Here is a 144,179-nt window from a genome sequence, read left to right on the forward strand (position 1 = left end):
GGCTACGTCTATACTACCCGCCCGGGTCGGCGGGTAGCGTTCGACTTCTCGGAGTTCGATATATCACGTCTCATCTAGACGCTCCCATCAACTCCGGAACTCCACCACCGCAAACGGCAGTGGCGGAGTCGACAGGGGAGCCGCGGACTTCGATCCCGCGGCATCTGGACTGGTGAGTAGTTCGAACTAAGGTAGTTCGAGTTCAGCTATGCTATTCGCGTAGCTGAACTTGCGTACCTTAGTTTGACCACCCCCCCCAGTGTAGACCAGGCCTAAGAGACGTATTGGAGCATGAGCTTTCGGGGATGAATACCCACTTTGTCGGATGAATGTTTCTATGGTGACTTCCTCACCTCTTGAACAAATATACTGAGGGCCAAAATGAACCAACAGAATTCTGAGCAAAGATCTCCCAGCTGTCAAAGGATCTTTGCACAGGACCAGGATCACAGAAATCAAGACAAATACTGTTGTCTCTGCAATGTGAATCTTGCTGCAGGAGTGATTTCCAGAACCACACAAAACCATAGCTAGCATTTATTCAATAGTTGGGGATAAACTTAAGAATGTTTTGCTGTTCTGGCTACCTAATAAAGAAAGTGATCTTGAGTTATTCTGTATCCTGAAATACTGCATATAGAATATCCACTTTAATGGGTTTTACATTATCTGAAACATTTACACCTGTGGTGGATGATGAAGACCAGAGTAATAAATCCAAAATACACTTCCACCACCCTCCTGGGAAAGCTTGTCTATAGTCTAAAGCAGGGGTGGCCATACTTACTGATCCTCTGAGCTGCATACAACAATCTTCAGATGTTCAAGAGCCAGGACACACCTGCTGGGGCTTGAGGCTTCAGCCTCACAGGAGGCACCTGCCAGGGCTCAGGGCTTCAGTCCTGAAGGGAGGTGGGGTTTTGGGGCTTCAGCCCTGTGGGGAGGAGGGTCTCAAGGCTTCAGCCTCACAGGAAGCACCTGCCAAGGCTCATGGCTTCAGCCCTGCAGGGAGGGAGGTCTCATGGCTTCAACACTGTGGGGAGGGCTTCAGCTAAAGCCCCAAGTCCCCACTTCCCACAGGGCTGAAGCCCTGAGCCCCAGCAGGTGCCTCCTGTGAGACTGAAGCCCTGAGACCCCCCCCTCCCCACGGGGTTGAAGCCCCAAGACCCCCTCCCTGCAGAAGCCAGAGGAGATGCATGAGAGTGGATCGGGGGGTCACATACCCTCCCAGATTTTCACCAGGGTTTGCTGGCCTTGCTCGGACACATGGTGCCACTGGGCCCCCTCACTGCATGGCAGCTACTGGAGCCAGCAACCTGAGAGCTACAGCTGGCCATGGGGAGAGGCAGCAGCAAACAGCTGGGAGCTGCTGTTTTGGCTGCTGCCTCTCCCCATGGAGCTAAAGCACTGGCTCCTCCCTGCAGCTCCCAGCTGTTTGCTGCTGCCTCTCCACATGGAGCTAACACCTGGGAGCTGCAGGCAGGGGCTGTTGAGCATAAGAAGGAGGCTGTGCCTGGGACTCAAGGAGTTGAGGGAGCCAAAGATTTAAATTGTGCCCATCCACTCTCAGCAGGTACCAGTCGTCTCTGGCAGAAGCCCCTAGCCTCACCACCCTACCCCAGGGCAGAAGCCCTGAGCTCTGCCCTCACGGGCAGCAGGGATCATAGGCATGGGGAGGCATTAGTTTCTCAAACAGCCTGATGTCCCCCTGCCTATGCTCCACCCCCATGCCCTATCCTGCGTGCAGTTCCCTGGGGCAGGCAGTCTGGGGGCTCTGGTGCACCCCCGGGGCCACGCCACACCACCAGTCCTCCCGGCGCTGGGGTCGGGGCCACTCCATCTGCGCCACCTGCACAGCACTGTGGCCAGGGCCACTCTGGCCGTGCCACCTGCCCAGAGCTGAGGTTGGGGACACTCTGGCTACACGACCTGCCTGGAGCTGGAGCTGGCAGCTTGGCCGGGGGGCACCTTCAGGAGCAGGGGGACTGGCTAGCCAGGGGTCGGACTCGGTGGCGCAGCCCGGTGGGAGCTGGGCTTTGGTGGGCACCGAAGGGGCAGGGCCATGGGTGAAAGGGGCGGGGCTGGGGGGCTAGCCTTCCCAAGCCATAGGTTCACCCACCACCCACGTCTCCCCCCTGGCCTGGTAGGCAGAGAATTTCATGGGTGTGGTGGCTCTGGAAGCTGCACTTTAACTGTAAAAGAGCCACATGCGGCTCACAACCACAGTTTGGCACCCCTGGCTAAGTCATTGTACATAGGGAAATTTACCAAACCTTACAGAGTTAAGCCAACATGGTAAAAATGCCAAAACTTGCATGAGCTTTGTCTATACTAGGGCTCCTACCAAAGCTAACAGTGCAATTGAAATTTTGAGCTGAAATTTTCTAGTATGAATATATCTAAATAGAATTAATTGTTAACATTTTCCCTAAGATTCATTCTAAATTTTTGCTTGTTCTCTCTCTTCCCATTTACATAGCCTGTGAACCACCCTAAACAATGATGCATTATATTGGTTTTTTTTTTATCATACATTCTTTCCAATGCATATTAAGCTGATTGCTCCTGTTGCTTTTAAAAACAGCCAATCTGGTTTACTCAAGGAGAATTGAAATACATGTTTTTCACATGCATTATCATCACCTTCTCCTTTAAATACTAGCCAGTGGCTGGATTGTGGATAAAGGTTGTGACTAAAAAAGGTCATTGGAATTCATACTTTTCCAGTTTCATTCAGTTTGGACCAGACACAACACAAATCTTAGATGTCTGAAACATACAATAATTGCTATAGACTCTCAAAAAGGGAAAGCAAAGTGAACTACAGGTGTCTTGAATTGTGGTAACACATTTTTTGTTGATTTTCAAGACCCACCCACACTCTTGTAACCCTTTATAAAACTGAAACAAACACAAAATTAAGGACCCACCCACCCCCTAATGCATTAGGTAATTTATGGACAGCCCCTTCATCAGCTATCTGGGATTCCTTCAACACAGGGCAATACTTGCGTGGGGTAGGGCAACTGCTACACAACATTTCTCCAACGTGTGGGTGGGGAAAAGAGAATGTAGCAGAAACTTCTATATCTACCTGTAGCAGGGTGGCTACCCGCTCCTGCCCTTCGGGGCTTAAAACAGCCCAGGAGAGGGCTGTAGCTGGGGCAAGAAGCCTGGGCTGATTGAGAGAAAGCAGGCTCAGCTGTGGCCAGGTCCCAATCAGGCCCAGCTGGCCCCTATAAGAGGCAGTGAGCCAGGAGCCCAGACAGTCTCTTGCTGTTTGTAGAGGGAGAAGGGCCTGGCTGCAGGGAGTTAGACAAGGTACCTCAAGTGGAGCAGGGCTGGGGAAAGGTAGAGGAGCTGGGGAGCACCTGCCTGGAAAGCCCCAGGCTGCTGCCTAGCCTTAGGCCAAGAGGTAGTGGGGGCTGCAGGGGGCAGCCCAGGGGTAGGCAAAGGCAGCAGGTCCAAACCCCTTTGCCTATGATGAGTGGCTGATACTGCAGTCTGCCCCAGTGAACAGGGGCTAGATGGAGACTGGGCAGTAGCCAATACTGAGGAAAAGTGGGGTTAGTGGAGTGGGTGTTCACCTGGGAGGGGGAGACCCAGTTAACAGAGGCACTGGGGTCCAGGGAGGGACTTGGGGCCGGAGGACAGGTGGATCACTGGCCTGCAGAGGGTGCTCTGGGCTGGAAATTGAGCTAATTCCTGAGGACGACCAGCAGGAGGCACTGCAGGGGTGAGTCCAGCCCGTCTACACTACCCAATGCCAAGCTGCAATAATAGCAATTTAGGGCCACTGGCAGCTAGCATGTGATAGTGAAGCCTTAGAACACCCTTACCTTGCACTGGCAACCAAAGATGGAGCCAGCTGTTTTGAGGAGCATGTTGATGCAAATATGGTTTAATTATGTTTTGTCCTTCTCTTCCTCTGAAATTGCTGCAAGCAAAGTACCAAGTACACTTCCCTAGATCACACTGAATTATCTATTTTTGCATTAAAAGATGCTATAATCTGATTTTATAAATTGGAGAACAGAGCCACATTACTCTTCCACAAATGGGAATTCACACTCTTCCCTGACAAAAAAAACCACATACTTCAGAATTTCCCATCATCCAGGGATCATTAGTTTTCAAGAAGGCCAGCTCAGACACCCTGGGTAGATTGTCTTAGCACATAGAGGTCACATCTGTTTTCTCTCTGAAACCTCCCATTTCTCATTCCTTCTGTTGCACTGTTACTCACCACCCCAGCAGCCATGAAATGCCCTCCTTATGTCCATGGGTCCATGTGTGGGGGGAAAAAATAGGAGAGAGAGAGCTACGGGCTTGTTACCACAAGTCCCATGCTTTAAGCAAACAGACTCTGTCTGTCAATGCATAGGGATACTAAGTAAAGCTTTGCTGAGACCTGTTTTTTTCCCATTATGTTAGTGTGCTTTTCTTTTGTCTGTCAATGTGAAATAGTTGGGCAACAATGAATTGACTCAGTATTTTAAGGTTTAAAATGAAGAGCTTAAGAGTGAAGTCAGAGAAATTTTGTCTTCTAGTGCTCAGCGAGTATTTTTGTCTAAGTTTATCAAAGGATAGGGAGTATTTTTTGTTGGGGTTGAGTTTGAGGACAATTTTCACTTCTCTGACTCCCTGTTTAGGAGGTTGATGATCTCTGCTAGGCCTCAGCCCGGCAGCGTGCTAAGCACTGACTTCAATGTATGTTGCGTCTGCTGAACACTTTTCAGGAATCAAGTCCTCGAGCTCAGTGACAACAGAGAAACTGAGTGGGCTTAAGCCATGTAGTTTGGAAACCGATATGAGGAAGTAAATTGCCTTTGCCAATGTTCTGGGATGGTATCGGAGTCACGCCATGGGACATGACAGGACTGAACACCAAGGAGGATCATTTCGGAAATGGGTCTTCCTCAACCTCTTATTTCTCTATTGAAGTTTATATAAATATATTTATTAAAATCTGTTTTTCTTTAAATATAAATTTGCTTTCAGTCATAAGTATTCACTTTGTCGCACTGAAGCCAGAAATAAGATGGAAAGTGGAGAGGAAAAATTTGGATGTCAAGAATATACCCAAGCACATACAAACAGTCGTCTTGTCCTTCACTGTCTCTTTCAGAGTGTGTTTAACATCTCTGTATGGAATTTTTTAGAGGAAAGCCTTTGTAGTACTTGTTCCCCAGAGAGGAAAGGGAACTGTGGAAACATTCAAATGCTTTTGAAATTAAATTGACTTATTTAGGCTTTAGCCTCCATCTCTTTAAAGACACAGTTCAAATTTCCATTCTAAACATAAAGGTTTTCTGGGTGGACAGGATAACCTAGTACACAGTTCAGAATATTATGGAACATCTAAAGGCTATTCTATTATTGCTAGGAAAATGACAATATTAGTGTTTACTGAAATGCAGGAAATAAAATTAATCAAATGGAAATGAAAACAAAGTGCTCCCAGTGTATGACTGCTGACTGTAAACTAGCCATTAAAACATAATTTTTACTTGATTTACCTGTGATGTGACGTGACATCAATAATATGTGACTCAGGATGTAATATCCTTAACTTCATTTCAGAGCAATTAAAACAGAGGATATAGAAATATGGTCACTTCACTGTGTATTATTTCAGAAATAAATAAAAGGTGCTGCTAGTGAAAGGGCTTGTAGCATCAGACTTTCTTAAACTAGCTACAATTATTATATAAAAGAAGAGAACCATTGCATATGAATCTAACCTCAGAGAGAGACCTTTATAAGCTGTAAAGCCACAGGATGTAGGTAAATTATCTGAAAATGTGGCTCTCCTGACTGGAAATTTCCAACATGGTTATGGTTCTTCCATTTATACTATATAGTAATACAACAAAAACACCTCAGAATGTCTTACAACTATACTGCATGCTGGGATCCTCTCAGATTTCACAAGCTAAACAGGATTGGGTCAAGACAGTATTTGGAAGACATAATACTTTAGTATGTTGAGTTGATGATTGAGTAGTTCCCTCGAGGGTCAGATTGTTCTCAGTCTTTGTATAGATGAAGAGGGAGAATGTACAAACAGCCTTTCCTCCTCTAAGCATGACAATCATGTGCCTGTGCAAAGGTCATTGAAGGGCCTGATCCCTCCAGGGATCCTCAGGGACAGTATGGAGAGAAGGCCATGCATGACATCTCTTGTCTCATGGTTCCACATGATAACCACAAGACTTTCCTTTCTCTCTTCCTCTCCCCACCACATTCCTAGCTTTAAAACTACTGAACCAATTTCCTTCAAATTTGGCTTATTTTGTACGTCTTATCAGAGCTGAACTCAAAAATGTGAAAGGGATTTTACTCAAATGTCCAGAAAAATTAATCACAGAGGAAAAATCAAAGCAGAAAAAAATCAGCCCAAAAGATTGGTGTTTTGATGATTATGAAATGAAAAACAATGTATTTATAGTGAAATTGTTCTGACACCATAACTATTTCAGTCTTTCCTACCAGAAAGTATGAGACAGCCTTTATTCCTTGTTAGCAGTAATAATAAACTAAACAGTATTTTCTTTAATCTAATTTCTTTTGGTCTGTTTTTTTCATGGCATTTCACGGTTTCAAATTCAAGTTACTTGGACAATTTTTCCTTTTTACATTTAACATTTTCAAGGTGACTCTCAGTGTGATCCAAAGATGTGTAGTCCTGATTGCTCTAATTCCTTATGCCAGCTTTTTTTGCCTTGCATGGCACCAATCACAGATCATTAACCTGAAGAAAATGTAATGAAAATAATGATTGCTGTTAAGTTAACCATCTGTGTGGTAGTGGATCCACAATTTTGGACCCTACATTAAAATGTTTGAATTATGGCAATCAAAAAGAAATGGATTGTTCCCTTGTAGTTTATTATGATGACTACAGACAGATAACATCCCACCGCCTATTCTTCCAAACACTATGTGCAATTTGAAAATATATAAACTACTGTTTTAAAGCAAACTCAGATTTGGAAGGTGAGAAATTTCTGAACTAGATTTTATTAAGAAAAAACGTCATCACTGAATTGTTAATATAAAATTGTACTTCCCTTTCCTTTGTACGTTAGTTGCCCTATGTACACAATAATAAAAACAAGACGTTATTAGGCAATACTGCTGTAATGAAGGTAATTTAAAAAAAATGTGTCTAGCCTGCAAAATTCAAAGCTGTTTGGACTCTGGGTTAAATGGAGCTGCTGATTTTACACATAAAACCCAGCTGTGGAATATAAATCTGGGTTCAGATTCCAAACCTTCCTGGCAAAACCTAGGTCTTACTGTAAGCAAGAGCACCTCAACAGATGTCAGCAGTCTGAATGGAATACATGGGGAGAGGTGGTCTCTTAAGGTCTGTCTACACTTACAGCAGTATGTAGAGTACAGATCCTGCATGCCCAGCTAGCATGGGTATAAGTAGCAGTGTAGATGGTGAAGCACTGTTTAGGTAAGTAGAGTAGAATAAAGTGCCTTGCATGCCTGAACTTAGGGTATATACCCTAGATATCTCTCTTCTTGCCCAATCCATGCTTCCCATGTCTACACAACTATTTTTAGCAGTGTAGTGTCCTGCTTCCTCTGCACTATTGGAGCCTTTCACTATGACAAAGGAAGGATCCAGTAGCAGGGAAAGACAGAGGGGAGGCAGCAGAGAGATAGCTATGCATAGCTAAGGTTACCAGATAGCAACTGTGAAAAAAACGGGACAAAAGGTGGGGCATAATAGGTGCCTCTATAAGAAAAAGTCCCCCAAAATGGGACTGTCCTTTTAAAATGGAACATCTGGTCACCCTATGCGTAGCCTACCCTATATGCTGCTGTCAGTGAACTCAAGGTCAAGAACGGCCAGAACCCAAGCCATATAGTAAAAGTCAATTACTTGGATTTCCCCCTTCCTGGAAACCACTTGAAGACAGTCCAAGTATAATATGATCCATGTGACTAACATCACAGAGAGCCAGATTCCACCTGGCTCTTCTGCAAGTGTGCAGTGGTGGGGAGGCTGCAATTTGTTGCATGTCCTGCATAAGGGTCTAGCAGAATCACAGCCGTATGCTCTGGGAAATTCAGAGACTGCTCCACCTCTACTCCCGAGTGTCACATAGGGAAAGGGAGGATGAGAAGGAAGAAGGGCCATGGTACCTCCACACCATTCTACCCCAGTCTCAATTCACTATTCCAAACTGCACTTCTGCCACACTGCTTCTTGTCACAATTGCTGTATTAAATCTAGTGTATCTATTATACCACACTTGAAATATTAAACAATAATTGCGAAGTAAATATTGGGTAAATAGTATATCACATTACTCAGAGTTATATGACCATCTAACAGAAGGCTTGATCCAGCAGAAAATAGCCACAGATTTTCAAGTTTTGCAAGTCCACAAGTCTGAGAATCTTGGCTACAGGATCAATGAAAAAGGGGGATAAAAAGTATCTGGATTTAGGCACAAATGCCACTAATAGTTTGCAAACAAAAAAAATGGAAAACAAAAGGAAGTTAACTGATGTATATTTTAATACTGATAGGTACACTTGAAAGAGTTTGCCAGCCCTCATTTTAAAAGATGGTGTTTCTGAATATAGCACCAAAATAGAATTTATTACTTTTGAGACGGCAGACTGGATAATATCAGGCTGAACTGCTCCATCAAATTAGTCTTAATTCTGATTAACAATTTAGGTTGCAGAGAAAATTTCTAATTGCCTGTTTGATTAAAGAGCTGCTGTCAAGTAGCTTAGACTCCAAGGTTAGGTTTTGTGTTTACAAAAAAATGAGGAAGAAGAGGAGAAGGAGGAGGGAAGGATGGTATACAGTGTCTGTTCTGAATAAGAGAATGAGAGATGTATTTCATTTTGTAAGGAATTTAACAAATGTATCTTCCTTTTTTTTTTCATTCTTGTCCCCCATCCCTATCCCCATTAGATTGTTGCCAAAATTAGTGAACTTAATTTAATCACAGAACAAATTTAGGGTGGAAGTAGAGTAGTGGCCATCCTAGGTTTTGTTTTTTTTTTCACAGAGAAGGAACAGATTAGAAGAGAAGGAAGGAATTAGGGAGGAGAAAAGAGAGAAGAAGATTGAGGAGGAGCAGCAAATGGGAAGAATTTCGAAAAACCCTGTGCCTCAGAATTGAGGATCTGAACAAAACTCAACTCCTCTTTCTGAGAATCAGAGTGAAAATAGTTTCCACTAAGCTTAGTGATCAAATGGGTTAGGCACAGCCAATCAATTAACTAAAACATATGCTGTATGTCTCCTGTCATGTGATCACTCCCAAACAATTCAGCATGATATACAAAAAATAAATTCTGAAAAGCAGTGCAAAATCTTTGTTCTGTATATCAATTAATGGGGGGGAAATCATATAATTCTTCTACAAAATTATCCTTTAAAACTACAAATTCTTCTCATTCACCCTAACTTTGCAATTGATTGCTTATCAGAATAACAAATTGACAAATTCCAAGCCAAGTTTAAAATAAAATGGCTCAGCTATACTAGGAATAGAAAGGTTTTCATGACATTTTACTTTTCTTTATAAAACTTGGAAACACAGCATTGTGCTAAGTATAAGACCTAGAAAGTTAAAATGACTACACATTAAAATAGAACTGATCCATCCAAACTGAGTCAAATGCACTAAGTAAATCAGACATTTAGAATTCTAGCGGGTTTATTGTTAAAAACCCAAATGAGAAATTACTTTGTAAAAATTGCCATCTTTCCTGTGTCCCCTTAAGAGCCCAAATGGGGGTGTAGGGAAGAAATCCATTAGAATGCCACCTTCTTTGCAGCCTATTCAAAATGCAGCTATTATGGCTCCCGAGAGCCTGTCATCAGAAGAACTGGCCTAATGGACCACCCTGTCCAATTGGCTGAGGAAGCCAGCAGGCCAGTTAAACCTAGCAGCCTCATTAGCTTGCTGGCTGCTCAGTGCATACACCTTTGGACTTTCTGTCTCCCTGTGATTGTCTCTCCCTGTCTTGCTCCGTTCCTTCATAGTTCCAGCTCAGACCTTGCCCTTGACACAGCCCCACCTGTTCCAGCCTTGTTCCTGCCTCCTACTACCCCTGCTCCTATCTTCCCTAACTCCTGGTAATCTAGTTCTGGCTATGCCGCAAGCCTTGGCTCTGGCTTTTGGTCTCTGACCACTAGGGCTGACTCCAGTTCTCACCACTTATGACCTGGGCTGCTGACACTTTACTTGTGATTAAGGATATGGGACAATATTTCCCAGTTGAGGATGGGTAAAGGCATCATGCTTGTTTAAGGTATAATGCTATATGGTTAACACTTCCAGGCATATTGGGAAAAAATCCTGAGCAGTAATACTTACTCTACTATGTCCTGATCCAAAGCCCATTGAAGTCAATGGAAAGATGCCCATTAACTTCAGTGGGTTTTCGATTGGGCCCCCAGTACTTCCTAGTGTGCAGTTAAAGCAGGTCCCCCCGCTCAATCTATACTTGCTCTCTTGGGATAAATACTCTTAAAAACATTAGCCAATCTCCCCAAGTTGTTGAAGAACACTTGCTGCCACACTATGCCTGTTGGTTGTGCAGGAATGCCATGGGGACAAAGGGCTTCCCTTCTATCCCTGCTAATGCATTTGGAGCTGGAAAATCTATAATTTAGCCCTAAATTGGGTGGTAATTTTTCAAGGCTCAGATGGAGGAGTGTTGGTGCTTAAAGAGATGTCAGCAATTTTTTTTAGGAAATGGAACATGAGTTACAGATAGTGATGACTCAGGAATTTAAAATAGCTGTGTTGTATTACAAAATGATCCATAATGAAGAAAAAAATTGCATTAAATCAAAGACATTTCAAAACCCAAGCCTAACAAACCCAAGCAAAACATGGATATTGAGGTTTGTCCTTTAAGGTTAGAATCTCTTGTTTAAGGCTCATCAGAACTGGGAAGTGACTAACCTACACAAATTTCTTTAAGTGAGACATAAGTTTATAAAGCAGGATTTAATATCCCCTCCATACATGAACAACTCCAGGCACACCTCAGCAAGCTGCTTATGTTTTCCTTTTAAGTAACTGGTATGATATTTTACTAGGGTGACTATACATCCTGTTTTAGAGGGACAGTCCCCTTATTAAGTCCTGTCCTGGACGTCCTGACTCTTTTGGCAAAAAAGGGCATTTGTCCCATTTGCTCTTGCCAGCCGATCATCAGTGTAGCCCAGAGATCAGCAACCTTTGGCCCGCGGCCCATCAAGGAAATCTGCTGGTGGGCCGGGACAGTTTGTTTACCTGCAGCGTTTGCAGGTTCGGCCATCACAGCTCCCATTGACTGCAGTTCGCCGTTCCAGGCCAATGGGGGCTGCAGGAAGCAGCAGCCAGCACATCCCTCGGCTCACGCCCCCATTGGCCTGGAACGGCGAACCGCAGCCATTGGGAGCTGTGATCGGCCAAACCTGCAGGCGCTGCAGGTAAACAAATCGTCCCACCCTGCCAGCGGATTTTCCTGATGGGCCACCTGCCAAAGGTTGCCGATCTCTGGTGTAGCCAGTTCTATTGCCACCCTGGACCCTCGGCAGTTTGGGACACTGAGTCTTGAGCTTCTGTGCCATTGCTGCTGTACCCCAGGGCAAGTCCTCTAGAGGCTCAGTGAGGTATTTCAGGAGCACCAGCTCTTAAGTGCTTACACAAAAAACTAGATTGAAATTCATCCCATGCGGAGCTGTTTTTCTCTGATGCCTGAGCCTACCAGAACAGAACTTCTGGAGCCAAATTTCCTTGACAGTCAGATAGTATGAGAAATGAAGAGAGAGCCAGAGGCAGTTTCTCCCATTGCAGCAGCCATATTTTTTGTAAAAGAGAGTGTGCATGTAAGATCCACCCCCATTACTGTGTCCACTCTTTGCAGTGAGAACATCTGCTGTGCCAGCAGGAAAAAAAATCTGAAGAGCAAGAAACTAAGGAGCCTGGTTCTTGGCATTTTATTACCACTCCCCAGTTCCTTCTACCATGCCTTGTTTCCTTTTATCGACCCCAATTCAAATTGCCAACCCTCAGATACTGCATGTACTTAGGTGCTCATAATTAGAGGTAGTTAGTGGATAGCCAATGGGCTCATTGGAACCAGAATTTTGATTCAGGCATATTAAAGAGATATGGGACAGCTGCAGAATTGGTATTGACATCTGGATCTCAGAGTCTCATAAGTCTGAGATGTTCAGATCTGAGGTTTTAGATGGACCATCTAATCCATATGTATCACATCTTATTATTTACTTTGTCTTTCACTGTGAAGTTCACTCCTGAATTCATATTGTGGCTTTCCAAAGTGATATATTTTTTCTGTTATGAGAAATCCCAGAAATGAACTGTGAATTCCTATATAGCTGTGATTCATCAAAGGGAATGAACTTTATACTCTTCAGAACACTAAAATCTATGAACAAGTAAATTGTTTAGTTACAATCTACTTACATCTGGTACATTATTTTACTTTTGATTTAAAATTAAAACAAAAATGCTTTGTTGGATTTCTAAGATGGAGAATACGTTTTTCTAACCTTTAACTCATTTCTCCTCTTGTGCAAATACATCTTGTGCATAAAAATTTGGCAACAAGATCTTAGTCTTCCCTTACTAGCAACTGAATTTTAAATGAGTTTTTGAAGCACTTCAACAAGTACATAGTTAGAAAATTGTTTTCTTACAAAACTTTTGAGGCAAAATTAATTCCTTAAAGCGAAGCAAATTCAATGAATCTCTTGCCAAAATAGCCATCTACTCACTTCTAGTTATTGGAAGAGTAAGGAGCTTTGAAGGCCCCCTGCTGCATGAGTGAGAGCAAATAAATGATATTTATCTTTAGTGATAATGGATTATTTCATTTCAGGCTACATATGAACTCTGTTTTCATTTCATATTGGATAAAGTGTTTGGATTGCAATGAGCACAAGAGCTGACTATACGAGGTATCTGTATAATTTAATAGTTAAAAATTATCATTGGTTAGCATCACATTATTTCATTGTAACTGAGATTCCAGTAAGTGTAATAAAGCAAATTTTGGAGAGTTCCATATTTGTATAGTGATCTTCAAGATACTACTAACTTAAGCAAACCTGTGATACTGCTGCTACTACGACATTGCTGTTCCCAAATATGTATCGCTGATAGAAATCAGAAACTGCTACTTGGCAATAATGACGCTGATGTTCAACATGCCAGTTGAGTTCTTCAGTACCTGATTTTGGCTTACCATAATGGCTGGGGTTTTCAAAGAAGTTTAATGGTGTGCACCACCTTGCTCCCTTAGGCATCTTTGAAACTTTGTACTTCATTTTTATATGTGGATCAATTTACGGTTGCCATTGCCAACTGCATTTTGAGCTGTCTTAGCTATTCAGTGAAGACTTCCATCCTATGGCTGTTCATTGAACCCAGTTCTGCACTCAATTCCATGGCTGCAGCTTCCATTGTAATCATTGAGGTGCTCCACTCTTGTAACTGAAGGCAAGATTGAACCACTGGTTTATTGAAACCTGCCCATGGCAAAACCTACTACATGTACTACAACTCTGTGAGAGAGATGCACACAGCTAAAATACCAAATATCAAACAGCATCAAACATTGAATTATTTGTGTCCAAACATGGTGGATATATGGAAAATACATACAGGTACAGATATATGGGAAAATTTTATTGATTAAAGCATTCTCCTCTTTCTGTATCATTCGTTGCCACATATATAATTGTGTAATGTGTTGAAGAGCAAGTTTTAATATGTGAGAGGGAATGTTATTAAAGCAGCATGACTGTTACTCTTATTAGCAACAAATCAAAGGAGACATTCTTTTCTGCTGACTGAAACTGATATGCACCAGTGTGTCTCATCTCCAAAGAAATGTCCATGGCATCCACGAAAGCGTCTCCATTACATTGGCCTACTATTGTGTTTTCTATGGACCTGCAGCTGCAGCATGTGGCTTCACTCTGAAGAGAAACTGTGTAAAAATGGCACAGTCTTACTTGATAGATCTGCTCCCTGGGAATGTTACGAGTCAGATCTTCTCACTTTAATTAAAAATTATTCCCATTAACGCCTCAGAGTCAAAGCAGATACAAGATCATTAAATAGTTTCTATTCCTTCTTTTGTCATTTAAAAAGAGATACTAACAAAGGTGTATGTGCAGAACAAAATTCAGTCCATAGGAACCCCTGTGCAACACCATGCAGGGCAATGGACTTGCACAGGTGCAACGTGGGTAAATAAGGCTACACAGATGCAATTTAGGGTGGATTTTAAGGCAGTTCAATTTTACAGATCTATCTGAGGCCTATTCGTTTTATTCCTGACTCAGCAACTGCCTTATGTGATCTTCAATAAGCCAAGTGCTAAGCACATTGTGTCTCAGTTATCGGTACAGAGGTGTTGTGAGAATTAACATTGGTAGAGGGTTTTAAGATCTGTTGATGGGATGTGTTATATAGGTACAAAGTATTATTTTTAAAAAAATTTATAGGAATACAGAAAGGTTTCATAAGTGTCTTATTTCTGAGGAGGGAAATAGCACAATGAGGAAGTGAAGGTCACTCAAACAAGTATCTTAAAAAAGGGGAGTTTACTGAGGAACGTGCATTATACTTTGCAGAGCAACATTTTGGCATCCTTGCGTAGGAATTATGGGTTTCCCATAGGGTGAGTCGCTCAGTGTTTAAGTATCATGTTTATAGAATACTACCTTCAGACATATTTGTCTAACCTTTTCAGTCTTTTTAAGGTGAATGTGTGTAAACCTAACTACCATACTAGTGCATTCCCCCAGTCCCGTGTTTCGCAAACTTGGGATGCCGCTTGTGTACAGAAAGCCCCTGGCGGGCTGGGATGGTTTGTTTACCTGACGCGTTCTCAGGTTCAGCTGATCGCGGCTCCCACTGGCCACAGTTTGCTGCTCCAGGCCAATGGGAGCTGCTGGAAGTGGTGGCCAGTACGTCCCTCGGCCCAAGCCACTTCCAGCAGCTCCCATTGGCCTGGAACAGCGAACCACGGCCAGTGGGAGCCACGATCGGCCAGACCTGTGGACGCGGCAGGTAAACAAACCATCCCAGCCCGCCAGGCTACACAAGCAGCATCCCAAGTTTGGGAAACACTGCCCTAGTCATATGTTTCACATTACAAATGGGATCTGAGAGATTATGTGGATGGATTATCACCAGTAACCATGTAACATTGCATTTGAAATAAAACTGTACCTACTATCAAAGTAAGTAATGTTTTGATGTACCATGCAATATACAAAATTCAAAATGGAGTTAATGATGTCATAGTCCAAAAAAAGCTTCCTTGTTTCATGAAGTCTCTCATGATTATCTGTATTCTAAAGATGACCATCTTGTAAGCATTTATGTCTGGTATGGTAGTGGCCTAACCCTTCTGACATAGGGGGTAATTAATCTTTTCATTGAATAAGAATGTTTGTTAAAAAAGTGAAATTCTCATGAATACTTTTGTAAATAAGAATACATATGAAGGTTCACATTGAATATGCTCCTGGGACCACCTTGAAGTGTCTGACATGGAACAGAAACAATACTATTTGACTTAGGTGAACCAAAAATATTACCTCAAGCAGAATTTTCTATAACCAGGAGAAGAAACAGATATAAGGACTCCACAGTATCCATGTGGGACCTGGCTAGAGTGACCAGATGTCCCGATTTTATAGGGACAGTCCCGATTTTTGGGTCTTTTTCTTATATAGGATCTTATTGTACCCACCCCCTGTCCCAATTTTTCACACTTGCTGTCTGGTCACCCTAGACCTGGCTATGCCAGTCCATTACTCTGGGAGGCCCTTAGATACTCCTGTGATGTGTGTTTACATAAAGCGTTAATATTCATGAATAAAAGATAAGTGGTAGCCAATGTGACCAATCATACTAATCAAATATCAAATTTTCACAACATCATAGCTGTAAAATTCTAACTTTTCCCACATCCCAGGAAAAAAATGTAACCTAGATAGCAATATGGCTTTTCAACTTTGAGGAATTTGGTATCTTTTTATAGAATTGTATAGCAGGATATTGTAATAGAGAGCTAACTTCAGCCTTAAATATGGAGTGATTGTTGTTGCTCCATAATCTAAATTTAATTTCACCTGCTATCCATCAATTAATCCCAGAGTTTGAGTCATATCAGAACACTCAGGTAACACCATTCTTTTATTTTAGGAGCCAGAAGGGCATTCTGATTCTTCCATTAGTATCATTTATGAATGATAGTCCTAGAATTGCATTCCGGCACTTCTTTTTTAAGTTAAGGTTAGTTAGCACTAATTTACTTAGTTCAGTTTAGAGATGTTCACAATTTAGTGAAAAAAAGTACCTAATTTCAGTTTATTATATTGGTACATGTTTCAGTCTTTCACAAAAGTCACTATATACAGTAGATCAAGTCATCTCCTTTGCCTTTTTGGATCTAAAAACTGGCAGATCCAATGTAGTGTGGGATCCACACAAGTGGGTAGGTGGTGGATTAAGATCAAAGCAGGTGGAGCAAGAGGGATGGAAACTTTCTGGGTAGTTCTCGCCCATGCTGCTGAGATTCCCCACCTAAATTAATTCTGACTTGTTTGGTTTTAGAATAATGGATTCTTCCTGGGGGGGGCGGTCAGACTACCACGCCCCCCGCAACCAAAGAAGATTGTGGAACTAGCAGTTAGCATGCAAGCTCATAGGAGCAGGAGTCCATAAAAGCTCTTCTGACACTGATATGAGGAATGCCAGTAGGCAGTGTGAAGACTCAAGTCTCCCATCCTGATGGAATTGGGCTAGAGGATTCCTCTGAGGTCTTCAGATTCCATGGTCTGAGGTCTGCAGATCTGCAGATTCCATGGAACAAATTCCTCTGCCATTGCCGCAGAGGGTATTGAGAAAATATACTGAAATCTGTCTTACGGTATATTTTCCAGCGATAGTTGGATGATGCCGGATCCTAGATGTTGTTTTAACATGAGGGTGTGTGTGTGTGTGTGTGTGTGTGAGAGAGAGAGAGAGAGAGAGAGAGAGAGAGAGAATTGATAACACAGTACTGATCAGAGCTTTGTTCAGCTTGTGATTGCTTTAACTTAATGAAATCCATCTGGGACAGGAACCTGAACACTTGCGTACATCTGGGCACAAATAACATGTTGCTACAAAACTGATTAATAATTGTATTTAGAAGGCCATAATTAGCTTTATTTACATTCTGGTGCCAGTGGGAAAGAAGAAAATGAATATTTATCATTCCTTCATTGCATTAATTTGAAAAAGATGCTAACCAAAGTCATATGTTCTGTGTACAGTATTTTTTGAATATTTTAGTATAACAGCTCTTCTTTTTTTGTGAAGAATGGAGGGATCATCAGCCATATCTGATGATTTCAAAAAACACGTTAAAGTCTGCTTATATTTTCACATTGACAATATAAAGGATACAAAACCACTTTGTACCGGGAGATGGGTCAAGTGTTTCTTGTTAGCAAGTATACTGCCTTGAGACTAGTGCATTTTCAGAACTAAATGTGCGTGTTGTGGTCAATGTAATTCTAGTGGAGTCTAAACAAAGTGTGGGCTCCCTACATGAAACAGTGTATGTATGCTGGGATCCCTTAGGGGAATCTGTTTTATTGTACAGATTTGGCAAAATATAGAAGCAATAAGATAATTCCTTTATGTGTAGAATAGTATGTAACAAATACTCCTTTTAAAAAGGCAGCATTTTAGACTTGCAAAACTTGCAAAAGTAGAAAGGACAACATTACCTGCCTGTAATTTCTCTTATGTGCATAGTTAAACTGAAGAGAATGAACTTCGGCCATTATCTTATGTGTTGTGTAATTATTTTTACCAGTGCAAACTGAATATATCAAATACTACCAATCTGATTTGCTTAGACATTCTGACTATATAAGGCCTGGTCTACACTAGGACTTTAATTCAAATTTAGCAGCGTTAATTCGAATTAACTGTGCACCCGTCCACACCAGGAAGCCATTTAATTTGACATAGAGGGCTCTTTAGTTCGAATTCTGTACTCCTCCCCGACGAGGGGAGTAGCGCTAAATTCGACATGGCTATGTCGAATTAGGCTAGGTGTGGATTCAAATCAAACTTAGTAGCTCCAGGAGCTATCCCACAGTGCACCACTCTGTTGACGCTCTGGACAGCAGTCCGAGCTTGGATGCTCTGACCAGCCACACAGGAAAAGTCCCGGGAAAATTTGAATTCCTTTTCCTGTCTGGACAGTTAGAATCTCATTTCGTGGTTGGACATCGGGGCGAGCTCAGCAGCACCGGCAGCAATGCAGAACTCTCCAGCAGAGGAGTTCATGTAATCTCTGAATAGAAAGAGGGACCCAGCATAGACTGACCGGGAACTCTTGGATCTGATCGGTGTGTGGGGCGAGGAGTCTGTGCATTCGGAGCTGCGCTCCAAAAAACGGAATGCAAAGACCTACGGGAAGGTCTCCAAAGCCATGAGAGACAGAGGATACAGGCGGGATGCAACGCAGCGCCGCGTGAAAATCAAGGACCCCAGACAAGGCTACCAAAAAATCAATGCGGCAAACGGATGCTACGGAGCCTGCCACCACTGCCCCACCAGTGACCATGGACTCTGACGATGGGACAGTGTCGACGGCCAGTTCCTCGGCGATGTTCGCAGACGGGGAAGATGAGGAAGGGTTTGTGGAGGACAAGGCAGGCGACAGCGCTTACAACGCTGGTTTCCCCGACAGCCAGGATCTCTTCATCACCCTCACGGAGATCCCCTACCAACCCTCCCCGGCTGTGAACCCGGACCCTGAATCAGGGGAAGGAAAAGTCGGTAAGTGTTTTAAACATGTAAACTTTTATTCTTAATATAACAGGAATCTGAAGTATGTGTAAAGGAGGTCTCTATATATATGGGGATAGAACAGAAATCATCCAGGGAGATCTCCACGAAGCTCTCCAGGAGGAAATCGAAAAGCCTCCACAGGAGGTTCCTGGGGAGAGCTGCCTTACTGGGTGCTCCGTGGTAGCACAATTTTCCGTGCCAGGCTTTATTGAGGTTTTATGGGAGCATTGCCTCCATAATACTGGCAGCATAGCCCCTGCTTTGTGCTGGCTTTCACGCAGCATGCGCTCTCTATCTCCTTCAGTGACCCTCCTCAGGGCGATCTCGCTCGGCGACTCCTGCATCTAATTAGGAAAATTACCATAATGTTACGCCTGGTCCAAAGTATTTTTAAAAAATCTCCGGACAGACGGCGTAGCAGAGAGTCAGCACGCTGCTGCGTGACAAGCGTAACGGAAAGCCAAAGAATCATGGAGGGAGGGGGGACTGAGGACGCAAGGTATCCCATGGTTCCTGCAGTCTCCGAAAAGCATTTGCATTCTTGGCTGATCTCCCAATACCTGTACGGTCAAACACATTGTCCGCGGTGGTTCAGGGCATAGCTCATCAATTTACCCCCCTCCCCCACCCCCAGAAGGAAAAGGAAAAGAAATTGTCTCTTGACTCTTTTAAATGTCACCCTATGTGTACTGAATGCTGCTGGTAGACGCGATGCTGCAGCACTGTACTGTAGCATCCTTCCCCCCCCACATGGGTGGCTGACAGTGCAATATGACTAATATCCGTCATCATCATCATCAGCCTTGCTGTAGATGGTGTAGTGCAATACGACTGGTACCCGTCCTCGTCATCAGCCCATAAGTAGACGGCCTGCTAACCGTCTTCATCATAGCAACAGGGGGCTGAGCTCCATCAGCCCCCACCCTTCATGTGTAAAGAAAAGATTCTGTACTGCCTGGACTGTCATAGCAGCAGGATGCTGTTTTCCTCTCCCACCACACTGCTTAATGTCCTGTCTGGACAATCATAGCAGCTGGAGGCTGCCTTCCCCTCATTTCATTTCAGTAACAAGTCACTGTTTCTTATTCCTGCATTCTTTATTACTTCAGCACACAAATCAGGGGACACTGCAACGGTAGCCCGGGAAGGCTGGGGGAGGAGGGAAGCAACAGGTGGGGTTGTTGCAGGAGCACCCCCTGTGAATGCCATGCAGCTCATCATTCCTGCATAATCTGACACGGAGCGGCTGTGCTCTCTGGTTCTCTGAAACACTGGATCTCTACTACACTAGCCCCATCTTCTATGCAGGAATAATTCAATGTTTAGATACCATAAAGGAGGGATTGACTCAGGGAGTCATTCCCAGTTTTGTCTTTTGCGCCCCCGGCTGATCTCGGCCAGGGGCACCTATGACAGCAGCAGAAGGTATAATGCAATACGGCTGGTAACCATCATCACCTTGCCAATTTACAATGGCATGGTAGATGGTACAATATGGCTGATAACCATCTGTGCTGTCATGCAAAAGCAAATGAATGCTGCTGTGTAGCGCTGCAGAATCGCCTCTGTCTGCGGCATCTAGTACACATACGGTGACAGTGACAAAAGGCAAAACAGGCTCCATGGTTGCCACGCTATGGTGTCTGCCAGGGTAATCCAGGGAAAACGGGCTCGAAATGATTGTCTGCCGTTGCTTTCCCAGAGGAAGGAATGAGTGACTACATGTACCCAGAACCACACGCGACAATGAAATTTGCACCATCAGGCACTGGGATCTCAACCCGGAATTCCAAGGGTCGGGGGACACTGCGATGGGGTGGAACAGGGGCAGAGTTTATGCTTTCCGGATTGCCTGCAACAAGAGTGCGCACGAGATAGGTGCTGTGCATGCTCTTGTTCACAGACACAGACTAGACTGTGTTCATTGTTCGCAAAAATGTATCTTTGCAAGGAATTCACTCCCTTTTTCCCATCACACAGCTTCAACTGTCTCCAGACCTGCCACAGCATCCCCCTCACAGAGGCTGGCAAAGATTAGGCGGCGAAAGAAAAAGACACAGGACGAGATGTTCGCTGAACTTATGGGCTGCTCCTGAGCTGAGGCGGACCAGCAGAGCCAGTGGAGGGAGACCCTCTCTCTGTACCAGTGCTCACACAGCGAACGGGAAGAGAAGTGGCGTGAGGAAGACAAGCAGGTGACTCAAACGCTGCTTGGACTAATGAGGGAGCAAACGGACACGCTCCGGCGCCTTGTGCATGTTCTGCAGGACCGCAGGCAGAAGGACAGAGCCCCCCGCAGTGTATATGCAACCGTCCTCCCCCTCCACAAAGTCCCATACCCCCCTCACCCAAAATAACCAGAAGGAAGGGCACCAGGGGCTGTGAAAACTGTCACTGCACCCCAGCAGAGTGCTCAAGTACCCAAAAGCTCTCATACCCTAAATTTTGAGAAGTCCTTTCCTTCCCGCCTCACCCAAGCCCCCGTCCCAGTTTCATCCCCTAACTGTCTAGTTGATAATAAAAAAATACTTTTCTGTTAATTACTGTTTCCATCATGTTCTTTTAGAGGAGACTGTGTTTGAAGGGGGGGAAGGGGGTTGGTAATTGGACAGGACAATCACCTTTACCAGGGTACAGACATGGGGGTAGGATCAGCAGCAGGTCACACACACAGTGCAGTCAGTAGGCACCCTGGTCGGTATGGGAGGTGGTTTGCAGGTTCTGTGTGGGTGGGGGGGTACGTGACTTTGTAGCAGGAGAGGGGGGTTACAGAGCTCATGCAACGGTCCCTGTCCTGGACCACAGAGCCACGCAGCAGAGGAATCTGTATCCGACTTCCCCCGCCACAAGGCCACATAGTCCCCGCACACAGAGTCCCAAAAAGGAGGGATGGCAGGCTCTGTTGAAACAACCAGTCCAGCACTGCAGACCACTCTGGGAGCAGGAGCCTGTCATTCCTCGAGTTTAGAGGCGGTCTTACACCACTGCACACCCTACGCAGCACAGTCCGCGTCCCAGTTTCAACCCTTTAACGCAAAGTCATCAATAAAGAAACCTTTGTAAAGTTACAGTGGAACATGTATTTTATTTTTAAACGTGTGTTGGAAGTGGGGGTAACGGGGTGAACGGGGTATGTAACCGAAGAGGAGAGTCAACAGTAACTTGGTAAAGAAACAGGGTCAGGTTCAGCTTCTCTGTAAAGAAACTGAACAGTCACAGGTCACTCTGCTCGCTGCTCGCTGGTACTTGAAGTGTTCCTTGTCGCTGTGCAAGGCGCCTGCATAGGGCTTCACGAGCCAGGGCATTAGTGGGTAGGCTGGGTCCCCGACGATCACTATAGGCATCTGCACATCCCCAAGAGTTATTTTGTGGTCCGGGAAGAAACTACCTTCCTGCAGGCGTCTAAACAGAGCAGAGTTCCTGAAAACACGCGCGTCATGAACTTTGCCTGGCCACCCGACATTGATGTTGGTAAAACATCCCCATGGTCCACCAGTGCTCGCAGCGCCATTGAAAAGTAGCCCTATTTCTCAACAGCTGACTGTGGAAGAGGTGGACGATAAGGTGCGAGGAGTTGACAACGGCCATAACTGCAGCGAGCTTCGTGCTCGCAGTGCTGTGGCGCCCACGCTGTCACTGAGCAGAAAAGTGCACAAACAGATTGCCCGCAGGCGCTTTCAGGGAGGGAGGGAGGGCGTGATTGACGGTTCAATGATGACAGTTACCCAAAACCACCCTCGACACATTTTTTCCCCCAGCATGCATTGGGGGGAAATCCCAGAATTCCAATGGGCAGCGGGGAGTGCGGGAACTGTGGGATAGCTTCCCACACTGCACCGCTTCCAAAGTCGATGCTGGCCCCGTTACTGTGGACTCACACAGTTGAATTAGTGTATTTAGTGTGGATACACAAATTTGACTTCATAATGTCGATTCCACAAATTCGACTTAAGTTGATTCGAAATAGTCTTGTAGTGTAGACATACCCTAAGATGCAGGTCGGTGGGGAATCAGCTCATCTGACTGTGTTGGTTATAAATTTAGTGATGAGTAATCTTTTAAATTTTACTTCTGCAAAAGTCCCATTGAATTCAGACCAATGCTTAAATGTTCTCATAGACTTTAAGGCCAGAAGGGACCATTGTTATCATCTAGTCTGACCTCCTGCACTTTGCAGGCCACAGAATCTCACCCACCTACTCCTGTAATAGACCTCTAACCTGTGGATGAGTTGCTAAAATCCTCAAATCATGATTTAAAGACTTAAAATTACAGGGAATCCACCATTTAACCCTAGTTTAAACCTTCAAGTGACCCATTCAAGTGAGGCTTAGAAACTTTCACTTAATTTCAACCCTAAACTTGTTGATGACCAATTTATATCTATTTGTTCTTGTGTCAGCATTGGTGCTTAACTTAAATAGCCTCCTCTTCCAATCTGTTATTTGGAATACTGCACACAGTATTCCAGATGAGGTCTTGCCAGTGCCTTGTATAATGGTACTAATACGTCCTTACCTCTACTAGAAATATTTCATCTGATACATCCACAGATTGCCTTAGCTTTTTTCACAGACACATCACATTGGTGACTCATAGTCCTCCTGTGATCAACCAATACACATAGGTCTTTCTCTTCCTCTGTCACTTCCAACTGATAAGTCCCCAGCTTATAGCAAAAATCCTTGTTGTTAGTCCTTAAGTGCATGACCTTGAACTTTGCAACTTTTGAACTTTGAAATTTTATCCCATTTCTATTACTCATTTTCAAGGTTGTCTAGATCTTCTTGCATGATATTACAGTCCCACTGCACATTGGCAATACCTCCCAACTTTCTGTCATACACAAATTTTATTAGCACATTCCCACCTTGTGTGCCAAAATCATTAATAAAAATCCTAAATGTTAGATAATATTGATCCCAAGACCAATCCCTGAGGAACTCCACACGTAACCTCCCTCCAGCTTGACAGTTCACCTTTAAGTATAACCCACTGTAGTCTCCTGTTTAACCAGTTCCTTATCCACCTTTCAATTTTTATATTAATCCCCATCTTCTTCAATTTTTACTAATAATTTCCCATGTGGAACTGTGTCAAATGTGTTAGATTAGATCCACTGCATTTCCTTTGTCTAAAAAAAAACAGTTATTTCTCAAAGGAAGAGATCAGGTGGGTTTGACATGATCTACCTTTTGTAAAATCATGTTGTATTTTATCCCAATTACTGTTTACCTCTATGTCCTTAAATACTTTGCCTTTCAAAATTTGTTCCAAGACCTTGCATACAATTGGGGTCAAACTAACAGGCCTAGAGTTTCCTGCATCACATTTTTTCCCTTTATTAAAAATAGGAACTATGTTCGCAATTCTCCAGTCATAGGGTAGGACCCCCCAAGTTTATACATTCATTAAAAATCCATGCTATTAGGCTTGTAATTTCATGTGCCAGTTACTTTAATATTCTTGGATGGAGATTATCTGGGCCCCCTGATTTAGTCCCATTAAGATGTTTTAGTTGACTTCCACCTCAGATGTGGTAATATCCACTTCCATAGCCTGATTTTCATTATCCACTATGCCATTACCCCTAAGCTCTTCACTACCCTTATTAAAAACTGAAGCAAAGTATTTGTTTGGGTGTTGGGCCATGCCTAGATTATCTTTAATCTCCACCCCATCCTCAGTATTTAGCAGTCCCACATCTTTCCTTGTTTTCTTTTTATTTATATGGCTATAGAACCTTTTACTATTGGTTTAATTTCCTTTGCAAGGTCCATCTCTGATTGGCTTTTAGTGGATCTGACTTTTCCCTATACTTTCTGACCTTGAAGAGGTAGCTTTTCCAGCTGATCCATCCCGTGTTCCATTCCTTGTAGGCTTCCTGCTTTCACTTAATAACCTGTTTCATATGCTTGGCCTTCCCTACAATTTTTTTCCTATTTCATGGGATGCGGGCTTCATGTAGTTTGTGCCACTTTGACTTGAAGTAATTTCAAGCCTCCCCCACATTCAGATTCTTGAGTTCTTCAGTACAGTCCACTTCCCTTACTAATTCACTTAAGTTTTTTAAGTTTGCCCGTTTTGAAATCAAGGACCGTAGTTGCAGATCTTTTTTTGTTTATCCTTCCATTTAGTTTAAAGTAGGGCTGTCGATTAATCACAGTTAACTCACACAGTTAACTCAAAAATTAATTGTGATTAATCGCACTGTTAAACAATAGAATATCAACTGAAATGTATTAAATATTTTTGGATGTTTTTCTACATTTTCAAATATATTGATTTCAATTACAACACAGAATACAAAGTGTACAGTGCTCATTTTATATTATTTTTATTACAAATATTTGCACTGTAAACATCATCAACAAACAAAATGGTATTTTTCAATTCACCTTATACAAGCAGTGTAGTGCAATCTCTTTATCATGAAAGTGCACCTTACAAATGTAGGGTTTTTTGTTACATAACTGCACACAAAAACCAAACCATGTAAAACTTTAGAGCCTACAAGTACACTCAATCCTACTTCTTGTTCAGCCAATCACTAAGAGAAACAAGTTTGTTTACATTTACAGGAGTGTAGTGAAGTGGAGTGGCCTCCCATGGACCCGAAGAGGGTGGAGCCCCTCACTGAGCCTGGGTGGACAGAGCCATAGCATGCTCACCCTTCCCACCAGAGGTCAGTGGGCAGGACAGGAAGTATAAAAAGTGGATCTGTCTGAAGCAGTCTCTCTCTTTGGATTTTTCTCATGGTCAATATTAGAATCAGGCATGGAGATCACATGAACATCTTCCAAGAGTGTCCCCTGAGTTCCGAGTTTAAGCTCTTTTAATCAGTTGTGCCAACCTCCATCCCAGAAGTCTATTTCTCTCTCTTCTCAGGTGGAGTCCATCCCATGAGAACTGCCCTCTGTCCATGAATGCCTCCCAGTAGTTGAACATCCCAAAGCCTTCCTTATAGCACCACTGCCTGAGCCATCTGTTGATCATTATAATCTTGTCTTGCCTTCATTCTCCTCCTCTAGGGACAGATAAAATCCCACTCAAGATCACCCGAGCCTCCATCCTGGCATCATCTCCCTTGATGCATTCCAGAGAGAATCCAGCAGTATCATTTGTTCCCATGTGAAGGAAAATCAGTGAATTCTTTCTTGCTCCCATTTGGATCCTCTTCAGCCTCAGGTCCACATCCAATAACTTAGCTCTTACTTTTCTGTTTTCTGGTTCAGCTCTGATGTCCTTTTTAGTAGGAAGTCACAAATCACATTGACCTGCCTCTTCCTGGTGTTGGTGTGGTTCTGCAGACTTCCTACTATTCATAATTGTCTTTGTTATGGGTAAGAAAACTGAAAGATACCAGATCTTCAGCTGATATAAATCTCAATAGTTGTATTGAAGTCACGCAGCCCTATATATATATATTACATACTCAAATCACAAAATCAGAGTTGTAAGCTCAATGTCCCTTTTCAAGTAGCATAATATTTAAAGGGAGAGTTAAGAAATTATTATCCAGCATTATTATCCTATACATTTTGGAAATACTTTTTATAGTAACTGCCAAAGCCTAACATCAGGGGTAAGTGTTTTCTATTATCATATATATGATTGTGTGCGTGCATGTATATACAGTTTTAATTGTGAGATGTTAAAATAAAAAAATGCAGAATATTAGGTATGCTGCAGAGAACTAATTATGAATAACATACAATTATGCAAATCTATCTATCAAGACATTTATGAAATTTAATAGAGCAGGATAAATAATATGAAAAATGCCTGTCAATATTCGTTCAAATTGGTAATTTATTTCAGATGTGGCTGCACCCCTTTTATGTTCACTTTCCATGAACAGTGAAGTGATCAAATTTACTAGCTCAAACATTTGCAGCCAACAAATTCTGGACTGGTGGATGTATTTCTGATGGCAGTTGTGCATACACAAGTATTTGTGTCAGAATCGCTTGTGGGCTCATTCAGTCAGGAAACAGAAGCAGGATCATGTGGCATGTATTATGTGACAGTGGCATAAAGGCACAAAGACAGCCATTTTCTTCTAATTTTAAACAAAGAAGGAGAACTTTGTTATCCTTAAACTATCCTCTCTCTCTCTCTGGATTTCATTATGAGCTTCTGTCTTGATCCTTCACCAGTCTTTCCTCTCTGTCTTCCAGCTCTAGATTTTGGCATTATTTCAAGAAGATGCTTAAGCCTGGGTGTAACTTTAAGCATTTAAGGAGGGTTGTTGAAGTAAATGACAGCAATTGCATTAAGCCTAACTGAATACAAAATGACTACACTCTATTTAGTTTAGATAAGAAATTAATATTAATAGGACGAATTCTGTGGTTCTTAATTATGCAAAACTCCAATTGACTTAGGGAATCGAAGTATTCAGCACAGTGTGTTATATATTGAACATGTCCCTCTGTTTGGTTACTATATATAGGATGTTTCTATTGTTGCTATATATTCTTACTGAATTAAACACAAACAGCTAGCTTGCAAGAGGAGAGATCTTGGTAAAATAAGACGGTATGCAGTTATACAGCCATAATAATCATCTTATTCAGAGTATCTAGCACTTTGACAGACTGAGCCAATGCCCAGTGAAGACAATAGAAAAAATAACATTGTCTTCAACGGGTATTGGATTGAGCCCTAAGTCTCCAATGCTCTTTACATGCATTAACTAATTAATTCATGCAACCCTTCTGTGAGGTGGATTAATGCATTTTACAGATGGAGTACAGGTCTGAGACACAGATAGACCTTAGACCAAGCCATTTACAGAGCCAAACTAGACCTTAGGGCTGGAAGCAAGGAAACCACATGCTCAGATCACTAGACTAAGCCATGTCTAAACCAAATAATTTTAATCAAGTCAATCAGAAATAACATACACATACTGGGGAGGTATATTTAAATAATGCTGTTACACAAAGTTCCCTAAGGAAATAACATCACAAATAAAGCTATCACTATGTCTTCTGTCCCCAGTGATGCCAATTAATTTTATAGACTTGATGAACTTGCTGTCTATCTACTCCCTGTAACAAACCCCTGATAAAGATTGGATGACTGAAACATTGGCCCTTCTGAAGGAATACAGTTTAGTTAATTCACGAGGACTATCAGGGTGAAGATATATTATTGTGTATTATCTGTTGCATTGTGCACCAGCTCCAGTATACTAATTTATGGAATAGTTAGGTGCCAGTTTTGCTAACATAATCACTGGCTTTGACAGCACTGATTCCAAAAATGGCTGAGAGGTATCCAAAATGCTGGATGTGCGGATGGTACTTTAGTGGTTTTGTTCTAGTTAAAGAATCAGATTTGGCAGTTGAGTAGTTCATGTTATGGGGGAGCAATTAAACTTTGAAAAGTTTGGTGCATTTGCAGCAGCTAATTTTCATCAGAAGCGATCAAAATAATGTGATCACGGAGCCAAATTCTGCTCAGAAGTCCCACTGAAGTCAATGGAATTTCTGTGTGAACATCTGATAGCAGAAGTATTACAAGGTACTGCAAGACAAGGAGAATAAGGAGATTTTGGGTTGTAAACAGGAGCCTCCCAACCATACTAGATGACTTGTTCAGTATGTCATCAGTTCTCGCCAGTTTCCCCTGTGATTTATCACTCGAGCACTGGAGGAGAGGAGGTCAACATCTGGCACTGTCCTGTCCCTTCCCAGTCCCATGGCTCTCCGTTAGGAGCAACTCCTCTTCTCAACTGAGTAACAGAGATTGTTTCAACAGTAATTCAGGTATTACAGAATGCTTCAGGACAAGCAGTGCCAGAGTGGGGAAATGAGCTATTTTTAGAACTCAGGAGGAAACAAATGAGATCAGAGCCAGACACAGCCACTGCAGGTAGGTGTGAGCTGCATCAGCATCAAGGGATGGGTGAAGACCAGGAGAATTCAGGGGACAGAGGATTGGGGACAGCTTGGAGTTGCACCTAATGGGGAGCCATGGGGCTGGGAAGGGATAGGACAGTGCAAGGGTACTGGTGATGTTGACCCCCTCTCCTCCTATGCTCCAGTGGTAAATCACAGGGGACACTGGCATGACCCGGAGATATACTGACTAGCATGCCAGGGAGACTCCTGTTTACAACGCAGAATCTCCCTATTCCTAATTTAAGAATTCTCACCGGAGGGGAAGCCAGGTCAAACCTGAGTGGAACTGCCAGGTCACAATGCCACTCACACAACTTTGGTTCAGTTGCCCCTCCATCATGTTGGAGGTGATCTGCAGAGCATTCACTACACAGGAGATAAACCAGCATGCTGGGTCCAGAGGAACTGAGAGTTATACACTTCTGCATGTAGAACAGATGAGGGGCAAGCTGCTCAGGAGTGATGTGGCTGCAGATGCCTCCCGTGGTGACTAAAGACTGCCACACTAACACCCGCAGTGACCTTCTTGCCAGCTCAGACATAGTAGCATCCCACTCTCTTCTGCAGGGATCACCAGGGCCCCCTGAAAATATTCATGGAGTACGTAGTCTGTTTCCCTCTGCACTGTCTATGTGTGTGGAGGGGCAGGAGGGATTGGACTATTTGACTGGACCTAACTGTCTCTAAACAACTTTCCCCTGCAGCCTTCTGGGGTTGCCACAGGAATTGCCAATTTATAAATGATCACTCTTCCTACAGGTTTTCCAAAGCTCTCCATGCCAGCCTATCTCCAGTCCTCTCTCTAGGAAGCATCCTTCTTCAGTCCTAGTGATTACACTATCTATGGACTATGGGAGCAAGCATGGGAGATCTCCCAGTACCTGATGCTGTTTCTGGAAAACCACCTCTCATTCCCTGAGAACCAGGCTTTAATTGGGGATCATCAGATCAAACCAGAGAGTGTCTTTGGGAATCAAGTGTTACATGCAAATAGTTACCAGTTCAATTTGAGTAAGGAGATGCTAAAGAAAGCAGAGTGCTACGTTCACTGAACTTCACCAAGATCATTAATAAGATAAGTACATATTTCTATATTCTTATGTAACAAAGTAATATAAGGAAACTTGTATTGTGGATCTGTTCAGATAGGCTTATTAGCAGATTAAGTACCACCACAAAATCTACTTGAGATTAATTTGAAAATGTTGGTCAGTATGCTCAGGGGGAAATCTGCTGTTGCAGGGCCTGGGTCTGGAGCACCCAGGGTACACAGGCTTCTTACAGAGCTCAACAGTTTTACACAGCTGTTGCAGGCTAATTTATAGCTATTACAGAAGCTGGGAGCTTTTCTTGCTGGGGAGGCTGGCAGGTATAGTAACTATCAACCAGCATGGGCTCAGGTTTGGAATTCTGGGGATAACCAGACAGTGCAGTCCTCAAGCAGTGGGTAAGAGTAATTAATATGGAGAGTTGGGTAGGTGACCAAAATACCCCCCACCTCCTGCCAGGGAATGTAAATACATGGGATAGGATCACTGTCCAGGGGATATTGAGGGAGCCTCAAATCATCGTGGGTTCCATGGCAGTAAGTTAGGAGTATGGGTATGTGTGAGTGTCAGCTCCCATGGGAGTTCATTTTCCGTTTACTTCTAAATCTTATATATTCAGCTCTCGATATCTTAACATATTCTCATTGTTGCACAGGAAAGCTCTGGCAGAAAGTAAGCTGGGACAGGACAAGCAAGACAATGAGAAATCCAAATGATTTTGGGAGCTAGAACCTGGGAAATTTGGGAAGTTACTTTTTTATTTCAGTAAAACAGTGCCAATGGGATGTGCAATATTATGCCCAGCATGTGAAAAATTCAGCACAGTGCTGCCCTGGGCAGTGGCACGGGACTCTGGTTCACAGTGGGTGGTCCACAACTTGGATGAGCTCTGTGAAAACTATTTAGGAATGTGTAAGGGATTGACTTGATTATCAGGGCTAAGAAGGATTGAGGGCAGATCAAGGATTTGTTCCTGAGGGTGATTATTTGGTCTGAAATGTTGCAGACAAGGGCATGGCACGGCGTCATGAAGTCTCCGCAGATTGATAAGGCCAGGAGGTATGTGAATAGGGAGACTGGTTACATCTGGACATATCATATTGAATTATTCAGGGAGGTCTGGGTGCACCTATCTGACTGGGAAAGGATATATTTTTGTCAAATATTAAGGAAAGAATTGATAAATATCTGGGAACGTAGTGGGGAAGGGGGGTAGGCAGCCAAGCAAATCACTGGCACCTCCTTGTGGCAGGTGTCCAGTGCAAGTACTCAGTATAGAAGAGATCCAATTTTCAGATAAAATTGATTGGAAGGGAACTTAGAGGAAAACATCCCTTAAGGAAGCTGGAGAAGTTGGGTTCAGGACTCCTAACATCTGGTAAAGAAGGGAGCCAACCCCAGTTCCTTTTCAGACCCCTTCACCCCTATATGAGGGGAGAGTAGTGGGGGGCCAGCAATGGAATGACTGGGGTCAGTCAGAAAAATCGAGGGCTGACAGCAGCCCCCCAAATAGTTAGAAATAATGAGGACCCGCAGTTTATAATTTATTGTCAGGTATTCCCAGATATTTTAAGGTATGTAGAATCGCAGGCTAATTAAACTACATCCATTGCCTCCTGTCATTCTTCTGGCATAGCTGGGCAATGGCTGCTCTGGAGCGCTCTTCATTCACAGATTTGGTACAGCATGAGCAACTGGTCTAAGCATCCCTGCACTGCCCCAGCAATGCACCTCAGCACTGCATTGAACAGTCGGTCACCTGCACAGAGAGGGTCCCCCTGGCTATTCATTCTGTGACCCCTCTGGTAGTATCAGTAAGGGTGGGAGATTAGTGTCAGCTGAGATGGGCTATGTGATGTGAACCTTGTCCATTAGAAATAGGGCTGAGCTTCCCCACACAACTGAAAGTTATTTACTTTTAATCACTTTCAACAGGGGCAATATTCAAAGCAATGACCTAGAGGGAAAGGCTGTTCATATCTGGTCCCCATTCTGACAACTATATTTCCAAACCTGTGAAGAAATATCTCATTGTGTTAAGTGCACTAGCTGCCAATTACAAATAATGAAGCTCATTCACTGACTTTCTGAAAGAAGAAAGAACATAAAGAAAATAACGGCATGTGAGGGGCACAAGAAATCCCCCACCACACCATACTAATCCCCTGACTCTCTCCCAGGGGAGGTGTATAATCACCCTTTATAGGATGATGATCAGGACTTTTATGCAACAAAGTCAAAAAATGAACTGCCTCGAAGAAACAAGTGGTTATTTAATCTGAATCCTTTCCACACTGACATTGCTTCAGGCATGAAAATGACTCTGCAGTCCCTCTCTATCCTGGGCTGCTCTTTGCATGGCCTCTATGTTGTTCAGTCCCATAAATTTTCCCCCTCTGACTAGTGTACAAGATGAAGAGATTCTTGCAGTTGGTTCATTTTGCATGTTCGTCTAGTTGTCCAATGGCAATGCCTTCATGGCAGACACCACAGCAAACACTGTGGCTTCATTCTTCGCACTTGTCCCAGATATTTCCATCTTTTCTAGATAACTTGGAAGATAAAGGATTGCTGAACCCTGGCAAATCTCAGCATTTGTTATAAATTCATTTTGTTTTGGAATTTGTTTGGAACTTTTGGAATTTGTTTAATACCTAATATTTTTCTAAGGGATTTAATGCATGTAGAAAATCCCATAGTACATGTTTATTCTACTCCCTAGTGAAAATCAAAGATTTTTAGTATGAAAAACTATTTTCCTTGGCTGTAAACCGCTGTCTCTAACCTGGACACCGGGACAACAATCTTTCTGAGATCCCTTGTAGACAGATTTCATTTTACATTTAATTTTCTCTCTCTTTCCTGTATGCAGTATATTTTCCCTGTGCGCGGTGCGCACATTTCTTCTTGCTTTATATCTATTACTTAGGGACGCAATGGCAGCCTTGTTGTTTTGAGCTTACATTTTTGTGGGATTACACTCAGTGAAATAAAACAGATCCAAACTAAGTGGAAATATAGGACTGTGTGCAAACAGATCCTTGAGATATTATATCAACAATCCAGAAAGCAGAGCATCCTTCTAAAGATCTATTACTGTAGTTTGGGGCTCACATTGTGGGAATGACTGAATGCTCTAAAAGCATTTAGTCTAGTTCAGATGTTTATTTTAAAATGTAAAATGTTCTGAAAGAGTTTATTTTTTCAAATCAAATGTTTAATTTAAGTAAGCATAGGCAAGTATTATAATAGTAACTTCAAGGAAAGTCAAATCACTGAACTTTAGTTTCAAGTGAAATAGAGGTCAATAGAGTATATCTGGTAACACTTTAAGTTCCCTTAATACAGTAACAACATTATTACACATGGAAATAATCAGGGACGATGATTTACAGTGAATGAAAAGGGTCAAAATCTATTTTCAGGTTTTGAAATTTTGTGATTGAACTTCTACCTGGTAGAGTTAGCCTATTTTCTGAGTGTTTTCTATTTGCTTATTATTACATATCCCTGTTTACTAAGAGGAAGACGGACACAGAGTGGGAGCTGTTTATGTCTTCAAAAATACCTACCTGGATATAGAAGATGTATTCAGATTGTTAAAAATACCAGTCCCTCTCCCCCTTTTCCTGGCCCCTTCTTGCTGTGGCATATGGAAACCATAAGATTATTACCACGTTTGCAGTTCTAACATAATGTCTGCAGCATTGAGGACATATGGACACGTTGTTCTCTGTCCTACCATTGCACTGTACCGAGTCTATCCTATGCCATATGCAATCAGTTGGTGACAGGAAAGTAAACTTGTGTGGCAGAGACTACACAATAGTGCCACCACTGGACTGGAGGACTCATGCCATAAATGGCAGCACAGCAAGAACCAAAAAAACCAAAAAATAAAACATTTGTTATTGAAATTATCATTCCTGATAGCTCAGGTACCTCATGACAAACCAGTTGAAACCAAATTATCAAAGTGCAAAAAAGAAGTGTAATCAGTCAACAAACCACATTGCCTGGATTGTCTATTGGAAATATAAATCCCATTATCTGTCTGCAGCAAGTGAATACAAGCCCTACACTGTCCCTGTGCTTGGGAAATTTCCCTTTGGGCTGCTCCTCCACTTCTACGGTCCAGAATCCAGGGCTAGGAGTGTGGGAGAGTGCAGAATCAAATATGGGTGGGAGACAGTGGGTCATTTTGGGAAGAGTGAGAGCTTTTGTGCCACCTCATTAGTGAGGATTATTGTAGTCAGTATAAAAAGATATATGTACATGAAAATGCATCTTTCCTAATGCTACTGTTGTGAAACCTGTCGTAGACACACATACTGTCCTTTTTGTATTAGCTTTGGCAACACCCTTATGTCTTGTCATGCCAACTCAATAAATATTCAAATTGAAAGTGAATTGGCTAGGCCATATATACCCCCTATCCCCTTCTTTCCAGATCTTTCTATAGAAAAGACAGTCCATTATTCTCCAAGGCAGGTAACAGTGTCATCTTGCTGTACGATAACTCCTGTCCCACTGGGAATAAAAAGGAGGTCCCAATTTCCAGGAGAAGATGAGAGGACAGGCTATAAGCCGAACTTGGTACGTGGAACCTCCCACCCGCACCCCCCAATTTGGGCTAGCATGAAGACAGAAGAACAGATTCTGATCTCAGATACAGTGTTGCACATCCATGATAGAACCACTGAAGTCAGTGGAGTCACTTGAGATTGAAACATTTTAACTGAGATCAGAATATTTCTGGCAGTCCATGGTTGTGCAAAATGCAGGTAATAGCCCAGGAGAATAAGTGTGAATCCTCCAACAGCCATGTCTGAATTTGTGTGTGGTGCTCTGGTCTGGCTTTCTATAGCAAGTGAAAGAAAAGAATTAATGCATGATAGCAACTGTTTTTCAGGGTAACTTCCATATCCTTTATAGTGTGTTTGAAGGAACATTACAGCACAACAATATAGATGAGGATCAACAATTGGCATGTGTCACATTTAAAAATTTCTGAAAAAGCTGCACTTCAAGAATAAGTACTTTTCAATCTACATAGGAAAAGGTGAAATAGTTTTGTGAAATGTAAGCTTGTTGGAGCTGTCATAACTGTATGTCTCCTTTGATACATGTTAACTGGAACTCAATTTGTTTCCATCTTTCCACATGCACAGAATAATCCTATATTATTTTACTTATGTGTTTCATCATTCTTCATTCATTAGATCAAGGTGTTTCATAATCTTGATAAAACATGTTGGTAAATATCCTAATTAATAGTGACTAAACATTAAATGCAACTGGGGAACAGTAATTCCATTTCACAGTAACTTTTGGAATTTGTTTTCATTCTGCATTAGAATGAAACCAAAATCTTTCATGTGGTTTTGTGAAAATGGAACTCTGTGTGTGTGCACACATCACACACTATAGGTTGTTGGGGCATTGGCAGTGCAGGGTCAAGTCACTCCTCTACCTAATTCAGAGCAGACTTTTTCATACCACATCACTCCAAATCAGGAAGAGCACGGAGTTCAAATTGGGTTGCCCACAGTCCACCCAGTATCCTAACCACCAAGCTATAGAGTCTATTTTACCTTTTACATTCCTCTCAAAATCTCCCCCACCCCACAAAAAGACTTATTTGATGAAGTCTGCACCAAAATATTTTGGCATTGACAGCACAGCATAGTTTGCTGAAATTTCAGATGTTCCAACCACCTATATATGCAACTTTATTTTGCAGCTACTCAATAGGTAAGATACAGTTATTTTTAAAATTAATTTCAAAACCCCAAAACAACGTAGGTCTTGTCTGAACTTCAGTTACAACCCTTTTAAGTAATCTAGTTACAACATAGTTGTGTCCTAATCATGCTTTATCACAGTTTGGTTTTGCCTTTGTACATAAGGCCAAATGGTTTTAATATGATTGTTATGAGTACTAACTATTCAGGTAGAGTGCCTTAACATAGTTATAACACTATTGCATTGTAGCTGAATCCCCTAATGCATATGGTTGCAACTGCAGTGTAGACAAGACCTCATTGTGGAAAAACATAAAGGTTAAGGTTTTCATAAATAAATAGGAAAATAAATCCACATAGCGTTTCCAGGTTAATGTTCTGACAATAACTTGCCATCACTGCATTATGACAAAAGGAGCTAAGATTCAGTTGCATTGTTCACCCCTTAATAACCATTTCACTGACCTGGTGTAGTTGCACTAAAGCTGAACCAGTCTCTGGTTCACATCCCAGGCAGGTTAATAGGTCTTCAGACATTATTTAGCACTAAGTTTTTGGACTATCATAAATTAAAAAAAAATAGCTCTCTGCTGACAGGTTAATGGTCAGATAAGCAAGGAGTTAACTCACTTTTAACATCTAAACCTTTTGACCTTTATTTGAGGGCAATAACAATGAAATTTCACCACAAATTTGTTTGATGTGTCTTTTGAATTTATACATGTGGCAATGTCTAAAACAGCTGTGCATATTTACATTAGAGATTTTTCAAAATATTTTCCTTATCTCTATCTTTTAAATGGCTCTTAGGAGAGTGGTAAGGTGAGCAAAGAAATTCTACCTCTTCTGTTTTTCTGTAAGTCAGACTTCAAATTCACTTTATACATCATCTGAAGGGAGGGGAACTCCAGAAAGTTAAGGCTTTAGCTTTGCCTTTGGCTGTTGTCAGGAGGTTGCTGTTGTTGTTGTTATTATTATTTTATTTTAAATGTGTGTCAGATTTAAAAGCTATTCATCAGATACCAGCAGCAGAGTCAAAGAATTAAATCATTCCATTCATGAGACAGAAATGTCAGCCTCCGATCATATGGATACTATTCCCTTAGCCTTGTAAACATTTTAATCGGCTCTTTTCCAATAAAAATGCATTACCCTCTTGCCTTTGTTGTACCATATGAAGGTCAAGGAGAAAACTGCAATGTCAATATAACACTGTCAATATCAACGGGGAATAAATCAGCTTTTCCATTATAAGTGAAGGCTCTATTTTCATTTATGCTTTCTCTTTGCTTCTTTATCCTATAATATTTTGCTTAACAAATCTTCCTGCATTATTTGTAGTGGTTCCCCAAAACATTTGCTGACTTACTTTCATGTCATAGTGTAAGTTGCAGAAAGGTGAAAATTTTGAGTAATACTTATATGATCTCAGAGCTTTAGTGGAAAAAATATTTTGGCCACTAAAAGAAATGAAAATCTACAGGAAACACTGCAGAAATATGTGACCTGATTCTTCATTTTGTTACTCCAATTAAAATCAATGGAATTATCCAGTGTAAAGCTGCAGTAGTGGTGAAGCAGGTCTAAAATGTTCAACATATGATAATCTATCAGTATTTTTTAGTAAATGGAAACTCACTCTTCCCCTCTATTCCTAAAATATGCTTAAATGGTGATACTAAAATGAAAATATATCAAACCTAAAAACCCTTCCAGAAACATGCAGAATTATTCAGCTGTCTATTCTTCTCCCACCTATTTTGCAATAGAAGATATTATTGTAACAGGGGTGGGCAAACCAAACAAGAACCAACCTAAAAGTTCGTGGCAAACTCTAACAGGATCCAAACTGAAGTTCTGGTGAAATTTTTAGAAAGTTTTTATGATTTATAAAGAATATTTTTCAGTGGTTTGTGCATCTGTTCTGTGTACTTTAGTACAGGGGTTCTCAGACGTCATTGCACCGCGACCCCCTTCTGACAACAAAACTTACTACATGACCCCAGGAGAAGGGACTGAAGCCTGAGCCTGCCCGAGCACCACTGCCCCTGGTGGTGGTGAGGGGGGAACCAAAGACCGAGCCCCACTGACCAGGGCGGGGAAGCTTGAGCCCCAGGCAGGGGGCCTGTAACAGGCTTCGACTTTGGCCCCAGGTGGTGGGGCTCAAGCTTTGGCTTCAGTCCCGAGCAGTGGGGCTCAAACTTTGGCCCCAGGCAGTGGCGCTTGGGCTTCGGCTCTGGCCTGGGCCCCAGCAAGTCTAAGCCAGCCATGGTGACCCACTTTAAGGTCTCGACTCCCCGTTTGAGAACTGCTGCTTTAGTATATTGCTTTGTCAGAGTTGGAAGTATTTGTACCTCTGTCAGAAGCAAGAAATACTGGAAATCTCACGAGAGTCTTATTTTGTGAGCTTTCCATTCCAATTCTGCAGACTCAGAGTAAAGACTCAGATAAGTATCCAAAAGGTTGTATGCTTTAATCATACTGCAGTTAGGGCCAAATATCATATTCTCAGTAGAAATAGTGCCTGGAAAGAGACTGGGGTCCTTGAGGAGAAGCTTGCAGGTACTCAGATTATGAAAAAAAGGCCTGCAAATCCTCACAGGGGGTTACAGAACACTTAGGCACAGAACACTCCTCCCTAAGCCTCTCTGTTTTTGATTTATAGCAGACAGCATCCAACTAAGGATGACCTTATCTGAAAATACACATCAGATGCCACATCATTACTGACAAGATAGTGAAATAAGAAAAATCTCACAGGAGCCAGGTTAGCAAAATCACACAAATCGTGGGCCCTCCATATGTGTCTGTGGACTGACCCTCTCCTATGACACCATGTTCCCCTGGATGCCTCCACTATGCTTGGACTGTCACTGTCTTCCACAGAGAAAGGACAGATCAGAAGTTCATATTGCTCCTGTCAGCATTAACATCTGCCTGGGGTGAGAAGAAAAAAACAAAACAAACCATCATTCCCACACAGAGGAAATTCCAGCACAGAGTGACTGGAGACCATTCCATATGTACAGCCATGAATAGTCCCATTGAAATCAATGAGATGACTGGTGGTTTAAAGTACTACTCAGTAAGCATAAGGGAACCAGAACCTGGCCCTATGTTGTTATTTGCTCTCTATCATGCCTCAGAGTTCAGTAGCTAAGACCCAGCTATTTCAAAGTTTCCTATGCCCACCATTTACTTCTAGAGCTTTTAAATAATGAATAATAATATTTCTGAGCACATAATCTTTTTAGAATTCATTTCTATTTGTCTCTAATACTTATGCACATCCTCCATTCTAATAGCATTCTCAGCGATTTTTCCATCACATATCTCACAACGCTTATAACTCTTACTATTTAGCACATATAATAAAACTACGAGGAGTCCTTGTGACACCATAGAGACTAGCAAATTTATTTGGACATAAGCTTTTGTAGGCTAGAACCCACAAAACTAGCTTGTCATCTTACATTTGGCCTGAGTATGTCAACTGATATGGTGGGGACTAGGATTGACATTGCAATCACCTCGCTAATTTAAAATATACTAATTAGATATTTAAAATAAAAGAGTTGAAAGACAAATTAAACTCAAACTCTCCCGAAGGAAGCACTGCTCCTGTCACTGCCTGGTGGTTGTTTTTTGTTTGTTTGTTTTGTTTTCATCTTCTTCTCACACCCCAATATTCACCTTCTCTTGTTGGGTAAAATTTTTCACTCCAAGGGGGCTGCAGGGAGACAGCTCACTCAGGGCTGCTCAGCCCTGGCACAAGTTAGAGTTGCACAGCAACAGCCCAAACTTGTACCAGTGGAGGTTCAGGCATAGCAGAGCTTTGTTGTGCCACACCCCCTTCCCTTCTACTCCCTGGAACGCCCAAGACAAGCCCTCTCCTTCCTCTTATGCTGAGGATTGGAAGGGCAGCTGGCACAGGAAAGTGAGAGACACTTCTATCAGCTTTATACTAGAAGAGAGTTCCCTGCAAAGGGGGATTAGCCAGAGCTGTCAGTCCACTTTGCACCACTTACAGCCTATCTTTGTCTTTATTTTATTTTCAGCTACTCACTGATCCTGCAAACAGAAATACATACATGGACTGTTATTCCCATGTTCCAATAGGTGATAAAACTGTCTGCTAATATGAGTGCCAAGTCATTTCCTAGAGTATTCGCCTTAACAACGTTGTTGTAGGCTGGTTACCAGAAAATTATAAACACCTGGAAGGTCAGCACAACAGACTGACTTATGAAGATTGAATTATTACTAGCCACCTGGCCAGGATGAATAATGTACCCTTCCTGTATTCTTAGCTGCAGTTTTAAAGGTGACTATTCAGCAAGTACCAAGTCTCACACAATTTTAGCAGTTATTGAATAGTTATTGTAGGAAATGACTTTTTTTCTTCTACCAAAATAAAAAGAAAATCCATGTGAAAATAAGCCGTTTTTATTTCTTAGTAGTATCTCGTTGCTCAATACCCCAAAACCACACATGCAATCATCATACAACAAAATAACCACAGGTGAGCGATCTCATTCAGTTCAACAAATGGTAAGGCATCCTGGAAAAGATAGGATGGGGCCTCACTTCAGTCAGAATTACCAGGAGGAATTTTGGCTAACTCAGCCATTACTCCTGCCAGGCAGTATACACTGATACAGCAGCTACACAGCCCCGCAAGGGGAGGAACTGGATGACAGAAGCCATTGCCTATGATCTGTGGCACCAGCACCATTTGAACGTTATGCATGGTACGTACTATTGGCAAGAGCAGAGCTGGCCCCACAGCAGCAGCAAAGAGGATCAGTGCTGTCTGCCCCACTGGGCACTCAGGTATGGCCTTTGGCCCTCTGTCATGAGGAGGAGGAAGCAGGTCTAAAATTGAGTGAGTGGTGTTGCAACCTGGTGCAAGGGGGCCTCAGTGCTGTTCACTCAAGTTTGGCTTCACCCCTTCATCCCCTGCCATGATGGAGGGGCTGCAGTACAAAGACTGAGTGGGCAGTGGGACACCCAGCATTGTTCTCCTTGCCATTGCCCAGGGACTGGCTTCTGCACCAAGGATCCCCCCTGGGGGCCTGCCAGGCCTCACCCCACTTCCAACAGCCCATGTACAATGCTCTGCCCTCAGGATTGGGTCAGCAATAGCCTCAAGACCTGATACAAGGAAGGGGAGCTGCAGTGAATGCCCAGACAGAGAAGCCAGCTGGGAGCCCTAGATGGAGGCAGTTACAAGGGGGTTTTGTCTTAGACCAAGTGATGGTTCTTGGTGGCTGGCTCTATTTTGCTGTCTTGCTCATAGCCAGGAATTTTTCACACAGCACACACAATGCACAGTGTCTCCAGGCATTCTGACACAGAATTTCTTCTCCATTTTGTTGGAGAAGAAACTCTGGTCCAGAATCTCTGGAGGTGCCATGCATTGTGCATGCCATGTGAAAAAATTCTGGGGGCTCCCCTGCTTATGAGGGCCTAATCCAAAACCCATCAAAATCAATGGTACTTTTTCCATTGACTTCTGGGGACTTTGGATCAGGCTTTTCCCCATCTGTGAAATAAGGAAAATTCAATAATACTTATCTAACTCTCTAGTGAAATGAGAGGATTATTGAATATTTGGAAAGTGTTTTGAGATCTCTGGCTGTCAGGTTTTACAGAACTGCAAAATATTATTGTTTCTGCAAGTTACCTTCCTCTTTGGGTCCCTTTGATTTCAAAGGGAATACTTGTCTGCTTAAAATTAGAGACATGTTAACTACTCTTGTTAATGGAGGCCCGTTCTCTGCTCTTTTTTCCTACTTTCTCCTCATATCCACCTTTATTACTAAACTGGAGCCCATAAATGCACATTTTTGGCAGTACAATACTGATGTTGCATAGATTAAATGAGTTGTGTAATGCGTCTCTTTCAATTAAATTACAAGGAAACCTCAGAGCCTGAGGGTTAGCACATTTTTGCTTTCGAACAAGAGTCATTTCATGTTCAACAGTTTCTGAAGGTGAAGTGGGTTTCAAAACAATGACCTTTACCATGATGTTTGTCTTTTACTGAATCCCATGTAAACCTGTTGCTAAGACATACTTGTTGAAGGATAATGATGGATGTCACTGGAATACCAAATACATCAAGTAAAAATGTCAAATAGGTATCGGAAATGCTTTTCTGTATTCTGGCCAATGGACTGGCTGTCAGCATATTTAAGAAATGGGCAACATATTGGTGAATCAAGGCTTGTTATTAATGATGGAGCAAAGAGGAAAAAGAGAGATTTGCAAGAAGACAATGACTGAAATGCAAAGTAACAACTCTGTATGCCCGTTCTGTCTTTTTGCTTTTTATATAAAGATCATTTTAAGTAAATATAGCTACACACTAGGCATTGCAGAAACAGTAACAGTGCAAGGGTGCCTGCAATGTCCTATCAAAGTATTTCAGTCAGGATTCCTCGTATCAGAATCTCCTTTCCCTTCAAACATTCAGCAAGCTGTTTCCCATTTTCAGAAGGAAAAACACTGAGGATTGCTCTACCAGTCTAATCCTCACATCATCTCCATCAGTTGTTTCCCTGATTACCTTGGCTAATAGCTCGATGGACCTATCCTCCATGAACATGACTAATTCTTTTTCGAACCCAGTTATACTTTTGGCCTTGACAACATCTCCTGACAAAAAGTTCCACGGGTTGACTATGCATTGTGTGAAATACTTCTTTTTGTTTGTTTTAAACCTGCTGCCTATTAATTTAATTGGCTCCTGTGTTATGTGAAGAGGTAAACAACGCTTTTTCACTTTCTCCACACCATTCATGATTTGGTAGATCTCTGTCATATCTCCCCTTAGATGTCTCTTTTCTAAGATGAACAGGCCCAGTCTTTTTAATCTCTCCTCATATAGAAGTTTTTAATCAGTTTTGTTGCCCTTCTCTGTACTTTTCTGAATTCTAATTTATCTTTTTTGAGATGAGGCAACCAGAACTGCCTGCAGTATTCAAGGTGGGGGCATACCATGGATTTACATAGTAGCATTATTATGTTTTCTGTTTTATTATGTATCCTTTTCTCAATGGTTCCTAACATTTTGTTTCCTTTTTTGACTGCCCCTGCACATTGAGTAGATGTTTTCAGAAAACTATCCATGATGATTCCAAGATCTCTTTCTTGAGTGGTAGCAGGTAATTTAGACCTCATTATTGTAATGTATAGTTGGGATTATGTTTCAGAATGTGCATTACTTTGCATTTATCGGTATTGAATTTCATCTGTCATTTAGTTGTACAGTCACCCAGTTTTGTGAGAACCCTTTTTAACTCTTTGCAATCAACTTTGGACTTAACTATCTTGAGTAATTTTGCATTACTGTAAACTTTGCCGCCTCACTGTAACCCCTTTTTTCAAGATAATTTGGGAATATGTTGAACAGCACTGGTCCTAGTAGAGATCCTTGGAGGACCTCACTATTTACCCATCTCAATTGTGAAAACTGACCATTTATTTCTATCCTTTGTTTCCTATCTTTTAACCAGTTACTCATCCATGGGAGGACGTTCCCTCTTATCCCATGATTCCCTTATTGTTTAGGAGCCTTTTGTGAGGGACCCTGTCAAAGACGTTCTGAAAGTCCAAGTACGCTATATCAACTGGAACACCCTCAAAGAATTCTAATAGATTGGTGAAGCACAATTTTCCTTTACAAAAGTTGTGTTGTTTCTTCCCCAATATATTGTGTTCATCTATGTGTCTGACAATTGTGTTCTTTACCATAGTTTCCAACCAATATGCCTGTCACTGCAGTTAGGCTTAATTAGTGTGTAATTGCCAGGTTTGCCTCTGGAGCCTTTTATAAATATCAGCATTATATTAGCTACCCTCCATTCATCTGGTACATCAGATGATTTATACAATAGATTACATACCACAGTTAGTTGCTCGATCATTTCATATTGGAGTTCCTTCAGCACTCTTGGGTGAATACCATCTAGTCCTGGTGACTCAATACTGTATAATTTATCAATTTGTTCCAAAAGCTCTTCTATTGACACCTCAATCTGGGACAGTTCCTCAGATTTGTCACACAGAAACAATGGGTCAGTTGTGAGAATCTTTTTCTCATCATCTGCAGTGAAGACCCATGCAAAGAATTAATGTATTGCAGTTTTTTATAATAGACATAAACCAGCATGACCAAAGTAGAAACAAATGGATTCTTCTCAGTCTTCATCCGATACCCTGTCCCCAATTTCTTATACACACCTCTCCATTGTCTTCTCCTCACACAAACACACTCTTCCTCCAGACCAACCTGCAACATAATCAGCTTATTTTTTTCCTAATTGAAAGAGGAGGAAATAAATTTGGCTTTAGCCACAATGCAAGTGCAGCCACTTTACAAAGAAAGACTCTTAGAGTTATGTATGCCATCTATGTAAATGCCAAAAATAAGTTCAACATGATGAATATTTGCCCAGTGACTATAAAAGGAATTAATAATGATTTACACTTATAAAAAGAAAAAAATATTGCCAGTAGACAGCAAATGAACACTAATTATTAATTCCCTTGGCATTTGGTGTAATTACATTAATCATGGCAAGTTCATTTGGTTTTAGTCCGAATGTAATATAGCATGTAATTCAATAAACACTCCCACCTAATTAGTATTAATGAATGTCCAAAGTATTGTCCATAGGCTGCACAATAACTATTAGGGGTGGGAGACTTTGCTTACAAAAGAGCTCTTCCAAGGCGGTGCCTTGTATACATGAGTCAGTAAAGTAATGTTAAAGATAGTGGGAATTCATACAGAGCTGTTGGGGTTTTAAATGGAATTTATACCCATCTTTGGGCAGGCAATATGATGGATGGAGTGATAATTTGTTTAGTAATGTCCAGTGTATGACATTATCACTCTGCACATAAAGAAGACAGAAGAAATATGTGAATCTCTAATAAGAATGATGGAGTGGGGAAGAAAATGTTTTGAAACAGGGAGAAAAAAGAACCTGGATACACTCAGACTACAGAAGGGGATAAAGAAGAAATATTATTTTTAAAAGGGTAAGTAAGAGGATATATATATAAAACTGAAACCAGATTCTTAGGAAAATAAAACATCAGTTTACTACAGGAAACTCACAAGGGACATCAGATGCAGCAATGCCTACAGCAACTCCTTCAAAAACAAATACTCCTGGAGACAGAGGAGTATAAAGACAAGATGTACCATCTCCCTGTATTAGAAAATATGTATTCGCTACAGAAAAGTCATTTCATTTTCTTTTGTTATGCCACTTCACAGATAGCAAAGCAATCATGTTTTGAGGCCCAGCTAAAATCATCTCTTTCTTTTCTACCCTCTTGCTTGGAAGCTACATTTCTCTATGTTTCCAGTGCACTTGTTTCTTCTTCACACGGTGCTGTATTAGCATGGCTATCCATGTTAGAAAATGAGATGCTTTGCGGACATATTGTTAACATTATATATACATCTAATCAATGGGAACCAGGGACAAAAGGAGTGAGCAAGATGGAGACCCTCCTTACAGACTTCTAGTGTGTCATTTGTGTTAGGCAATGCAGATTAATGGTAACAAAACCCAAAAGGTTCTGATTTTCCTCTCGATGTTCCAGATTCAATCCCTATAATTGAATTAACTAAAACAGTGGCTTGGTGGACCTTTAGAATAACTGCATGCCCTTGAAATGATAATGGGTGGCTCCTAGATGTCATCTTTCTTTGTTTTGTCCTCACCAGTCATTGTGCCGTTCAGATGTTCTGAAGCAGATGCAGTGGAGAAAAGATACCTAGAGTGCCAGTGGCAAGAACTCTCAGGTTGAAATGGACTGAATAGAGGAGAGGTGTCCAACCTTATTACACAGAAGGGCCACATAAACCTAAGCACAACCTTTTGTGGGTCAAACAGATGTTCCATATTTAATAAGATTTAAAGTCACCTGTACTGATTATATTTTAAGTTCAGCTTGTTTCATATGTATTTAGATAGCTTGTTTCTAAGTACAGTTTTGTCTATTTAAACACTTGTGTAAATGAAAATGATGTAAACATGATGACAAAATGCTAATGAATCAACTGTTAGTATATTGTGTTGAAGCAGGCTGCAGGTCTTATGACATGCTCTGGTGGCCTATGTATGGCCCAGAGGCCATAGATTGGGCACAACTGAAATATAGTACAGAGACTTTTGGAGATCTTATGCCTTGGATTTACAGGAGGCAAGGAAAAGTTTCTTTATCCCTACAAGAAGCCCTGATCAATGGAATTTCTCCAGAGAGATTGGTGATCCAATGACAGAGCGAAGTGTTTCTTGGCATGAGCTGTTCTCAAGTTACTTTGTAAGTAATGTTAATCATATCTGGAATGAGTTTTCTGCTTCTATGGTGATGGAATCTGTTCTTGGGCTGAAAGTATCCCCAGTAGGCATATGATCCCTTTGGACCACAGCCACTAGGGCATTCAAGCTTATTCCAGTACTAGTACTGGGACAGAAAGCCAGGGAACTGGCTCCTCTCACTCTGTTGCACCTTGGGCACAGCAGAGAACATGGTCCTTAAATTTATAGTTATGAATAGCTAAAAAAAGTATGAGTTTGATTCTTTTTTTACATAAATAATTGTGAATGAGGAGTAACTCAATGGAGTTACAATACTGATGTATCCAAGAAGAGAATCTGATCTCACATGTCGCTTAACAGAGTCCATATCACCAAACAATGAGATCTTAATTAATCCTTTGTTATTATAGGAAACAAGGAATTAATTCTGATTTCAAAGTGGTTAGCTCTACCACTCATTTAAGTATCATAATGTACAGATTATAACCCAATTATAATGCTTTCTCCACTACAAGCAACTCCTAACATTAATTTTAATGCATGTCCATCCCTTTAAAGTTTTTGGCTCAAGAACAGTGTCTCAATGGGGGCAGAATCTTATGATGCTTAGCCTCTACAGTTTATCATTATAGAAAGCATTAGACTTTTTATTTAATGTTTGTAGGAAGAAAATTAAGTTGCATACATCGTTGGCTGTGTAGTTATTATCGTGTGATCTGTCATCAGCCTATACCATTTTCAGTTGAAATTTATTTTAGGCAGCCTATCAGACTTAATTGTCATAGTCTGTACAATAGGATTTGATAAATAAATATCTATAAATTGTAATGCAATAGGAAGTTTCTCAGAATATTAAACCCGCCAACCATGTAAAAACAGCGTACCTTAAACCCTATTCCCGTAATTGACATGATCTTGAACTGTAATACGAAGAAAATAAATAAGACAAAGCCATGTGTTTTTCATGCTCCATGTGTAAAGAGGCTTGGGAGAACATGGTAAGATAGTAAGACAAAATAGGACATGACCAGGATGAAACAATATTTTAAGCGTATAAAAAACAAGGGAGGGTAAAAAGACAAATTATATTCAAAGCAATGGTTAAGTTTAAAACACAACGTTTTCTCAGGGATAGATTGTGTGGTTATGCATAGCCTCCATTGGGAACAGTGTCAAGCAGTCTGTGTACCAGGTTGTGGGTAGGCTGCAGCCTAGATAGATTCCTAGTGAACCAAGCTGCTTGTGGATGGACTGTGCCACCCTGACTTCCCCTGATATGAAATGACCGTGCAGCATCTCCATTATAGATCATTGACTTGAAGGAACCTTCTGGCATGTGATGTGTCACAGACTATACAACTACACAAGGTATAAGAACTATCCTTGCACACTTACTGCCCAAACTTTGGGTCCAAGTTTGTGGGAGTAAGTAGGACTACTTACACAGCTACTCTTAAGAGCAGATGGGCATAGAATGAGTGAAGGAGTTTTCGCTCAACCTCACATTTGCTGAACCATGATTGGGGATGATAAGTAACTGCTGGTATAGGCAAGCAGTGAACTGTTGTCTGCTTGGAGCAAATGGGGTGAGGATGGCGGATGAACTGTGACTCAGAGGAGCATTTCAGTCTTTATGCCTCCCAATCCTACTTCTGGATTAGTACAGTTAGTTTATGCTCCAACCCTTGCTCAGGGCTCAACCTAAAATACCAATCTAACCCTCATATTTCATCTTTACCAAGCTCCATTTTCATACTTGCATTCATAAGATGAACATACTTTTAATATGAATCATCTGAAACTAAGACACTTATTTCAGCTTTGCTTATAATGAAGCATAATTTACTTTATCAATACTGTTCACAGTCATGTTATATCATGTGGACTGGGGTGAGATATTCTTTGTCATCTTATAGAAAAGGTTCCAGATGTACAATGATCCACTATTTTTCCCTCCCCTTTTCCAAATGACTGTCATGCTCTTGACTGTTGTCCAGAACCCAGTAGTAATGAGCATTATTTTCATGCTTATGCACAAATTTGTAGCGATAGTGCAGAGGAGGTTTCTTGCCTACTATTTACGTCTTGTGTTATTCTGTCAACACCTAATCTTTAAGCCTTTCTTTCACAAGGGCATAACAATCCTCTGAGTACTGTGAAAACATAGCAATTTGATTTCTATTTAGAGTAGCTAGGATATAGGTAGCATTGAAGATTATTTTGGCATAGCATGATAATCATTTTCTAAAGCAATTTCAGATGGTGTCAATGTTTTATTTTGTCAACCACTTTACTTACTGATGTTTAAGAAAACCTGATAAGGTTGAATATGAAAGACCTCTCAAAATGTAAACTTGTTGAATAGGAGAAAACTATGGAAGATCACTGCTACTATCACTGCTTTCTTTCTGATTTTCACTGATATTGACTAAACATAGATCGTTAAGAGTATTTACAACGATGACTTTATGATTCATGAAAGACAGAATGAATCTCAGAAATTCATACGCTTAAGTAGATGATCATTGTATATTCTTAATCAGTTCTGTTCATAGTGGATTCTCTCTGAACACGTTTCACAGGAATGACATTTTTTATTATTTTCCTATTGAGAGCTTAATAATAATTGACAAGAGAAACCCCATATATTGTGATTTGATGTAGATTTTATTTGCAAAAAGGTTATTGCAGGTGAATAATAATTGCTATTAGCGATAAAGAATGCTGAGTCAGTTAGGTTTGCTCAAACCTCAATCCAAATTGAAGAGATGTCAAACCTAATTTTGAGCTACATAACTGGAGAAGATTTGTTGTTGTTGTGTCTTTCACCCACCTTTGTAGTTCCTAGCTTTGCTGAGTAGTTAATTTAGCCTTAGTGCTGCTTTGTAGAGAAGGTAGGAAATTTTGTTTGATTTTTTTTTCTCTCAGACTGCATGTTTTATCCACCCACATTTTGAAGGCAGTTTAAGGTTGCTAATTAATGTCCTCCATAATCTACACAGGTTCCCAGGGGAAACTGTGAAATATGAAGCATACAAGAGAAATTATTCTGTTCCACAATTTCCTTATTCTTTAAATCCTTCCTACTTTGCGTATTAATGTCTCATTAATCACTTTGCCCCTCTGGGTTCAAGAGCTTAAGTGTAATGCAATGAAATAAAGTAGCATGTTCCATTCACTCAATGTACAACCTTTTATATGAGGTTAATAGGCAATTTTAAAAATGTCATTGACTGTGTTGATCTAGCTAGGTTAGCTTTCACTCGCACATTACCTATTTAGGATTCTATCCAGCCCAAATCTACTTCTATGGCTTCTGAATCATGTGCTTCTTGGGCTGTGCAGCAGCACAGACCTATTTGGAGTGGTATTCCCCTCCCCCTCAAAACTAGCTATTCAATTCTGATTGTGATTTATAGCGCCACCTAAGCCAGCTCCCCTCTAGGCATTAAGTTAAAGTCTCTACTCAGTTTAATTGCTATGGCAATTGTGCTTTTGGTAATGACATTAGTTGATGCATCGATCAATTAAAGCAATCTCATCTCCCAAGCCCTCCTCCTTCATTTGTTTGTCCCATTTGCCAGTTCCAGTTACTCTCATAACCTGAATTTGGAGCTCTTTGGAGCACAGTGACTAAGTTTCTACTGGGTTTATGTAATGCGCAGCACAGCAGGGCCCCAATTGGTGACTGATGCACCTGTTATAGTAAGGTAAATAATATAATTATAAAAAAGACAGATGGCCAGCTAGTCAAAAGACTTGACCATTGCCAAATGGCAGTTAGGGAGGAAAGTACCCTCTTCAAATGGAGAAGATACCACATACATCCCTCAGCATTGGGGAATGTGGCCCTTCACCACCAATGCCTCTGGTCTTGTGATCAGGGGCAGGAGTCTAGTCCCAACAATCTTTTTGTACTGATTGATGATGGGAGAGCACCTAATACACTAATCAAAGTTTGTTTTTTGAATTGCTTTTTAAATAAACATGGGTAGATGCCCAGATTTCCCATTCCTCTCTCTGTACTCTGGGTTCCAGTCCTGTGGCAAGAAGATTAGATCTGATTCCAAAACTTCTTGTTGCTTCCCTGTACTACTTCCTCCCTTAGCCTACTTCTAGCTCCCTTTCCCAGTCCCATTCAGGGTTCTACAGAGTTCTTTCTAGCCTCCTGGATTGAAGGACACATCCCAGAACTTCCTTCCTGTGGAACTAAACTAATCAAGCCCCATCCTGATAGTATAAGCATCTTTGGATGCCGCCTCCTATCCCATATGGCCATACTGGGATCCCTGGGTGGCATATCACCAACAATTTTCTAGAACCTCTAGTCTAACTTGTGCTATGATAGAGGTAAATAGTTCCCCCCCACACACACACACACACACTCCCAAAGGCCTGAACCATGAGAGGAGACATTCAAGGCACAGGAAGTAAGAATGGATAACAAAATCACCCCGCTAACTAACATCTCATCTTTATCTCCAGATGAATCAGTCATGCCTTCTCTGCCATCACTAGCAGATTATTTCAAGCAGTTTCAGGACCTCACAAGAAGGATAGCAGGCTCCATTTGAAGAGATTAAGCACTCACAAGGTAAATTGCTAGACATTTTACACACAACATCATCTGCTTGAATTGTGCTACTGATTAATGGGGCTCTTCTGGATCCCACAAGTCATCCATGCAATCCATGTTTTATATCAAACATCAAGGGGGAGTGAAGTTATCTTACTTCTGTGCTGAAGCAGTGAGACTATGGAACTGGTGTATATACAACCACATCCATGTCTGGGCAGTATACCATTTGGGTATTCAAAACGTCACTGCAGATGCCCTCAGCAGATGTTTCTCTAAGGATTATGAATGGGAGATAAACCCCCTTATTCTCCACCCCATATTTCAGACCTCTTCACCACTCCCAAGAACAAGTGCTCCCAGTTCTGTTTGAGAGGGGGACTGGGTCGCCACTCCCTGGGAGATGCCCTTCTCTTTCATTGGCAGTGGGTCTGTTATATGCGTTTCCACCAAAACCTCTAATATCAAAGGTGTTGATCAATATAAGAAAAGCCAAGGCCAGAGATGAACATGATTTACTTATCACACCCAGTTGCCAGCTTGTTGACCAATCACACTCATCTTCTCTGTCAGGATGCCAGCTGAATCCTTCACTCCAACCTCAGAATTCTTCACCTGAAAGCATGGCTTATTGATAGTGCACAGGGTTAGAAACAACCTGTTCCAAGGAAGTGAAAATGGTATTGTTATGCAGTAGGAAGCAGTCTACCCATAATATTTACTTACAAAATGGATGAGATTCAATCACTGTTACTAAAACACCTTTCACCTGCTTCTTCCCAGCTGTCAGATATTTTATATTACATCCTAGAATTGAAGAAAAAAGGTTGTCTTTGAACTCTAGTAGGGTATATTTGGCAACTATTATTATCTTTCAATCCCTGGTGGAGGGTTTTTCAGTTTACACATTCCTGATGATGATGAGATGTCTCAAGGGCTTGGAGAACACTTCCCTTAAGTCAAACATCATACTGTGATTTGAACCTTAACTTATACCTTATGAGATATCCCTTTGATCAATTGGCAACCTGTTCTCTACTGAACTTATTAATGAAAACAACTTCCCTGGTAGCTTTTAAATATGCTTCAAGAGTTGGAGAGACAGGGTTTTGATGGCATACATCCCTTTCATAGTATTTTTCAAGGAAAAGGTTTTGCTATGACTGCACCCCAAATTCTTACCAAAGGTGTCATCCAAGCTCTATGCTATCCAAACCATTCATCTTCCAGTTTTCTTCCCTAAAGCACACTTGATTAAGGAAGATGCAGTATGGCATACACTTGATGTCAAGAGGGCATTAGCCTTTTACTTGGACAGTACTAAACAATTTAGGAAATCTTACACACTGTTTGTGTCTATTGCTGACAGATCTAAGGATCCTCAATTTCCAAGCAAAGACTCTCTATGTAGATATCTGGATGCATCATCTCTTTTTAATCAATCTAATGATATTCACCTTCTAGGGTACAGTACAGTACTTAAGAATGCCCCATTTATGAGATATGTAGAGTTTCAACTTGGACCGCCGTACACACTTTTTCAAAACATTACGCATGGATCCATTCATCAACTTTGGATGCTATGTTTCTCTCTACAATACTATCTTCAGTCTTGTACTTGATTCTGAAGCTCCCCACTCCCCTAGAGGATACTGCTCAGTAGTTACCAAAGTGGATCACCCATAGGGAAACTATTTGAAGAAGAAGAGATTACCCATCCTGTGCTCCACTACCTGCCCTCCTTCCCCCGTGTTTCCACTATGTAGCTTTGAGGTACAGAAAGAACTCAGGGCAGGTCTATATAGCCTCAGTGCGGGGCTTGAGGATGTGTAAGGCACGTGCATGGGCTGAAATCTCTGATCAAAGGTACATAGGCAATATTCATATCTGAAGTGAAAGTGTAGCACCCAGAGAGGGGGATACATCTTGAAGATCTACAATTACAGCAGAGGGTGAATAACTTCTCCTTTTCCTGCTCTTCACTTTTTTTTATAAAACAAAACAAATACGTACACATTATAAATTCAGAAAGATGCCCTGAAAGAGGGTTTTTGTTTAGTTGGTTGCTTTTGTTTTTATTTCTATTTGTTCATTTGTTGGTAAAAGAAAGCAGTAAAATGGTTAGAGATATTTATATTAATGACATCACCAGCAAAACCTAACTGTTTTTATGTATACCTTGGAACATTAGAGTGATCCTAAATTCTGGCCATATGCTAGTTCAGTATAAAAATATATATGAAGGGAAATGTAGATGCTGAATTGAGCACATCAAATACATTCCCTCTCCCACATAAAAGTTCTGCTGAAAACATTGGCATCCTAATGCAGCTCTATCTTTCTTGTCAAAGGAATATGAGCCCTGTGTCACCCAACCAGTCCATTCTTATTGACCCAAATTTCATTACAGAAAATTGACTCCAGCTCTATGATACACCTGAAAGAATAATGTTTAGTGTATTGGCAGAAAATAAATGAAGACTTTTGCAGTTCATATGATAATACTTTCATGATATCACTGAAGTTACCTCATAAACTTTAATGATAAACAGAAGGCTTTACCATTTTTCTACTGGGAATGCTTTACAGAAAAGAAGTATAATTTCCCTTGTGGTTTGCTGCACCATATGTGGTGTATTTTTTAATGAATATTTTTAGCAAACTATAAGATTAGACTGGCTGTCCTCTATTTGCAAGCTGCCAAAAAAACATGATACCACCACCTTGGTTTTCAGAATTCTATATAGTGATAATATAATCCAAATATGGGGTAAATTTTTAATGGTAGAGCTAGTTATCTGTTCTCTCCATTATGGCCAGATTGTGGCCTGTCTAATCCTCCCATGCAAAGAAGAAAGGGGATCCAAGTGTAATTCATATGTTTACACTGTAGTATTTGATTAACTCCAGAGAAAGGGAGCAAAACCGTAGGAAGGAGACATGGATTTTCATTGAATCCTCTGTGACTCTTCACACTTGCAGGGAGCAGGGCAGGATAATTTAGTTAGAAAGGCCCAGAGATATCTAAGGGTGAGGGACTGAGGAGTGTAGTGGCTAGCAGGCATGCTCAGTAGCTGTACAGAAAGTTTCTATTCAGGGCAAGATGGCTTGCAGGTTCCACACATTCACAATCTGAGAGCTGAGCCAATCATGGCTCGGAGGCAGGGCTATATTTATGGATATTGGACATAGCCCTGTAGACTCAGGCCTGAAGTCAAGAAACATGTTTGCTTTCCAATACCTGTACCATAAGCTACAGATTCCGTGTCTTTCTAGAAACAGAGCAGACAGCCAATTGTTAGCTCTGGGTCTGGCATTTGCTCCTGGCTTGTGAAGATCTTTGGACTATTATTTTGCTGAAGAGATTCTGAAGTGTTTGGAAATGAACTGAGAGGCTGCCCTCCTCCTCAGGCGCTGGTGAATCCAGGTGATACACACAACATCCTGAGTCCGCACTATAGAGACTTGAGAAATTATTTGTGTGTTCCAAAGTATATCTGTCTATTGAAACCTTGCTCTGAAGTATATGTGAGAGCAACAGGATGGGGAAGTCTGTATGAGGAACACCAAGGGATTTACTGACTTTTTTTTAGTTTAATAAGTTATTTAAAAGTATTCCACATACCGTTTTCAAATGTTGATGGATAAATTACATGTTTGTTCATGAAGAACTTGTATGTTACTCTCCCTGAGTTTAGCTGACTAACACCATACTCTGCATGCTATAGCTCTGAAATTTAACTCTTTTTTCTGAAGAGTCTTGAAGAAAGAAGTCTAGTATGAGTTTGAACAGAGAAGTAAGCTGAACTGCAGAAAAGGGTGAGTATAATAGAGCTAATATTAAAGCTGGTCAGGTATTTTCCATCTGAATGATTTTTGGACATTGCTGTTTACGTAAAAAAATCAAAATTTTCCACATAAAAGTTTCAGTTTTTCTTCCCCTCCCCAAATTTCTGTTGGGAAAACTGAATTGAAATATCTGTTTGCGCTTGAACTGAATCAAAATATTTTGGTTTGTTGAACTAACCCAAAGCATTTTGTTTTGAGACAGTTCAACATTAAACTGTAGTTCCCTACTGTGGTGTTTTGACTTACAGGAGTTGCAGTTTGGAGGCCTGATCAGGGCTGGCTCCAGGCTTGGGGCGGCTCATGCTAAGGGGAGGCTTTTTTTTTGCTTGGGGAGGCAAAAAATGGTAGAACTGGCCCTGGGCCTGATGATCCCATTCTCTCCTAAGGGCCAAAATCCATGACCAGAGTACATTGCCTATTGCCCATGCTGCAATGAAGTCCCACCCCAGACTGAGCAACAGGGTGCATTATGAAAGTCACATGACCAAAGATGTAGTCCGCCTAGGAACCTGGCCCACTGGGGAAGATGGGGGCATCAGACCTGAACTACACCTCCCATGAAGGAATGTGCCACAATAGAGACACACACTTTAATTTTCAATTGACTTGAAGTTATATGTTTGTTTCATGTTTCCAATTCAAATTATTTTGCAGTGTATTGTTCCATGAGAAATTTCAATATTTCAATTTTTCCTCCTGACTAGAGACAAAAATGAATGTTGAAAGATCTGAATTTCCCACCAGACAAAAGTTCCACTTTTCAATAGCTCTACATAATTTAACTCAACACCCCTCTGACCTGTAACATAAATCTATGTGCATGGCAGGTAGCAGCCTGAGATGGGTAAACAAGCTCCAAAGGCCCATTACTCCTCTCTTCTGTGCAAGTGTGGAGGAAATGGCTTGAGCCTTGACGCTAATCCTCCCCATCACTCTGGGAAGCAAAGCTGCACTAGTGTACCTGGCCTCATAGCTGCACTAGGTATAAAGCTGTTGTAGGGTATGTCCCACCTGAAATAGGTGAGGCAGGGAGATAGGTTGCAACTGAATCACAATTTGCTTTTGGGCCGTTGCAACAACCACCTGACCCATACACAGAGTTTGTGGCAAAGCCACAACTTAATCCTTCCAAGCTTTAAAAGAAATAGTCAAATAGATTAGGTCTAAAATCTAGAGGTGTTCTTCCCCTATTTCCCCCCCCACACACACACACACCACCCCTCATTTTTCATTGGTCTGGAGATGAGTATGCAAAATCTAATAATAATAGAATTATTTTGTAGATTTTTTTAAAAATTAGAATTAAATTAAAATTAAAGCAGATTTCTTTTGAAAAATTAAGTTATTCTGCACTGAATTCTGTTATCTACAATCATTGCAAAGACTGCTGTGTCCCAGCAGTGCACCAACTTAGCAGTAGTTTGACTGTGATGAGGATATGATTTCTGACAATAAATGATGGTTGCACCCCAAAAATGATGATTGATTATTCTTTTTTAAATGCAGATAACTATTAATTCATCTGATTATATTGCACAATAATGTTAACCAGGGTTTTATACTATATGTATGGCAAATTTTGACAGGAGTTGGTTTAAAATAGAACACTTCTAAATTCAGGATTAGAAATAAAATTATGATATAGTTCTCAGACGTGCACTGTGTAATGAATTCTCCTTATGTCCCGCTTCACTATTCAGTGAGAGTCAGGGTGCCTTATTCCATGTAATATTCCATTGGAATTAATGGATGTGTTTCAGGAGTGATGGATCTATTTTTTTTTTAAATGCAACATGTTGTTAGCTAGAATCATACATGATATCTGATCAAATGTATGACTAATTTAAGGCCAAATGTTCTGCCCAAGTCCACTGAAATGAATGCTATAACACTAGCAAAGGATTTGGCCAATCATCTGTCCAATGATTCTTAACACTGGAATTGCCTTGTTCCCCAATAATATGCAGAAAGAACTAATCTTGCCCTCAGTTACAATCAGACTAACCTACAGAGAGTTGCATGTTGCACATGCAATGACCATGATCAGACAAAGCCACACTCATGCTCTTTTAGCATTCAGTGTTCCCCTTCTCCTACTGGCACTGCAGACTGAGGGGGGGGGGAGGGCAGGTACCTTATTGAGGTCTAAGAGCTCTGCAAATCCAACAAACCTAAAAATCTACCTGTTCTGCCTATCCAGAGTTGTGAGGATCAGTTAAATTAATGCTTAACCTCCAATTAGATTTCTCTAGATAAAAGGCATAGTCTAAGGCCCTTTTTACACTACAGGTGCTACAACATTGTAGTGTAGACACTACCTACACTAAAAGGAGTTTTTCTGTCACTGTAGAAACTCCACCTCCTCAAGCGATGGTAGCTAGGTGAAGGGAAACATTCTTCCGTTAATACAGCTGAATCTATACTGGGAATAGGTCAGCATAGCTATAGCACTCAGAGTCAGTGAAATTTTTCACCCCCCCTGAGCACTCTGGTTATGTTGACCTACCTTAAGTGTAAACCATGCCTAAGACTTTAGTTTAGGAAAGTACTTACTAGGGATGTAAATACCGTTTTAAAAGTTAACTGTTTAAACAATTACAAATATTTTGTTTAAATGGTTAACCAATTAAGCGGCTGTGGCTGGGGCTGCTTGGGTGGCGTGGCTTGGTCCGCTCTGGCCGGGCGACGCAACTCCAGCAGGCCCGCTGAGGCCAGGTGGCATGGCTTGGCCCACTCCAGCCAGGCAGCACAACTCCAGCTGGGTGGCAGGCTCCAGCTGCTCTGGCCAGATGGCACTGCTCCGGCCAGGCGTCATGGCTGGGACTGCTCTAGCCGCCTGAAGCCGCTGGAGTCGGTGGGCTGGCCAGCTGGCACAGGGCCGCTGGGGCCAGCACGGGGCTGCTGACGCGTCCAACCAGCAGCCCAGGGGCTACTGGTTGAGGGAGTTAACCGCTAAGACTAAGGCTTACTGGTTAACGGGTTAACATTTTACATCCTTAGCACTTACCTCAGGATAAGCTTTACTAAATTGGGGCTAAGTAAGCTACTACTGGAAAATTATATTGTATTTTGTTCAGTTACAGATTCAAGATTTTTATTATTATTTTTAGGTGAGGACAGTCATTCAGTGAGGAAATTGTATAAAATATAGTATTTATTTTTCGTTTAAATTGATTCCAATGCGGTGGCACAGATGTAACCAAAGGCAGAATATGGCCATTGCTATTTTACTGGTTTGGCTACTGAGTTTTAATCTCTTCATGTATAATTGCATTTGAACAGAGTTAATAACTCTGTTATCAGCTAATCAGACAGCTCCCAGAATCCATCTTATTTTTAAACTCAATAGGCTACAGTTGGAGTCTTTGCTAGTCAGAACACCAAGTTACAACATGGCTGTTCGCTCTGTAAGTAACTCTGAGTAACTGTACACAAAGCCTCAATTGACCAACAACACGTTTATGAAAACGGTCTAATTATCCAACTGAAAATAAGAGCAAACAGCTGACAATAATATATATATAAGAAAGCTAAGGAACAAACAAAACTGGATGAAACTCTAAAAAGAGACAGCTAAAAAGGAGCAAATCAATGGAATTCCATAGGTAAAACAATTAAAAATAAAACAATTTCTTATTAAACAATGTGAAGTCAGTAGAACTACTCACTGTGTTAAGTTAAGCAGGTGCATAAATATCTCTATGCAGGATTGAGGCTTAAAAGAGACACAAAGAGAAGAGGTGCCATAAAATTTATCATCAGGTACTGCCCAAATAATGCAGCTCAAAGTGAAAAAATAAAAGCATCTTCATCATCCTGAGCTTTGAAAATGCTTGTTTTTGCAGAGATTTGGAAAATTGGGCAGATGGCATTGTCTGCTCCTGATAAAGAAAGAACAAAGAGCTGGGTGACATTAATGTATTGGTGGCATTGCAGCCAATATCATCTTATCATTTCCACTCATGCTTTGAAATAAATGTTATTTAGGAGGGAAGATAAGTTTTAGCCTTTTTTGATTCCACATTTAAAATTGTCAGGAGAAGTGTCTGTCTGCTATGATGCTTTGAGATGTATTAGATAGGAGTTATTGCTGACACCTTAAAGCATTTACCCCAGCCAGGTGTGGGTGGATTCTCACAGGCCCCTGTAGTGTTTTCACCCACACTGGGCTATCTTTCTTCTTCCAGTCCCTGTGACCCTGTATTCACACCCTACACACTATTGTAATAATCTTTGTACAAAATATGCCTTGTAAGGTATCATTTGAAAATTAGTTACTTGCCGGTTAATAACATGGTAAAATGTATAGAGCAACATTATATGTAAAGTTATTGATTCTCTCTGCAGAATGTCACTAGCACATATTCAAGACCAGGATGGCCTTGCCTAGATAAAAACAGCAGGGGGAGAAGATTGCAGGAAACAGAGCAATTTGCATTTTAACAAACACCAGTAGGAGTGGGGGAACAGCATGGTGCGTCCTTCCCCACCAGACTCCATGTCACCTTCCTCACAGCTTACCTAAACTATACTTTAAAGAGTAACCTTCCGAAAAATTCATTTCAAAGGTTCACTGGACTATAAAAGGAAAGGGCAGAAAATCGCAAGCTCTCTCTTTCACCTAAGACAAAGGAACTAGCACTTTTGGGCTGCTGGAGGAGATTCTGGCAAGGGGGTTCAGTCACCGTCTTGCAGGAAGATTGTGGGTGAGAAAAGCCATCTTGAACAAAGCCTGCACCTTGCTAGATTACATTTTAGAATTTTAGATGCATGTTTTTACTTTTATTTGCTTGTAGCCATTTCTAATTTTATCTCTTACACTTGAACTCACTTAAAATCCTATATTCTGTTGTTAATAAACTTGTTTTACTATTAAGCTAAACCACCAGGGCTGTGTTTGAATTAAAATGAATGTTAATTCCAGTTCGGGTAGCAAGCTGGTGGGTTTGTCTCTTTAAAGGAGCAAACAGATCTTATTCCTCTGAATGTTGCAGGAGGAGGGATGAACATTGCAGAGCACATAGGTTTGGGAAAGTACGTAACTAGGTATGTGTTGGGGTCACCTGCTAACATTAACCAACTATGTTAAGATCAGAGTGTGTCCATGATAACTGCTGGCAGGCTGTTGGATTCAAAGTGGCTGGATCAGAGCAGTACAGCATACAAAACATGGAGCGCTTGCTGGCTGTATGTATGTCCAAGGTAGGGAGTCACACGCAACAGAGGTATTTGGGGGCACTCAGGGTTATAATACAAGTGGTGACAAAACTCTCGCTGATCTGAATTGCACCCGAGAATGTGGCAGGTTCAGAGAAGACTGTTGAAGGGGATCTCCTCCCACCCTCTCTAAAACTTCCAGCTTGGACTCTAAATAAGAGTATCAGCTCCCTTCAATACCCACCATACTATCCTGTCCAGGTTTCTTCCTTCTAGAAATACCCTTCTTCAGGGCCTTCTAACTCTCCCCCCCCTCACACTTTTTTATTTTTATTTTTATTTTTTTTTACTTTACAAGATAGCTTCAGCCAGGCCTTTTCCTCTGGTTGGTATGGAGAGCCCCTTCCGCAGTTTCCCCTGACCCTGGTACCCTACTAGATCCCTTGGACGTCTTCCTCGTCTTCTGTTTCTTACTGAGCATGCTCTCTCATTGGAAAAAGCGTTTTCATTCCTTGATGCTTCGTCGCCTGACCCAACCACCATTCCCAAATCCATCACCTTTGAGGCAGATAACTAAGCACAGGTGACGCTAAACCCAACTTCTTCCACTTAAAGGGCCAGCCCACCCTGTGACAGGCACCTTTGCATGAAATCATTGTTAATCAGTTATTACAGCAACCCATTTGTGTTTATATTATTAGATATTTAATTAGCTTTCTCACAAAATGAAGTAGTACTGAGCTATTTTCTGTATTGCACTTTTCCTTTGAGCACTAATAGGATGATTAAAACTGTCTACTTCTCCTGAATATTTACATATGTTAATGATCTATCAAAAGGGAATAAAAAAGGATCAGATGGATATCTGCTGCCCAAATTCTTATGGTGTCTGCCAAGTAGTATATAACTGTCAACAGGGAAGGAGAAAGTAAATCAGAAACCATATTCATCCAACTGAAAAAAGAGAAAGAAATCAATCCACAACAGCTGTTAATTAGACATGGGCCAGAATCAAAATACCCATGTGCAGGAACAATAGAAGTTTGTGAGCGTGAAAAATCCATTAATTCCAATGAATTAGTTTCTTCCTGTGAATTTCTGGAGAGTGCTCCAGAATATAAGCTGTCTGATTTAAAAATGAAGTTTCCCTCCATTGGGGTGCAGTGATAACCTTGACAATGTAAAATGAAGCACTTATGTCTTTTTAAGTCTATAGCCAAACACACTGGAACAGTAGCACTGAGAGAAGTGTGAAATTCTCCCATTCATCCCTATACAGTGTTAAATGTGAAGCCTAATTAAACATGCCAGCCTCGTTAACCATTTCACTACTGATTTATTGTATTCAAAATATGCAGCTAATATGCTTATCCAATTTGGCTGAATGTAACTGTCATGGTCTCTGGGGAGGGAACAGTGAGCATGTTGAGGTCACAAAAAGGGATGGATGTTTTGGTCCAGAGATTTTTAAAGAACATTGAATTTGTGGTATTCATTATTCAGGTCTACAAACCTGTTCTTTGTTATGTATACTTGATTCTTAAATACAACTGTTTTTTAATCAAACAGTGTCAACTTGAAATCTAGATAGTTTAAAAAAATGAGCTCACAATAATTTCAGATCCCATACCTGCTTTCAAGTCCCCTAGCTAAAATGTGTGGTTTTGCAATCATATTTTCCATTTTTCTCAGTTGTTCTTTTGTGAATGATCCAGACAAATGGGAAAACTAATCCTGCAAACCCTTAAACGTGTAATTTCATATGCATGAGGAGTCCCATAGACTTCTGTGCGTTTTCTTAAGTCTGTGTGGGATCAGGCTCTATGGAGGCGAAACAGAGTGAAACTGACTATACACAAAGTATTCTCAAATGCACAAAACAAAAAATAAATTAAACTGGTAAATGTTTCTTAATTTCTTTCACTGATAATCATCTTAGGTGCCACTTGTAAAAATACTTCCAGAGAGCAGAGTGAGTGTTAAGTTGACAGTGCCCCTCTAATGTTTATATTTTTCATTCTATTTAACACATTTAAAAGGGATTGATAAAAAAGAAGTTTTTGGAGATGTTACTGATTTATACAGTATGTATTATTAAAAGCATGTAAAGATTGGGAGAAAACCCTGAAGTTGTTCCCAATAAACACTTTGGGGCAGGGGCCATCATTTTGTTCTGTGTTTCTACGGCATCTAGTACCATGAGATGCAGGATAAGGGCTCCCAGGCATTACTGTAATTCAAATAATAAATAAAATAGTAATCATGATGATGAGACAATAAGGCAAGGCTAGTGCCAAACGCTGAGTCATCAATATGTTCATCACGTGAGCAGGAGACAATGTGATTACGAGGGACGTGTTGGCATTTCTGTATCTATAATACAGTTATTCCAAGCTTCTCTTGCACATCTGTTACACACTGTATATTTTGAAATAGAAGCTTCAGAGCTAGTGGTATTAATACCTCTAAGTCCATGAAGGAGATGAATTAATAAAGGAATTGAAGGCAGTATAACAAGCACTGAGGCTGCCACTTGTTCACTATGAGCCAGATTTTGCCACTTCCCTACACAGGATCTCTTCTATGCATGGCCTTCCTAGGCCGGGCAGAACTGCATTCTCTGTGCCTGAGTATGGCACCTCAGAGAGGGCAAGGAAGAGTGGAGAGCAGGTGGAATCATAGTTCTCTTCTCCCTTTGTGCAGGCCAGTGGGGTTGTCTGGCAATGTAGGAGGAGCGTCTGCTACAGCCCATGCACTGGGGAGCTCTGGAAGTCATTCTGCCTCTCTGATACAGAATACCATGCAGCTCCACTCTGCCCTCACACGTCTGTGCCAACAAGGGAAAATCTAGCTCAGGGGTTTTCAACCCCGCCTGGGGCCCAGCTCAGCTGTGTGATAAAGGCCAGCCTGCATGGCGGGGTCAGGGTTCCTGGCTGCCTGGCCCAGTAGGATCTGGGATGCCCCACTGCTCAGTGTGGCAGTGTTGGGGCTGCCAGTCCAGACCAAGCCAGCCTGGCCCATACGGTGGAGGGTCCAGGGTCAAGGCTGCCAGCCAGCCCCACGGGGTTGGAGGCCGGGGGTCCAGGGATGCTGGCCTGCCCCATGATGGGGAGGTCTGGGACTCCCAGCTGGTCCTGTGGGTTGGGAGTCCAGAGCTCCCACCCAGCCCCGCAAACTCCAGGCTCCAGAGCACTGCCTGGCCCCTCCAGCCCAGGTAACACATTGTGGCCCACATATGCGGCCAACAATGATAAATAAGTTGAGAACCACTGATCTAGCTCTAAACTGCTTTACCTCCTTTTCCCCAGCTATAAAACAGGGATAGTAAAGTTGACCTAGCTGAGAGGACTGTTGTGGGTGTTACTTAATTGTGAAGATGGCAAGCACTATGTAAGTGCTACATATGTCTATTAATGAGTTGACTTTTCAATGAGCAGCAGGTGCATTGGTTAGCCAAATAGACCCATCAACCATCAGTCTGGGAATACTCTCTCAGGTTTGAAAATATTCAGAGGTTGTTAGCAGAGTCCAATCCCCATCTGTGTTTCTATAAATTTCATTCAGCATACAGTATTATTCAACAGCCGCAAGATAATGAGGTCATATGACATGTGGATAAGAGAGACTACAACAAAAAAGAAGAGTCTGAAGAGTTTCATTGATCTGAAACTGATGAAAGTTCTAGCCTTCAGAACCTACCTCATGGAAAATAATTATATACAGGAGATGGCTTATTGTTACATAGATGTAATAAGCGTAACCACTGGCAATGTACACCACTGACTGTAAGAGACGATTACTTTAATGAACCAATTCACATTGCAATTACTATATGTATCTTTCCAACTGTAATGAGAAGGTTTTGAGAGAATGTTAAATGAAGGACATCTTGAAGATTCCTTTTTAGATAAGGAAGTCCCTGAATATTTTCTGCATCAATTACGGTAAGGTCCTCCTCTTAAGAAGTGTTGCTTGCAGCAGAAAATACAAAATAAGAGACCTAATCAAGTACAGAACAGGACATTTTAATAAAGCCAGTCACAATAATATTTTTCTTCCTTTCCTTTTTAATTTTCACAATAACTTAATAACTGGAAAATCATTCAATCACACAGAGAAGCAGGGTAACTGCATCTTCAGAGTATCATTCCATTCCATCATTCCATAGAGAGTTAAATATTCCATCAATGGTGGCCCTTACTGATTTGGGTGGGACACAACTCTTGCTGCATCTGCTCTCGTTGTTACTGTTCCCTGAGACCATTATCATTCTCTTCACTGGAGAGTGGGTGTAGTGCTAGGAATTTGTTCAGATTCATAAATCTTTTTCCCCAAGGTGCTCTGTTGTTAAGTCTCCTTTGTGAAGAGGAAGTGGAAGAAAAAAGTCTGATGATCATCATCACTCTCTTTCTGAAATACAGACCATTCTATTGTTTCACTGTGAAAGGAGCAGCATTCACAATTAGCTAGAACCAAGTGCTATAGCATATACTTTAGAAAAGCTGCGTGACTTGCTTTGGCCACATTGTTATTACCAAATCAGTAAATCAGCCAGGAATAGTCTGTGGTTCAAGTTGACTAGATCACAATCCTGCTATTATAATAATATAACTAAAAACCTTCAGGCATCTTTCAAAGTTGTACATTGCTGTTATTCCCTGAGTCCAGGAAAGTTTTGTTTACAAACAAAAAGTCAGAATCTCATCAGGAAAAGCATTATTGATTAGAAACAACACATTTAATATACTGTAAGAGCCAGATGTCACTGGGTTGTTAATAGAGTTTCTTTAGCTCTGGTAAAACCAAGGGGGTAAGGTAGGAATCACATACTATAGGGATTCAATTAAAGATATCCATTTGTTCAATCTAGCGAGTGGAGCAAACCACAGTTTTTTAAATGTCTGTGGAGTACACAGTATCTCAGTAGAAAACACCCAGGCAACCAAACAAAAACAGAAGCTCATGCTGTTTACAATTGAGATTCTAGTCAGGGCAAGTGTCATACAGACTGTTTTTATCAGGTAATTTACATTAACTCTGCCCCAGCTTTCAGATCCTTACATGCTATCCATTTTAGACTCCTTCCCAGGTGTTTTCAGATGCCCTGTTAATGTTCTGGGATCTGCTTCTTGCAACTTCCAACCCAATCTAAGCACAGCAACTCAGAGTCTTCAAAAATCATGAGACTGTCTAAAAAAAATCACAAGATTTTTAGACTCAGTACATCTTGGGTTCTTTTTAGTCTTCTGGTTTTTGAGCCTTTACTGGTTACGTTTTCAAGCTTTTCTAGTACTTTGAACAACAGGGTTCAAGTCACTGCTCCACCACAGACTTCCTGTGTGACCCTGGTCAAGTTCCTTAGCTTCTCTGTGCCTCAGTTCCCCATTTGTAAGATGGGGTTAATAGCACTTCCCCTACCTCAAAGAGTTCCCTACCTCAAAGAGATAAATATATTAAAGATTGTGATGCACTCAGATACCACAGTAATGGGGACCACATACATACCTAAAATATATAGAACTATGTAGGCTAGAAATTTACTCTCTCTTTTTTTCAAATGAAACCTGAGCTTCTCATATATTCACATGACTCCAGGAGCTGGGACCCTAAGAAAAATACCAAATATTGCAAGATAAAAAATAAAATCAGGATAACTGGCAGCACTGTAGCACTCTTGCTGCAGAAATGTGGTATGGTTTTATAGCAGTGACTCCAGAATAAGCAGATCAGGAAATACTCAGCACATTCCATTCTCTCTCTCTCCCCTGTAAAAAATAAAATAATATTTTATTATATTAAATTTCCAGCAATTTATCATAGAAAATACCAGTCTAGGAAGTTTTCTTTTGTACTTATAATATTACAGTGTCACCATGGTTATGGTTTAAATGGTTAGTTTTTAATATATGAATAATGCACAGAAAAAAAGTGGGAACCCCAAGCCAATGCAGCAATGGAATGCAAAAATGGAAAGAGAGTGATGCTAAGGAAATATGCATATAACATGCAAGATTCAATTAAGAACAGCTGGCTTGCATCCGGGCTGGTTTCATGAAGGAGGTGTGATTGATATATCTAGCAGTTTTTACGACACTTACTGAAACCATAACTTCAGATGAGGATGTATTTGACACACAGATCTGAAAAAGAAAGCCTGGTTTTGTATATATATTTATATATCACACACACACAACTGCTGCATTATGAAACGTAGGTCTCATCTCCACTGTTTTGTCCTCAGCTGTATCTGTAAGTACGTGAAATTACGATGATTGTCTCCACGTGACACAGTTTCAGATCATAATCTGTACGTCAGCTCTAACCCTACTCTGGATTTAGGGTATGGTAGCACAACTGTTGTACCACCAATTCTTTCACATATGGTTTCTTCACATTAGAGGCTGGAACTTGCAACTGTCATCATAACTGAGCTATCTGAACCTCCCAACAATCAGTGTCTTCTGTTTTAGAGGACTCCATAAGAGGGAGTCCTCTGTATCTAGCTCTTTCCAATGTTCACTAATGCCACTGCTTCAGCCACCCATAGTGCATCGCTGCCTATATGAGGTTAGATTAGGTTAGATTCAGCAATTCTTGCTCTTGTTCAATAGCTCTCCAGACAGTTGGAGGAAAGGTCAAGAGTGCAACTGAGGGCAGAAAATCAGAGTATAGCAGCACAGCAAGATCCCTAATCAGCATGAGCAGCTCCTGATGAAAATCACTTTGCAGGTTGCAGAGGACAGGATCTGCACATCCACCCATTTCATCCTTTCCAGATATGGTAATACTTTTCCCTCCTTCTGTTTATGGCCATGCTGAGTGCACAAGCCTCTGGGCTGAGGTCAGAGAACTCTTGTCCTGGTTCATCAAAAGAGATTGAACACAAGATGGGGTTTAGATAGTGTTTTGGTGGACTCCTGAAGGAAGCTGGTTGAAATCAACTAGTTGTTCAGGTAACAGATTGCATCAATACCTTCCTTGCTGAGGCAAGCTGAGATATTGCAACTATTATGGAAACATTATAGTTTATAGGTTTTACAGAAGGAGAAAATTCACTAAATCAATATAACATCACACCTTTAGTTAAACTAGTGCAACATCTGTGAGTTGACAAGCCCTTAAAGGAGGAAAAGTTGGAGGTATGACTGACAGGGTCAAGAACAGGTGACAAAGATATCAAGGGCGCTCATGTTTCCTTATCTCTGCATTTTGTTTAGGAATTTCATCATCTTTTTTCCACTGGCAGCAACCCTCCTGTGCTGTTCATATTTCAAGCATTCATTCCATGAATGTATGATTGTGGTTGACAAGGCACCACAGGTCTCACTGTTGGAAAATACATGTAATGTCCAAAGCAGCCTTTAATTGACAGAAGAATTTTAGGACATATGTAAAAACTCCCATAAAGCAATGAGATTCAGGAGGGACAAGACTAGAAAATTACCAAAATCCTCTGCTCTGACCAGCTGAGATACCATGAGAATTCCCATAAATGAATACTTATACAAAGATAAGTATAAAAACAGAAAACAGTGGAGATTTTTAATCAAAATTTGAAAACTTTTGTTCTGTTTTCATGTTTTTGTTTTGTTTTCCAAACTCTTTAGAATTTGTTAATTGTATTTGATTTATCTGTTTAATTTTCTGAAAAATTAAACTTTTTTAAAAAAAATATTTTTATTTTTAAAAAATGTGTCTAAACTGCTTAATAAAAAAAGACAATAAAACAACTAACCAGGCAATTAAAACAAACCAACCTCCCTCCACACACACACAGACACACAAAGAAAAAGAATATTGTGCATTATTAAATTGCCACCATAGTTGTTCTAAGAAATTAGCAAAATATCAATTAGCTAAAAATAAATACATCAATTCATCTTACGCTTTCTATACTCTGGAAAACATATATCATGTACCGTTTTAAACATGCACTGAGAGTGAAGGACATACATCTATACCCCCCTTCATCTAAGTATCTCTAAGAATGTTTTCATACTTTAATTAATCCTTAAAACACTGTTGTTAAATAGTTAAGGAGTATATATAATAACAATAACTTCACTGAGCAATGAAATGCAGCTACTACTGCATGGGACAGAACACAACAATTGTTTAACAGTGTACAGGACCATTACACATCGGTTTAGGACAAGAAGAGATGAAGAACACTGTATTCAGTTCAAAAGGCAAAGATATGAAATAGGTAGTGTGTAACACCTGTTGTGAAATTTATACAGAAGATCAGAGGTAATCCCTCTAAGCTCTTACAGAAATGACCCCAAATAGTCAGCAATCAGAACATTGATTTTACATTACAAAAAGATGAGAAGGAACATACAACAGCTTATTACAGTTAGTTTTCTGCACAGTATCATCTCACTCAACTTCTGGCTCCCATTCCTTCCACTTATTGTATCCACAGTCATCACAGTTTTCAGGACCAGTGAAACAGATCTGTTGACTTCTGACTGTTAATAGACTTAAGTATTATCATAGACTTCTTTCTTTCTTTCTTTCTTTCTTTGTCTCCCCCTCCCTCTTTTTGCCTTTATAGTAAATTTGGATTGATTACAGGGGAAATATAAATAAGGCAGATATTCAAAGAATTTTGAAATGCTTGGTTTATTATATTAACATCATGTGATATGGTAACTGCTATTTAATACTTTTATATTTAACTCTACTAACCTCAACAGATTTAACACCATGGTTAAATTTGCCCTTTACTTCTGTTCTTCCCCTTTATTCTTCAAGTTCATCCCTCACATTATTTTCACATATATATTGGGTTAAATAACTATCCAAGAGTACATTATCTACTACGAAAGATATATACTGCCTTCTTGATGTGTTCACTGAATTCTCATTAGTATTAATGGAAGTTAATGCACATCAAAGGGATACGATACCCCTGAGAGCAGTGCCTGAATAAGGGGAGGAAGTGGATGGATAAAACATGTCCTTTTTGTCAGTTGGAAAAGGAAAATATTGCAAAGAAGAGGGAAGGTATGTAGGAAAGGATGCACACAATCACTTTTGTTTGTTTACATGCCATCTTTCCACACCCACCCCAATACACACACAATTCGAGCCCTGAATGAAAGTACAGATTGTGTATATACCGTATTTAAAGTTTCCATTTATTTTCATAATTATAACTGATATTAAAAATAGTGGCCAATATTTTCAAAAGTGATTAGTGATTTTGGGTGCTCGGAGATGTTAAAGGAACATGATTTTCAGAGAATGAGGGATTGGCACTTTCTGAAAATTAGACCTTTTTAAGGTGTCTCATGTTGGTCACCAAGAACTGAGGCACCCAAAATCATTAGTCTTCTTTGAAAATCTTGGCCAGGAATACTTCGATAATCAGCTTGTATCTCTATATGACCGAGTTGCATAGTTTAATTTAACCATACTCTTGATTTAGAAGACCTTAGGTTTTAATGCTAGACACCAAAACAACACAATGATGGTGAGGGACCACATTTTAATCTGACCTCCTTAACTGTGCCAATAAAATTTACAAGCACATCTGATGTGTACATGCAAATCAGCACTTAAATTTTCAATGATACATCCTTTCAATGCAAATACAGATTTTGCCAGTGCAATATTTATGCATTTATGACCTTTTATGACCTTTCAAAAGAATCAGAGTTAAACCAACAAAATAATTTGAAAATGAGTGGTATATCCATTCAGAATAATAAGGGCTAAGTAAAATGGATAAATGTCAACAAAATATTCTGGGAATATCCTTTCAAATTGTAATGGTTTCCTTTTGCATACATGCCTTCTGCTGGCATATTGATGGAAAAAATTAACATCATTAGCATCTCGGAGAGTGTTCATGGCAAGCCAATTCTGAATTTTAAAATTTAATACCAGAAATATGACTCCAAGCTGCTGCACTTATCTTATAATGGAAAGGTGTTGTACTCTGTGACATGTGTCCAGTCAAAACCAGCAAGAACAAGAAAGACAATCCAGTGCTTAAGGTGCTAGCCTGGGATTCAGAAGACTTTCATTCAGTTCCTGACTCCAGCAAGGACTGTTTGACCTTGGACAAGTCACTTACACTAAGATTTTCAAAAGTGACATGTGATTTGGAGTGCCTAGGTTTTTCAGGTGCCCAACTTGAAACACCCAAAAGAGGGTTGATTCTCCAAGAGTGGAATCTCAGCACTTTGTGAAAATCTGGCTCCTTTAAGGTTTCTCAAGTCAGTTACCCAAAAATTTAGCTGACCTAAAATCCTTAGTCTCTTTTTTTAAAATGCCACCCTTAGTCTCTCTGTTTCTCAGTTCCCCAACTGTAAAACATGTTAAATATTTTCAGGTTTCAAGACCTACAAAAGAGGGGATCAGACACCATGGATATATAGGTCCAAGACACCTTGGAGATATAGGGCCAGTGTCATAAATATAAAGAAAGGGGTAGCATAAAATTCCTCCTTGGCAGCTGTACTGAATCACTTTATCTGTAAGGGGTTAAGTAGCTCAAATCACCTACTTGGCACCTGACCAGAAGGACCAATGAGGAAAGAAGATACTTTCAAATCGGGGGGAGGGAGAGGAGAATTTGTTCGTGGCTCTCTTTGTTTGTTCCCTCTCTGGACGGTGAGAGAAGCCAAGCAGGGACATCTCCTAAAAATATACCTGGAATAATCCATCTACGATTACAGCAATTGTAAGTAAGGCAAAGAAATGTGTTAGGTTATCTTTTGGTTTAGCTTGTGAATTTTCCTGTGCTACAAAGGTAGTTTAATTCCTGTTTTTGTAACTGTGAAGCTGAGTCCAGAGGGGAGTCCTCTGTGTTCTGAATATTTTTATTACCCTGTAAAGTTACCTTCCATCCTGATTTTGAAAGTGTAATTCTTTTACTTTTTTCTTTATAATAAATTTCTTCTTCTAAGAACCTGATTGATTGTAGTGTCCTAAAAATAAAGGGTCTGATCTGTACTCACATTGATAAGGCAATTAGTTGGTATATTATTCTCATGCCTCCCCAGGAAAGGGGGTGAAGGGACTTGGGGGATATTTTAGGGGGATAGGGACTCCAAGGGACCCTTCTCTGAATGTTTGTGTAAAACACTTGGTGGTGACAGCAATACTGTCCAAGGACAAGGAAATGAATTTGTGCCTTGGGGAAGTTTTTAACCTAAGCTGGTAGAATATAAGCTTAGGGGGTCTTTCATGAAGGTCCCCACATCTGTACCCCAGAGTTCAAAGTGTGCGGGGGGAACCCTGACAGCCAGTATCTGCTCATAGCTGGCCAGAAAGGAATTCTTCTGGTGGAAAAGAACTTCCTACAGGTGCAAAGTCAATGGAGCTGGTTCCTGCACCATTGCCCCCTTGGCATAGGGGAGGCATAACAAAGGAGAAAGAAGTTCTTTTTGGGGTAGGGTGAGGCAGGGAGGAGGTGAATGAGATCTCCTGTTACTCAGACTAAGGTCAAGACCAGTATAGACCAGTCAACAGGATCAGGGAGAAGTAACTGGCTCTCAGATGCCTGCCACTGCCCTGTGCAGGGGATAATGCAGCCACTAATAATGGTGAAAAGTTGATACACCAAGAATTTGCATTGGATATATTGGATTATACTGCTGACCTAAAACTTGTTTAACGGACTACCTGATGATTCTGCCTGTCTGAGGACATCTTGGGTGAAATAGAGCAGCTATAGTGGTTCCTACTACACCATCTTCTGGTGGACCCTGGTGCAGGTCTGTGGCTGGACAACAGGGACCATAGCCTGAATATTCCTATTCTCTGGTGGTCTCCAAATGCTGGACCAGCTGCTGGGCATCATTGGCAGACAGAGTTAGACAAGGATCAGGAGTTGTAAAGCACCGATCTCCCCGCCACTCCACAGCTCAGGATCTGCACTATTATTTGTGAAAGAAACCCACAATACTTAAGAAAGTATCCATATTATATTCATTATGTTCACCTATCAGGCCAATAACTATGTTAATTGCATTATAGTTCTTGCTTTGATATATTAATTGCTTCTTTCAAACTGGTGCACAGTTGACCTTTTGCCAGGATTTTGCATAGCAAGTGTACAGGCTGCAAACTATTGTTGCAGGTAAAAGTGGCCAAGTCCCATGACATTCCTGTTAAATCATATCTGAGATGTGAAGCAGATTCCCTGAGGAAAGTTTTAATAGCTTCCGTCAAGCCAGAGCAAAATATGATTCTACTCTGCAAAGTGACTAAAAATGACAGTGTTTATTATGGCTAACTGATTCAGGCTTAAATGTGCTCAGTTTACAAATAAAAAGACAATTTTCCTACCTGCCAGTCCTGCTAACTGGGCTATGGAAATCGAGCTGGTTTCCCTTCTTACCATCTGCATGCCAAATGATGCTATCAGTTATACCTGTTTGATCTCATTTTCTTCAAACCAGGCCCTCAGTTACACCTGTGCAAATCCATTGGCAGGTGACTATGGGTCAGACTGAAGAAAACAGCAGCAGTCCCATTGAATTCAGTGGGTGCAAGATTGAGCCCCATATCCATAGCTATAGACTACGGCCTTGCCTGCACACAAAAGTTGCATGGGTTTAAGTAAAATAGTTATTACATTGAACTCAAGTTAAATTTATGCACCCTTTGCATGAACACATTTAAATTGGTTGCTAAACCAGTATAAACCAGTTGCAGGGATGTGCACTGATTTAACTAAATTGATTGAAAAATCTTAGTTAAACTGGAGCAATTTTGTGCTTAGTCTACCCTATGACTCAAACACTATGGCCAGACTTTTCACAGCTGGATGGGAACCAAAACAGGAAGATATTCACCTAATCTGGCATGCAAGGGCAATTCTATCCCTCTCCTTATCTGACCTTCATCACCACAGGCCTGGTCTATACTACGCGTTTAAACCGAATTTAGTAGCGTTAAACCGATTTAACCCTGCACCCGTCCACACAATGAGGCCCTTTATATTGATATAAAGGGCCCTTTAAACCAATTTCGGTACTCCTCCTCAACAAGAGGAGTAGCACTGAAATCGGTATTGCCATGTCGGATTAGGGTTATTGTGGCCGCAAATCGACGGTATTGGCCTCCGGACGGTATCCCACAGTGCACCATTGTGACCACTCTGGAAAGCAATCTGAACTCGGATGAACTGGCCAGGTAGACAGGAAAAGCCCTGCGAACTTTTGAATTTCATTTCCTGTTTGCCTAGCGTGGAGCTCTGATCAGCACAGGTGGCGATGCAGTCCCAAATCCAAAAAGAGCTCCAGCATGGACCATACAGGAGATACTGGATCTGATCGCTGTATGGGGAGACAAATCTGTTCCGTTACAGAAGACAAAATGACAAAGCATTTGAAAACATCTCTAGGCTATGATAGACAGAGGCCACAGCAGGGACTCAGCATAGTGCTGCATGAGAAGCGTAACGGAAAGCCAAAGGATCAAATGGACGCTCATGGAGGGAGGGAGTGGGTACTGAGGACTCCAGCTATCCCACAGTCCCTGCAGTCTCCAGAAAGCATTTGCATTCTTGGCTGGGCTCCAAATGCCTGAAGGGTCAAAAACATTTTCCCGGGTGTTTCAGGGCGTATGTCATCATTTTACACCCTTCCCCCGCCCAAAAGAAAAGGGAAAAAAATCGTTTCTCGCCTTTTTTCAATGTCACCCTATGTCTACTCCATGCTGGTGGTAGACTGGATGCTGCAGCGCTAAACAGCAGCATCCTCTCCCCTCCCCTCCCCTCCCCTCCCCTCCCCGGTGGCAGACGGTATGATACAAAATGACTGATAGCCGTCCTCGTCATCATCCTGTGAGTGCTCTTGGCTGGCCTCAGTGAGGTCGGCCAGGGGCACTTGGGTAAAAATAGGACTGACTCCTGGTCATTCCCAGCAGATGGTACAGAATGGCTGGTAACCGTCCTCATCATAGCAACTGGGGGCTGAGCTCCATTACCCCCCCCCCCCCCCGTTTCATCTAAAGAAAAGATTCTGTACTGCCTGGACTATCATAGCAGCGGGGGCTGGGCTCCTCTCCCCCCCTCCCACCCTTTAATGTCCTGCCTGGACTATCATAGCAGCTGGAGGCTTCCTCCCCCTCATTTTATCTCACTAAAAAGTCAGTGTTTCTTATTCCTGCATTCTTTATTATTTCATCACACAAATGGGGGGACACTGCCACGGTAGCCCAGGAGGGTTGGGGGAGGAGGGAAGCAACAGGTGGGGTTGTTGCAGGTGCACCCCCTAGAATGGCATGCAGCTCATCATTTCTGCGGGATATCTGGGGCTCTGACATGGATCAGCTGTGCTCTCTGGTTCTCTAGCATACTTGCCCCATATTCTAGGCAGGACTGACTCTACTTTTAGACAAAACATAAGAAGGGAATGACCCGGGGAGTCATTCCCATTTTTGCTTATGTACCCCCGGTCGACCTCAGCGAGGCCAGCCAAGAGCACCCATGATAGCAGCAGACGGTACATACTGATAACCGTCATCTCATTGCCATTTTACAATGGCATGGCAGACGGTGCAATAGGGATGGTAACCATCTCTGCTACTTTGCAAAGGCAAATGAATGCTGCTGTGTAGCATTGCAGTACCGCGTCTGTCAGCAGCATCCAGTACACATACGGTGACAGTGACAAAAGGCAAAATGGGCTCCATGATTGCCATGCTATGGCATCTGCCAGGGAAATCCAGGGTAAAAGGGTGCGAAATGATTGTCTGCCGTTGCTTTCCCGGAGGAAGGATTGAGTGACAACATTTATCCAGAATCACCCGCGACACTGTTTTTGCATTGGGATCTCAACCCAGAATTCCAATGGGCAGGGGAGACTGTGGGAACTATGGGATAGCTACGGGATAGCTAACCGCAGTGCAACGCTCCGGAAATCGATGCTAGCCTCGGTACATGGACGCACACCGCCAAATTAATGTGCTTAGTGTGGCCGCATGCACTCGACTTTATACAATCTGTTTTACAAAACCTGTTTATGTAAAATCGGAATAATCCCGTAGTGTAGACATACCCACAGTATCTGAGTGACTCACAATAATATATTTATCTTCACAACCCCTTTGGGAGGTAGGGAAGTACTGGTCTCACTATTTTACAGATGAGGAACTGAGGCAAAGAGAGACTCTGTGATTTGTCCAAGGTCATACAGGAATTCTGTGATGGAGCAGGAAGCTTAACTCAAGGCTTCTGAGTCTCAGGCTAGCACTCTAACTACTTGACTTGACTTCCTTTCCTATATATGCATCCATGGGATTTTCAGAAAGGAACCTGGGCCACACTTAAGGCAACTGTGTGTCTTGTAGAAAGGGTACAACTCTTCCATTCACTGCGGGAGTGGCCATGGAATTAACACCTTATTTTAAATAACCTCTGTCCCTAGATTTGATCTTTCTCCAAACTTGTGGTGGTCGAGGCAAACGTTCCCATGAGTCAACCATCTCCCTTCTTCCCCCGCCCCCATCGCTGCTCGAAAAGTACTTGCAGTCGCTGTCAGTGGCTTCCATTGTCTTCCTCTCTCAGATGACACTTTCCCTCTCTCATTACTGATAACATCATGACATCACTCTTTTGTGCAGTTCTAAAGTGAACATTGACTGTAGACTGGGACTTATAAAAGAGCCTAAGGGAGTTAGGTGCACAAATCCCATTGCAAGTGGAGTTGACTTATCCTTTGAAAATCCTAGCTGTAAAGAGCACATTTCTTGTATTAGGGGAGCACTAGCAATAGTCAGGGGATTGATTGACTGATTATCCTGCAGGGTGAGAGGGACATACAGTGGGTTCGTGTGAAACCTAACTATCAACCTGCATCTTAGTATACATTTCTCCACCCATGGGGCAATAAATTCTTTCCACACTGCACATACATAGAGGAATCAACTAGTTTCTCACCATTATGCAGCCATAAGTGATCCTGGAGGGAAAAATGCATATTCTCTACAGCTCTCCCATAAGCTTTGTGGTAAAGTATTTGGGGTAAGATATCTGGAGAATTTCTAATTAAATATTGGTTTATAACTGCAGTTCAGAATTAAAAATAGCTACCTATATTCAACTGCCTTCATTTGTGACAAAACCGGTATATTTACTAATATTGTTACTTTCTTGGTGTCCACCTCAGGAGAGATTGAAACTTGACTTTGAGAAACAGGAGACACAAGGTAAATCCTTAACCCCTTTGAATAGCCCCATTAGACACATGTGCACACACACAGTTTCCCCATGAGCATCTGACTGTAGAGTGCTCAATGTCTGGACATAATGCTGTAATTAGATTGTCAGGAAACAGCAGCTCTGTTCTAATGGCTGACATCACTTTCCATTTTCTGCATCACTTTTATAGTGTATTCTAATCCAGCGTTTCTCAAATGCCACTCTGAAAATTCCTAATCTCTACTACATATGGAAATCTATGCATTCATCTGCAAGCTTAAGCACAGAGCACTATTTTTAAAAAATCTGCCCATTTGTTTATAATGGGTCGTGGTAATCACAGATTCCATAATCTCGCTCTTCACTATCTCTAGGACTCTTGTTGCTGAGGCATAATGTTTACCATTCACATCTGCAGCACAGGGGACTACTAAACAAATGGTGCTGATTTTTTGAAATCTATCTCTCTATCTACCATTGAAATGTTTCTATATAGCTTTGTTTTTTTGGAAAAACCACATGTACATTTTGAACCTAACTTGAAATTGTCCCTGTAAGCTTACAGTAGGTTAGGAAGAGGGGGTCATAATTGTGTGAGTTTGTGATGGGTGTACATCATTCTGGGAGTGAGAAGGTGCTTAAATACATTCATCATTTCCCCATTTCTGTGGCTATATATATATTGAGTCCATTGTAAATCAGAGACAAACGTTTCATAGGCTACACAAGCATAATAACAAAAACACTTGCACTGGAAAGTCAAACATATTCCACAGAAATGTCGAGCTGAGTCCTCTAATATAGAATGATTGATGCATTATGAATTAAATAGACTATATACTCCATCTCTTTCTAGTGTAAGTAGGGAAGTAACAGGCTAATGCTGGCACATCTGTAAAACTGGTTCACCCAGAGAAAGCCCCGCTGATGGATAATACAAACGTGTTTACAATTTGCTGCTTCCTAATGTTACACAATTTTTCTTCTAGCTGTACACAAATAAAAATAAAGAATATCTTGATATTTCTTTTTTTAGTTCACACAGTTAGCCATAATTCAAGTTGTATTCTCTGCTCTAATGAGGAGGTTTTGACTGACAAAGGCTTTATACTGGAGATTGGTAGTATCTGGCCTCCCAAAACTGTTGTCTTTCTCAAAGACAGATGGTAAATCTGTCAGCAGTAGCATTCTGCACAACAGCAGTCCAGATGCTTTTAAGCTTTCTGTGTGAAGTTGCTCCACCCCTGAAGAGTACCAATGGGCTACATGCCAGAGAAGGGTCCCAAAGGCAATTAGCTGCCTCTGAATTCAACTCCAGCTGTCTGGGAAGTCAAATGAATGCAGCTTGTTTGGTCATACACCATTTAATGCGAAGAGTCTGCTTCTTCTGTATAATAAAGGCAGCCTTCTATATTTCAGCCCAGCTGTATTCTAATAAGAAACCTGTGTGACTTTTATTGTTCACAACAGAAAATTTTAGATCAGTGTCTTTTTTATTCTTATTAAAGAAAAGTTAATAGTCCTACAAATTATTTATTATTCTATAATTGTCCTGTATACATATTTGCCTTACAGAACCTAATAACCACAGTATTTATGGCTCCCTGGATGCAAACTGAAGTACAAAGTCATTAGACCTTGCACTTAAGTGCTACAGAATGTCACTGGACCCTTGTTTAAGATAATTCAGGGGTACTCGCAACAACATTTTTGGTGGCCTCTTGCTGGTGGCCACTCTGACAATTTTTCCTAAAATACTTAATTAACTTTAGGAAAAACAAATAAATATGCACATATATGTGTCCAAATCATTGTAATTTATTTATGTACTTTTTTTGCAGACTTAATAATAAAAATAACGTACAGTTGTCTCTATTCTTTACTGGACTTAAACAGAATAGAAACACAAATAAGGTGCTTTGTATATTTTGCTTTTTTTGTTTATTTTTTTTTAGACTTTCAGCCAGTAAGACTGGTACTTTGAAAAGTGATATGTGTATATTTGTTAATATCAGTTTTCACAGCAGACTTACTCAGCCCAAGCAAGCTGAGCAACCAATTAAGCCCTGGATGGGGAGGTTGGGGGACCAGGGGCAATGGGGGAGTTGGAGGTAGCAGTTGGGGTCAGGGTGATGGGGGGGGGGCGGAGTTGGAGCCTGGCGTCCCGCTTAACAGCTGGGTACTGGAGGAGGCAGCAGGGGCCAGGGATAACATGCAGAGGGTGAGCCTGGGATCGGATCCCTGGGGCCAGGGCCCGAAGCCCTGCAACTTGGGGCCAGAGCATACCACCCACTACCCCAGGCTGAAGCCCAAGCAGGGCCGGCTTTATGACCCGCGGTGCCCGACTGGAATACTCAGCGGCGGTCTTGGGGCTTCAGGGACACTTCGGTGGCAGGGGGTCTGCTCCAGGTCTTCCATGGCATCAAAGGACCCCTCACTCCCATTGCTGAAATACTGCCAAAGACCCCTGGAGCGGGGCTGCCTTAGTGCAGGGCCTGATAAATGTAAATGTGTAAACTGTGAAGACAAGCATAATTCAAGACAAAGCAAGGCCCACAGTGTGATGTAAAAACTGTCTCATTAGAAATCATAGTATATTATAAAGGAATAAAAGAACTATGCTGGCTGAAACAATACAAATAAGGGATGCTTAGGGCTATGGTTCAGTTGAATTCACTACATTCTTAGTAAGGGAATATATATGCTTGAAAAACTATAGTAAAATTTAAAATAGAGACAGGAACAGGCAAATGTAAACCTATAAAATCATTCAAAATAACCCAGAAGAATATTGTGTGTAGGTACCATGACACAAAACAAACTACTTCCATGTGCCAATGGGTAGAAATTGTGGTACTATGCAGAGGCAAAAAGGGACCCAAACTTGCTCCCATCAACGGGAGTTGAGCTACTAACTTCAACACGGGAGTCAGGCCCAAAGATCCAGGTATCACGAGCTGCTGAGCCCCTACAAGTATCATAAATAACCGTAATCAATGGAAGTGCTCAGTGCTTCCCAGTTACAAGCCCCAAACTATTACTTATGAGCTCTACATAGCATTAATTCTGTGGGTTTTTTTTAATATTGTAATATCAGGTGTATAAAAAAAATGAGATGAGGCTACATTGTCTAAAACTCCAAGAAACTTTAATGCAGACCCCTCACACACCTCTCTCCTAAGCTGATGAATGGTGGTACCCACCCAGCAAAACACCTCTTTGGCCTTTTCTACACACAACAGTTACTATCTCGGTCTAGTTAATAATATGAAGGCTGTTATACCACCATACAAGTGCCTCCCAGCTAATGGGCAAGAGGAAGTCCATTACTGCTTTAAGGATCTAATCTTGCTCCTGTTGAAGTCAGTATTAAAACACTAATTGACATCAACAGTACCCACCAATGACACCAGAAATAAATGGAGAAACTGATGTACACAGGCACATTATGTAACAACACATCAGCACCACACAGGAGAGCCAGCTAGGAGGAAGCAGGCATTGGAGCAGATCCTCAGCTGCCGTAAATTGGTGTAGCTCTTGAAGCCAATGGGGCTACAGTGATTTAAAACCAGTTGAGGCTAAAGATTTTACACAACAGCATTAAATGAAGACCTAACAAAACAACTGGATTATCAAGGGGGGGAAAAAGGGTATTCTAGCTACTTTAAGAGAGTATTGGAGTTATTGAGATGAACTGTGTGAGATGAAAGCAAGGTAATGGAGAATGAAAAAAAATAGTAATTCTGAAATCAGTGAGCCAGAAGATGTTAAAAAGAGTTCAGCGAGGACATAAGAAATGCAAATAGAGAGTATTCAAGAGAATGCAACTTGGCATGAAATAACTGGACAATAAAAACACCCCAAACCTTATGTGCTAATGCGACAGACCAGTGTAGTTAGAACTCTCCAGGGGGAAAGAAGGAGATGTTCAATGATCTTGAGCAGTATCATATAATTCTGGAATAGACTTGTTCACATGAATTAGGAAAGTGTATTGAATCACAGTAGTCCTTCTCTCTGGCCACCAGTTCATATCTGAATAAGTAAGATTGTGAATGTAAAACCTCCAAAGATGTGCCTTTTAATATTTTTATAAATACTGTGTGCTGAAAAAAGTCAAAACAGATCATTCATATTGCCACCCTTAGAAAAATGAAAATCTGCTCCTGTTTCAAAACTTTCAGACAAAAAAATATTTCATCTGATTTTTCTAGGGAGCTCTAGTAACATTAGTGAAACTTGTGGGAGCATTCGGGACCTCTCAGGATCTATTCTAGCCAGTAAGCATTGTATGGGCCGATTTGAAAAATTTTAAATCATGACTGATCTCTGTGATGATTAGGAGTGATTGTAAGGATTGTTGATGATTTAATCACTTAGAAGAGGATTTTCAAAGATGAGAATGGCAGACCCATAAAAAATAGAAATGGAAAAGACTTATTAGATCATCTCATCCTTCTCGCTGCCAAGGAAGGAATTGTTCCCTGTGCTGTTTTGTAAAATCTACATTTAAAGGATCCAAAACAGGGTTTTGACCACTTCCTGTGGGAGACTACTGAGTATACTTTGAAGGGATCGTGCGGAAACTCAAGATAATAGCAAGGAATGTCACATGATCTCATCAGAATAGCACAGATCAGTTAACTTTTAATGATTTATTTACACAATCAATGCATGTGAATAGGGAGATGTTTTTCCCATTAAGACAGAAAAGCATTCTGTCACTTTAAAGGGATAATCATAATTGCTCAGCCCATATTGTTGGGATGATTTCCAGTCTACTACGCCAGTTTCAATTAAAGATGTTAATATAGTGATTAAAGGTTATGGATTGCTCATGAGTAATATTCTCTGCCTGTCTTATACAATGGCAATCAGGATACTGCTCTGTCATTACAATTAGAGGTGTTGCTATATCAATTAAGAATCATGAATGCTGCAGTAGAATGCAAAGTATGGCAGAGACGTGTGGTTAAATGCCTAAGTTATGCTGACAAAAAACACTGACACTAAGGCCTGGCCTATGCTACCTTGCGTTGACCTAACTCTGGAAGTGTCTTAACTTAAATTTGGCTCCTGCCGATGTAAGTGCCTGTCTACACCAATTTAGTAACACTACCTCCCTGAGCAGTGTAGAGTCACGGTTGATGTAATTAGGCTAACACAGTGACAGTGTAGTCCAGTGGTGGGCAACCTGTGGCCCATGGGCTGCATGCAGCCCATCGGGGTAATCTGACTGCAGGTCGTGAGACATTTTGCTGACGTTGACTGTCCGCAGACACGGCCCCCCACAGCTTCCAGTGGCCGCACTTTGCCGTATTTGGTTGCCTCAGAAATCCACAGTCCTTCTGTGATCTCAAATTGGGAAAGGTTGTGGAACCATCTGAGTTGCACAGGGAGAGAGAGGAACAGAAGGTGCTGGGGGCTACCTGACTCTTCTTGTGTTTCTAAAACTTAAGTGATACTTTGAAAAATTGTTCTCCATAGGGGTAGGCACTGAATTTTCATCCCAGTGAAGTGATCAGAGGAGATCAAGAGTGGCAGGATGGACAGAAGTCAATGGACAGATGCACAGGCAAGGCACAGGGTGAGGAAGAGCATTCTCATCTGTATCTGAGGCTGGGATAAGGTAAAATGAATGGACATTGCTCACCAAATAGTAAGCACACCATCTCTAGAGGGAGTAGAACTAAAGTTTATTACTAGAAGAAATTCAGGCAAAAGGGGAGGAGTTTAATATAAAGAAATAAGTTGTGTGAAGAATAGAATTTCCTCTCTGGGGCCAGGGATGGGGAGTTGCTAAATTCTTCCTGATAATGTAATTTGCTGGTCTGGTTATCTTCTGTTATAATGCAGACACCCAGAATGGAGGTGGTGAGACTCTCCCCCAAGACAATGGATTTGAATGACTTTCCTCTGCTTCTTTCCACCTTCAACATGCAGATAGGAGGGATAGACCCCAAGGCAAGACCCCAGATCCACATGCCCTGAACTTTGTCAAAGTTGAATTGGTACAAACATCCCAGCCCAGCTCTGTTGGAGAGAAGAACAGATTCTCTCCTCTGACAAAGGCAATGGTTTGCCCTGGACGCTTTAATCTGCCTGTTAATTCTGCTGCCTGCCTTTTTGTTTTGAAAGTTTGGTAATAGTTAACAGGCTATGGAACCTTTGGGATTTAAAGCTGAAATCGCTAGATCTTGCCCAGGTGTGGTGGGTGTAAGTTACAGCATGTGTGGTTTATGGTTGAAGAATTCCATTTACAGCCTGTAGCTCCCTGCTTCAGACACAGGCAGGTTTCTTGTGCATATTTTTAATGTCATCTTCCAAACTGTGTGAAGGGGTTTGATTTGTTTGAAAGACGACCTCGCTGAATGGTATTTTCATTGTTTCCTTTAAGTATTTAGCTCTGGAGGGGTCTTGCCAGCTGGTTACTATCTAGTGGTCATTCAGGCCCTCCCCTCTTTGTGTTAATGGTCTGACATGCAGAGATGCTGGGAACAAACTGGACTGCATGTGCCGGCCCCAGTCACATGAAGTGGGTCAGGGTGGCAAGAATCAGTCACATGATAGGGGCCAATAATCACTTTAATTATTGAGGTTGCTCAGTCCTGGAGTACAGCAAACCCCTAAAGTGCCAGTAGTGTGCCAGGTGTGTTACAACTCAGAGGCAAGCACTGTAGGTGCTTCCGCAGAGAGGCCTTGTAGGCAATCACCCTGGCAGATCCAGTAACCACTCAGACCCATGGCTAAGGGACAGGATATTTTACTAGGGCTGGCAGGGGAGGGAAGGGTTGCAAATACCCTAGGTACAGAGGGTTAAACAGTTACAGTTCAATGAGCAAGGGCTGTAAAAGTCTGGGTCCCTTGGACAGCCCAATCAAGGTTCAGAGCTAGTGCCTTGGGAGCCCTCTCCAGCCCAGTCTCTTTTTCAACAAATAGACACTTGCAGGTTTCCAGGCCAAGCTCAGTTAATGTCTCCGACTGGAGCCCCTGTGCATGGGCTCCCTACTAAGCTGCTGCTGCTCTGTACAGTTCCTGGTGGTTGCTCTACAGCTCTACAGGTTGTTCCTGCTTCGCCAAAGGTGCCTAGTCCCTTCCTGGTTCAGGACCTTCCCCCTATTTGGCCATAAGTGCAGTGGGGAGGGTGCTGATGAGAAATGTGGTCCCTGTTTAGCAGATCCATTACATCACTGACTCCAGGGGTTACTGCCATATGATATATGAAAGCAGGGCCGGTGCAAGGATGTTTCGTTCCCTAGGCGAAACTTCCACCTTGTGCCCCCCCGCGCCCCCGCCCTGAGGCACCCCCACTCCCCTCCGCCGTGGCAGCTCCCCCCCCTCCACCCTGAGGTGCACCCCTTGCGGCAGCTCCCCACCCCCTACCCTGAGGCACCCCCCCCCGCCCCAGCTCACCCCTGCTCCGAGCACGAGCACCCCAAGCACGCCGTCGCTGCTTCACTTCTCCCGCCTCCCAGGTTTGCGGCACCTAAGCTGATTGGCACCGCAAGCCTGGGAGGTGGGAGAAGTGAAGCAGCTCACCCCTGCCCCGCCTCGTCCCCGAGCACGCCATGGCTGCTTCACTTCTCCTGCCTCCCAGACTTGCGGCACCAATCAGCTTAGGCGCCGCAAGTCTGGGAGGTGGGAGAAGTGAAGCAGCCACGGTGTGCTCGGGGAGGAGGCGGGGCAGAGGTGAGCTGGGGCGGGAAGTTCCCCTGCGTGCCGCCCCCCCCCCCTTACTTGCTGCAGGTGGCCCTTCCCGCGCTCTCATGCCCCAGTTCCCTCTGCCTAAATGCCGGCAGTGACCGAGGTGGCTGAAGATCCAGCCACCGCGGTCGCTGCCGAAGAAAATGGCACCCCCCCCCAAATCCTAGCACCCTAGGCGACCGCCTAGGTCGCCTAAATGGTTGCACATTGATTGTGTGTTACCATCCTACATGGAGGTAAATTAAGGTAATTATGATATTCTCTGCACTGAGCATTGACCTAAACTGATGCATCCTGGGGACAGGAGGATGAGGAGGTGAGTGACTCCGAGCTGAAGGGAGGAACAAGGCTGAAAATTGTGGAACCACCTTTCTCTTTGGTTTTCCTGAGAGCTGGCTGAGAGCTGGGAGGTCACTGTGAGGCTGACAAGTAAAGAGAACATAAGAACATAAGAACGGCCATACTGGGTCAGACCAAAGGTCCATCCATCCCAGTATCCTGTCTACCAACAGTGGCCAATGACAGGTGTCCCAGAGGGAGTGAGCCTAACTGATAATGATCAAGTGATCTCTCCTGCCATCCGTCTCCACCCTCTGACAAACAGAGGCTAGGGACACTATTCCTTACCCATCTTGGCTAATAGCCATTAATGGACTTAACCTCCATGAATTTATCCAGTTCTCTTTTAAACTCTGTTATAGTCCTAGCCTTCAGGCTAGGAGCTCCACAGGTTGACTGTGTGCTGGGTGAAGAAGAACTTCCTTTTATTTGTTTTAAACCTGCTGCCCATTAATTTCATTTGGTGGCCCCTAGTTCTTATATTATGGGAACAAGTCAATAACTTTTCCTTATTCGCTTTCTCCACATTACTCATGATTTTATATACCTCTATCATATCCCCCCTTAGTCTCCTCTTTTCCAAGCTGAAAAGTCCTAGCCTCTTTAATCTCCTCATATGGGACCCGTTCCAAACCCCTAATCATTTTAGTTGCCCTTCTCTGAACCTAATGGCAGTAGAAAAGTTTCAGAGAAGGGCAACCAAAATTATTAGGATGCTCGCTCAGAGCTCTGAGACCTGTGAACTGCTCCATTCAGCTTACTGGGTGTTTCTATCCCCCCTCTCCAGTGCTTCAGAGCTTGTGATATCCATCAAGGACGACCATTCTCAGCCCCTCAGCCCCATGGGGCAGAGTGTTCTTGGTGAATGTTCCCAGGCCCAGCTTCTCACCAGAAGAGCAGGGCTTCCCCAGATACTGACTCACATGGGGCAGGAAAATTGGCTCTTCTGACCCTCTTTGTTACTAGTGGAACAAACCACACACACACACACCGTACTTCTCCCGCAATCCCAACTCACATGAGAGGCAGAGAAAGGGTCTGAGACACCCCTTAGAGGGGAAGCCTGCCCCCCACATATCCTGGCACACACATGGGGGAAGGGGTAGCTCAGACCACCCCCTACCCCTCAGAAGTGCAAGCTCCATCCTGGTCCCATAGGCGAGTCAAGAGGTGGGACTTTGACATCACCAGAGGCACAGGCCCCCCCTCATCTTGGTGCACACATAGGAGGGGAGAATGTGGGGCACTCACTGCCCCAATGCTTTCCACTGGCCCTGCCACCCACTTCCATGTCACCCTCTCCTAGTATCCCACCACTTCCTCTATTCCCCAAACCATCACCCTAACCTGTCACCCAACCCCTATTCCCTGACCTTCTAGCCTTCCCCATTTATTCCTCTCCCTTCACTGCAGCCCCAAATCCCTCCCCTTTTGCCTGCTGCTTTTCCACTCCTCATTCCCTACCCCCTCTCTGCAAGTATTCACATTTGTAATTCATTTTCTTTTCAAAAATAAATTCAGTGCCTTCTGAATTTTTCAAAATAAATCCTCAAAGTACAAAAAAATCATTGATAGAGGCAAATTGCAGGAACATGGCCCCTTTTTTATTCACGGGTTTCTGCCTAGGGTTAGGTTGTCAACTTACAATGTCAATGTAGAATTCAAGTACAATGGCAAGAACATCTTCCCAGAAGCTACACGGCTTCTATGATGCACAGCTGACTTGCAATCCTCTTGGCCACTCAGGCTGTGTACTCTGGTAAATGAGCAAAAGGCATGGACCAATGTTGAGCGCTAAACTCTTTGGCAAATACTCTTTTTAATTTCCCTCCACACACACGCACAAAGGATAGTGAGTGCCATGTACTCACTGGGGGTAACTCGAGTAAGAGAGAACCTTGTGCCAGGATCAAAGCTTTGTTTTGATCCCTAGATCTGTGAAAAAAAATTGATAGAATCTGTGAACCTTAAGAAAAACTGTTATTTCAGGGACCTGTGTCTTCAGAAACTCCTTGGTCAAATGACTCCAGATTTGGACCAATAATCCTAGACCATAATCCCATGATGCACCCCACGTTTCATAACGTGTTTGGCAGGGAAGCATGTTACATGATTTTAAATGTGGGCATTTGCCTTTACTCAGATTTGGGGGTTCATTGTTCTTTGCTTTTCACTGGTATGTGAGAAGGAAGAAGATGCAAAAAAACCCAAACACAGAATGACCACATACGTTTCTATGGTCTGGATTTGAGAATATCTCTCTAACCAGCATCAACCACCTGAGCTGGCCAGTCACAGAGAGGAGAGTATGTATGTTCCTCCAGCCTGCAAGTTCTCTTAGACACAGCCCTCCGTTGGAGGTGGTGTGGAGTTGCAGCACTCTGGGGAAGCACTAAGCAGTTTTCTGCTTCAGGGGTGCAAACATCTTCCACAGCTTCCAGTGTACATAGGGAGGGGCCTGCTACTACATCCGTATTGATCCCAGCTGCATGCTGGTCCTACTTCACAGGTTGGTGCAGAGGGGGATGGGTCCATGGCCCTGGCTTCTTTCCCTCCATTTTCACCTTTTGGGGCACCAACCATGCACAAGGGGCAGGCATCCCAGACCACAGGCACTGTGATTGTCTGGCCTTTATGTGAGCCACACCAGGTGTGTACAAGAGGAAAGGACAAGGCTGCTTAAGCCCAGTACACCCAAGTGAATGCCAAGCAGAATCTAGCCTCTGTTAACAGCACAATACAAATGTGAAGTAACTGGGGTATTTTCTTGAGTAAGGTCTCTGGCCTTGATTTGCCACAGATGATGTTGTTCCACTATATGGAAGTGAAAACCAAGCACTTCGCAAGGAAAATTATTGCTACCCAATTGCTAATGCATTGGTGAGATTCCTAGCTATAGGCACCGACTTCTGCTGGCGCTGGTGGGTGCTTGACCCCCCGCTGTCCCCGGCCCTGCCCTGACTCCACCCCACCATGTCCTGATTTCAACCCCTTCCCCAAATCTCCACCCCGGCCCTGCCTCTTCCCCACGTCCTCCCCTGAGCGTGCCACGTTCCCGCTCTTTCCCCCCACCCCCGGAGAGTGCAAACCGCTGTTTTGTGGCAGCAAGCGCTGAGAGGAAAAGCGGAGACGCGGCGCGCTCAGGGGAGGAGGTGGAGGCAGAGGTGAGGTGGGGCGGGGGGGAAGAGCAGGGAGAGGAGCTTGGCTACCAGTGGGTGCAGAGCACCCACCAATTTTTCCCCATGGGTGCTCCAGCTCCGGAGCACCCACCGAGTCGGCCCCTATGTTCCTAGCTCCCCTGCCCAAGAGGAACCTCCCTGAGCTATAATCCTGTTCCAGGCTCCCTGCTTTACAGACTACACTGTTCTTCAGCCTACTGTCCCCAGTATGGAAGGGCCATATCTCTTCCCTGCCCCCCACCCACCTGGTTTGGGGGCTGTGTACAATGGGAGTAATTTCTGCTCTCCCAAGTGCAGACACTGAGCTTGCTTCTGGGACTCATGCAGACCTCACAAGGGTGAACTCTCCACTGCACATGGGTCAGGGACAATCTTACCTTACACTTGCTGGTTTAAACATTTTTTAATTCTACTCTGGTAGTAGCCTAGGAGCCCCTGTACTATACCAGGGCCCTACTGTACTAGGTGCTGTACAAACACAGAACAAAAAAATAGGCCCTGTCCCAGACCTGTTATATGCAGTCTCTCAATTTTGAAAGCAAAGGGAGATCATCCCTTAAATCATGTCCAGGGGGAGCAATGTCTGATATTCTGAAATAATAATCCTAAAGTGTTCAAAATGCAAGGTATTAAGAAAAACAAACAAGAGCTTGCCTTTCTATTACATATTTCTAGTAGCATACCAGCTATAGACAGCTGCATTCATCACAACACTAAGAGAGGGCTACACAATTTCAGGAACAGTATAACCCAGCATTACAGTATAGTAAACCAGAAACAACTCATGTGGTCTGATTCAATGTTGCCCTTTCTGGTGTTAACTGTCAAGGTGTGGTATTTCAAGAATAAATTCCGTTGTAGCCAGTAATAACCTGGCATTCAGCCTTTGTAAACTGGGGTCTTTATGTCACATGCAGGAAGAAAAGGCATTCAGTGTAGATAATAATGTGTGTAGTGAATAGCTATTACTACAAGAATGTAAGCTATAATTTTAACTGTAGCTGTAGGGTTGAGTGAACGAACTGTTGTTATGGAAGAATTGTTACAGAAAACTTTTGGTTCAGCAAACCAAATCAGTTTGTTGTCTTTCATTGCTGACATACAAATGCAGATAGATTCTTTTTTAAAAAATACATTATACATGGGGTTGTATCACCTGAATTGACAGATATACTGGATAGGATCATGCCTAGAGACTATGACCTACATTCAATTTGGATTTCAGGATACCATTTTAAATCCAAATATAGTTGTTGACACTCATGAGCCAATGCTAAGCAGAGCATTCAGTTATAATAGTTAATGCAAAGAAGGAGTTTTGGAAGGGATTAAAATCTCATGCTTTAGGATATAACCCAATCTCTAATTTTTAGGGATTAGGATAAATCCTTCACAGGGGACAGACTACACCAGAGTATGGGATTCTTGCACCTGCCTCTGAATGCTGGCCCCTGTTAGAAACAGGAGACTTGACTAACTGGACCATGGGTCCAGTCTGGCAAATCCTATATTCTTAATTCACAGTCCAGGCTCCCCCACTAAAATGTAAAGATAAACCTCCACAAGTAGCCTAGCATATCCTGGGTCCTACCCACATCTGAAAGCTCACCCTGAATTTCCTGTAGCAGGAAGCCTAGGAGGGGTGCTGGGGAACGTGCTAAAAGAAAGCTGCACAATGAAGCAGAGAGACACAAAGTAGCTTTAGTGAGAGAAGTATTTTCCCTTTTTCGAATAAAGTTCCTTGCTCACTGTTAGGAGAAATCAAATCTATTTGTGATTCTTTAACATTTGCATGTGACATCTTGTGGCAGTTTCAGGATGACAGCACCTGTGGTCCACTTCAGGAGTATCCAGGTCTCAGGCCTCCAGCTCTTCTGTGTCTCTGGGCAGGGACTCATGTTCCACTACCAGTGTTTTAAGGCTGCTCTCTGCCTTACAGTGTGATATCCCCAACAAGCCAGTCTGCCTAGCAGCCAGCTCCTTTGTTTCCTCTCTAAGGACAAAGAGCAGGTCCCAGCAGTTACAAGTTACCACACAGCTCTTTCTCAGCAGAGTACATTTATTTGCAGGGCAAAAGCATTTCAGAAAATACATTTAAAAAGCAATAAATGTATTTTATTGCTCATAGATAAAGCTCATAGATAAAGGCACTCCCAGAAAAATATAGGGCCCCAAGGAGGAGGGTTGTACAACTCTTAAGCCCAGTAAAGGGATTTTGTCTCACTCTCTTTTGGACAGTATGGAGATTTTAAGGGGTCCTGAGAGAAGGGAAACTGAGTCAAGGAGTGCCTGCAGCACCACACTAGGTCATGAGGGGACTCTACAGGGCAGGGACACCTTGTGACACCCCCGTCCCCCAGTGATTCCAGTTTCTGTAGTAACTGAATACCCTCCTCTCTAGTGGGCCTGGGAAGATGTTGTGTTCTTCAGTCTTCGTTTTCCTAGGATCAAATTGACCACAATTCTCATCATTCAGTGAGCAGGTTTCAACCAAAACATTATTTTAAATGTTATTCTAGTTTGCAAGTGGCTATGTGAAAAAGGTGTCATAGATTCTACAGTTACTATGCCTCAATGATTCCATATCAAAAGTGCTTAGCTAACGAGTAGAAAGACATTTTTAACTGCCAACCCTGGAAACTCAACCTCAGAGCCCAGCAGCATCCTTTTGTTTTATACAATAACAAAGGTTCTCCAGGCCAAATTACACCTCATTTACAGTTGTGTCACCTCATAGTCTTCAGATAATGCTTTCATTGACATTTGTGCCATTGTAGTGCCACCAGAGATTTTACACAGATGTAATTACTTAGCTCTGTAATTGGAACTTAGTTAATCTCTCTCTAGCTGGTGCTCAAGAAGGATTGAATCCAGCTTCCTCACTCTTAGTAGCTTAGGGTGCAGGTTAACATGAGGAAAAATAGTAAAAACCTATTTTTTGCCACTAAACTCAGAAGATGTGACTCTTATTACTTGAGAAGAGCAGATGTATTGGGTAAGCAGGTGCCACTTTTAGACACTTCCCAGCGTAGAACTGTGTTTTCTTTTGATTGCCTGAGCCTAGTAATCCTTTAGTAATGTGGTGTTGTTTATTCTTTTAAAGGCCTCAGAGCAGTTTTCACCAAATTCAACTCTGCTGCTATGATTCCATGTAGCAAGATATCAAAAAGGGGCATGCATGATTTAATCAAGTCAGTAAAATAGGGTAACATTTTCAAAATCACATTAATAACTTAGGGCCAGATTCTGAAAGAGAATTAGGCACCTAAAAATGCAGACAGGTACCTACTGGCATTTACACAAGCACTTAAAAAGATTTAGAGCCTAACTCCCTTTGAAATCACTGGAAGTTAGGCCCTGAACCTGCTCATGCTCTTTTGAAAATCCTGCTATTAGCCCATGTGTATCTTTAGGCATCTAAATACCTTTAAAAATCTGGTCCTATATCTCTTTTGAAATTGGGGCTGGTGTATATGTGTAATTAAAACAAGTTACACTAAAATGATACCCAGACTTTATGTCACTAATTTTCCCTCCAACCGGGGAAGCCCTGACATCTCCTGTTCTTTGACAGAGTGGTGACAAAGTCAACTGAATTAACAAAAAATGGCTACATTTACCCTCAGATATGCAGCGACCTGGTGATTATGCACTGACCATATGTTTCTGAAGTGAGCAACAATCTGCAAATCAAAATAATACCAGGAGTTCTGTAATGCAAGATCCTTTTTTAAAAAAATGGCAAAATTCACAGCACAGAAGGATCTTCCAGAATTATTGACATAACCAAAATGAATCTCAAATTGGGTTCTAAGTGGCTGCAGACAAATATGTGACAATATACAAGGCATTCAGAAATAAATTTAGTTTGTAAAAACAGATCTCATCTGGGTTGTCCAAAACACTTAAAAAGTTGACTGTGATATTAAGCTGAAGTTTACAGTCAAAACAATCAAATGCATTCTTCAGGTTTTCTTTGAATACCTCCATTATCATCATCATGTCCTGCCATCTGCAACCTACCCAAACAAAAACTCTTGTGTTTTTTGCTTGAATAAGTCCTGAATACATCATTTTGAACATCCCATCAACTTCAAGTTCTAGCTTCCTGCAGACTAGAAAGTCTAGTTTTCTGTTAATGAACCAGTTGCATCTTATCAATAGAATAAAACCTTCCTGTAAGGTGAAGTCTTACACCAAGTCTCAGTAATGAGGGTAGTCTCAGATGCCATGAAACATCTTTAAACAGATGTGATTTAATTCATCCAGGGTTGTAATGTGACATCCTAAAACTGAAGCCCTTGCAATGCCTTTTCAAAAGTTGATTACTTTTTGTTTCAAAGTAGCAATAAGGAGAAAAATGAATGTTAACTAGGCAGATTCAAGCTTTGTTTTCATTACAGACATACATTATAACTAGAAGAAAATATAGAGGTTATGTGAAGATTAGAAGAAAAAACAAACAAAAGGACACCTTTGAATCTTTAAGTAGAAGTCCAAAACTGAGTACATTGGCCCCAATTCTCCACTCAGACATACTGGACAGTGGTGGCCACAGGGAGCAGGTTATGGCCAGAGACTCCTGCTCACTGTCAACAAGTGAGTGGCCTATACCACACAAGAAGATGTGTGATCATGGGAGACTTTAAATTCCAAGATATAGACTGGAGAACAGTGCTAGTAATAATAATAGGGCTCAGATTTTTCTGGATGTGATAGCTGATGGATTCCTTCACCAAGTAGTTGAAGAACCAACAAGAGGGGATGCCATTTTTATATGGTTTTGGTGAGTAGTGAGGACCTCATAGAAGAAATGGTTGTAGGGGACAACCTTGGTTTGAGTGATCATGAGCTAATTCAGTTCAAACTAGATGGAAGGATAAACAAAAATAGATCTGGGACTAGGGTTTTTTATTTCAAAAAGACTAACTTTAAAGAATTAAGGAAATTAGTTAGGGAAGTGGATTGGACTGAAGAACTTGTAGATCTAAAGGTGCAGGAGGCCTGGAATTACTTCAAGTCAAAGCTGCAGAAACTCTCAGAAGCCTGCATCCCAAGAAAGGGGAAAAAAATCATAGGCAGGAGTTGTAGACCAAGCTGGATGAGCAAGCATCTCAGAGAGGTGATTAAGAAAAAGCAGAAAGCCTATAAGGAGTGGAAGATGGGAGGGATTAGCAAAGAAAGCTACCTTATTGAGGTCAGAACATGTAGGGATAAAGTGAGAAAGGCCAAAAGCCATGTAGAGTTGGACCTTGCAAAGAGAATTAAAACCAATAGTAAAAGGTTCTATAGCCATATAAATAAGAAGAAAACAAAGAAAGAAGAAGTCTTTAATGAGGCTAATGAGGAGCTTAGGGATGGATAATGGTAGGATGACAAATGGGAATGAGGATATGGAGGTAGATATTACCACATCTGAGGTAGAAGCCAAACTCGAACAGCTTAATTCGACGAAATTGGAGGGCCCAGATAATTTTCATCCAAGAATATTAAAGGAACTGGCACATGAAATTGCAAGCCCATTAGCAAGAATTTTTAATGACTCAGTAAACTCAGGGGTTGTACTGTACGACTGGAGAATTGCTAACATAGTTCCTATTTTTAAGAAAGGGAAAAAATGTGATCCGAGTAACTATAGGCCTGTTAGTTTGACATCTGTAGTATGCAAGGTCTTGGGAAAAAAATTTAAGGAGAAAGTAGTTAAGGACATTGAGGTCAATAGTAATTGGGACAAAATACAACATGGTTTTACAAAAGGTAGATCGTGCCAAACCAACCTGATCTCCTTCTTTGAGAAGGTAACAGATACCTCGATTTCAGTAAGGCATTTGATACAGTTCCACATGTATCAAATGTATTAGGGGAAAAAAATCATAGGCAGGAGTTGTAGACCAAGCTGGATGAGCAAGCATCTCAGAGAGGTGATTAAGAAAAAGCAGAAAGCCTATAAGGAGTGGAAGATGGGAGGGATTAGCAAAGAAAGCTACCTTATTGAGGTCAGAACATGTAGGGATAAAGTGAGAAAGGCCAAAAGCCATGTAGAGTTGGACCTTGCAAAGAGAATTAAAACCAATAGTAAAAGGTTCTATAGCCATATAAATAAGAAGAAAACAAAGAAAGAAGAAGTCTTTAATGAGGCTAATGAGGAGCTTAGGGATGGATAATGGTAGGATGACAAATGGGAATGAGGATATGGAGGTAGATATTACCACATCTGAGGTAGAAGCCAAACTCGAACAGCTTAATTCGACGAAATTGGAGGGCCCAGATAATTTTCATCCAAGAATATTAAAGGAACTGGCACATGAAATTGCAAGCCCATTAGCAAGAATTTTTAATGACTCAGTAAACTCAGGGGTTGTACTGTACGACTGGAGAATTGCTAACATAGTTCCTATTTTTAAGAAAGGGAAAAAATGTGATCCGAGTAACTATAGGCCTGTTAGTTTGACATCTGTAGTATGCAAGGTCTTGGGAAAAAAATTTAAGGAGAAAGTAGTTAAGGACATTGAGGTCAATAGTAATTGGGACAAAATACAACATGGTTTTACAAAAGGTAGATCGTGCCAAACCAACCTGATCTCCTTCTTTGAGAAGGTAACAGATACCTCGATTTCAGTAAGGCATTTGATACAGTTCCACATGGGGAATTATTAGCTAAATTGGAAAAGATGGGGATCAATATGAAAACTGAAAGGTGGATAAGGAACTGGTTAAAGGGGAGACTACAATGGGTCATACTGAAAGGTGAACTGTCAGGCTGGAAGGAGGTTACTAGTGGAGTTCCTCAGGGATCGGTTTTGGGACCAATCTTATTTAATCTTTTTATTACTGACCTTGTCACAAAAAGTGGGAATGTGCTAATAAAGTTTGTGGATGACACAAAGCTGGGAGGTATTGCTAACACAAAGAAAGACTGGGATAGCCTACAGGAAGATCTGGATGACCTTGTAAACTGGAGTAATAGTAATAGGATGAAATTTAATAGTGAAAAGTGCAAGGTCATGCATTTAGGGATTAATAACAAGAATTATGGTTATAAATTGGAAGTAACAGAGGAGGAGAAGGACCTTGGAGTATTGGTTGATCACAGGATGACTATGAGCCACCAATGTGATATGGCCATTAAAAAAGCTAATGTGGTTTTAGGATGCATCAGGCGAAGTATTTCCAGTAGAGATAAGGAGGTGTTAGTACCGTTATACAAGGCACTGGTGAGACCTCATCTGGAATACCGTGTGCAGTTCTGGTGTCCCATGTTTAAGAAGGATGAATTCAAACTGGAACGGGTACAGAGAAGGGCTACTAGGATAATCCGAGGAATGGAAAACCTGCCTTGTGAAAGGAGATTGAAAGAGCTTGGCTTGTTTAGCCTAACCAAAAGAAGGCTGAGGGGAGATATGATTGCTCTTTATAAATATATCAGACAATAAAAGATCAAAATAGTATTTGTGTGTGAAGCAAGAATGTCACTGTGCATTCATTATGTGTGAAATGGCTCTCAGAGTCAGTATGTAGCAGAGAATGTCTCACATGCAGACTACCTCAGTGAAAAGAACATATATTATATCAAATCAAATTAATAAAACAACATACATACAGAATAGTGACATCAATATACTGTCTCTTTAAAATACTCATGTCCCTTTGAAATGACCATTTAATTCATTCTCCTCACTACCATGAAACTATTTTCATTAGAGACAATGGAATATTAAATTCTACCGCCTTTAATATCCTCACTCTTCAGAAGAAAATTATTAAAGTAATCTCATCTTGAACAAGTGATTAAGAAACAAAGAAAAAACTATACTAGAAAAGTAAAGATAGGTCTAGCTGTCACCTCATGTATCCTTGGAAGACTTTATCTAAATGAAAACTGTGTCACAGAAACTGAGACTAGAAGGTTATCACAGGTTAAAAAAAAAAAGCAAACAAACAAAAAAAAACAACATAAGAACAGCCGTACTGGGTCAGACCAAAGGTCAATCTATCCCAGTATCCTATCTTCCGACAGTGGCAATGCCAAGTGCTTCTGAGGGAAAGAACAGAACAGTTCAAGCCGTTTGGAGCTGCTGGGAAAAAACAAATATTTTGGTAAGAATTACAAGGTGTTGAAATGCTACATCTCTTGGAGAAGAAATATTCAGAAAACTGTCACTCACTGCTGGACAAACAAAGGAAGATCAATTAATTAATCAATTAATAACAGCAAGAGGTTGTGAATTAGAATAAGTCCTTAAAAGAATGAAGAACATGGGCAGGAATCTCTATATGAAGGATAGGCATGAATCACTTTAAAAAGGGTAATAAAAGTAGTGAGCACACATAATAGAAAACAACAAATGAAATATGACAGCTATCCTGACCTCAGGGCAAGATGAGGCAGACAGCCTTGGAAGTTGATTTTACAGATTTATGGAATATTACCAAATGTACTATATTCAGTAGGGTGTCTTCTCGGCTGCAAAGAATTTCTCAAAACAAATTCACACTGTAGCAAATATCCTCAAATTCCAACAGAGTTAGTATACCAAGGCTTTGCCTTGCATGTTTGGACATGATGTACACTGAATCAGTATGTAATGGTCAAAGGAAAAAATTAAGCTCCTAGATCAGTGGTGGGCAACCTGTGGCCTGCGGGCTGCACACGGCCTGTCAGGGTAATCTGCTGGCGGGCTACAAGACATGTTTACATTTGCACAGCCACCCGTAGCTCCCAGTGGTCACAGTTTGCCGTTCCTGGCCAATGGGAGCTGCGGGAAGCAGCGCAGGCTGCAGGGACATGCTGGTCGCCACTTCCCACGGCTCCCACTGACCTGGAATGGTGAACAGTGGCCACTGGGAGCTGCAGGCAGCCATGCAAATGTAAACAAACTGTCTGGTGGTCTACCAGCAGATTACCCTGAAGGGCCACATGCTGCCCACCAGCCGAAGGTTGCCCACCACTGTCCTAGATAAAATAAATCTAAGCATATTTTCACTTGCAGATCCCATATCATTGTGTGTATGGTTTTTTTTCATTTCTTTCAACAGCACAACACCCCATCCATCTTTCACCTTTTCCACGTTTTAACAAAGCAAAAGAAGTACACAAAGCTTGCTATGTCAATATAAGCCAATAGTTCTTGTAGTCCAGTATAATGTTTTTCATAATGTATAAATCAAGTAGGCTCACTATGGGGTTCTGAAATTTCTTTTGAATCATTCAGTATTGGCCCATCAGAACCATAGGAAATATTTCTTCCTACCTCCAACTAGTGATCAGCCTACCTTCTGAAACATGATTAATAGCCCTTGTAATGTTACCCTAGCAAGTACTGTATTAGCAAAGACATTTTTCTCATTGATATAATGATCCGATCCTCTTTTGAAATTCACCAAGCTGTTTGACTCACTAATATCTTGGGTCAATGAGTTTCAAGGATTATATATATGTGTAAACATTTTCCATTTTAAAATTAATTTTGTTTTAATGCTGAATGCTATTTTATTCTTATATTGCTGGCAAAGGTGAATAGGAACAATCAGTTCTCCTTTATATACCACTCCTCATTATCTAATATTCCTCTCTGCGATGATTTATATATGAAACTCCTAAGGAGGGGAAAATCCTACCCAACGTGCTTGAATCTGAGAACCAAGTTAAAATACAAAGACATAATGGGTGGAATTTTAGAAAGTGTTCAGTGTTGGCCTAATACCAGTCTTGAATGAGAGTTTTACAATTAATTCCAGTGGGAGCAGTTCAGCCAACGTTGAGCATTTTTGAAAATCTCACCCAATATATTTGTCAAATAATAATGCAAGCCACAGATGAACATAGCAAGGAGGCATGCTGTTAGTGAATGCCCTGAGCCAGTGAACAGATTTGTTTGTTTACTGAGTGAGGCAACAATTTTCTGGATTTCTCCCCTCCAAACAAATCACTGCTCTTTATTATTTATGCTCTTATTCTTCTACTTTACAAATTAAATAGTACTTTGATGTCCAATTTAAAATGCACTTAGAAGTGTAATTCAGCAATGCTCACTCCCACCTTACTGTTAGTCCTCTGCTAATCAGAATGCCTCACTTTATCCCCCAGATGAACACTATTACTCCTCAAGGGAGTCAGCATGACAGCTCTGGAATTGTATATCTTCACTTTATCTACAGAGGGCCATATTCTGCTACCACAGATGACTTACTGATGGCAATGGAACTGCTCACATGAGGATCAAATAAGTATTTAGCTCAGAACATGTATCCTCTGGGAAGCAGCATTACAAACTGCTCCCTCACTGCCCTACCAATGTAACTTAATCATGAACTGATCAGACCACTGTGATATAATATAGTTCTATATTCACACCCTACATATTATTGTAATAATCTTTGTACAAAGTATGCCTTGCAAAGTATCACTTGAAAACTCACAATATGCTGCTCAGTATTGCCCTGGTAAAATAGGTGTGGCAACATTGTATGTGAAGTTATAAGATTCCACTCTATGGTGTTATTATCACATGTTCTAAATCCCACAACCCTATCCAAACAGAAGTTGGCAAACAAGTCTGTCCTAAAGAAAGGAATGTGTGCTCTGCTTAATTTGCTTTTAAGCACTAAAGGTTCATCAAGCAGGAAGGAAAACAAAGGAAGATCAAACAGGTGAGAAAAAAGCAGCAGGGAGCATCCCTCCACAAAGACTTTTTGTCTCCCAGTGCCCAGCTGGAAATGTTTTTCAAAGCAGGATTTAAACTATAAAAAGGATGGACATACACCCCAAGATACCCTATTTCTCTCTCCCTGTCAGTCCCATTCACTACACCTGAAGCAACAAAGAAAGCCTTCATTGGACTCTGAGGGAAGGGGTCCTGACCTACAAGGTTTGGTCAGTAGGCCTGCTAAAAGCATATGGTGAGAAACTTTGCTTGAATCTGCTGTAGTTTGTTGTTAGGTATTAGTAAATGTCTTAACTTTATTTTTCTTGTAACCATTTCTGACCTTTATGCCTCATTACTTGTACTCACTTAAAATCTGTCTCTTTACAGTTAATACTCTTGTTTTATTGTTTTATCTAATCCAGTGTGTTTAAATTGAAAATCCATTTGGGATAACAAGTGCATACTATTTTCTTTAAAATATAACGGACAGAGGGCTAGGCAGTACAAGACATACATTTCTGGAGGGAAATCTCAGACTGGTATTGTGTTGGAGTCACCCTGCAGTGTAGCCAAGTGAGACCCAGAGTGTAACCCAATGTGGCTGTCAAGCTGCAGTTACACACAGACACTCAAGGAGTGGATTGCACGCTGGAAGGCTATTTGTGAGTGGCCCAGGTCGGGGAAACTTCAGCAAGTCATTGTAAAGGGTTACAAGGCAGGGATAACACAGTTTCTCATTAGTCTGGATTGTACTCTGCTATGTCACAATCATCTTTAGGAATGAATGGATAGTTCAATCCTCATTCCCATTTGGCTACTTAGCTACTCTGCTGGGAGTGCCAATGAGGTTTTCATTTAGTTCCAATTCTTTTATTTTTACAGTCTGCTGCTAGGATCCAGACTGAGATAATGAACTAACACAGCTAAATAGCTCTCAGAATACAGTAACAACTTTCAGCAGCTATTATTTATTATTTTGTGAAAAGGATTAATTAACTATTGCTTATAAAACATTTGAGATTCTCAAGGAGAAGGCACTACAGATATGTAAGGTATTTGTATCATTTAATATAGGCAACATAGGTAATGACACTATAAAGGCAGCCAACACATCACTGTATGAAATCTTGTTTTCACTTCTTGTTTATAACTTACCCAAACTTTAACCATTTGGGCCCAAAGTTTCCATACTGGCTGTCTGCCTAAGGGCTGAATTTATTTATGGCTTCATGTAATTATTTATTTATTGGAAAGTTCCTGCTAAAATAGTTGAGTTATTTCTTAGAAGAAGATTAGGGGGAAATATAGTGCTTTGTCCATGACTTAAAAAATGATTTCTCACTTGTTTTCTTTAGATACGATAGCACTTCCATGCATTGAAGCATGGACTTGAAATTTGGCAAAGGGGCAATTTGGTCCCTGATGGCAGGGATGTGCCATTCCTGTGAAAATCTGCCCTAATTTAGCCAAGTTAAAAAACCTCTAAAAAATCCCAGTTTGCCTATACTCAGTAGACACTTGTTCGAGTTTGGCAGCCAAATTATCCAAAGATTCCAGGGGGCTTCCCTGTGTTCTGATCAACATTAGCTGGAGGTACAATTAAGTATTTGGAATGTCGAAATTTTAAGCAGAGGTGTTAGGCTATGCATAGCTACCAAACTCACCCAAATGTATTTGATTTAACTTTTACTTTCCTTAAAAAGCAACAAAGAGTCCTGTGGCACCTTATAGACTAACAGACATATTGGAGCATAAGCTTTAGTGGGTGAATACCCACTTCGTCAAATGCAAGTTTCCTTAATTGTTCTCTCTGTTTTCTAATAAAGGTTGCCAGGTTGTTTTAGGAAAAGTGTTGGACTCATGGGCTGTTACAAAAGAAAGAAACCCACAACCAGGACTCTAAGGAGATTGTGTAAAGATAGTGGTACCTATCCGGACACATTTTCCCATATGAAACTATGGTGAACCATGACTTTTAAGAAGAAAAAAGACTAGGAATAATATCATATGTCTAAATATGTTTGTCCTGATGGGTACTAAGCATCCTCCATTTCCACTGAATTCACTGTAAATTAAGGATGTTCTGCACCTTAATCAGTCCATTGACTGGCAGATACTCTGATGTTATTTTTAAAAGTGCTTCTGTTGTAATAATTGGGTCTACAAATTTACCCTAATTGCAATCTCAACTGTAAAAAGTGAGTACAATTTCATTAAATGTCACAATAACCTATAAACCACAAAAGTTGATGGAAACAGATGCAAAAGGGAGATAAGGCAGCCTAAATTAGTCAAAACAAAAGGCAGTTGATATAACTCAAGGACTGAGTTAAGATCATGCCCGCTAAACAAGAAAAGTGTGGGACCAGAAATCAGTGAACCAAAATGAGTGTGTCAGAAATTAGGCTTATTGGTAGATAAAATAATGAGGGAATGGGCTATTCTGCGCATCACTGCCTTTTGGGGTCCTTAAAATGAGACTTTGGGGGGAAAAGCTGGCTACCATAACAGTGGCTGGCTGAAATGAGGGGATGCAAATTCTGGTTGACTAAAAGACAAAAGAAGTGGAAGGAGCAAGCTTCGCCATCATGACTGCTAGCCCCACTGTCTTCTGGGATCCTGGGCCTACTTCATCCTAATCCTGAGAGATGCATTGACCAGCTTGGGACAGAGAGAGGGACCCTCGTGACTTTGTTACCTCCACTAGCGCCATCAAAATCCTGACCACCACTTGGAATGTGAATTTTTGTCTCCACCCTTAAAATGTGCCCTTTTCCTTCCCTACATTATTTCTTCTCTTTCCTTTTTCCTTCTTTCTAATAAGGAAGACTGCATATTTTGCAACATTGCTGTAAGCCTGTGACCAGAAAGGCAGCTAAATGCAATGCCATAAATATCCCAAAGCTGGTATAAGATTGCCAGGCCTCAAAGTGGTGTAGGGGCGTGAGCAGAAATTTTACTTTGACCCCTTTTGGAGGTGGGGAGGCATACGTTCTGTGTCCCGCCCCCTGCTCTGGCAGGAGCTCGCTCTTCCCTCCCTCCCTCTCCCTGTCTCTGCTCCAGCAGGAGCTCACTCTCCTCCCACAGCCCTATGGCCAGGAGGGGCTCGCTCTCCCTGCATTGCAGCCCCTGGGCTGGAAGAGTTCTGTGCCTCTGATGACTATCGGGTGGGGGGATAGTGCCTTTGCTTTTCCCCCCTCCTCCTGTTGTGCATGCCCCTGTGGCTGATAAGATCATGCAAATTTCCTGTGTTTTTTCCAGCAGTGAGGTTGCAAGTGAGAGTCAACACCAGAGAGAGAAGCTGAATTTTCTATCTTTGCTCTTCTTTTCTTTCCCCTTTTGTGTGTGTTTGCTTGTTTTGTGCTCTAGAATACAGGACTGGACTTTAACAACAGCAATGAAAACAGCTGCAGCCCATCTCAATCAACTTCTCTTTTTTCCAAAAGTTAAGTTATCGTCATCTTTACTATCATCTAAAAGACTGTCAAACACTGGGTTTCCTTATAAAAACTCTCAATGAAAGCCTTACTTAAAACTTAATGTTTCAAATGCATTAACTGTTTTCCTTTTCTACAACTTTAATGAAAAGTTTAAGAGATTTTCAATAAAGTGTTTACCATGGTTATACGCCGGCTGAGGTCTCTGCGTACCAAACCTCAAACCTGCTAGACAGTGGCGGGGTCATGTTAACACCTTTGACTCTTTTTTTGGCCTATATATTCTATCTAAATCAATACAACACTATCATTCAGATCTGATACTTCAGGCATAACCAGAAGGAACACTACAGACACAAGTATTAAATTAACAAAGAATCCTGTGGCACCTTATAGACTAACAGACGTTTTGCAGCATGAGCTTTCGTGGGTGAATACCCACTTCTTCGGATGCAAGTGGTGGAAATGTCCAGGGTCAGGTTTATATATGCAAGCAAGAAGCAAGCTAGAGATAACGAGGTTAGTTCAATCAGGGAGGATGAGGCCCTGTTCTAGCAGTTGAGTGAAAACCAAGAGAGGAGAAACTGGTTCTGTAGTTGGCAAGCCATTCACAGTATTAAATTTTTCACCACAGCAGGTATGTGGGGAGTTCCATAGGCGAAAAGGGAACAGTACAAGACACACTACCATGATATAAGTGGGAGCTGCTATAAAGAGGAAAAAACTTTTCTCTGTATAATACATCAGAAAACCTCTATGATGAACATTCCAGGAACAATGTTATGTCTCATGCAATCCATGAACCAATCATGTCTTCAGATAAACTAAAATGACTGTAACTAGACAGATTAAATAAACAATCAAAATACAAAATGAATCAAGTAAGAGACTCCTTACAAGCTGCCATCCCATCCTTACCTAGGCTCAGTCTCTGTTTCATCTGCAACTGACAATTTAGCTGGCCCTACTGGTACAGATTTTAGAGGTGCAGTAACCAGATAAAGTCACCCTAGTTTGTTAAAGCTACATGTACTACCAATAGCTTGGAAGCAGATTTGGGTGGAGAAGTGTAGTACTTTATTGGGCAGATTCCCTTAGTATTCATTAGCTCCATAAACTTAAGCAAGAAGTATCAAATGGCATATCTCATGACAGTTTGTTTGAAATGAAACCTTGGCTTTGTTAAAAGTAGAGCACAGTACTGTAGACTGTAGAATGAATATTTGTTCTATATTTATTAAATTTCCTGGCAATTCACATTATTCCTTAACATTTAAATTTGACACTGTGGGTTTAAAAAACAATTCCAGAATAATGTTACTTTATTTGATTTTAGACAGCACAGAGTGCATTTCAAAAATGATCAGGCAGGAAGGCTTGTGTTCGCACTTATTGAAATGTCTATTCAGCTCTGGGTGGATATACTGGTGTGTTCAATTGTGGCTCCTTTTGTGAATATAAATTGGCAAATGTGCAAACACAATTTATCTGAATGTTTATTTCCAGAAAACCTGCTTCAGTGAAACTATGGCAACCACATAACAATACCTTTATTATTATTTCATTATTTGTATTACAGAGGTATCTTGAGACTCCTACCACAGCTGGGGCCATATTGTGCTAGGTGATGTATAAGCACATAATAAGAGACAGTCCCTACCTCAAATTGTCTAAAATGTAAGTGCACCGAGTCCCACTGGTTCTGGATCACTCCAAAATAGAGTAAACAAACGGTTGGGAGGAAGAAAATATTTTCTCTGTTATTCAGATGGGGAACTGAGGGACAAAGAGATTAACTTTCCCAAGGTCACACAGGGTATCTGTGGAAGAGCAGGGAATTAAACCCATAACTCCCGAGTCCCAGTCCTAACTTTATCCATGAGAACATTATTTTTCCTTGATAGCACAGAAAATATGCTAAATACCACTAATACTATCTATTTGGCAAGAGTTCTGAAAGTTTTACTAGATCCATGTAATTCTGGTGCATAGGTGAGTGAAAGGACTGCAGTTGTGGCTGGACTTTATGATGGAGGTTATGAGGGAGCATTGCTTCTTACATTCTCCTTCTCCATTGTTGCTCCAGTGTTGGCATATATAAAATCTGCCTTTTAGGATTATAAAGCCTAAAGGACTGCTGAGGTGGTCAGCACACTGGCTCATATTCTTTGAAGAATAAAAACATATGCATACATTCAAAATATTAATGTTAATAAGCAAGTGTATACGTACTATAATAATTTCAAGGTAACATAATAATTTTGCATAAATATTCTTTGTGTATATACAACCCTTAGGTGAACAGTCACTTGTTTCCTTCACATAGGGGGATGAAGGAGATAGAAGCACAGTAGCAGCTATTCCCTGCTGCCTCTCACAGAATCCTGTCCAAACATATCTGCTTCTAGGAGAAGGAAGAGGCTTACTGATGAACAGGCAGATAAAAGGGGCTGTACATATCAATTAAGACAATCAGTAGGTTTTATATACAACAATTTTAGCCAACACTTTTTGGCAGAACTCACCCAAATCTAGTGCAAACCTCACAAATGAAGAGATTTGTTTCTATTCTGGAAAGCTCACTTCTCGAGAAAAAGGTCTATTAACCTTTTTAAAATAAGGAAACTTACAGTGAAATAAGAGAAGTGGCACTTGCACAGTTTATCATGTCGCTCATGGAAGTTCTATGAAAATCATCTCTAATAAATAGAACTTCACCACTCTGACATGGTAGTAGTAGTCTGGTGTTTTAATTCTGATTGAGGATTAGGGCATACAAACAACATTTGCAATGTTTACATCATCCCTTTTTAATTTTCAGTTGAACAAACAGAGAATTTTTAGAACGTGAAACTAGAATGTCAGTCTCATAACTCAAAAGCAGATTGTCCAATTAATCTCAGAATATTTATTTTTAAAATATCTTTCTAGGCAGAAACTTCAGATGAGAAATGTCATCTAGAATGGCGTTGCTTTCAGAAAAATAGGGTTTATAAGAGAAACTGTCTTACAGCTTTAACTGTTTATCTAGGTAAACATCCATTACTGTGATATCCAAGTTTCTCTAATGTGATTCAACAATAGGGGCAAATTTTTCAGTGTAGATATCCCCACATAATATGTGCACATATGCTCAAACTGGTCACTGTGAGTACATAACATGCTCTTGTGAATGCAAATTGGTAACTCTGACTACTCAATGGGTTTCTTTTAGAGGGTACCAAGCAGCTATGCAAACCAAATCACTCTAAAGCAATCCAAGTTGCAATTAGTATTTCTCCTTTGAAGCCAATCTGCATGCAAACTTGGACAGTACACTGTTACTGCACTTTGGGCTTGGCACGGTAGTGAGGTCTGACACCTCAGAGTGTCAGCCAGCTTTGGAGAAGCCGGCCAACAACGCCTCACTGCACTTCAGGTTTGGGCAACCAGAGCTGAGTTAAACTGAGTTGTGTAAATACAATTTCCCCAAACTATACACTTCTCATAGTGATGATTTAATATGCTCTTGCCCCTACAGTCCAGGATTAAAGGCTGACCTCAGCTTCATGTCATCTTTACAGAGCTGTTGTCTCACTTGAGTCTGAGGCTATTACAGTATTATCTTTCCCATCAAGTTACTATCCTGATAATTCACATCATAACATCACTGTTCACCTTAATATTTTCCCCTGATGTTATACTTTGGTTTCATTTACTAGCTACTGGGGACATTCTGGGCTCTCTTCTGGTTTACTAAGATCTTCAGGCCAATTTCAGAAGTGATATATAAGGTTCTGTAAAATAAAACCTATTGCATTCATTTGAACTAGCTTAGACCTGCTTATACCACTTCTCACAATGTAAATTAGTGTAACTTCTATGCCAAGGAGCTGGAAGAAGTTGTAAGCTAAAGTAGTGCTTTAACTTACACCTTCTGGCTCTCTGTCATGTAAGAGCATTACTTTAGATTTGCTTACTCACAGGTAGAGCAGATGGAAATACGTCTTAAGGAAGCATAAATTGGTGGAAGGGAGTTTAAGGTAGACTTACAGAACCTTCTGCATCACTTCTGAATTCAGCTCCATCTCTTCAGCAGAACTGCACATATTTTCAGTTGAGAAACAAATGTCTTGTTTAAAAACCTGCAATGAATTGTTCACCTGAAGCTTTACCTCTGACACAAAAGCATCTCTTAGACTCTGCTTCAAATAAGAGAATAGTCAGGCCTCATCCTACATTTACCTGTTAATTTCATTCATAAGGGATACAACTATAAAGCGGAAAATATAAGGCTGTGATGCTCTGTGGTAGATCAATGATCAAAGAAAAGCTTACAGGTGTATATGTGGCTTGTGAAGAGCCTCAAATATAGCAGTTGGTGAGAAACTGAGGACAGCATGGATGTGGGGTGCTGCTAAACAGGAAAAAAATAAAGATGTCTATATGTGGCAGCAGTGGAATCTGACTGAAAGTGTTAAGAGTGAGAAAATAAAATTGGACTGAAAAGGTCCTCTGAAAATATATTGTCATTGCCTTTGCTGAGCAATCTAAGAGACATCTGTGAGGTACCTGCTGACTTAAAAGTTATTGTAGAGGATGAGCAGGGGGAGCTCATGAGTTTGAAGGACTTTATTAAGGAGAGACGTAGATTGCAAGAGTGGGTATTTTCAATCTTTCACTGCTCTACTATTTTAATCCTGTCTTTTCTTATTTCCCCTAGGACCTCCTTGCCTTTCTGACTCTTCACTCTGACAACCCATACTAAATCACCAAATTGCTTATGGGAACTTGAGTCTATATATTAATAGGTTGTTCCGTTTTATTTTCTGCAGAAGGGAGATGTATTTGCAATAGCTTTCCTTCACTCAAAACCCTTTGTCAAAAGAAGAACAGCAAGCTGCATCTTTATATATGAAAGACATTCTGTTAAATTGGTGATATATAATTGTTTCAATGGAAGCAAAAGTTGGCTACATGATTACAGTATTAGAGATCCGCATGTGAATACACAGAACAAATGGCTCCCTAACTTAGCAGCCAAAGGTTAGTGCACTGCTCTTTTTTTAACAGGGTTTTGTGTTTTGCAATTGTAAAATAAAAACAAAAGTAATTCATTGTAATGCATTGTAAATGGTTCAAGTTGGAATTGCTTTAATTGTGTTCTCCCATTGGAATATTCATGGAAACAAACCTCAGGACTGCTTTGCATTTTGTCTTGAATATGAACAAATTTGAGTACAGACTGAAAGTTGCCTGCTGCCTAAATCAGTCTCCCTTTGGTTGTCTCAGTCAACTTCCATTTCAGCAGTCAACAAATAGATTGATGAAGGAAGCTGTTGTCATGTTCATTTTGTAAAGACCGCCTCTAGATTTTTAGCCAGGCTGAAATGGCTGACTGGCTGTATAGATGTTGGTTGCTGGATCATGAACGCAATTGCATTGTTGGATAAATGTGTTTAAATCTGAATTTAGGATCAAACATTAAAAGATGTACATGAATATCAGCCTCCAACTCAACTCCAGTACATGACCCAACATCAGTGCAGTCTTAGTGCTTTCCTTCATTATTATGTCTTCCAGAAAAGATCAATTCCTTCTTTAAGACTTTCAGGAAAAAGATGTTTGTGTGGATTGCGATTTCTTAACTAGTTGCTATCTTCTTTAACGCATCAAATACAGTCTCCTGCCTGAGAATACAGGAGAGAAAGTGCAAATCAGGGAGTAACATCAGACATTGATGAAAGCTGACATTTTGTGTACAAGGCAGAATTAGAATTTTGCTGAGTCAGCATGATGAGAAATTAAATCTCCTTCACTGATTTGATTATGTTCATGTGAAAAGTCTACCCATCATTTAGACATAGGAGTTTGGTTTTAATAGTCCTGTCAATCACACTTTTCCCTTTAGCACACATAAACCCAAAGTTTATTCTCTATAAAACAAGTTTGACCATCTTATCTCTTGTAGGGTCTACATATATATGTTTGATCTTCTTTTCAAACATCTATTATCTCCTACATAACACTCACTTAGTTTACCTTAGGGGGAAAAAAAGACACTTTCATATGCCCTAATCAGTCAATTAAAGTACATTGCAGAGTTATTTTTCTGTGTCAGACCTGACCACAATTGAATTTATGTCAGATAAGATGTTGTAGTTGTACCTCCACGGGAAGCAGAATAAAGATATCAACCATAAGGTATACAAAGTTTTCTCTACCTTTTATTCTTAGTGAAACAGGTGCTATTTATTGTGTGGTGTACTGTGTAGATGCTTGAACGAAGATCTAATTTACCTGACTTTTTTAGGCATTATCTCTTCATTGCACTATCTGAGAGTGATAAGGCCAGGCCATCCCATCTCATGAAGATAAATTTATTATCAATATTTTCCCAATTTATATCTTCCCAATGGTAAATTTAAAAGCTAAAAATAATTGGCAGTGGATGAGTTAGCAATGGGTTAATGTGCACTACTGTGGCAGTCCTGTAACTGCTATCCCAAACTGCTTTGTGAGCAACCATTGTTGATCTGTCTATTTACTTGTGTGCCCTCCAGGACTATGGTGTCAAGTTGACTGGATGTCCCCTCTCCCATTTTGAAAACTTGCGCAGGGCCAGAATTTGCCCATTTTCTCCTGTATTCAAGTCTATCAGCATTGCTGCAATATTACTCCAGAAGCCTTACAACATGCCTTGGGCAGCCATTTGGAGCTGTGCTGAGACCCTGGATCTCCTTGCCACTTGGGGAGAAGCATTAGTGCAGGATACTTTTGTGGACAGCCACCAGAATAAAGATCTTTCTGAGAACATTGTTAAGCAGGTGTCTGCAAGAAGTCACAGTCAGAACACCAACCAGTTCAGGATAAAGATCAAACAGCTCAGGAGAATGTACATTCAAACCAGAGATGCCATAAGAGGTCCAGCAGTGGAAATGTGACCTGTCCATTTTTTGCAGAGCCAGACATGATGTTCTTCAAATATACAATCATGAAACCCAGGAAGGATGACCAGCAAGACTCTTTGGAAGATGAGCACGGGGAGGCCAATGAAGAATTGTACCTGAAAAGCCAAGATCTCTTTGGGACTCAGGACTCTGAAGCCAGCCAGATAGAAGACAAGACAAATCCCTGATATGCAGCAACTGAGCCTAGTTCCCAGCCAGGAACCCAGTCTGGGTCTCAGGAGGCAGATCCTCTTGAGGGAACCTCACCACATATCTATCTTTACAATTAATTATCATTATTATTGGGCTATACTCTTGTGCTAGCTTCTGTTCTAGGTGCCCCATGCTGCAGCCACGGTAGGCAGATGTCAGCTAGGCTTTATTGTATGCCCATAAAGGTACAGAGATTACAGCTCTCCACTGAGGTATAAATGCCCTACGACACATTCTTAAAAGAAAAGAGCTTTACCTTAGAGCAAGCAAAGTTCATAATGGCTTCTTGCAGGCTCACACAGAGAAAGACTGGGAACAGTAAATGCTTCAGACAATCATTGCAGAACTCTTTCTGTTTTTCTTCTATCTAATTTCACTATCTGCAGAGGAGATAAAATAAAATCTAAGACTGAGCAATTGCTTGATTTTGGTCCAGACATTATGGGGGATAGCTGGCTTGTCATTTCCCCACTTCCACTTCTGCAGAATTTTTTTTTGGCGGGTGGGGGAGCATCTTGATGAATAGCTTCACAGTGTATCTCACTGGCATGCCCTTTGCCTTTTTGAATAAGCCCATTCTCTGCCTCCTAGTCACCCGCCTCAGTGTAATATCATTGAGAGTCAGTACACAGCCTAAAGGGGTGTAGCAGGGATTACTATCCAGCTCATCCCCAGAAGTGCCCGGCTAACCTCTCCAACACCATTTTTGCAAATGTAAATCCAAACTGTGATCATAATTCCCAACCCCTTCCCTGTTCAACAAAGCCTCCACACAACATACATTTCACAGACAAAAATCCCTGTACAGCCCTCCTCATGAACACAACACTTACCAAGACTGAAAAGAATCTCAGGGAGGGAAAGTCAGAAATGCATATCAAAATGCTATCATAGCCACTCTGAAATATGAACAATAACCGCTTGTGTTTTCCTTGCAGTGCCCAGAGCCTCAAGGACAGGCCTTTATCAATGACTGAGTGAGTGGCTAATCTGAGCGGCAAAACAAGGAAAACTCGGGATTAAAATGTTGCAGACCTCATTGCAGAGTTCCAAAGAAAGACTAAAATAGCAGAAAGGTGGAGACCGTACTTGAGAACAGAGAGGGCGAAGAAAGGAAGCTCTCTACAGAGATTGTTGGAGTGGCCAAAGACAGTGTCACAGTGGTAAAGGACAGTGTTATCATGGCAAAATGATGGTTGAAAAGGAGAGGGAGATGCAATTCCTTCAGGCAAGACAGAGCAAGAATGCTCTGCTGCAGTGCATGCTGCTATTAGGGCAGCAGGCAATGCAGTGCAGTAAACCAGACCCTGCCATATTCTGCAACTCCTGGGCAATACAGAATACTAGAATCACCAGCAACTCCTCTCCCTGCAGCTGTGCTCCCAGAGGCCATTTCCTTCACAAACCCAAACTCAGGGCCGCAAGAACAGCTGGAAGACCAGCTCTTTTGAGGTATCTAATGCCCTGGTAACTTTGAGCATCACCGCACAACATCAGAAGGTCCAGGAACAAGAAGAGGCAGGGGCAAGGTATCTACCGAGCTATGAGTTGAATCCCCACCCCCTTTATGTTCTGTCCTCCACTGCACTAGGTGATTTTTAATTAAAACAATAAATATTATGTTCTTATGTTCTTATGTTAACAAACAAAAATTCAAGGTTTATTTCTATTTACCATATAATACAGTGTATAATAATAAAAACCATTAAAATATCCTTTCTAAAGAGCCATCAATGCATTTTACACTGAGGATCCATAGATTTTAAATAATTCATAGGATTTTACAAAAGTATCTAGGCACAGACACAAAGCAAAATAAGGATCGCCATAGAGTTCCACTTCTACCACCTATAAACACCACAGTGCTTACAGTCCATCCCACTTTGCTCTGTGGGTTAATGACTAGATGTACATCTGCACATTTTCAGGTCTGAGACTCAAAATAAGACTAATGGTGTCTCTGACAGTGTTGACCTTTCTGTTTCTATTTTCTGTTGGATGCCTTGCTGGCTGCTCAAACGGCTGAGGAAGTGTCTGCCTCTCAGTTTCCCACCCTTCCTTAAGACTTTCTCCCTTTCAGAAATATTGTGTAAAATGCAACATGCAGCTACACTCTTAAGCATTTTTTTTGCAGCTTCCAGCTTGTTCCACAAACAGAGCCATCTCCCTTTCAAGTGGCCAAATGCACGCTCCACTGCCATTGTGCAGTTACTGAGGTGGCAGTTAAACAGTTCCATCCTTCTGCCCTAGCCTCCTGTGAACAGTTTCATTAACCATGGAAGCAGAGAATAAGATGAGTCTCCCAGGATAACCAGAGCAATCTCCACACTATAAATGTCCTTAGTGATCTGGGGGCAAACAGTCCACAGAACTGAGTTCCAAAAGATCATACCCCTGTGGCCACTTGCAGACAATTCTTCTTTTATGTTTGTAAACCTGCCACAGTGGTCATCCAGTCCTTAGAGCACCAAAGAGAAATATCCCTCTCTGTTTAATAATTTGGAATCCTTGGGGTCAGGGGTGGGGACTCAAATAATAGGCCCAGGGGTCTCATCAATTCTCCATATTCTTAGGGAACCCCATGTATACAAAGCCATCAATTATCTCCTGAGCAATATCAAACTTTATAGCGTGGTGTAACAGTACCTTTCCATGCAATTGCAGATCTGCATGACAATGGCCCCAATGGTTGAATTGGTTGGCTATGCATTGGTAGCATTTGGGGTGGCCAGTTTCCAGATGGCAATGGCGACCCACTTCTCCATGGGTATGGTGCACTGCATATTGGTATGCTTGTCACTGCAGCTCTGGGGCTAGTTTGGCACATATAAAAAAAGGTTACCTTCACCATACTGTTTTTCTTTCACCACGGCTAGTCATCCCAGGTTTGCAGAACAATCCTTTCCCACTAATCAACACTGGTTTCCCAGGCCAGAAACAGCACTGCATGGTGTGAAGCTGCTCGAGGAGGAACCACTCCTTTAGTATCAGTTGCTCAGTGTCCTCCTCTTCTTTCTTGTCCTCATCTAGGGTGATCAGATAGCAAGTGTGAAAAATCAGGACTGGGTGGGGGGTAATAGGCACCTATATAAGAAAAAGCCCCAAATATCAGTACAGTCCCTTTAAAATTGGGACATCTGGTCACCCTATCCTCATCCCACTTCCTCTACTGCTCCTGAAACTTCTGGTGCTACTGGAAGAGCTGCTGCTGCTTCCAAATCATCTTCTCAGTGGTGCAGCAAGTGAAGTTCAAAACCAAATTCATCCTACTTTGAGTGTTGAAATACAGCCAAAGCCACCTGAGGATTCGCGATTGTCAGCATAGTGGCATGGAGCATTGTTGGGGCCATGCTGGCCCACAGCAATTCAAAAGTGATGCTAGCCCAGCCAAAAAGGAATCATCAGGCAGAGACAAAGGAAATGTGGATTTTTTGAAAAATTTGAACCCTCCTGGCTTCCACTATGCAGCCCTCATTGCAAAGAGAGAAATCACAGAATGCACACTGCTCAGCAGCAAAGCAAAGGACTATGGGATATCCTCCAAGAATGCCACATGCTTAGTATGCAGCAAGCTGCTCCCATTGTACACAATGATGCAAATTGAAAGAGACACAGCCATCCCATGTGCACACTATTAGTGATTCTTACCTGCTGTGAGTAAAACAGTGTATGTCAAATCAATCTGGTTTAAACCCCCTGTGTAGACAAGCCCTAAAATTTTCCAAGCCAGAGATGCAAAAATGAAAAGTTACTTTATTAATTATAATGCCAGCAAGCTCCATTCACACCCCCACATCAGAGGCAATGGGCAGGCAGAGATGACATTGATTCAGTCACGCTGGCTCGAGGCCAAAAGAAATTTCCCTGTGCTAGGGGACTCTCCATCTGCCCATTTATCTCAGCTTTACAGCCCCTTTGCAGTGCTCTGGCAGTGCAAAGGGGCCATAGACCAGGCTAGGTTCTGGCCCTTTGTCAAAAGATTAAGTACCCCAAGAAGGGAATAAAACTAACACACACAGAGACTCAGAAGAACAGAAATGAATGGGCAGATAGTTTCACCAGGCAGAAAATCAAGAGAGTAGGATGTTAAGTTCGTTTTTACATGGAGGGATAAGGAATAGGATATCCATTTAGTGGCCCAGTTTCCAATTCTAAAAATAAAAAGTATTTGACAATGTCTCTTTAAGACTCATCTACCTCAAACAGTTAAAAAGCTTAAGATTCAAAAATAGTTTTTCCTTAAAAAATACCTCTTCAATTTTAAAAATAATCCATTAAAATTAACAGAACCCTTTTCACTTGCCTTATGAGGAATTACAATCAGGCACAGCTGTTTCAGTCAGAAAAATCTTTAATTTCAGAAGTAAATTGTAAAGCTCAAAAAACCCTCAAAATTGTCATCATAGAAAAGGCCTGAGCTCCTCTCACATATAGTGGTGTAAACTACACTGCACTGGTGTAAAACTGGTGAAAGAAAGAGAAGAATCTGGCATTCAGTGTCCAGTCACACAGTGCTGATGCTTGAAATAATATTACCCTTCTTATTTCAACCCTTTCTCAACAGAAGATGCATTTACGATAAATACAGCAATTAGAATCATAAGGAAATACACTATAGTCAATGACTGATTATCCCTTGATTAGATTCTGCTCCAATCGGTATTTGTTCTCATCACTTGTTCCTTTCTGTTTCAGGACTCACCACTGCAATCAAATGTAAGACATAAACAGAGAATCACAATCTACTTGTGCTGAAATGAAATTTCTCCTCACACTGATGGGAGCAGGGTGGGGGAGGTGTGTGTGTGGAGGTTATTCTCTTTTCAATACACAGAAATGTTTCATATTTAAGTCCACATACACAAAGAAAAGAATATAAACCCTTTATTTTCCTTTCCTAGTAAGCACTACAGAGTCTTTTGAGATATGAATTGTCTAATGTGGAATGCATTGTTTTTATCTCATATGCTGTCTTTGCAGCTCCTACTCCATGCCTGTTTCTTAAGACCCACTCCCAGACTTAAATGCCACCTGCCTAAATGTTGGACCAGGGTAGGTCTCTATATATCTAGTTGACTGGCCTGGCGGTGATAAATATCAATGGTCTTTTATTTTGAAATATCAGATTTTTTAATATTATATCAGATTATTTTTATATTAATTAAATACAGGTTTATTTTTTCAATTATTTTTTAAATATTTTAAAAGTAGTTTAGGCCTTAACATAGGCTGTCAGTTTCATATTTAATTATTAATGGGGGGGTTAAATATTTTTTTAATTTCAGTTCATTCAATTAGTTCAGTTTGTTGACTAGTTCATTGAAAGTTTAGAACCCAATTGGGAGTTGGAAAAGCAGGAAAACTTTTTTTCCATTACCAAACTATGAATAAAAAAGTTCTAAAATCTTGAAGGACATGGTGACCAGAAACAACCAGTTCAATTCATTCACTAATAAGATAATATAGTTAACAGGATATGCTGAAATTCCACCTCTTCTGAATATTGCATAACTTTCATGCCTTTGCTTGTGAAATTGACACATTTTAGTTTCCACATGCTCAGCAATAGCAGTCGAAAACTGAGACTGCTCTTTTGCTATGGGATTAATCTTCATTAAACTAAGGGCCATCAGTGCACTCAAGTACCCAAAGTAACCCTGTCAGACATTAACAAGCTCTACAGAATTACCACAGTGTAAGTATGTAGGCCATCTTTAACAGCCACATGTCATTACAAGTGTAGTCAAATCTCTATGCCCCAACCATGATTTATTCATTTTACAAATATACTAAATCCACCACAGTAGCTTGCTCAGGAGATTTCCAAAAACCATTAGGTGGTTGACTGATGAGTTCAGAATTAATTTGTTCACTGAATTAGCTCACATAAATTGTCATGCTCATAGAGATGATGCTGACAAATAATCCTTTAACTTTAGACAACATTATAGATAACTAGTTCCTGGGGCTCTGAAACTCCTTCACAGTTGATCCACATCTTAATAGAAACACTGCCTTGTGGACACTTCTCTTCCCATTCAGTTACCCGGACCACCTCCCCACTATGAGAGATGATCAAATAAAATCCCTACAGCTATATTAACAATTGTTTACATGGGAAAGTGTTAGGAATGGGTTTAAAAGAAGCCCAAAATACATTAATGTTATATGGAAACAAGAAGGAGAGGTGGTAGTGTGTAACAAAATATCCTTCTATGGGCCACCAACAAATGCTTTACAGATCACTGGCAGTTCATAGGTCACTACTGAGTTAGCCGTTGATTGCATGTCTGTAATTATGACAGAAGCATGCACTACAGGTGGGATTTTAAAACACACCTTAGCAAGTTCAGTGTCCAAACCCAGTGACCGACAATGGGAGAAAGATGCCTAATTCCTGTAGGTATTTTGAAAATTCCATCCCTAGGAACTGAAGATAAAAATAAAAGGGAACGCCTAAGCCTCATATAGCATAGTTAAGAGTGCAAGATAGACAGAGAGATTAATACACTAGGTGCACTTAAATGCCATTAAATCAATTCTCCACAATAGTATTCTCATGGATATTGCATTTATCTAGATTTCTGTTCATCCCATCTAAGCAATAGTCCTATTTTCCATTATTCTCAGCAACCTCCAGGGGTAACAACGCTCTCTTTGGTCACTCCACACATCTCCTGACAGTGATGATTTTCCCTGAGCATGTGCACTTTTAAACCTGGGGTTAATAAGACAATTAATTCTTTATTACAGTCAATCACTTTTGCTTATCTGCACTTGACTTTGTGATGTGTCATATTTCATGAGATACATTTTGTTCCCTAAGATTCTATAGAATTCTTGTATATTTCTTCCTGTGTTTCTGAATGAGAACTACATGATAGCCTCCAACAGTTACCATCTCTTGACACTTTTAAGGTTTATATTATGCACTACACATGATTTGAGGACACTACTGTACAAACATTTGTACAGTGACTGGGCAGGAATGGTCAGTTCTGATTGTTTTAATGTCATAAACCTTATAAAAATCTTATAACCAATATAAACATATCACCAACATTATAAACAATTTCTGTGCAGTAGAACCTCAGAGTTATGAACATCTCAGGAATGGAGGTTGTAACTCTGAATAAAACATTATGGTTGTTCTTTCAATAGTTTGCAACTGAACATTGATTTATACAGCTTTGAAACTTTCTATACAGAAAGCAGAAAATGCTGCTTTTAACCATCTTAATTTAATTGAAACAAGCACAGAAATAGCTTCTTTACCTTGTCAAATCTTTGTTTTAAACTTTCCCTTTATTTTTTTAGTAGTTTACGTTTAACATGGCACTGTACTGTATTTGCTTTTTTCTCTCTCTTTCTCTGCTGCTGCCTGATTGCATACTTCTGATTCCAAATGAGATGTGCGGTTGATCTGTCAGTTCGTAACTCTGGTGTTCATAACTCTGAGGTTCTACTGTATTTGATGTATCTTGTTTAATCATCATTTTTTCTATTAAAGTTCTCATTAACAAGGATTAATGTATTGCCTCAATTCTTTCACATTGGTTCCCCAAAATGCGCAGAAAATAAGAAAGAAAATTTTCTTTCTTAGAAAATTCAGAGATTTCTAATATCCTCCATGTCTGAAAGTCTGCTCTGTGGAGTGTTCCCCCTCTCCCTGCTGTCTGGAGGCAGAACAAAGATGGATGGCCAGCCTGGGGCTAGAGGCGCTTCTCTGTGGAGAGCTCCAGCACCATGGCTTCCAAAGTCGAAAAATACTAACTTAATATATTTAGATATGACACTTAACTTTAACATGTGAACCTTGTATCATAGCCTCAGAGAATAAACAATTATTTCTTGATGCAAACCTATTTTTTTCCTTTTAACCTGAGAAAGTAGAGTAGAGAATCAACAGCTTTCACTCTGAGACACTCCAGGTAGGCCAGGCTGTCACAACAGTAAAACAACACCTACAATAGAACAAGAATTACCAGTAATGTGTTCCAGTTTAGCTCTGCTGGCCAATGCACTGGTTCTGTGGACGCAGCAGGTAAACAAACCGTCCTGGCCTGCCAGGGTGCTTACCCTGGTGGGCCATGGGCCAAAGGTCGCTCATCCCCGGTCTAGATAATTATATTCTTGAAGTCTGTATGCCTACACAGGGCTTTAATAGAAACAATGAACAAGCCGCAAGAGAAAATAGAATACTTGAGCTCCAAAAATATTAAAACACCTGACTCATTTTAAAACAAAACATAAATTCATTTTAAAGAAGACATTAGCTTTCCCTGACACAACCATAAGGTATTTAAAGTAAAATACCATATGTTAATGTATTTTCAATATTTAGGAGTGATTGTGTAATAAAATGTACCATTTTATTTAGCAAATGCATAAATAATCACCACTCCTTCTCATTCTTCTTTCAACAGCCTCCCATGGAAGAACTCGGTCTCCTGATTTGAAACCTCTGTTTGCATTGAGCCCAGTCCTGATGATCTTACTCAAGCAAAACTCCCATTGAAGACATTTGGGACAAATTCATCTCTGGTGTAACCTGGCATGGAGAAAATGGACTAACACCAGATATAAATTTGACCCAATGCTTACTGCCATTATTGATGCTGAAAAAAAAAAACCACCCTGATCCTGTAATGAGCTCATTTTGAGTGAATTCCTGCACACACAAAGAGCTCAACCGTTTTAGCAAGGGTCCTTGCAAGTACAAGGCATACCCATTAATTAGGGCCAGCTTCATTAGTAAAATGAACTTCTAAAGAGCATCAAATGGCAGCAGTTTTGTGCTTCCAGTCCAAACATCCTGCATGGAGGTGGATGAAAGATTAGAGCATTTCCACACTTCTGGAAGAATATTTTATTAAAAAGGAGCTTCAGGTGTTCAGTAAGTTAAGACATTTCATATATTATAATTGCACACAAACTGAGAAAATACTGCCACTGGAATATCATAGGAGTTCAAAAACAAAAATTTTAATGGTGTCATTTAACAAGCATTTTAGGAGCACATCCCTATACTAATTCCTGGACAAAAATATTAACGTAACACTTAAAATAATTCCAGTATGAATGGTGAAAGACTATTTTGCTCCTTGCAGATCATAAAGCGATCGTGTCCTAGATTTCATTAGCACAATGCAACAAAAAAAGAATATGCACCTTGTATGTTATTCAAAGCACCTCTCCAAAATCAATAGACTATAAGCTAAATAATATGCCTTTTTAATTTATTTAATAGCTTTTGATCAGAATTACATTTTCTCTCAGAGCATAGCAGAACACAAGCCATATTGATAACTCATTGTAAACATTTTACTATGGCTTTATATAAATAAATTGCAGTGCTGTTACAATGTCTTTATTGCTGCTCTACTATGAAGATTCCAGCATGGAAGAAACAGTTAACAATATATTAGTGTCTACATATGTTGTTAAGACATCAGAAAGTTGAACATACAGACATGCTGGATTAAGTAAAAGTGAGGCATCACCAAAGGCCAAATTCTGAAGTCCTTTCTCTGAAGTTAATGGAATGTAAAAGACTCGCCATCAGCAACTTGTTTGCATAGCTTAGTTTATGCAAAAATGTGTCTGTAGTAGTGTTTGTTTTTTACGGATTTATAGTAAATTCTTTATTCATTCTTGCTTGAAGAGGTAGATTGTTAGAATTTACAATTTTATGCTACCTGAATACCTTTCAAATATCTTTCATTTCCAGGGATGTCACTGATTTTAGTCTCAAAGCTACCAATGTTCTCCACATATCTGATGTCTGTGCTTTTATTGTTGAAAATGATTTCCATCAGAAATAAAGAATCATGGAACGGAGGCTGCGAAAAGAGTTATTTACCCTGTACTAATACTTCCTCCTTGAAGACATGACAAAACGCCATGCCCACCTCTTGTAGGTCACTGGACTCTCACTCAGACTATCAGAAGAGAAGAAAAGTAGGGCCTGTTGACAGGTTGAGGGCTTGGTGGCAGTTTTGGATTTGTGCCGGTACTGTGTCCAGTTGATACTGCCACAGGGTTTTAGGAACACATTTGCAACACGGTCTCTCTGGCAAATAAGAAGAGTTTGGGTTGATCCCGAAATATCTGCAGAAGCCAGAGTAAACCCCACAGAGTCCCTGTATCTCCAAACTGTTTTTTATCTACTCCCCATCTCTCTGGCTTCTTGAGAATGTGTCACCCATTGGAGCCACACAACCAAGGAATTCCCTGTTGCCCATGTAATTAACACTAGAAAATGATGGAAAGCGGAATCCAGGTAAGTTACAACTGATACAGCCAGCATTAATTTACCCATAAAAGACCCACAGGTTTGAGGAAAGATGATGTGATGGGGATAGTCCTGACTTTAGGTCAGTCACTTCCTCAGTCATGCAGCCACAGAGTTAACCCGCCAGCAATTTAATTTTCTTACATGAATAAGTTTTTTGTGTCCCTAATTTTGAGTCTTTGACGTGTGGGAAGGTATACGTAACCACCCGGGGAAATTTGTGTACTTGGACATTACAATATTCTGTAAAATTTGTTTTAAATATCTTACATGAGGTGTGCAAAGGGCCATCAATAGGAGTGATTTAGAAAATGCAAGTTATTATATTTAACAATGTATGCTGATTACAGTATCTTATAATGAAACATAATAGACTACAGTTTAGGTGCCCCTTATTTAAAGGGAAATCAATTTTTAAAATAACCTTTACTTATGTAGCAGCTGAATGCTGCTGAAATAAGCATTCTTAGGGAGCCTTTCCACAAATATCTACATTAAATGTGATTTATCTGTAATGCACACAGCAAAGTGAATATGAACTAAAAGTATTGTGCCTGTAAGGCTGATGCCTCAAAAGGTAGACCATGATATAAGGGCTCAATCCAGCAGGCATGACACAACATGATCATGAGCTGAAGGTGAAAACTAGAAATCATCTTCCAAAGCAGAGGACCTGTCACTATGAATTCCTCAGATATGGGCTATAGTCATTGCAAGTGGTAGCTCTTATTATAAAAGTAAATGTTCTACCTTTCATTTATAATTATTTGTAGATATTACTTATCCTGTCCCCTCAATGCAGCCCGAAGCATTTCACAATCTGAGTACAGTAGCTGGAATGAAAAAGTCAGTGTTTGCCAACAATTACTTAGAGTGTCACACAAGATTTCACTAGGCCTAAAATAGACAATACCTGGGTTTTCTCATATACCATTGTATGGTAACTCTTCAAAATTGCTGTTTTTTAATGGCAACTGCACCACTGAACTGCCGCCACTGGTGTACAGAACACTGCACAATGACAGAAAGCAAAAATTTTGGCAAAAGAGAGGGGCGAATTCTAGCTCTTTAAAAAGGCAATCTGGGATCTTGACTATCCACCCAGAACAGATAGGGCCTCCCTGTCCTCACCTGAGTGTGTGAGTGTGTCATTCAGTAAAAATAAGAATCTATATGACCTTAATTGGTTTCTTTGGCAATCCCTGACGCTCTCATCTTTAGTCACCAAGCCCCCAGTCATCTGAGATGTTAGAGTCCTCTACTTCCTTTTGTTGTCAATGAGAGATTAGGGAGCTCAGGCACTGAATTCTCAACAGTTTGGAGACGTCCCAGAATGTGCTAGATTTGTTAAACATGTTACAGTTCAGACACCTTTAAGATCACTAGTAAAAGAGCCCCCGAAGGTTTTTCTCCCAAATGGTGGCAGAACTTGACCGCATACATTTATTTACACTGGATGACTCCAGCACAGACGCCAGATCCTCATTACTTAAAAGGGGGCCCTGCTTTTTGCAGTCCTTCTTAAATCTCTCCGGATGGGGGATCGAAAGGAAAGTCAAATGCCCCCACACATTTGAGGATAATCCCTTCCCAGAGCCCCTCAAGGGCACAGCGGAATCCAAAATGCTGCCAACAATATAGCGCACTGATAGTGGGTTGAGAAATCTCTCTGGCTCAGCTGTTGAGTCGGGCTTAGTCTGTCTTGCTTATCCTGAGATTTTGTTGCATTCTCTATAGGGTTGGGCTGAAGAGTGCTTGGCTAGGAGTTCCCTCTGTGGCTTCAAGGGTCACTACAGCAGTCTCATGCTTAGAGCAATACTGCTCCTCCCCTTTAGGAGACTGCAGTTTTCTCCCTTTTAAAGTCTTCCTTCCTACCACATACGATTGACAGGGCTGGAGGGTTGGGGCTTGCCCTGGAGCCAGGGCCTCTCTGGTATCTCTCATCTACACACCCAGTCATATCCCTGGGATGCAGCAACCACTTTACAGGCTGGAACAAATCTAAAACCAAGGATAGCCAGAGTGATGGCTGAAAACAAGAAAGGTATTTTATATTTTCATTGTAGCTTACATTAATTACAGCTACCATATATCTAAACATGACATGTTGTATGTCGCTTCCAGCACACATTTCCAATACAGGCACTGCACCCAGTATGAAAACTAGCGTAAGGAGAGTCTGTAACTACTAAAAATCCAAACCCTGCTGTGCTCATATTGTTTTTGTTACTGCTCTCACTAATCAACAGGTCAGGCGCAGGTTTCACCTCATTGAATTAGCTGCATGATTGTTGAAGGCTATAAAGCACCACTTGGCTCCATTTCTGTCAAAACTGCTATATTACATTTGCCCAGGTTCTAAAAGATCATTCATAACAAATGTATTGATCTGTTCATAACCATTTTAGCAGAAAGACAGCTCCATAAAAGGAACCTCCACTATCTGCAGATCCATAGCCCCTCTGTAATGAGATGTCTAAACCACATGAGAGATGCCCAGTTTTTTTATGAACCCATTATTTGAAGTGACTGTACTTTAGTGTGGTATCCAGAATGGAAGAAATCTTGTGATTTTATGTTTTACTTAAAACTTTCCACTTATCTGTACAACTAAGAGACTAAAATCATGCATTACGTTATATAATCCACAATGCAAAGCTTCTGGCACTGCCATACTCTTCCTTTTGCACCAGAAAAAGTGCACACACTGTCACTGTATGTCACAATTCTATTTTCAGCAAACTGCAGCAGGAAAATCTCATCCCATCATCAGTTTCTTACTTTTCCTCTGTACCTTTTAAGCAACATTTCCTGGAGTAATTGGTACTATGTTATTTTGGGGATCACAGGTAAATGAAAATCTCTATATAAACAATGATGCAGAGGAGTGGAAATTACACCCTGCCTGTGTCAGTAAGACCCTTGGTATCCAGAGGAAGGATTCACTCCAAAGGTGAATTGTCATTGCTTCCATCCCTGGCACCTTTAACTTATTGCTTTGGCTTGAGCCATGCAGATGGCGTTCACTGAATCTGCACGTATCCTTATCATCTTGGCCTGCCCCCTTTGTGGGCTATCATTACCCACTCTTTAGAGGATGATGACCCCAAAATGTCTCCCTAGGTTAACACCTCCCTCCAGGTTAAAAGAGGTTGCTCCACTAAAAGTTAAAGTGGATGAAGCTTGATTTATACTGAATCTGGCCCACTACATTTACTTTACAAATTTGCTATAGCAACATCACAGGCTGCAGTCAAAAGACTTTGCAAATGTACTATAATGAGATGAGTAGAGTTTCTATTAAATCATACCAAGTCTGGTGTTTGGCAGTCTGCCGCCAGCCATCTCACAGTGGTAAAAAGTCACTGATCATTTCTGATGTCAAAGGCAATCCATAGCTGTTTCCTTGACTATTCAAACACAGAAAAAACACATCCAGTCTGTATTTGGAGAGATGTCATCACTCATTATGCATCCTGTTGTGAATGATTATAGTGTAGCCTTTCCCTCTGTATTTCCCTACATGGTATCCATACAAGGGACTCTGGCCAACAGCACAGAAAATGGCTAGCAAGATAGTTTCAAAGATGTTACCAGTAACTGATAATAATGTGTTTACTGTGCAGGCTGTTAACCCTAAACACTATATGATAATATGGCATATTGAAAGCAAAGCAACATACAATTCTGTATAATCATTATAGGACTTCTTATCTCTCTCTCTGATCACTGTTTGCTGAAATATTCCATTTGCTTCAAGACTGCTCCTCACTTGCCAGCATCTAATGAGCAAAAATAGGGAGGGATCCCCTTCCTGGAATGTCTTCTTTGAGTTACATAGAACTCCCCTTCTGGGCTCCTGCTAGAGTTACACTAGGGTTGATGCCTCTTTATTTTGTTTTAATTGTATTGCTCACCATATATTCCTTATATGATGTGTTGTTGTAGCCAAGTTGGTCCCAGGACATTAGAGAGACAAAGTGGGTGAGGAATGAAAAAGAGCTCTGTGTAAGCTCAAAGGCTTGTCTCTCTCACCAACAGAAATTGGTCCGATAAAAGGTATTACTTCACTGACCTCATTCATTCCTTACACAGATAACCAAAGAAGAGAAAGATATAGCAATGCAGGAACGGGGAATGAGAAAACAACAGATAGAAGAGGAAAGATCAACAAAGAGAAGACATGTCAAAAAATAAAAAAATAGAAATTGCTGTTTCATCCATTTTTTTTCCTTTTCTCTCCCTTCTTTCTCCATAACCCCCTTTTTCTTTTCTCTGCCTTCACTTGTTTGCCCTTCCTTCTCTGCATGCAAGGCACAATTCTGCCCCTTTTTTCTCATATGAAATAGTATTTCAGTTAGTAGTAGTGTTCTTGGTAGCACAGCCACTACTTCCATGGCACCCAATGGGCTATTAAAGTGCAAGATACCACTTGACTTGAATAGGCGTAGCAGGAATTTGCTTCTCAATGGTCTTCCTTATACTTTCTATCCTGTTCTGTTCCAGGTCCTCTAAAATATTCTTAGAAGCAAATGAAATCATTAAAGCTTTCCACTCAGAACTGGTTTCTCCTCAGACAGCACCTCACCAGTCTGCTCCTCAGGTTAGAGTTCTAACACTTTGTTCAATCCAGGCAGGCAACATTGGCAGTGTTTAATTTGTAAGGAAAGAGATACCAGGGCTCATGCAATTAGGTGCTGGGGCTCAAGCAATTTTTTTACCTTCATAACTGATGCAGCAAGTCCAGAGGTGCTGGGGCTACAAACTGCCAAGCCTTGAGGTGTCAGGTCTGGGCAAGCCTTGGCACAAATTAAGGACTGAACATTGGTATTCTAGAGGCAGCACTTCTGCCTGTCTGAGAGCATGATCAAGCGTTAATCAGGGCAGCTGGGATTCCTCTTTCTCCCTAATATCTTTTGATATACAGTACAGTGCTACTTAATTTAGTCACCTTAAATATGTGACAATAGTTTATCAAAATGCTGGCACTGCAAGAGGCTTATTCAGTCAAAACAAATCAATATTAACATTGACAGATGGGAAACTACATTAATAGTAGTTAATCTAATGCATAAGTTAATGCATGCATTGTTGTTTGCCATGTTTGGGGCAATTGTGCTTTCCCCAAGTCTGTCTCTGTGGATATTTAGACCTGATAAGAAGATGAATTGACATGTTTTGACTGCATGGGGTGGCGGGATTCAAGAAGTCAGCACAAGAAGTCTGTTACAGAATCTTCCAGTGCACAAGGGTGCATTGGAGGCATAGCAAAACCAGGGCATTGCATAGCCAGTAGATCTATAACTACACAGATCAACCGTCCGAATTCCCCAAGTATCAGTATGCAACAGGCTCCAAGACTGGGGTAACAGATGCAGCGCTGCTTAGATGATAATATGTAACCTGCAGGAAAGGATTCCCTCCCACCACAAGCTCTTCGGAAATCCCCTGACCACAGCCTTTGTACTTGTGACCAGAATTTGGCCCTACAAGTAAAAGAAGAAAGAAAAAGAAACACTTTAGGCAATTTTAGTCAGTAGAAACATTTTAGATTGTTTTGTTTTACTCTTTTGATTTATAAGAAGGCCTCAGAAAAGTTTCAGTGTTGCCAGTTTGGATATGTTGTTGAAATGTTTATGAGATTTATTAATTGACCTTCTAGCTTTTGACATTCATTTTTCAAAACAAATTCAGGTGGTATTTCTCAGAAAGTAAGTGCAAAACTGAAACAGTCCATCCTGCTAGCATTTCTCAGCCTTTTTTCCATTTGAATCCTCTGCTCCCCTTCTTGGCCTGAGCCCAATGGAGCTCAGAAGGGGGAAGCTAAGAAGGGTGTGAAAATTGCAGACTTCAGGGATATGTTAACAAAACGGTTTCTTTGTTGGCTTAGATAAACTGTAAACATTTACTAATCCCTAGTATCATCTCCACCTGTTCAGAAAAAGAAAGCAAAAACTCAGTGCATCCAGTTGGGAAAAGGGGGAATAGGAACATGCCACCTCAGTGGCATAGGAGCCCCCCAGAGTTCATGCCAAATGACTGGGGAAGCAACTCACCACGCCTCACTTGCATCATCTCTCCTCAACCTCGTGGAATTTTTATGGATAAGTTAATGCTGGCTGTATCAGTAGTAACTTCTTTGGATTTCCCGCTCTGCCATTTTCCAGAGATAATTACATGGATGCCAGGGAATTCTCTGGTTGTTTGGCTCCAATGGGAACCACACCCTCAAGGAATCTGATTGGTGGGAAGGAGCTAAGAGCAAGTCTGGACACATAAAGGCCTTTGTGGGGATGACTCTGGCTTCCACAGATATTTGGAGGTCAGCCCAATATATCTGCTACTTTGCAAGAGAGACCCTGTTCCAAATGTATTCCATCTTCCTAAAATCCTATATCAATATCAGTTTCATATAGTGCTGGCACAAATCCCAAACTGAAACCAAGCCCCTAATAAGCCCTCAGCATATCAACAGGCTCTACTTTTTGTCATCTTCTGATGGGGTGAAAGAGGGTCCAATGGCCTACAAGAGGCAGGCACAGTAGTTTGTCATGTTTTCAAGAAAGAAGGATTTGCTGCACTCCTCACAAAGTCCTGAGCCTGCGAAAGGCTGATCACCCAATGTGCCCATTAAAGTCAATGAGTTGAGGCTGCACAGCATCTCTCAGGACCTTGCAGGATTAGGCCCCACATTATACAAAACATAATTTTTTTGGCCTGGCTCCTTGGCCTTGATATAGAAAGGTGCAAAAGAACCATATAACTTCTCTCGTTGGGCAGCTGAGAAATTCCTCCAGCATTAGGTACTCACTAGCTCTACATCACCCCTTCTTGGCATTCCCTGTGCAGGGGGTGTGCTGGAGGGTAGACGGGGGCATAGCTAGATCACACTGCACTCTGGTGATTCCCATTCAACATATGGCCCCTAGGGAGCCATTGCAAGCCAGCATAACTTAAAGTAGCTCTGAAGCTACTGTAAATTATCCTGGGGCCAACTCTCCCACAATTTCCTGCTCATGTGCCAAGCACAGTTCAGCCAGACCTAAAAATTAGAGCCATAGACTCTGCTATGTAAAAGAACCTCACATAAATTGTGTTTATCGTTGCTTTTTAAGAACACTAGTCCCAGGTACATACAAACTGATACCTCAGTCTCGATTTGAATCAACACACAGTAGTGAAAGGCAAATAAAAATGTTTAGTACCCTTTTTGCAAAACAAGGTTATTGTGTTTAACAAAATAACATCTCATATATTGATCTTCATCCATGATACACCGTCACTTTAGGATGGCATCTTACTATGAGGCAGATGATTACTAGTGATGGAGTAGATATCTGAAGATTTGGAGGTCAGGCTGAGCTTGGCTAAGCCTCTAAAATATGGATGTTTATATGAAGCTTATATAAACCTCCTGAGTCAGCAAAATTTGGCAGGAAATCTCAGTCCAGTTCCAGGTCTGGCTGGAGCCCAGAAGTGCAAAGGTATGCAAAAATGATAAATGGGACAAGTAGGGAGAGAGAGGGAAATCAAACATTTCAGAACCTATAGAAAGTTTTTATTTCGTGCTGTAAATGGATACAGGCTTTTGAGTGATGGCGTGATTTTGTTTAAACCGGTTTGTCCAGACATATTTAGGGGCAGGGGGCGGAGGGGTGGAAATATCCACACACAAAATAAAGAGAGATGGATGGGAGGGGAAGAAATTTTGACTGTATTCACTGTTAATTAGGAAAGAAGAATAAGAAAAATTCCTTTCAGAGGTAAAGCTAGGAGTCAAGTTTAGTCTTCAGTGGCAGCTATTCTTCTAATTTCTGAATTTTGCTAGCTACATTGGCTCCCAGATATCCCAGGACACTTGTGCTCAGAAAGGATGCAGACCTATTAAAGTGTCATTAAAGTTTTGCTTATGGCCACTCTGAGTCATTCACAGACTGAAATAGCATCTACAATCCTCATTTAGCATTGTAAGAATGGATTCATTATTTTCTCTTTATGTGTAATCCCCATTGCATTTATTTAATAAATATCTAGTTTATCACTATTATAATAGCAACTATTTGGAGTCATAGAAGTACTTCTCTCTTCAGCAACACAGGCTACCACAAGTACATAAATTCTGTCTACCACTCTCCACGTTGGCTTCCCACACAATCTCAAATCAAGGTGCTCAATGTCCAGTGCTCAAAATATCTAAGAGATCTCTCATAGCTCCACAGCAAGGATTGTAATCAACAGCTCTTCTCCTCAGGTATAAGCGCACTTCCTTTCACAAGGATAAGGTTGTCTATTCAGGGAAGAGAGATTCTTGGGGACCAATCCAAGCCTGTGGAATGAATTTCCACAGGAACTAAGTACCATCACAAGTTCTAAAAAGTTACAGAGACATGGAGTGATGGAGTTTCATTTTTCCTTTGCCACTCTGTAACTTTTTAAAATTTCCTCCATTTCTCCACCATGCAGAAGCTTTTCAAAACTCGGGGAAGTGTCAAAGGAAAGTGTCCAAAGGAAAAAAAAAGTGATCAACCATCAAACAAACCCTGAACAGAATTCATTTTATTGTGCTCAGTATCAAAAAGGAAAAATGACAGCACAAAAATATGAAAAAAAAATCCATTTAAAAAAAAGTTAAGAAGTTTTTTGAGAACAATGAAAAATGTTCCGTGAAACAGAAACAACTCTGAAAATTTCAAATTTAGAGGTCTATGGACAGAAATTACCTTTGTGCTTGGCACCATACTAATAGGTAACAACAATGTGGCTTTGATCCTTGGTTCCCAGGTGAAACAATTACTAATAGACTGTCAAACATACATAAAATCACATTATTTGATTTGTTGCCTCAAAGACCTGCAAGTGAACTAAATACTTGTAATTATAGAAGGAGGACGTTTTAAAAGAGAAAAGCTCTGGTTTATATGATCCCCATTACCAGGCCCAACATTCTCTTCTCCACCAATTGTATATGCTATTGGTGCTGCTGTGATCCTCAAAAATAGCTTTGGAGCTTAGCTCATTTTCTGGAAGATTGGGGATTTTTCTTTTACTGACTACTGGAGCAGCAATTTTCCACGGTTTTCTTCAGTCTCACAATGGCAGGACAAACCCACCTAATCATAAATAACATTCAACATTATACAAAAACATTCCCCCATCATCATCCTACTTACTATGCTCCTGACAAGATCCCAAATCTCACTCTAAGACAAAACAGTATGCAAGACAATCCCCATTACATTCCCAAACTTCAGTACCCTTTTCTCCTTTTGTGAAAGCAGCCATAGCGCGGAGGCCTCACACCTCCCCTTATTTTTTATGGATGGAGCAGGGCGGGGAGAACATTCTTCATGGAAGCCTTGGATACTCAAATCATCATACTTTTTTTCAGACAGCCTTTTACCCCTGAACTTGGCCTCCTGTTCCTATCCAATTGTCCTAAATTTATGGGCTTTGGGCAGCTCAACCAAATCATTCCCCAGACGGCTCCAGAACCAGCCAAGCTCCAGGAATCCCATCTAGCTACTTAAGGTAGAACAAAGGGAAAAAAGAGGGCAGAGGGGAGCCAGCAGGTTAATAGAGCTTTCCTTTATGATTCCTCAGGGAAAGAACCATAACACTTTAATGATTTAATACAGCCTGATGTGTGTTGTCAAGGCACATAAGTCAGTACCAACTGTTACATACAATATGCCCTGTAGCCGCTAAATAATGCATTTGGCACAAAACGATATTGTGTTACTCGCTCAAAATGGTCTATGAATTCAGGCCAGACATTTTAAAAGCTGACCATGCTGAGTAAGGTAGTGCTCTAAAGATTGTGTATTAAATACTGTGCTCGCAGAACTACTTTATTAGAAAGATCTATCAGGGAAACAATTATTTACTGAACTATCTTTTCTTTAGTCCCAAATGTCTGGTTTTCACCAACATCAGAGTATTTACATATGCAATGAATTTCCTCTGTAAACAGAAGGCAACACTTTTTATTTAAGGAGCCCCAATAACAGTAAAATATGCAATCAATTTTGATTGAACACCATAGTTATGTTAGACACTAATTGATCATTAAAATAACATTAATGGCATATTTATTGGGGTTCAATGGCAATGGTGTATTACATTGTTCTTTAACGACAGTAAATAAGGTAATTAAGGCAACTCTCAATATATCTCAATCAATCAATTATTTGATGCTTGAAAACTAAGAGATAAAATTATGCTGCCCTCTGGTGCACTAGAGGGGAAGACGACACAGGAAAGTCTCTCACCCCTAGTGCAGGAAGGCCAGGCATAATCTGGTTCCCAGCACCTGCCAGAGGCCAGCTCGCACTGTTGCCTGTAATAGTGGCATCAGAAAGGGAATTTCTGGGCTGAGCAAGGCAAGGCTATTGCCTCATCCCTCCTTGCATATTGGATGGCTGTATCAATATATCACCAGGGCTGCAGTTGTGCCAAAGGCAGCTCTCATCGTGCTGGTGCAGTAGAAGATAACCTTCCCTCACAAGCCTCTTAAACTGTTCCCTTCAGTTACTGCTGCTTGGCCAATATGCTTCCTTCCACTCACCAGCACAGCTCTTGTAAGGGCCATAATTGAGACAGAAGCCTTGATTTTCATCCCCCACTACCTCAATGAGATGAAATGAGTTGCTCAGGGTATAAGGTCCCAATACACTTAAGGAACATAGGACATAGGGCTGGAAGAGACTTCCTGGGTTATCAAGTCCAGTCCCCTGCTATCACAGGCAACCCAGTTATATAATCCTGTTCATAAACTAAAACTTGTTAGGTTATTTGCTCCCACTAGTCCTAATGGGAGGCTGTTACGTATTGTTACTCCTCTGATGGCTAATAATCTTCTTCTTCAAATTTCCAGCCAAAATTGGTTTGTGGCCAGTTTATACCCATTTGTTCTTGTGCCAACATTGTTCTTTAACTTAAATAGCTCTTCTGCTCTTCTGGTATTTTACTCCCAGATGTATTTAGAGAGAGCAATTATATCCCCTCTCAGCCCTTGTTTTACTTGGCTAAACAACCCAATCTGTTTTAGTTTTATCTGATAAGATATTCCATTCCCCTGATCATTCCAGCAGCCCTTCTCTGCACCTGTTCCAGTTTGAATTGATCTTTCTTGAACATGGTTGACCAGAACTGTACACAATATTCCAGATGAAATCTTACCAGTGTCTTGTACAATGACATTAATACTGCCCTATGACTACTGGAAATGCAGATAACATATCTGTGTATAGGTATCTGGGACCTGAAATTGTATCATTATATCCATGGTCTTCTTGCTCATCTGGCTTAGACCTTGCATGTAGGATACAATGGGTTTGCCAATATCTCCTCCTGTATCCACATTGGTTCTTACCTACATCTGGGAAGCAATAGCAATGTTATTGCTGGCCAACTCTGTCTTGTTGACAGGGGTGGCTCTAGGTATTTTGCCGCCCCAAGCACAGCAGGCAGGCTGCCTTCGGTGGCTTGCCTGCGGGAGGTCCCCGGTCGCGCGGATTCGGTGGCACGCCTGCAGGAGGTCCGCCGAAGCCGCGGGACCATCGGACCCTCCGCAGTTTTTACAGGTAGCATCCATTGTTTACATGCTACCTTGAACGTCCTCAAGTAGACTTCTTATGTGGATTGGAGCATTCCAAGATCCATTGTCTTTTAAGTGTTTCTTGATTAGGTACTTAATTTCAATATTCCTTTTTCCAGGAACTGACCAAATGCTCTACTAAGGTTATTTAGAAATCAAGCCAGTTATTTAGAAATCAACCAACATTCATAATATTCATAACATCGAATACAAAAATGATACATGCATGCAAATAGTAGATCATACCTTTTATGGAGATATGTTACATGGCATATGTAGCATAAAACACATTCTAAGCATATTTCCATAGAGCCTTATGGGAGGTACCGTCACAATGTGCTCCACAAGGATAATTCTTCATCTGCAGAGATTATTGCAATGAGACTACTCATATACTTCAAGTTAAGCATGTGGTAAGTGCTCTGCAAGATCCAGGTTTAGGTCAGGGCAGAATTTGGCCTTAAACATTTCAATTGCCATTCTCCAAAATCAAATCTAACCTAGCAAATAGATATGAATCAATAATAATTCTTTCCACGTAACCAACTATTTTTCCTGTCTTCAAGCCAAGCAGAAAAGTTTAAGGTCACTACATTTTAATGCATAAGCTCTTACAGTGTTATTAAGACCTTGTGAGTCACTAAGACTAATGATTCTGAATGGAGGAAAAGCAAAATAGATAATGGAATCTGCAGATATGGAAGAATTTTTATTATCCCTGGGAGACATTATAGAGAAATATCAGGCTGGACACCTACTGAAAAGTGCTGGAACCAATGCTTCTCTATAAATGTCACTACTAGCTCAAAATAAATTCTGCAAACCAACTGGCTAGCAGCCTTTTATTGTATTCTCTTTTTACTTGGCATTACCCTTAACCCTGGTCATTATTTTTCTGAAGATCTGACTGAACAAACATTGAATTTATAAAGTGCTTTTCATCCTAGGATTCCAAAGCACTATCAAAATATTGTGCACTGCTAAGTTCGTGTGCTGCAGTTTCTGAGGTGGAAAGAGGTACAGATTATACAACAGAAGCTTCCAGTTATTGTAAGCTGATTTTTCAGGTAGGTTTTTCTCCTCCCCTCCCCATGCCCTTCATTTAAAAAAATCAATGACATGGAAATTCTAGAAATAGAAGAATTTATTTCACATATATATTCTTGGCGTGAATCTAACCCAGCTCCCAGAGGTGAAAAGGAAAAGCTTTAATCACTATCCTACCTATTCTTGTAAAACATGTAGAATTAATGGTTAAATGCCCACAGGGATCCCTAATCCATAAGTCAAGAGTTGCAGCTCTTAAAATAGTATTAACATTACTTTTAGCAATGAATAGCATCTCAGCATCATCATGTTGAAAGATTTAGGTTCCATTCTTCTGGGTATATTCCTATATCAGTGTGAGTGTGTTTACATGTCTAACTCTGACTAGCTTTATGGAGACACTCTCAAGAACATTTATATGCTTGAGGTTTTGTAGCTTAATATTGTTATCTTTCCTCTGTAATAGCCTCTTTTGTGATAGTGAAGGAAAGCTGTCTCCCTGCCATCTGCAGCTTCTAGTATCTCGTATTAGAAATACTTAGATCTGCTGTGCTTAAAGCTAGTGCAGAATGCATCAGCATGTCTATTTGCTGGATTGAGCAGTCTGTGAATAGCAGAACCTTCTGCAATCTTTACACTATCAGTCTATAACCTACTGTTTTGTGCTTAAGCTCTCCCAGCTGGTTTTTAAGGAGATGGGTTGTACTTGAGATAATCTCTATGAGCCTCCTCCTGGAACACTCAGACATGAGCTCTGAAACCACCTGTCTTTAAGAGTTTCTCACCAACCCTCCTTAGCTTGGCAGGTGATCTCATTTCTGCTCTGTCAGCTCCTGGGCTGTGGAACTCCCTCCTTCTGGACATGAGCCTCAGAGCAACTCTCACTTCTTTTAAAAAGAAGTCTGAAAAAAACATAATATTCCTCTGAGGAATAAAGTAAGGTTGTTGTTTTTTAAACTGTTAGCTCTTGGTTAGGACCCTTTCCCTCTTTTGTAATAACTTCAGATTATATAGCTTTCAAGATATTTTAGCTAATTAGATAGGTCAATTACAATATTGTAAACAACATTTTAAAGTATTTTATGTCATACCCTGAGCACCTTAGCAAGTATTTAGTACTGTCCCTATATATATTATAGTGTAGGTTAGATAATAAGTTCGTGTGTGTCTGTGTGTGCTGGAGATGGGATGGGGTGGGAATCATTCAACAGTGCTTAAGTGACTTAGAGGCTTAAGTCCCATTTTCATAAATAGATTTGGGTAAAATTTTTGATAGTATCTAGGCCTCATGGGAATGGGACTTAAGCCTCTAAGTCACTTACGTGATTTTGACAATATTACTCTTAGTCGCTTACAGAACTTTCAATGAAACTTAGGCTCCTAAGTGCTTTAGAAAAAGGAACTTGGGGACCTACGTAGCTTAGGTGCTTTTGAAAATTTTATCCTTGGAGCCTAAAGTTAGGTTCCTATTTTTGAAAGGGTTGGTAATCTCTCAGGTACAAATTAGTAGATAAACGTGAAGTGAGTTAGAAATAGAGAGCTTGATCCTGTTAGATGCAATATTGCCAACTTCAAACATTCAAAAAATCAGGAATCCAACCTCAGAAATCATAAGGTTAGTTTAAAAACCATGAAGGTTTAAAAACTCAGGGTTCTTTTTAATTTCCTTCTGATTTCTGTGCCTTTAGAGTATACCCTCTGCTCCAGCTTCATATTTTCAAGCTTTAATCTGCAATCATGAGTGCCAGAAACTTACTTAAAAAAAAATAAGAGCAGAGATTCTTGTATGATGTCTTGATTCCATCAGCTAAAGCTTTAAGAAAAACACTAAAAATCATGAGACCGGGAGATAAAAATCATGAGTGGTCCATAGTGCAGATGCTAAGCACCTTTCATTTCCACTGAAGTCATTGGGAGTGGAGGATGCTTAGCTTCTTGAAGAATTTGCAGTTAAGATTCAAAACTGATAAAATTATGCATGGAAGTTCTGCATCCAACGATCTCAAAGTGATGGCGAATACTGTGGCTGAGCCAAGGATAGGATAGGTGCCCTGTGGAGCAAGGAGAGAGACTGGAAGATAGGTTGTGACCATCCAAGTCACAATCTGCTTCCTGGCCTGCTCCCTGGGCAGCATAATGCTTATGCTCATGCCACTGCCATGATTCAGCCACAGAGAGGGAGCAGAGACACTGCCTAGTGTGTTCTCTCTTAGAGGAATTTGTCTGGCCAACACAAAATTCTTAAGGCAGCCTGAAGGCATGTGGGCTCTAAAACATTATGCTGCTTCTCTGCACAAGAGCAGCATGTGTCTTCTGGCTCATGCTTGTTGAGGTAACATTTGTTGCACGTGTGTGGGCTTGTCAGGATTAGATTTTGATTGGCAAATGCTGATAAATGACAATTTAACCGTACACACACAAACCAACGAAGAAACATTTCTATCAATAATAATAAAAATGTACAGATAAGCAAAGTAAGAAAAGTGCTGCTTGAAAACAAACTTCTCAGAGTTTGATTTAAGGCTATTTACTTTGTACGTTTTTTACATGTGATATTGGCAATGTCTTTTAATGGTTATAAAGCTAAAACGCTCAATGTCTATTGTCATTCAATCATTGTCTGAACCCCCGCCCATAATTTCCTGCACTTTTGAAAATTTAAATCAATAACAATAAAAAAATGTTTAAAATCCATCATTGCGTGCAACTATGAAAATGTAAAATAAAAAATAAAATAAACATTATCCATCAAAATTATTACAAAAATAAAAATGATATTCTGCCAAGCCTATATGTCATAGCCTCATAAGTCATACACTATATCTCCATGGCTATGTAAGTGTGCCCACTAGTGCATTAGCCAGGTCTCACTCTTAGCATTTTCTTGAGCATGATGGAGTTTGCAGAGAGGAAGAGATTCTGTATGCTCTATTTGCCCTATATTTGTGCACCAGAGCAACATAAGGCAGGATTTACTTAAAGTCTCTTGCCAGTCAAACAAATTGACAGTGGCACTCAAGAAGGGAATGTCTCATATCTAGTGTCCTATACAACATTTCCTATATACTATGGGCTTGTCTTCACTATGGAGCTAAATCGGCACTGCTGAAATCGATTTAGCGGCATCGATTTAGCGGGTCTAGTGAAGACACAGTGAATCAGTGGGAGAGTGCTCTCCCATTGATTTCTGTACTCCACTTCAAGGAGACGTGGAAACAGTGTTGGTGAGAGAGCATCTCCCATCAACATAGCGTAGCGTGGACCCGGCACTAAGTAGATCTAAGCTACATCGACGTGAGTTATGCTACTAACATAATCGACCAGCTGTAGTGAAGACAAGCCCTCAGTGTCCCCTAATACAAGTTTCACACTGCTGTCTGTTCTAGGCAACACACAACATTTCTTTACAATGATCACAAGAAAGCAAGATTCTGCCTTTGTCTGATCCGGAGACAGACCTAACACAATTCAATGCAGTGAAAAAAGAAACCTAAAGTGCTAGTTAACATTTTTATGATTTGTTTACTTGGGAAAACTGCATCCAACCACAAAGAAGTCTACTTCAATTAAAAAAAAATCGCTTCTTTCCAAGGAATTTGTTTTTTGTTTAAAAATATGCTTTTGATCACAAGAATGAGGCTGTGCCAGGAACTTGTTATGATTTCACAAGATTTTAAAACATTTGGGATGAAAACATGCACCTTTTAGGAAATTACAACAAATGCATCCACAGCTTGTGTTTCTTTTTCTTAAATCTCAGACTAAGATAAAAACTATTTGTTCTTCAGTATCAATCAAACGTGATAAAGTATAAATAAATACAGAAGTTTCCCAGATAAAATGTACCATAAATCTACAATTTATTTTCTGTAAAAATGCTCTGTTTATAAGAAAATGACAGGAACCACAGTATCATTTTCATCAAACACAAATATAGTAGAGAGTATAAGTGCCCATGGTGATTTAAGGGTCAAATTCAGTTACATCCCTATAGCTCCACTGAGTTCAAAGAGGGTATAATTGTGGACCAAACTTGACCCTGAAGGTACCCTAGGAAAGTAGCATTTGGGCACCCTTGCTAGGAACCCTGGTACGGATAGGGATCAAGATAATCCATTTTCACCCTTACATCATCAATTAAATCTGTTAGCAGTCACAAATGTCACAGCTTCCTTCTTAGTCAGCACACTAAGGACTGAACCAGGGACCTCTCGAGCTGAAAGCTGCTACAGTTTGAGCTAATGCAGTAGTAGCAGCTACATCAACTCCTATCCTTTGTGAAGTGGAGCAGAGGGGGACCCGTAATATGCACTTACCAGTGAGTTACTCTAATAGTCTAACTGAACCAGAAGAAGGAGTGAGGTCAGCACTCTCTCATTGCTTGTGCTTGTGAGGCCAAGTGCCTCATGAATAACATAAACAAAGACCATTTGGCCTTTATTTTATTATTATTTATTTGGCATGTTTTTATTATTTTGTGAAAGGGAGAGAGACACTATAGAATGCATTCTTTTTAATCAAAATTAATGGACATGTAATTGAAACAGGAGTTTCAGGAATGATGTATATTTAAATATAATTCAATTTAAGAAGAAGCAAAGTGGAACTACCATAGTTGCTAACCTCCTGTGAAAAGCATAGCATGTATGCTTTGGAATGTATGCAGCTGAGATAAGAAAGGAATCTACCAGAATATCTCTTGCTGGGACATTGCTTAAACTGCTGAATTTTTTCAAGTATGGCTTTCTTGCTTCATTGAAAAATAAACCAAAATACAGAACTTGATAGGAGCTGTAATATTCGCAGTTAGTAAGTCCTTCACTACTGCATCGTAAGATAGCTACATATACTCAAGACAATGGACTCCATAGCAAGCAGGAACTAAATTCAGCTGAGAGATGCCTGTATCTACATTTTTTTATGGCAATTCTGATAATTCTACAGGATCATCAGATACATTAAAAATGGAAATTTTCAGTTGAATTAAATATGAGTAAAAATCAATACAGTAGCTCTTCCTTCTATTTATTCTGATATTAAAATCAATGTATATTATGATGTCCCCACATATGCAATCTTCAATATGCTTGTACTGACAAGGCCTAATTACATTTAGAAGTTGTTATGCCAGAGGGGTGGTCGCATCTTTCTGCAGGACATCAAGAAACCAGATCGTGATGATTGGGAGAATGGGCTGACAGCAAGGAGTGTCCCTTGCGCCTGGAAAAGAATGTGAATCAGTCACTCCTTGATCTGCACAAGCTGGCAACTGACAAGAATGACCCTCATTTATGTGACTTCATTGAGACTCACATTGGCCCCCTGGGACTTTTGGCATCTGAAGAGATATGGAAGGCAGTTTGGGATTGTGAGATAAACATCTTAGCTGGATGCTGCTGCTAATATGATCAGCATTAAAATAGATAATGACGCTGTCATTGCTAATGACACCGTTAGGTTTCATGGTTTCATGGTTAATAGTCCTACTAAGATGACTGGGGGCAGCTCACAACTATCAGAGCTATTGCTTCTGGTTGTCTGATGACACAGAAAGGCAGGACAATATTGGTCATGGCCCCAGAACTGCTAAATACATGGTTCCCTGTATATATTACATAGCATACAATGTATCCTAGTTCACAGTTCAACATTATGTTTTCTTGTATATGGAATGTACGCGGTTTAAAAGGTGAAAAAATCACCCCACTGTTGAAGCAACATGGCAGACATACTTGAAGGTGAGGGAATTCACATCCTTTGTGCACAGTAGCAGCACTTGGCTGGGTCAGGGGGAATCTAGGAGAATCCATATTTTCATGGATCCAATAGCCAAGAACCCAATCTAACGGGTACAGAGGGTCTTCAGGTGCTATCACAGACAAAGGCTGGAATAATGGCCAAGGAAAGGCTTCACAGTCAGTCTGCAGGTTGGCTAAGTTCATGGCTCACTACATACCAGAAAGGACCCCAATCCTGCAAATGGATCCATGTTGGTAGACATATATGCTTATGGATATTTGCACTGAAGTCAGAGGCGGCTCCAGGCCCCAGCACGCAAAGCGCGTGCTTGGGGTGGCATGCCGCGGGGGGCGCTCTGCCGATCGCAGGGACCAGCGACCGGCAGAGCGCCCCCCGCTGCGTGCCGCCGTGCTTGGGGCGGCGAAATGGCTAGAGCCGCCCCTGACTGAAGTCAATGTAATAGTCTGTCCACATGTACCCTTTAGCATGATCAGGGCCAAACCTGCCTTCAGCTCTACAGACAGCACTCAAAGGCAGCTGTGGGTATGCATCTGACTCATAGAGTATATTTCTGCTAACTCCAAACATTTCCACTTCATTTGGTTCTGACTCAAAGGATATACAATGTCTCCAGTTCACAAACTGAAAACTATTCCTTACCAATCTACAAACCAGAGTAAAGAAAAGAAAGTACTTAGCAATTCTGCACAGAAGTGATTCAAATTAAGGAGGCATCACTGAATTTATTGAATTTTGCATTTTGTGCTGAATTGCAAGATGCTATATTCTCTAATCCATTTGGTTTAAGAAGCTATCAGAAAGAGTCCTTATTGTTCATATATAAAAACTAAAAATAAAAAATATATCAAAACTTGAAATCAGCCTTGATTGGTGATAAAAGGAGAATTTAACTAACAGCACAGATATTGAAATGTGGTCTTTTGTAAATAAACTGCAACCTATATTGTACAATAAAGTCAACAGGAAAAATTGATGACTACACAGATTGATATACAGAAAGATTAGAAAAAGTCATAATAATTTAATAAATAATAATAATTTGGAGAATGCTGTTTTGCCTAAAAAAGCTTATTGGCTTTTAATTTTGTTACTCATATTATTATGTGAGTAGTTTCTCAAGTATTAGAGGAGCTGACAGAGCAGTTGGATCTGGTTTAAGAAGGGATTTTGTTGGGCTTAATTGAGGTGGAGTGATAGGAACATTTAATTTTCTTGGGAGTTGTTTGGACTGTAGCCGTGTGGAATGAGGAAGATAGCTGTATTATTTTGTATGGATATTATACAGGCCTTGGTTTACCTGTCTGATATAATTCTGGCTAACTGCACAGAGTTATAACAAAGGAAGCTATGGGGAGATACAGGAGAAAGAAAGAAGAAAAGAAACAGTTACAGAGATAAAGTCCCTTCAGAGGGAATACCAATGGTTCCTGAGAGAAACAATGGGTGACCTAGACATTGGAAAATCCCTAGTTGCCTAGGGTGGAAGGGAGACTCACCTATTTTTCCAAGGCCATAGACTAAGATCAAAAGACCATTAAGCTGCTAAAATCTCTGGCCTTGAGGAAGAGGAGGGAGGAGCGGACAGCATCTTCTTGGGAGAGACGCTGATAGAAGCAGAGCATATAGCTGGACTGTGAAACCAAGGCAGGGGCTCTGCATAGGCAGGCCACTCATCCAATTTTAAACTGGACAGTCCTGCTTTTGTGGTGTTTGTCTCCTGTCTGGTACAGAGACAAAATTAGATGTGGTTTTGTCCAGTATCTGACAGGAGCTGCCATAATCAAGAGCACACCACGCTGCCCCTGCTGGCATAACCCCACACACTCGCCAGCAGGGGCAGGCCTATGCCATTCCTGGAAGCAGGGGAATATCTGGTATTCCAGGAATGTGCGAGTGGCCACCCTAGCTCTGCAGGATGTTCCTGAGACAGCTCACCTCACCTACACGTGGAGAGAGGTGATGAGCTGCAAGCAAGCCCCAGTCTTGTTGTGGGTTTAGCCCTTTTTCCCAGCCTGCTGCGTAACTTTGAGAGAATGGACAATCTGTCTGTTTGAAAGGAGCTGTTCTGAGTCATTTTAAATAGCTACTGGTCACAGGCACCCGGAGAGGAATGTCTAGCAGGGACCAATTTCAGCTGGGCCTGTTATGAACTTGATTGGAAACAAAGGGACTGCTGCCTTGGGGTCCAGTCTAAGAGTGGTAGAACTGCAGGATTACACTCAGAAGGAGAGGAAGGTAGTGGAACTAGCCACTAAAGGGATTGTACGCATGAGGAACTTCAAGGGAATATAAGGTACTGCTCAGCCCGTAACTGTAGCAGTCAGTGTGGGTAGCAGGTGTTGTAGCCAGTCTATGGAGTGAACTGTGGAGTGAACTGGAAAGAGTGCAGATTGAGGCCTGTCACTTGGGAAGAGTGCCCATGGGAGAGATGGGGGAGGCATCACAAGTACAGCTGGCCCCTGAGTGTGCACATTTAAGAGCTTCAGTGTGCACTTAGGAAAGGAACTGGTATGGTTTTATCTAGGGAGGCTGTAATATTTTTGATTAATTTTAAAAGTCTTGCTGTTCGACTTGTGATTTTTTTTCTTGCCCTCATTTGGGATGGACTGACAAATTTGCCTCTCACTGCAAATACTTAACACTTTTTGTTTTCAAAGTGGTTTACAAATAATACCTACTCCTTCTAAAACTCTCTGACAGAGGGAAGCAGCTGTTAATAGCCCCATTTTATGAAAGTGGAAACTGAGGCAGAGAGTTTCAGTGACTTGGGGAAAAAGTTATAACTAGCATGAAATGGACGAAGCATGTAAACTCAGTAAAGGAGCACTGAGTGGGGAATTAATGCTAAGGAATGCCAGTTCACACCAGTGAAGATTACAGTGAAATGGTTACCAAAAACATTAGGTCAGGGATAGGCAACCTATGGCACGGGTGCCGAAGGCGGCACGCAAACTGATTTTCAGTGGCACTCACGCTGCCCTGGTCCAGGAGGGCTCTGCATTTTAATTTGATTTTAAATGAAGCTTCTTAAACATTTTTAAAACCTTATTTTTTTACATACAACAATAGTTTAGTTATATATTACAGACTTCTAGAAAGAGACCTTCTAAAAACATTAAAACTATTACTGGCATGCAAAATCTTAAATTAGAGTGAATAAATGAAGACTCGGCACACCACTTCTGAAAGGTTGCAGTCCCCTGCACTAGGTGTATCATTCAGATGGACTAAGCAATACTGTTTGCCCACTGCTTTGAGTCACTGAACTGTATCGTACTGAACCTTTTCTCTAGGTGCACTATTAGTCTGATGAAGTGGATTCTACAGAATCATACCAGCAGGATTCTTCACTGAAGAAACAGCTTTAGCGCTTTTAGCCTTATTATCACACCAGCAAAGATAATGCAAGCTAGTCCAGTTGTCCTTTATGCTTCACTCTCCCACTCATATACCTGCTTATGTGCCAGACTGTCACCTTCATCTATGAGTTCCATTACGGAGAGGCAAAGAGGGATTGTGCTGCAGCAGAAGTTCATGGAGAAATTCTGGCTGGCTCAGCCAAACTTTCTCTTGGGGAGCACACATAGCGACGATTCCACCACCCTTTGAAAGGGTGAGTATGCGCTCCTCTCTCAACTCCACTAGCTAGGTGCTGAGGTGTGGATAGATGCAGCAGCCTCCTGTTGTTGGGCAGGTACCTTTACTTAAGGCGCTGACCCTGAGCAACGTCTTTGTATTGGACTCTGGTTGTGACTGTCTCCACTGCAGATTTTATGGCTGTGAGGAAAAAGCTCCGTGTACCCCTAGGTCCGTTGCAGAGGCACTGACACAATCTGGCCCTCCGTTTTTTTAAATTCCTTTCCCATGAATCGTCTCATATGGTTTGCCCCCCATCATATCTCTGGTGTAACCGAAGCCACACATTTAAAAGGCAAATCTGTTCATTTCAATGAGCCAGCAACAGAGAGGCAGGATGTCCAATGTGCTGTATGCGTGTCCAAATGAGAGCCATCTGTAGACATAGAGCAGGATGCATGCTGTGCAATATGCCTTGAAGCACATATCAGCTTATTTTTTTTTCATTTAAAATACCACTTTTCTAAATGCAGTATTGTTTATTTTGAAGAAAAATGAAAAAAGGAAACAATAGATTGTGCAGAACAAAACAACTTAGAAAAAAAGCATCAGAAGGGTCGTATATGTACCATACTGCAAAACACATTTTCCATCAGCATATTTTAAAAATTACAAGGAGCGTGTACTACATACAAATCAGTTTCTTTAAAGGAACAGTGCCAGGTAAGATTTATATTTAGTAAAAAAAAAAGCCTTACCTCTTAACCCAGAAATATATGACATAGCCAAAGCAAACATTTTAAGTGGCTACTCATGTGTAATGATGCTATGCCAAGCTCTGAATATAGATGGATTCACCTGTCCACCCACATGTTTATAAACTGAGTTTTGGCACCACATACCAGACTGACTTCCAACTGCTAGTGTAACAGTGGAATATTATAATCCCTCTTTCTTCCTGTTTACCTCACTTGCCTGCACAGCATTTTGTGTATTCTCTGTGCCCTCCTGTAACCATCTCTTTTAAACACAGTTATAGAAATAATTGTACAAATTAAAGTCTCAGTTCTGCACTTCTTTCACAGACAAAACTCCCATTGATGTCTTTCAGCTATGTTTTGTATGGAGTTTGTTTCCATTTTGCCCTTGACTCAACTTAGACAGTGAAAACAGACTAATCAGTTTCACTTACTGGTTCTCAATCACTAGTAAAATGCTGCAGTGTTTGGTTTCTAAGCACTGCAATGGGATGTTTAGACCAACACAGAGGTTAGAAAGTGAACAAAATCTAAATGTTGAGGTCAAACCTACAGTCACCTGCATGGAACTTGGGGGGAGAAACACAAGTTGCAGGAGGGAAGAGTCTGGAGAAGGCATCAGGAAGTCAGTTTGTGTACACATGACTACAATTCTAGTTGCAGTTGCAGCACCTGTAAATACTAGTGCTCTTAATAAAGAGACAGTTTAGTTTTACAAGAATGGACTCCTCTCATGTTATTACCCAGGATATGTTACATGAAACATGTAGGCAGGCCACTTGTGTCCAGTATTAAACTAGATGGTCCTGCTTTTCTAGGATTTGTCCCCAATCTGGTACTCAAAGCCAGATGTGGTTCTGTCCAGTATGGGATGGGGGACACTCTTTTTGAAGAGAAGTCACTTCCTCCAGCAACATGACCTCACATATAAGGTCACAGTGGCAGAGTTGGAGTGGCACACTCTTAAAAATGCCGCCCCCCCCATGCAGCGTAACCTTAAAGGACAAAGTCTGATGGTGAGGTTGGGGGGATTTTAAAAATGGTGATCACCCTGTGATGTGATCTTGCACTCGCTGGGAGTCTGAGGTCATGATAGTAGGGTTAGGGTCATGCTATTCCCGGAAGTACTGAAATGTCTTGTATTCCATCAACGTGTGAGTAGTCACCCTAGAAACATGGTGGTAGAAGTCCGTCCAGTGAGAGCCACAGCAGAATGTGACTAACGGGAAAACAAAGCAAGACCTGCAAACAGGCAACATGGAGGAACTCAGACCACTGGGAATGTTATTTCCAAACAAGAAGCCTTTTACAAGCATGGACACAGGAAGTGAGTCTGTATTTGGAACTGACCATGGGGAATAAAGATTTTAAAATCAAGGTAAAGCTTTTTTACTGTCTCAGTGGGGAAAAGATGAGTAGTGAGTAGAGCTCAATTAATCACAGTTAACTCATGCAATTAACTCAAAAAAAAATAATCGTGATTTAAAAAAATAATCACCATTAACTGCACTGTTAATAGAATACCAATTGAAATGTATTAAATATTTTGGATGTTTTTCTACATTTTCCTGTATATTGTATTCTGTGTTGTAATTTAAATCTAGGTGTATATTTTTGATTATCATTTTTACAGTGCAAATATTTGTAAATAAAAATAGTATTTTTCAATTCACCTCATACAAATACTATAGTGCAATCTCTTTGTCGTGAAAGTGCAACATACAAATGTAGATTTTTTTTGTTACACAACTGCACTCAGAAACAAAACAATGTAAAACTGCAGAGCCTATAAGTCCACTCAGTCCTACTTCTTGTTCAGCCAATCACTAAGACAAACAAGTGTGTTTACATTTGCAGGAGATAATGCTGCCTGCTTCTTGTTTACAATGCCACCAGAAAGTGAGAACAGGCATTTGCATGGCACTCTTGTAGCTGGAATTGCAAGGGATTTATGTACCAGATACGCTAAACATTTGTATGCCCCTTCATGCTTCAGCCACCATTCCAGGGGACATGCTTCCATGCAGATGATGCTCATTAAAAAATAATGTGTCAATTAAATTTGTGACTGAACTCCTTTGGGGAGAAGTGTATGTCCCCTCTTCTGTTTTACCCACATTCTGCCACATATTTCATGTTATAGCAGTCTCGGATGATGATCCAGCACATGTTGTTCATTTTTAAGAACACTTTCACAGCAGATTTGACAAAACACAAAGAAGGTACCAATGTGAGATTTCTAAAGATAGCTACAGCATTTGACCCAAGGTTTAAGAATCTGAAGTACTTTCCAAAATCTGAGAGGGACGAGGTCTGGACCATGCTTTCAGATGTCTTAAAAGAGCAACCCTCTGATGCGAAAACTACAGAACCCGAACTACCAAAACCAAAAACCTTCTGCTAGTGGCATCTGACTCAGATAATGAAAATGAATATGTGTCAGTCCGCACTACTTTGGATTGTTATTGAGCAGAACCTGACATCAGCATGGACACATATCCCCTGGAATGGTGGTTGAAGCATGAAGAGACAAATGAATCTTTAGAGCATCTGGCACGTAAATATCTCGCAACGCCAGCTACAACAGTGCCATGCGAATGCTTGTTCTCACATTCAGGTGACATTGTAAACAAGAAGCAGGCAGCATTATCTCCTGCAAATGTAACCAACCTTATTTGTCTGAGCGATTGGCTGAACATGAAGTAGGACTGAGAGGACTTGCAGGCTCTAAAATTTTACATTGTTTTATTTTTGAATGCATTTTTTTACATAATTCTACATTTGTAAGTTCAACTTTCATGATAAAGAGATTGCACTATACTGCTTGTATTAGGTGAATTGAAAAATACTATTTCTTTTGTTTTTTTACAGTGCAAATACTTGTAGTCAAAAATAAATATAAACTGAGCACTGAACACTTTGTGTTCTGTGTTGTAATTGAAATAAACATATTTTAAAATGTAGAAAACATCCACAAATATTTAAATAAATGGTATTCTATTATTGTTTAACAGTGCGCTGAA

This window comes from Mauremys reevesii, linkage group 1, assembly GCF_016161935.1.
Source record: "Mauremys reevesii isolate NIE-2019 linkage group 1, ASM1616193v1, whole genome shotgun sequence".
NCBI lineage: Eukaryota > Metazoa > Chordata > Testudines > Geoemydidae > Mauremys > Mauremys reevesii.